The following is a 144179-nucleotide window of genomic DNA, read 5'->3' as shown; positions in this document are numbered from 1 at the left end:
ATTTTGTTGCTTATGCTTAGGAAGCTGTTCTTATTCAAAAGTGGATATAGCTGTGCTATATCCACTTTTGAATAGGAACAGCTTGTATTTTACCAAACATTTGTATGCTTGTATTCGGTTCTGCTTTACGTCTGGTGAAAAGTACTGCAGAGCTTTTGTTTGGATTAATTGCGATACGCCACTTGGTGTACCAATCCTCCAATTCATTGACTGCTCTCTTCAGCTTGATTGTGGCCAGGTGTGGACGGAGGGATCTGGCTATAATGATTATGTCATCGGCATATAGAGCGGTGATAGCTGGGGACAGTTTGGGGAGATCTGCCATGTATATGGAGAAGAGTAGGGGAGATAGCAAGAGCCTTGAGGGACTCCGGCCGTAATTCTCCTCTCTGTGGATCTGATACCGTTGAGTTTTATTTTAATTTTCTGTTATTTAGATATGATTTGATAAGTAGAACTGGTGATAATGGAATACCAACTTCGTGTAGTTTAAAAATTAGTCCGTGATGCCACACTCTATCTTTCCTGAGTTCCAGGAAAACTGCGCCAGAGTGTTGGTGCCATTCATACCCTTGGGTTATATTATATGTTCGATAACTCTATAAATTTGTATCGTTGTGGAGTGATATTTCCTAAAGCCGAATTGTTCATCTTGAATAACATGGTTGATATCTGTTGCCTCTTGAACCCGTGTGAGAATAGCACGTTCGGCTACTTTACCTATGCATGAAAGAAGGCTGATTGGTTTGTAATTTTCAGGAAATTGTGTATTTTTTATAGCTTTCGAAATTAGGAAAACGTCGGCAATTTTCTATCGCTCTGTGAAAAAAATTTAGCCGGAGGATGGCATTAATGATGGCTACCAGATGCATAACCCCTTTGCAGGGAAGTAACTTGAGTACCTTGTTTGTTATTCAATCTGGACCCGGAGCCTTTTTGTTATTTAGTTTTCTTAAAATCTCATGTATTTCTGTTGGTGACACGGATTTGTTATTGGATTGGAGTGAGGAATTTTGAGTTATTTTACGCACTTGGGTGTGAATTTTACTTATGAAATTTATATCTGTATTGATATAATTGGGGCTGCATTCTTTTCTAAACTGTCAGCAAATGCTTCAGCTTTTTCCTCGTCGTTGCAGACAACATTAGATTCACCTTGGATTGGAGGAAATGTAAAACGCTTCGAACGGAGTGATTTCATCATTTTCCATATTGATTGATCCTCTGTGTTTAATTGGTGAATTTTGTTATTCCAGAGTTGGTTACGGTGGTCCTTTAAGGCATATCTAATCTTTTTTTTTATATAGTCCTTATAAGGACTGGCTTAAAGGGGCGAAGCAGAATGCTTTTCATCTTCCCCGTTATCTGTAGAGGACAGTGTAGGGATAAGATTATTGAGCTATTGAAGCTCTGATCATGGCAGGAGGGTAACAGCAATAGCCGAGCCTCAGTTAGAACTTCATTGGCTACAACATTGCCATCCATTACCCTCCAAGGGTATTGGATTGAATGAATCAATCACCGCATCTCACGGTCGATTGATCCTAATAATCCCTTTTTTTTTCCCCTTATTATATGCTTTTCAGGAAAATTTATTGTTAAAAATAAAAGGTGTTGTTTCAAATAATTGCATTTGAAAAATTTGCTAAAAACCATGATTAAATTATTTAGGGGTTTTATTAATTACATATTAATTACATTTTATTTTTATGGAAAAATGCTTAAACAGATATTTATATTCACTTTCTTGAGCCAATTGTAAAATAAAACTGCAGTATACATTCATTTTGCCGTTGATTTTATTTATATTGTATTTTCTCAGTAATTATGCAATATAATTATAATCATTTATTCTGGAAAGGATATTTGTGCTTCACAGTCAAGTAAAATAGAAATTTATTTTCATAGTTCATAGAATATAGAATAAATGACGTACCTTTTCTCCTCTAGAACGGTTTGATATTTCTAATTGTTTGAATTGGTTAATACTAGAAAAAACCGCTAAAGATATTGAGATAGCTTTTAACCAGTTTGTAATATTCATTTATTTATTCATTTGCATGTATTTATAATGACCTCATAAGTAAATAGGAGGATATGTCAAAAGAAGTTTAATGTGTTATATGTTTGTATTTTTATTATTATACGAAGTGTGGTAGGATTACCACATTACTATGCTGCGATATAGTAATCGGTGTCTGTCTTACCACTACAGTAATCTGCTTGGGTTGACTTAATTACCTTTGTAATATTATCACTGAAGTTTCTGTTGACCATAATTTTTGTAAGGTTTTAAGATCACCAAATGTTTCAGAGTCGGATTTTCCGAATTTAAAATAAAATTTTAAATGTTCCGTTTTTCAATTCTATTTACAGTGCGCCCTTAAAAATCTATCTTATTTAATGGCCACTCTCTCTCTCTCTCTCTCTCTCTCTCTCTCTCTCTCTCTCTCTCTGTGTGTGTGTGTGTGTGTGTGTGTGTGTGTGTGTGTGTGTGTGTGTGTGTGTGTGTGTGTGTGTGTGTGTGTAACTTCTCCCTACTACGGGTCATTCGAGGATTCCAAAAACGCACCTCCCTTATTACCACACGTTTTTCCACTGTCCAATTTATAATACTATAGTTGAAATCTTCTTTTAGGATCGCCTGATTTGCTATGCTAATTTTTCTGAGCCTTTTCCAGTGATCGTCATCCACTTTCTCCGGTACATAGCATCACCTCATCCTCCTATGACATCTCCATCTCACACTATACAATCTCACTCGACAAATTTCAAACATAGACAACAAACGAACTAGAATCAGTAACGTAAACTATATTATGAATTGTTTTAAAAATTTATACAACAGATAGAAGAAATATGATTAATTTTGAAAGCGATATCAAAGGGAAGTAAGTTTATATGATATATATTTATTAATTTGAAAACCTGTTACACAAAATCGGAATTAACGGAGCAGTAGGACTGTTCTTATAGAATCGTGAGTAGGCATACCCGAGAAATGTCGTACTGTTACAAGAGATAGGAATTGGCTTTCACTGATAATGCACCAACAGCCCTCTGGTGGTAGTCGTGTTAGGGAACTAACCCTAGTAGCTATCGCGTATGATTATCTCGCATTCAGTCGTTCTCTGCACTTCATTATCAGATAAATCCAGACGGCCTGGAGGTACGGCGCGTGCACTTCATCATTTTCATCTAAACTGTGTAGGTTTTGAACCCAGTACCTATTTACTGGTAAAATCTAGATCACGAACATGGAATTTCCGCCTCTGCCCAAGGGCACCCGGCCGCTGTCACTATGTGGGTCGTTCTGGGTGTTTCTTTCCCACCCCCCACCTTTTCACACACACACACACACACACACACACACACACACGCGGGACGTGTTACTTGTGTCAATACGGCATATGAGAATGTTGTCAAACAACCCCCTTTGCCCGTAACGGTTTGTTTGTGGGTGGCTTTCACTCCTACTCGGTCTGCTGGCGTGGGCCATTGGTGTCTCCTACCTATACGGACACCGGTGATGGCTAGTTACGTGTAAATTAGAAGGTCAGTGACCTCCAAAATTAGCATTAGAGAGAGAAATGCTAGAAGGGCAATGACTGTATCTAATCGACGACAAATAACGCATTGAAAATATTAAAATGAGCCACTGGAAAGTTTGGATAGATTCATGACGAATTTTTTTTTTTTTTTTAAATGTCAGTTTTAACAGAGTATGCGGTACACACAAAGAGAAAATTCTATTGGATCAACGGTTATTATTACCTCTACACTTTACATACCAGATGAGTAAACAAATTAAAAGCACTTACTGGTTCAAGGAAACAGCATCTTTTACAAATTACTTCATCTCTGGAAATAACACATTGTCGCAATACAACGTGTTCCAGGTCAACCGACAACAGGTCTTGTAAATTTAGATATTTTGTCCATAATATAAACTTCGAGTTTAAAAAAAAATAATAAAAAAAAACGTCAGTTCAAGCCATGAATTCAGGCTTTTCTAATAAATATTATATCTTAAAAGTAGCAGGATATTCCTCCGGAAGAAATGAACGATAGCAATTGGGTGTATGTAAGGAAAATGGAAGGAAATTCCATAATACGAGGATTGTTTGAAAAGTTTGGTAAAAAAAAAGTTAATCACATTTTGTTTTGGAAAAAATCACCTTCATTTCTCAACATAGTCTCCATCGAGGTCTACGCTCGGAAGGTCCAGCGAGTTTCCAATTTTTTCATCCCATCTAAAAAGTAGGATTTGTCAAATTGTGCAAAATAGTCACTGACAGCCTTGATGACATCCTCATTGGAAGAAAATTTTTTCCCGCCGAGTCAAATTTTTAAGCTTGGGGAACCAGAAGAAGTCACATGGGGCCAAGTCCGGAGAATATGATGGATGTGGAACCAATTGGAACCTCAATTCGTGCAATTTTGTCATTGCACGGCAGATGTGTGGGACGGTGCATTGTCTTGATGAATGACCATTTTTTTTGTGCGCCAATCTTGGCCATTTTTTTCTTCAGTTCTTCTTTTAAACGGTCCAACAATGACTCATAATAGATGCCTGTTATTGTCTTGCCCTTTTCCAAATAGTATATCATGATAATTCCTTGGGAATCCCAAAAAAACCGTGGCCATCACCTTCCCAGCTGACAAAACGGTCTTTGCTTTTTTTTCGGTGCTCTTTCAGTGGGCATTGTCCACCGTTTTGACTGCCGCTTGGACTCAGGTGTATAGTGGTGAATCCAAGTTTCGTACAGTCACGAATCGAAGCAAAAAATCCTGCGAATTTCGATTCAACATCGCCAAACACTGCATTGAAATGTCTTTTCGCATGCGTTTTTGATGGTCAGTCAAAAAGCTCACACAGCTTCTTCATGTGCAATTTTTTGTGCAGGATATTATACACCCCTTCAGTTGAGATGCCTACAATCTCAGCAATCTCGCGCACTTTCACTCGGTGGTCTTCCATGACGATACCATGGATTTTGTCAATCATTTCCTTTGTAGTGACCTCAGTCAGTCGTCCGGAGCGTGTTTCGTCTTCGATGGACTTACGATCACGTTTAAACTCATTTATCAAAAAATAAATAGTCTTTAATGCTGGTACAGAGTCCTCATGAGCTGCGTCTAACTCGGCTTTGATCTGCGCGGCCGTCCACTTCTTCAAATAAATGTGTTTTATCACTGCACGAAACTCGTTTTTCTCCATTTTTATGAAAAATGCGAACACGGTCAATTTAAATGTTTGTCAAATGAGAACTACGCGTCGCACGTTGCTAAAATTTTGTCAGGGGGAGGGTCATGAAAAAGATGATACGTGCCGACACTGGTATGAATAAACGAATTGTGTCGCCGTCTATTGGAAATTTACCAAACTTTTCAAACAACCCTCGTATTAGTGGTAGGCAGTATGGCTGATGTTAGAACCAGCGGTAAGCTATGGAAATTTTAACAAAGGGCTCGCATCGTCGAGCAAAAAAAAAAAATAATAATAATAAATAAATAAATAAAAGGCCGATTTCACACAAAAACTTTTATTAATATAGCTTCTGTACAAATTCCAATCAAAAAGTATGAGAGGGCAATCAACCTCTAAAAGCTATTATTTTTAAACAAATATTTCATGATCTAAACATGAAATATTTGCATACAATCAACTGTGTTAATTTATCTTACATAAGAAAAACATTTTTTAACTATCAAAATATAATAAGAATGAAATCTTTTATAAAACATTTGATTGGCTACTGGTTTTACCATACGATTGGCTACCAGAAGGGAGAAGGGTAAAGATAGCGCATGCGCTTATTTTATTTTCAAACTTGGGCGCATTCGTTATAGAGGATTTGAAACAATAATTCCAAATAATCTATACACTGCCGAATAGACTAATTTTTGTTAGTTTACCGTTTGAGTTTGTCGCTTAATATGTTTAAAAAAAAATGTTTTTTTTTTGAAAAAATAAACATGTAAACAAGAAATAATAAAAAATTGTGCCGAACAAGGGGCTCGCAAATTTGAGAAAAAAAGGGGCTTGCGCGAGCCCTCGCGAGCCTCTTATAGCTCTCACCACTGGTTAGAACCTTTTTGACTTTCAAGTCTATTTGTGGAATTGTGGAATGCAGTATTAATTATTTGAATTACAGCAAATTGATAGTAACTGGCTTAGAATGTACATGATCGTAAGCATTATCAAATGTGGGGACACCGAGGAACACCATTTTATGAAATTAGAAATTATGAAAAGAGAGCTGCATAGACTCGTTGTGACTTTCATAATACTAGAGCTGAAAAAAAAAAAAAAAAAAAAAAAAAAAAACAGGTTCAACTCCAGTCACCAAGTAGAGGAAATTTTCCTCTAGTATTAGTCGTTCTTCAGCGCGGGTAATGCGCATAGGAAGACATTCAAATAAGCAGTTAGCATTAGGAAATCGTCTCTCATCTAGAATGCTGTGAGAATGCACTCAACCTCGGCGATGGTGAGAAGCGGAAATTTTAGGGTCTGTCTGTAAATTGCAAATTCTTTTGTCCACTTTGCTTTTTTTTTATTTGTGGGATGAATAACACGAGTTTTCTGAGAGTAAGCCTATGTTATGAGACAATTGGTAAAATCATCTGTCAAAAACGATCATGTAAATGCAATATAGGTTAAAAATAGGGGGGGAGAGACTCCAAAACAGCCAGTCAATTGATCGTTACCTTCCGTCAATATGTAGGATGCCATCAATGTACCAGCGACATAAATCACCAGTCTAATACCATTCCATGAAAAAGGATCTCTATACCTATCTCTACTTTGATCACCATGCTTCGTAGTTAGGGAGAAGAGTCCTGTTGGAAGCAGCACATTCATTTTCAGTGAATGAAAATAGCGACAGGCGACTATTGTTTGTTACTCTAGAAAATGCCTTTAACCTTCTCCAAGGTTAAAGGCATTTGCTAGACCAACCAATCTTTCTTGGGTCACTGCTGTTCGCAAATAATTTTTAATCAGTTAACGATTGGAAGAAGAAGTTCTTATGGACGAAAAAAGTCCATATGAAAGAAGTTTATATGGACTTTTCATCTGTAACGTCGGCGCCTTCCGCAATATGGCTGCCTCTATGCTACCCCAGTCGACAGTACTGTATAGAGTGGCCCATAAGCCACGAAGGTGTTTAAAATAAGTGGTTTTTCATAAATAATAATAAAAAAAAATCTCCAGGTTCCGTATTTCAATATAAAAAGAATAAAAAAATAATTAATAAATAAAAAAGCGTGTAGCGTGTGCACACTTTGTTGCCATAAGTATTGGAAAACACAGCAGAAGTTGTTAAGATAAAGAACATGCCCATGAAGGTTCCGCAAATCATGTCTGTTAATTGGGTAATGTTTAAAACGTTTGCATTATTTTAACTCTCATAATATTATTGACATTTTTATTAGAAGAATTGAGTTGAACAAAATCTAATCCTTCTCTTTCCTTACAAGCATCGATCCTGAGTAAAATATCGTCCTTGCTGATATCAATCTAGAGTGCTTTCCCAAACTCGTAGCCTCCCCAAAGTAATTAGCCCTTATTAGGGAGCGTCTAATGCATTTAATTTGAATGCGGTCTTACTGAACCTTCACTAACAGCAATTAATTAGTTCCACACCAATCCAAAAAAGCCGATTTAATTATAGCTTCTCACTGTTCACATGACATTTTAATAGTCCACTACTATCATAAGACCAGAGATAAACAGGAAGATCGAAGCGGTTAGCAATACACAGTTTAATGTGTGTTTCGTTTTCATAAAAAAAAAATCTGAAAGGATTGGTTATCCACTGCTTCGCATACTGGTCTTAATTATTGTAATGACAGACTATGGAAACATTGAAACCAATAAACAAAACAACACACTAAAGAGCATAATTAAATCATTTATGTACTTTTTTTTTTAAATCTACTTTTTTTGTAATATACCAAGACAAATGTTTGAATATTTATTTATTTAAACATTTGTTTAAAAACTGAAAAAAGATCCAAGTTCGATTCTCCTCATGATGTTTATATTGATTCTCCTCAAACTTTTATATGGACTTTTCATCTGAAGGTGAGTTAGCGGTGTGATCTGAAAGTGAGATCACATGCAGACATGGAAGTCATTTTTTTTCTTCCCGTAAAACAGACAAACTAACCAAAGAACACAAGCAATTAACAGACAAAAATACATATAGGATGGTGTAGTCTGCAGTGCATGTGGTGGATTGTGTAATGTTGCGTGGTGCAGGGTGGCCTTCTGCAGTGAATCTGGGACTCCATAGAGAAGGTTTATGTGATGCTAATATGCTTTTAAAATTATGATTTATAGATATTTTGAGCTCAGATGAAGGCCAATTTTTACTCGGAGTGCTTAGATAGATTATTATTATGAAATATTTAGTTTCATTAATATTTATGGATATTTTGCCTATTTTATTAAGGAGTATCCCTTGTGTTACATCATTGGCTTTTTTATTCCAATTTATTTAAGCATTAATGATATTTTAAAGATTAAAAACAACCTCGAGCATATTTAAAATAAATATGCTCGAGGTTGTTTTCTTCTGGAACAGTATTCTACAAATAATATTTATTTACTTTTATGTAAAATAGAAAAATTCCATTTCAGAATTACATATTAGGGAAACCTTTTGCTTTTTTTTTTAAGCATCGAGTTAACCTCGAGTTTTGGGTTGTGGGAGTTGGTTTCTCTCCGAGTACTCTGTTTCATCGAAAATGCGAGGGTGGTCTGAAAAGTTCTCGGCCTAACAATGAAAAAACGAATTTATAATTTAAAGATTTTTTTTTTCAACATAATCTCCCTTACGACTAATGCATTTATTCTAGCCAAGCTGCAGACCAATTATCCCCTCCCTATAGTGGTTCTCAGTAAGATCTGCAAAGTACCCCTCTACAGCTGCAATCACCTCTTGATTCGAAGACAAACGCTGACCAGCGAAGAAGAGTTTTAGTTTTTGGGAAGAGACAGAAGTCAGAGGGAGCCAAATCTGGGGAATAGGGTGGATGTTCCAACAATTCATAGTGCAGATCCCTTAATTTTCCCATTGCCAAAACACCTTTGTGGGCAGGTGCATTGTCCTGATGAAAGATGATTTTTTTCTTCTGCAAACCGGGTCTTTTCTCACGAATTTTTTCCTCTAGTCTGGTTAAAAGATCGGAATAATATTCTCCGGTTATTGTTTTACCCTTTTCAAGATAATTAATAAACAAAATGCCTTTAGCAGTGGTATGCCATGGGTATTTGCCGCTCGGGTACAAACTTTTATCGGCCGCCCCTAATATTGCATTGTATAATCCAAATTAGATATTAACTACATAAAATGCCACCCTATCAATGTTTCCGCCCGGGTGCGGTGCACCCTCGGGTTGGCGCGGCCCTGGCCTTTAGCATCACAAAACACCGATGCCATGACCTTTCCTGCTGATGGAACTGATTTTGTCTTCTTTGGCACTGAAAAACCGGCTTCTGTCCACTGTTTTGATTGGTGTTTGGATTCTGATGTGTAATGATGAATCCAAGTCTCATCCATAGTAATAAATCGACGCACAAAATCAGTTTTAGAGATTTTCATGCGAGTGCGTTTTTGATCTGCTGTGAACAAGCGCGGCAACCATCTTGTGCAAAGCTTTTTCGTTTGCAATTCTTCATGCAAAATATATCCTGCACGTTCTTTTGAAATGCCTATAGTCTCAGCAATTTCACGCACTTTGACTCGCTAGTCATCCAATACCATATCGTGCACTCGATCAATGATTTCTGGTGTTGTTACACTTTTTTTTAAAGTGTAAGGGCGTCACGTGGATCACCTTGAAGATGATCCACGTGAGGCCCTTCACGTCGATCATCTTCAAGGTTGGTACGGCCACGTTTAAACTGGGCAGCCCATTTCTTAATCGTCAAAAACGAATGAGAAGAGTGCCCATAAACTTTTTATGAACTTCGAATGAATTTCTTTTGGCATTAAACCTTCTTTTACAAAGAATTTTATAACGGCACGGTACTCAATTTTATCCATTTCAAGGGATACAGACAACGCTTTTGCTTTAGATAGCTGAATAAAGCAAACTACTTGATAGAATGACTTGCAATTTCACAAGGATGCTGCTTATGACAGACGTACCAACATAGGGAAAAAAATCTCTCTCTCTCTCTCTCTCTATATATATATATTTTTTTTTTTCTTGTTGTTTATAATAAAACAAAAGTTAATGTTCAGTCTTGTGGCAACGTGCCTGTTACCATATGATGCTAGACTGTCAGAGAAAAGACCGTTATAGATTCGATTCTAGTCACAACTTGACAAATTTTTTCTAGTTTTTTTTTTTTTAAGTCAGTTCCTTAGTTCTTCTATCTTTAACAGGCAATTCGAAGTTTTTCAGAGTTTTTTCTTCCTAGAAACCAGCGTTTGGATCGTATGCAGCTTAGAAAATGAACCTTAGATCTCGCATCACTAGTGATAGGATTTAGATCAAAACGGCGGTACTTGTCTGCCATACTCTTTCCCCGGTGCCTTGAAAATCTTCGCTACCCATAAACTTGGCTCATGACGTAGACAACTAGGCGCTTTCTCCTCTGGAGAAACTCCAACTTGCCTGCGAAGTTTTTAACCCAATTAAAAAAATCGACTGTAGAGTTCTCCATACGAGTACCAGGATTTAGGCCTACTAGACGGTGACAGTTGTCGGCCATACTTTCACTCCGATACTTTGAAAATCATTGCTAGCCATGAACTCGGTTATTGGTGACAGTTAGTGGTGGAGAAAGCCCCACACACACACACACACTAGATTTTCGAAAAGTTACAGCTAAAACAGAACTATTTACTTTGCTTCGACCCAATCGGATATTTCTAGGTTTTTTTTTTTTTTTTTGTGTGTGTGTGTGTGTGTGTGTGTGTGTGTGTGTGTGTGTGTGTGTGTGTGTGTGTGTGTGTGTGTGTGTGTGTGTGTGTGTGTGTGTGTGTGTGTTTACGGGAAAAAAATTTCAAATTAAATATACTTCAGCACAGCTTAAGCGCCGTCAAATATAAATACCATATTATATAAATTTGTAATTTATATAATATGGAATTTATAATGGTATAATTGTTGATAATTAACTATACAAAATGTCCAACACAAAGATATACAGTACATATAGTTAAATTTTCTCGCCACATGTTTATTTCACGGTACTGTACTTAATCCGCATGCGTCAACTCTGAAAATTAGTAAGCAGTACTTCGTATCTGTTATCCTTATAAGGACTGGCTTAAAGGGGCGAAGCAAGAATGCTTTTCATCTTCCCCGTTATCTGTAGAGGACAATGTAGGGATAAGGTGTTATTGAGCTATTAAAGCTCTGATCATGGCAGGAGGGTAACAGCAATAGCCGAACCTCAGTTAGAACTTCATTAGCTACAGCATTGCCATCCATTACCCTCCAAAGGTATTGGATTGAATGAATCAATCACCGCATCTCATTTTCCTCGTATCTGTTATTGTCATTATTTTTGCTTTAATAGTGCAGATAAATGAATTATATATATATAAAATGAAATACGAAAATCAACCTCACGGCAACAATAATTAATGCCCAGCATTTCAGTATCCGCTTGAACTAACTGCGAGGTATGAAACTAAATTGTATATATATATATATATATATATATATATATATATATGGTTTAAATAATGCGAAAGAAATATAAAAAAGAATGAATTGTTCTGAAAGAAAGGAGCGTTCATAATGTACCACGTGACACATTCTCCCACAGTTTGGCTCTCGCTGATTTATTCTAGTGAAATAAATGGGGATTTTTACTAATTGCGATTCTGAGGGTATGAAAGCCGTGCACTCACACAGAATCTGAATGGACTCGAGACATTATTATCTAGTAAATGATAAAGCACAACTTTTTTTTTTTGTTGTTCATGAATGTGGTCAAGGCTTTCATCGAAGAATAATTATGCATACAATTTAGTTTCATACCTCGCAGTTAGTTCAAGCGGATACTGAAATGCTGGGCATTAATTATTGTTGCCGTGAGGTTGATTTTCGTATTTCTTTTTTTTTTCGGATACGAAACGATTAATTAACAGTTTTAAAAATATTATTGAATTTAGTATTCTTCGGCTTATACGTTTTACAGTGGAAAACTACCTCTCATTAAAATTGACTTCTGTAAGTACAAATCTGAAATTCCAGCAGAGTTAATTAAGGCCACAGGGGTCGGAGGGATAAGAGTGTTTCATAGATTGATTACAAGGATATGGGAGACAGGATCATAGCCCCAGAGACTGGAAGAATTCAGTTTTCATACCACTACATAAGAAAGGTGATATGAAGGCGTGCAAGAACTATAGAACTATTAGTTTGATATCTCATGCAAGCAAAATTTTATCGAAGATCATGCTAAATAGGATTGAGGCCAAAGTTGAGGCAGGGATGCCCGAGGAACAAGCAGGTTTTAGGAAAGGTTAGGACATCAGAGATCAGATCCTTTGCCTTAGACAGATCATAGAAAAATATAAATAATTCAGACTCCCTCTTGTAATGTGAAACACATTTAGACTACTCTAAAGCTTTTGACTGTGTTGAGCATGTGAGAAAACTGTGGGAAGTAATGAAAAGAATGGGTTTTCCTCAACACACTATCAGGTTGATAGCCAACTTGTATAAGGAGCAACAAGCCACGGTAAGAACAGGTGTTGGATTGACTGACTGGTTTCAAGTTGGAAAAGGAGTTAGGCAAGGATGTTTACTTTCTCCTCACTTGCTTAGTATATATGCGGAGGACATCATGCGTGAAGCATTGGATGAGCTCAGGACAGGCATTAGGATAGGAGGTAGATTGATCAGTACTCTGAGGTTTGCTTATGATACAGTAGTCCTTTATAATGACATAGAAGAATTAGGACTAATTCTTGACAAAGTTAACAAGATCAGTAATAACAGAGGACTTGAATTCAACCCTAGCAAGACAAAGATTATGGTTCTTAAAGGAAATACAAACAGAGAAGCTCCTGAGAAACAAGTGCACCTTAATGGAGAAAGAATTGAGGAAGTTAGCAAGTTTGAGTACCTGGGATTCATTATTAATGAGAAGAATTGCTGTTCAGAAGACGTCAGAAAAAGGTTAGGAATGGCTAAAACAACAGTCAGAGATCTGTCTAAAATCATCAACTTTGTTCCCATGGAGACATGGGAACAAAGTTGAGGATTTTGGATGCAGTTGTTTTTACAACAGCGACTTATGGATGCGAGACCTGGAACCTAAAGAAATCAGATAAGAAACAGATATCTGCTTTTGAGATGTGCTGTTACAGAAGGTTGCTGAGGTTATCGTATACTGAAAGGCGTACAAATTAATGGATGTTAGAAGAGATCAGTAGAACTTTGAGGCTCCATAAGGATATTGACAGAAGAAAGTTAATATATTTTGGACACAGAAAGGATGGAAGGGGGACTTCTCAGAACAGTAATAGAAGGTAAAGTTCCTGGAAAAAGAGGCAGCGGTAGACCGTCAATGAGATGGATGGATGGCGTGTGGGGAGTGACTGATCGTCAGAGAGTTGAGGCCGCCAGAAAAGCAAACAACAGGACTACATGGAGAGGCCTGGTGTGGCACATCACTGAGCATCGGAGTGAACAGAGAGAGAGAGAGAGAGAGAGAGAGAGAGAGAGAAGTACAAATGCAATATCGTTAACTTCTGATTATTTGTTTCACCAAAAATGTTTTTTTCCACTCATAAATTATATTATTATATTTCATAAATAATTAAACTAATGCATTCCAAAATAGGGGTAGTATATCTCACAATTACTGCGTTGTGCTCTGATGGTTTGGCAAAATTTTCAACTGCACTAAAAAAAAAAATAATAAATAAAAATTCTTTATTAGTTTATTCAGTTTCACTTAATGAACTCAAAGGTCTTTCTCGCTCTTATTATGTAAAAATTTCACTGCTGATCATGATTCCATTATACTCAAAATGCGCGTAATTAAAATGAAGTAGATCTTCACAGAATTATTTTAGTCATTATTATACATTTTGACGATTAAAAAGAATATGAAGAAAATATATGAGTGGGATAATTGATGCTCTGTGCACCTTCTGACATGAATGAAATAGATAATCATCAGGGTTAAAACATAGGGTGTTTTTGACAGACGAAAATCAGACATTCGATTTAAAATAAATTAATTATTATTATTATTATTTTATTCACATACTTGATACACAGTCAAAACAAGATATTATTCAAACAACAATTTGACTGGTGAAACAGAACAATTCAGATTCCACCCAAGAATCTAAGAATAGTCCGTTAGGTAGCGTCTTAAAATATGGACTGTTCCAAGTAATGCTGTTTTTTTGTAGGTCATATGGGGTCACTTCATTGATGTTTAATTGCTGTAAATAGTTGGATAGCTTCTTTGAAATTGCACCAAGTGCACCGATAACTATTGGGATGATTTTGGTGTGTTTAAGCCACAATCGGCCAATTTTGCCAGATCTTGATATTTAGTTAATTTTTTCCGGTTCTTTGTTGTTAATGTTGTTAGCACAGGGTACTGCGATATTATTATTATTATTATTAAACTTAATGAAACACAATATATTAGTTCAGGCTTCCAGTTCAGCTGGAAGCGTGAACTAATAAAGGAGATGTGCGTGTAGCAGAGTAGCGTGCTCTCCTGCGATGAGTTCTTGGACTTCTTATTATTAGCAGTAGTATGTGTCACCTTGAAGGTGACACATACTACTACTAATAATAATAATACATCTCAAATCCCCACCCCCGTAATGAGTCAAAAGACTCACCGCGAGAATCCCAAACTACATTATTTCCACAATACGCCATCATACCTCTCCTTAAACCGATTTACCTACAGACAACCACTTCAGGCAACTCATTTCACTTAATCATCGTCGTAGCAAAACAAAATCTAAACTTTACATCCATCCCCTAACTACAGTAATCCCCTTATACGCGAGGGATACGTTCCAAGACACCCCGCGAATATCCAAAACAGAACAATTATAACAATATACTGTAATAAAGTTATCTGAACGTAAATGGAATCTTAGTAACCTTATCATACGTCTTATTATTATTATTATTATTTATTTATTTATTTATTTATTACTTTATGAAGTCAAGAACTTTCACCTTTTTCACTTAAAGGAATCACTTTACTGCTTCTCTTTGGCATATCCGAACTGCCAGCATCGCTACTCTTGCACTTTGGGGCCATTATTAAGTAAAATAAGGGTTATTTGAACACAAACACTACGATACCGCGACAGTCGATCTGATAACCGAGACATACTCAGAACGGCGCTCAGTTTAAAACTTATAATTGTTTATTAATAAAAGAAAGCGGCCATAAGGCTTCATTTCTGCGATGTAAAATTACATATGCAAAACGATATTCGATCCAACATTATTTCGAAGCCGAATGTTTAGAAGCTATAAAAATTTCGTAAGTTGACCTGAAAGCTTACGAGAATACAATCCTCGGCATACCCGAGTTGCCTTAGTTTGTCTTAAGTAGCTAAGGCAACTCCGGGATGCCGATTGTATTCTCCTAAGCTTTCAGGTCAACTTACGAAACTTTCATAGCTTCTAAACATTCGGCTTCGAAATAATGTTGGATCGAATATCCACTTTGCCGATCTCATTATAAATTGTTTATTTGTGGAATTTTTCATTTTATATTTTCGGACCGGAGTTGACCGCAGATAGTGAACCCGCGGATAAGGGGGGACTATGGTATATTTTAACTGAACTTCCAATGATGACCTCTTGTTCTTCCCCCTTCTGCCATGTATTGAAAAAGTTCGTCTTCATCCATTCTACAAAACCCTTTTGGCTGCTTATATGCTTCTATCATATTCCCTCTCTTTCGTCTGTCTAAATCAATTTGTATAACCACAAATCTTCAATCCATCCTCGTATAAAGCAATCCTCTGAATCACTTCTACATTTCCAAGAAACCCAGGCGACCAAATCTGAGTACAGTACAGGCAACCCTTGTATAACGCTGTATTTATACAACGCGGTTTCGATATAACGCGATCTACAAATTGTAGTAACCCTTTATCTTTTTAACTTAAAAATCAAATTTTATCTTCGTTAAATTTGTGTCTTCCCGTATCGTGAATGTAGTTTTAGGGGAAATACCCTTTAGCACGCATGTACGTCAATTGTTTACCGTACAAAGTGCTTATCGTTGATAATTGTCTTCGTTTTCTGCCAGGAAAGGGCATTAAAAATCATAAGTGTGTTAATCTCAAGCTGAGCACTTTATTTCCTAGTGCGTTACCTACATAATTAATATGTAATGCTTGCTTTTTTGTGTAAAAAAATTATTTTTATAGTAATGGCCACAAACTGCAACAAAAGGGAAAAACCAACATTGAAAACAAAATTAATTTCTCTCGAAGAAAAATATTCAAAATCTTGGATTGGATCCGTTAAAAATGGAAGAAAATCAGGAGTTGTTTGAAGGACTTTGAATCTAAACGAATCAACAATTCGAACAATCAAAGAAAATGAACATAAAATCCGAGAAAATGTTATTGCTGGGTCAACGGTAAGTGCAAAGTGCGTTGCTCTTGTACGCAATATTCTAATGGCAAAAATGGAGAAATCTCTAATGATTTGAGTAGAAGATTGCAGTCAAAAGAAAATTCCTTTGGATGGAAATCTTATTAAACAAAAAGCTCTCAATGTTTATAAACATTTGAAAGATCAAGGTTCTTCAGAAGAAAGCTGTCCGCATGGATTTTGTACTAGTAAGGGTTGGTTCGAAAACTTTAAAAAGCGGTTTTCTTTGCATAATCTTAAAATCCAGGGAGAATCAGCATCAGCAGACGTAGAAGCTGCAAGGAAATACCCAGCAGAACTTTTAAAAACCATTGAAGAAGGTAGTTATAGTGCACATTGACAAATTGCAGCATGGTGGTAAGTTAGGTCTTATTACTGACTTCTTGATAACTAAACCAGCCGAAGTATGCAATGAGAATTATGCAAATGATGTCCAAGAGATTTCAAGTGATGACAACGTCCGGTTACTCATAAATAAGGAACAGCTACGAAATGTTATTTTTGAAGACAGTGATGACGATTAAAATATGCACTTTATTTTATTTTGCCTAAAACATTTCTGCGTTATGCTCAATGAAGTTTACGTACAGTTTGTAATTTTTATAATTTTATAGTATGCATTTGTTTCATAGTTTATATGTTTTCTTAATTTACATGAATTACCTGAATTAAATAAAAATATATTTTTGTTGAATATGTCATTGTTGTTTACATAATTTCAAAAAATGATTTCGGAACATAATCCTACTTTTTCTATGCGATCTGAGTCTCGCATAACGCGATTTATATAACGCGGCATTTCTATGGAACCTAATATCCGAGTTATACGAGGATTACCTGTAATCGAAAAACGATATCAAAGCATTATAAAGAAGGGATGATAAGTTCTTTGGCCCTACTAGTGACCGCATTTTTTAAGCATCCAAGTGATTATAAAAAGTGTACAAAAAATCAAAAGCTTTAGAAGCTATTATTTAACTCTTTAAAGTTAAATACCTCCTAGGCTTATATATATATTTTTTTTTCGCTTTTCATTTCAGTAATGTCCACAGGATTTTTTTTTCTTCTGCCTCAGGCTTTTCATCTCGCATATAAGCAAATCGGCCACGAGAACAAACGCAATTTACAGGCAAAATACTCTTGGTGGTGGTGGTCGTGGGCTGTAGATGGCGTTGATTATAGTATCGACATGAGTAGTTGGTGAATTTAGTAGTGGTGGGGGGAGGGGACGTGCGCGTACCGCACGTCACCCCCCCCGCCAGAGAGTGGAATAGATAGAGTCCTTGGACTTCTCGATGGTGACAAGTCCTACTACTACTACTAATAATAATACATCTCGAGTCCCCCCTCCCCACAATAGGTCAAAAGATTCACTGTACTTTCCCTACTAACTATACTTTAACTGAACTTCCAATGATGACCTCTTGTTCTTTCTCCTTCTGCAATATATTGAAAAATTCATCTTCATCCATTCAACAAAACCCTTTTGGCAGCTTATATGCTTCTATCAATATTCCCTCTCTTCCTCTGTCTAAATCAATAATTATAACTACAATCTTCAGTCTATCCTCATCTCTGAACCACTTCTACATTCCCAAGAACCCCAGGATCAAATCTGAGTACAGTAGTTAAAATACGATATAAAAGTCTTATTAAGAGGAGATGATAAGTTGTTTGGCCCTACTAGTGAGCACATTTTTAAGCATCCAAGTGATTATAAAAAGTGTACAAAAAAAAATCAAAAGCTTTAACAGCTATTATTTAACTCTTTAAGATTAAATATCTTCCAGGCTCTTTATATATTTTTCTCTTTTCTTTTCAGTAATGCCCACAGCTGTCAAGAGCATTTATTTATTTTTTATAAATACATATGTATGTAGAAAGCTACTTTCGTTATATATATATATATATATATTCCTTGGTTTTCCCCATATCAGTTCACGTTGTTGCTATTCGTAATGGTTGTGTTACGACTTTATTTGACATCATTCTCGAAGAAGCAGATTAGTTCATAACATGTACTTCCTTATTTTGACTAAGGTTTTACAAATCAATGAAATGTCTTCCCGGAAAAACCAGACGAATATCCGGTATTACCCATATCGTTCGACGAACAATATAAATACATAAAACTTTGAATGCTATTGGATTATATTTATAAATTCAAAATAGCTATGTTTATAGTTGATATTTTAAGCAGCTAGGTTTCCTTTGCTTTGTGCTAGCTTCCGTTTTTAATACGTAAATAGCAAGCAGAAATTCAATCAATCAATAAATACAATAATAATATTATGTTATAAGTAGTATATCTATTCTTATATAATATATTTTTGTATAATATATACTAAATCAATAAATTGACAAAATAATAAAATAATAGAAGAAAATAAATATAAATATAAATAAATTAGCATTTAGAATTAAGAAGCTTTTTCTTATTGGTAATTTGGAATTAGTAATATTACGAATAAGAAAAAAGCAGCTAGCGATCCTCGCGTTCAAAATCAGAAATTAATTGTTTTATGTATTTTAGCCAAACGATACGTAATGGCAAGTATGGCGGTCGTATACAAATTAGCTCATGGGAAATATACTCATATTTTCCAAATCTCTTACCACTTTATGTTTTGCAAACATTTATTAATGGTAAGAAAAACATTAATGATTTTGTAAATTGGCAATTAGATCAGCAATTAAATGTTGGTTTCCGACACAATTAGGGTAAGTTAAAGTAGTGAAAATAAATTATTTATGTATTTATCATCCCGTGAGGCACTAATCAAGCTACTATATAAGTTATTCATGAGGCCATTATCTGCCTACTCTTCCCAGCAAGGGTGTGTCGGTCTGGAATATTACCATTACAAATTCGAGGCCTCTACTGTATTAAAATAACAGAAGTGCTGTGAACTATGTGCACAAAGGTCGCTGACACTAATGATACATGCAGAAAACTCGCCTGCGATTTTGCTCTTTAGCTATGATTATTTTATATTTTATTCTGGACTTACTCGAAGGCTATTTTGCATTAGAAATTAAACTAATTATAAGACAGGTGCTGGAAATTACAATAGATAAAACCAAGCATGTTGCAGTAAAAAAATAAAATAATAAAAATATAACAAACAATAAAATAATTAAATAATAATAATAAATATAAAATAATAAAAATAACAAAAAATAATAATAAAATGATAAAATAATAATAAATAAACATAAAATAATAACTAATAAATAATAATAATAATAATAATAAAATAATAATAAATAAACATAAAATAATAAAAAATAACAAAAAAATAATAAAATAATTAGTTAACCACCATCAGAAAATTTCACTTATAAAGTGTTACAGCATTTCAGTTGCATCAAAATTATGACAAAACTATTGCCTCTAAACTATGATAGATTCATGTGATGTAGCACACTTTTTATATATATTTTAAGTATGATGAACATTATTAATTTTTGAAAATTTCGTTAGTATTGAGTGTACCAGACAAACTATTTTGTGATATATTTCGAATTTCGACTTCCGATAGGTTATATATTTCTAAGAATCGTTGATTTTTTTTGCTACCAAAAGGAAAGTGGTCGTAGTTTATTTTTTGCTATTTTTGTTGAAAGCTTTTTTTTTCCAAGTCAGCAGCTGTTGGTGGTGTTACCCTTCAGCATGCCTTAGAACAGAAAGCATAAATATTTTCGGAATATTTTTGTAGCTGATGTGTGTGTGTGTGTGTGTGTGATTGGTGAGAATACGCGATAGTATCAGTTTCAAATTTTAACGGAGATAATGTGCGTCAGTATTATGATATTGTTTGTTATCATTGCAATCCAACCCTTACCAAAAGTGGTGGGTGAAACCTAGCTCACCCATCCACGTATTCCTGCAGATAAAATCTGTTAAGAGAGTTAATCGGACAGGCGTCAGTCGAATGCGGCAAGCGACCTTATAATTTCAATCGTGTAATTATACAGAGATTGTTCAAGTAAAAATAAGCATATCTAAGAACATGCGTTATCAGAGGTGGTAAGCGATTCTCCCCAATCAAAGAATGATTATTATTCTGAATTTGCATGTAGTCTGTGAAGGTAAAGAATGAATGATTGCTTCTCCTTCAACAGACCTTCTGCCCTTTCCAAAAAAGAATATTCTGGGAAAGCAAATTAACCACTTAGTCCAGTCGAAGTGGGCGCACCATTAACTAGTATGATTTAAATACAATAGACGTATAGAAAGAGAGATGATTCAGCATTTTACTGCGGAATGCAGAGCCTGTTGTGTGCGTTGAATTAAAGTTTCCTCTTTAATTCATTTTTAGAGGTGAGGCACACTTAGAAGATATGGGATTTTCTCTCTCTCATTTCCTTGTACTTAAACCTTATTTAGCACTGTCTGTTCTTCATGGTTTTTCCGTTTTTTCAACTTCATTTATAATTGATATTGCACTTTAGATACCGAGTTATGTAATTGTAAACCTCTATAAAAGTTACTAGTTTTTATAAATTTCGGGGATACAGTATTACTGCGACTTCCTTGGAGTGAATGTCATTGCTCTTAGCTACTTCATAAAACTTCATAATGGCCATTCTGTCTTTGATTACAGATGATTTTTATTTACAGAAGGTTTTTTTTGTTTGTTTACTTTATCGTGTTTTCATGCAATTGAAAAAACCATAGTAGCATTTCTTATTTCATAAATTGCAATTGTGATCGTTGTAACATTTTCATAGATATTGATAGAAATGCCGAAAAGGTAGTCTTATACAAATTGCGATCTGCATCAAACCATGATCGTGGCAATAAATTGCTTTAAAAATATTTTGTTGTGAGGGAAGGTGCTCTTCTGTTTTAATTCATCCACTTTTATCTTCATCTCCGGTGGAGTTCAATCACAAAGATGATTTCAAGTTGTTTCTTCTAATATTGTTTTGGTTAGGCACGGTGATGTAAATGACTGCAGACTACATCCATAATTGGTATTGAATTTAGTATTTTTCTCTCCATTCTTCTTTAAATTGTTCTTTAAAATTCTTCTTTAAAAACATTTATTTAGCATTTAAAAATAGCTTTCATAAACGGCAAAGGGACAAACACTCGTTACCACTTGAAAGAAGAAGGGAAGAAAAAAAAAAAAAAAAACGAGTGTAGTGCAAGCATAGACATAACACAGAACATTACGTATCCTGGGCGATTATGCGTAACAAACCTTCCTGCTGCTATCCGACACGAGGCGGACTTCGGTTCCAATACAAATCTAAAATAATAATATACGGTATATACATTTCTATGACTCCCACTTACGAAAGATTATAAACCTATAGTACATTAATACCGTTGGCAGGCTAAGGATATTTTGTTTCTATTTTTGTTATATATTTACATAATTCGAAAATGCTGCTCTAGTGACCAAATATGGAACTATTTTTTTTCAAGTCCAATCTCAGGCCGCCAGTAAGCGGAGCAGTGGTCTTAAACCAGGCAATGAAAATCATCTCTCACCCAAAGACAGTCGCAAACATCTACCTATCGCATGATTCGAACCCGCATCCTCAGCCAACCAGGCCAGCATATAACCCGTTGGCCTGATTCTCGATAATGAAACGAATATGATATTTAATTTCATTAAAATACCTTAAATAGTTTAGAATTCATCGAACGGGTGGCCACACTAAAACCACAAGCATGCGACTTCAGAACACCGTATATTTTGTATCTTTTATTTTAACTAATGCACAGTTTGTTTGACATTTCCATTGCTTGAAACTTTCGCTTTTGGCTTATGGGAAATTAGGGAAAATCATAAGAAGACAAATGTTAAGCCTCCTTTGTCATTCACTGCTCGTCCGCCTGTGACTGATTTTCGTAAATTTATGTGAATCCCACCCACAAAAGGTTGTAAACCTCAGTACCGTAACTGGGCTAAGGATTAAAAATAATCTAGAAATCCTGCTCTAGAGACCAAACATGGAGCGCCTTTAATCCACACAGAGTTTCTTTGAACATGAGCAGTGAGATGACTCGTTCTATGTGTTTCCTTCCGTAGATATTGATTCTTACTGAGAAAACTAGAAAACAAACAATGACGATCCATTCTTCATTTTTTTAAAATATTATTATTATTATTTAAGAGGTCAGGACACTAACGTGTGAACTTTTTCTCGGATATCATTTCGGTCTGCACTTAGCGCTGTAGTAATGATATCGTTAGCAGTAAATAAATTTTTCGTTACTTACTATTCAGCCATGACCTTATTTTCTTGAAGGAAAAAAAAAAGCATGCAAAGTTGACTGTCGTGGTTGACCCTTGTGAAGCAACATTAAGCAAGCCCATGGCCATTTTAATGAATCATATTCTTCTTGAATGTTCAACGTCTCCTGATCAACGCTTAAATATTAGAACACAAACTCGTTTAGTGACACGCTGTCAACCATACCACCACACCTCATCGATGATCTCATTCACCTTTACCAAAAATGCTGCCAGACGTGAAGTCAACAACCAAAGTGATCCATTTGGATTGTCTACACTATGGCGTCATTTCGTGGAGGCAATACGCCATTATCTGAAAGACTAAAGTTATCTAGATAGTCATAGTTTTAAAACTGCTCCATTTCTGTCTGTTTCTTATAACAATGAACTCAATTTGGTCTTTCGGATCCATTTGTAGTGATGGAACAGATGCCATTCCAACTTTCCGATGTCATAAATAAAAAAAAAAAGAAAAATTCTCCATATGTCTTTGTGATCATTAACAGACTCACTTCCAAAAGCACTTTTTCTTTTTTTCCAAACAGATAGTCTATTCCTAATATTTTACGGCTCACAAAGGCCTTTCGCTGCAAAACAGTTCAAGTATATGAAATATGCGTGAACGTTTGTCAAACTATTGACGTGTTTTCCATTTCTTCATATGTGGGGCCAACTTCAGTCTTCTCGCTAATAAGCGATCCGTTTCTGTTGCTAGCTTCAATGATCATTGATATGTCCCTGTCAACTAGACGAGTATATAAGTTTTCAAATTTTCATGTTAAATTTTATTAAATTTTATTTTTCATTCGGCCAAAATCAGAATTAATTGCTATTACTTTGATTATTATTATTCATGTTCTTCAGGTTCAAGTTATTATTATTATTAGCATATTTTGACAATGAAAGTGGTTCCACTGAAACCAAAACTTAGCTGACGGGAGATTTTAGTGTATGATCCTAAATACCAAATTTCGTTAAGCTCCGTCGAGCGAGAGTATTAACAGTTTGTATCATCCAGGGCCGTCGCCTGATTAAATCTCGCCCTGAGACAAACAATTAAATATCGCCCCTGATGGATTAAAAGAGAAACATTAATGCAAAACGATTACATAATAATATTAATTAAATGTTTGCTCTGCGGGGATATCGCACAATAAAACTGTTTATAAGCTCTTCTAGATTTAAATTATAAGCTATGTCCGCCTCTATCGACATAGTTGCTAGACCAACCAATATCTCTTACGTCATTGCTGTTCGCCAATAATTTTTAATCAGTTTAAGCTTAGAAAAACTTCTTTCCGCACTTGCTACGCTAACAGGAATTGTTAGCGTAGCGAGGGCGCCTGTCGCAATATGGCTGAACGAGCGCCCTTATTAAGCCGCGCCGTGAGGCAAGCTGCCCCAATGCTACACCCTGTCGACGGTGCTGGTATCATCAAAATATAATCTTAAAATTAAAACTAAGATAGCTTCACAGGCTAATAGGGTTCGAATCAACCCAAATTAGGCTGTAAGTTGGAAAACGGATAGGCTGTCCTCTCGGCTAATGAGGTTGGTGTAATAGTAAAAATAGTAGAAAAACTCGGGTTTTTCCCTCTAAATAAGGAAACCGACCATTAAAGAACACACTCAAGTAACACATATACTATTCTAGGCTCATATCTAAAGTTGCTTCGGTCGTAATCAGAAAAATGTCACGATTAATTTTCACGATAGAAACTACAAACAAATAATTATATGGTATTTTCACTTAAAATGTAAACTGGTTGAAATGTTAAATGATTTAGGGATTTTTTTTTGTTATTATTTGACACCCCTTTATGTAAATTGCATTTTTTAAAATGACAAATTAAAGTAGCGATGCCAAATAGAGACAAACGTTACAATACAGAAACGTAAAAATCCCACTGATAAACACGAATTTATTTGGATTTTTGGAAGCACAAAAAAATGCTAATAAACGTTGTAACGAGATTTCATTGTTAGAGTCCAAATCTCCATTCCCATCACCTAATTACCCTCTATGTTGCAATGATGATTATTTATTTTGGCAGGGCTGTGTATAAGTTAATGATGTAAAATTATTTCGCAAAGGACTATTCCTCCTCCATTCTCAAGGCTGCGTTATTTTTGCTGTTCTCGAACAAAAGAACAATTCTCATATTTAAGTTTGTAATACCCAGATTTTACTAAATGCCACGAAGATAAACGTATTCATTCATTTTGTTTATCACTCTGGCTCTTTGTGACTTTATTATTATTATTTTTTTTTATTTTTTATTTTTTTTAATGCAGCAAGCACTGACATACAACGCTGGCTAGCCGTGCGCGTGCGTTCACTTTGTACATGCCAGATACTATCTATGTTGTGTGTGTGTGTGAAACAGAGAGACGTCGTGGTCACCTTATCACGCCTATTACCTAGCCTACAAACCGTGCATTAAAATTCCCATCACGCCAAGTATCGCACATGATAAAACACCAAATTGTTAGGCAGTAAAGACAGGAAAATCCCATTTTAAAGGAGAACTTTTAGCTACTAGCGACAAACTGGTAATTTTGATTGTAGTCTATCACAAGAAGAAACCATCAATACTTGGTTTTAAAATAACGGAGATTAGCAGCCATGATAAATGCCAAGTGTTTAAAATGATGTCGCAACTCCCGCATCTTTTTTTTTTTTTTTTTTTCGTTCGGTGCGATTTGCCATTCATGGTTATGTTCCATTTGTAGTAGAGACTACATCCTCCGAACACCTGTAATCAGATGGGTCGTCGCTTTCATACGAGTAAGTGTCATTTATTATTTATCGAAATGTTAAATGTGAACTTCCGCTCCACTGAACGATGCCGAAAGGAAAGGATGGAGATGGGGGGGGGGGAATTATAACCTGGCACACTTCGGTAGAGTGGGATGTGCGTAGGAACTGAATTGACAACCGGATTCGTCCTTGTCACAGAAAAAAAAAAAGCACCTAACGTTTGCTATCTGGAATACGAGTGGGTTTTGTGAGACAGATGGCGTAGCATTACAGATCTATTTTTTAATAGATCTCTAATGAAAACAGGATACAGCCAGTCGCTTGTCTCGCCAGATACTGTCACAGCCTAATCAATCACTGTATACCTGTTTGCGTCTCCTCGTGCTTCGTATAAAGGTAAGGGTGGATTAGAAACCCACGTAATTTGATAATATCGCTCTTTCTATCCCCCCCCCTCCATCTTTCTCTCTCTCCTTTTAGTTAGTTTGCTTTGATTAGAGCTTTTGTTACTAAAACTTGTCGTTTATATTACTGGAATAACTATACAGATAAAATCCTTGAATACATTTGAAAGTAAACGAATATTTACTTAAAAACTGTCCCTGTTTGTTATCGAATAAATGGCAGAATTTTGTAACTATCGTCTGACTTTTTTATTTTCTCGCCGTCTGCTGTTGATACATTCTGTTGCAATGCGGAATGCGCTAGATCTGTCGTATTTAAACAATTTCGTAACGGATCGCATACAGGCATATTTATCTCAAAATAATAATAATAATTTATTTATTTATTAAATGGTAAATAAGAAAATGAACTCAGTTTAGTTACTGGTACTGAAAACATCTGCATTGTTTTACTTGCGTGAAATAATACTTATTCCTCTGTCACTAGGTGGCGCATGCATGTACAGTCGAGTATATATAAATCATTTTCTGGGACACTATTCAAAATCATGAGATTTATTTCTTTCGTGAATTCTTTTAGATTAAAATTAACAAAATCATTTCAAAATAGGATGTAAACAAATACCAAAATTATTATTATTTTTAATTATAACTTCAGAGAAGTAATTTGAATAGCAACGTAAAATATTTTTGTAGTTCCTAAAGTAGCGTGCAAGCAATAGTATTCCCAGTGATGCATTTTGCCGAGGAAGGAGTAGCAATTCATTTGGTGAATCAATGAGAATCCCGGAAATTTTTCAGCATGGGAAAGAGTAGTCATGGCACTAACATACTTTCCATTTCTATGCATCGGGCCGTAGTTGGTAGGGGTGGAGGAGACGCACCTGTTCCTCGCCTCTTTCAACAGCTCTCTCATGGCTGGCCAAAAGAAACCGGTTTGGCGGTAGACACAGACGTCACGAGCTTCGGGGCATGCCAGTTAGGACTCCTCTCGCTCGCGTTTGGACAACCAGCACGAAGTTCCGTGTAAAAGTCGATAGGGAAGTGGTTTTTGTGGGGGAGAAGAGACGCTAAACTCCGCGTTCTGCTTGGATACCTTTTTCTCTCGCTCTCTTGCCGTTTGTGAGTAAGGAACGCTTCTTGGTGATGCTAAACAGACACGTGCCCCTACAGGAATGACAAGTGCAAGCCTATGCGTCGTCGGACTTTCAGGTGGTTAGGAAGAAAGTATTGAATTCGTGAAAACTGTGGTTTGAATCACGTGAACGAGGCCTGTCGCACCATTCCCAGCTTTCTATCGCTGTCCAGGAGACATCTGCAGTGTTTGTTGCCTCTGAACCGGACAGGTAGGTTGACGTGTTGCACCTGTAAAACAATTTGGTGACGGTCCATTTACGGTAGCCGTGACTTACTTCGTAATATTTGTGATTGCAACTGGGTGTCGGCGAAGCATTAAACCTCTTACAGCGCTTAAGATTTAAAGTCTTTTTCAAATGATAAATCGCGTCGTTTATTTTAATCTTGTTTGCATTGCATTTGGTTCGTAAAACGCTGCTACAGTGTTTAAAAATGTCAGGATTAGACAAAGTCACCCCACTTGCAAGATCGTGAATGTTTGTGAAACGATGGGATTAACGATGCCTTTTCAACAGAACGATGTCTGATGTCGTTTTTATTGCCAGATGGCAATGCTAACAACCAATTTGACTGAGGGATATGAGAAGTAAATCGTCTTGTGGACACCATTCAGATGAAGGTTATTTAATTAATGAGCTCTCAGATGTATTGGATGCATGCTGAAGGATTATAAACGGTTAACTGACTTCTTGATGGAAGCTAGTTTGCAATTTTAGTCAGATTAATCTAAAATAAAAATTTTAATTAATCTGGAACATGGAAAGTGATTGAAAATTGCACCGTTAGCAGATCTGTAAATGTCACACTTTTTTGTTAGTAAAATTTGTAATTTGCAGAATTAACCAGGAATAATTACAAAATGCAATGTTACTTTTACGTTTTTTCAAATATTATTTATGCTTAATGTATCCATAAAGTAGAAAAACGAACCTTGACTCCATATTTGGACATTGTCATACGTATGCAAACCATATAAGTAATGAAAATCAACAAACAAAATCGTAATCGAATCCGCGGTTGTTTATGAAATTAAAATAACACCCCCTCTATTTATGGTCCACAATATTAGATCTATCCTTCACCTGAGATAATAATGGCCGATCGACCGAGACAATTTGTGATGTAGACGGCAATACTAATAATATCATTCCCACGGAGCTGTGATCTCCATTCATAACGATAAGAATTGGGTCTTTTACTTCAGGCGTCGTTTATGAAGTAATTATATTTTATTGATTTTCGCAGTTCTAGTTCATACTCTACACTTGAAAATTTCGTGACCTAATTTTTTTAGGTATTTTCAGTGTAAATTAGTACTTTACACTTGACAATGACGCACGCAACACTTTTCTCCCAACGAATTTTTATAAGTTATATTCTTTACTTTTTCTCCTCTGGCTGTCTGGATTTTTTTCCGCTTGCCGAATTCGGAACAGACACGCAATTGAATGTGGGGTCACACGTACCGTATTTGACCTGCAGTTGACACCTTTCTGCCAATGTTCTCAATGTCCCGTATTTTTATTTTAAAATTTATACTTTGTTATATTTTATTATAAAATTTATAAATTGGAACACTAATTGGTCTTTCGATTTCACTTTAAATTTTATGGCATTCGTTAAAAAATTCAGCTTCCAACCTTTAATTCAAAGATCAAATTCGAGCACTTTGTTCAATTCTGCTTGAAATTAATATAATATTGAAATTAATATAATATGATGAAATTAATAGACGTAACATAAAGACTTTACCAAAGTGAACCCTTACAAAATCGAGAAAACCAGATATCACTATCTTCAAGATAAATGAAATGAAACATTAAAATCCTCTGGCAATATAATAATTTTCTTAAAACTGATGTAATTAAACTGTCAGCCAGATTGTAATTTAAAAAAACTTAATATATTTTGACGACATTTTTTAGCAGTCCTCTTGCGCTAGGATTTGTTCGTAAATTCTTCCAACATATGGTTGAAACGTGGTTAAACACTGTGCTTTGTTGCATAAATACAAATTTTAAGTTTCTTAAGAACACTATCTCTGAAAGGACAACGGGGATGATAATAATGAAAAGTTTCAGGCCTACAATAATTTATTATCTTTGCAGATTAAAGGAATATATTTACTCATTAAATAATTCTCACTGTCTTAGTAATACAGCAAAATGAGAAAAATTGCGAAATCCGTTCTTTGGAAATGTGTACAAAAGCTAAACGAGATGGGCGTGGGTTCAGTTCTTGGGTTTTCTAGCCAGTAAAGCGATGAGAAATTGCACATAAAAGCAAAATGACGTCAGCGGCAATAAAAATTATTCACGAAGGAATACAATGGAAATGCAAACCATCTTCATTGTGCAATTAAGGTTTACAAATACACGTCATCATTGAATGCATATTCCTGTGTACATTTTCATCACTACATGAATGTTGTGTTCCCACGTTCAGCTGTCAGAAGGGTGCTTTATAAATGGCCATAAATTGCCGGCCATAACGAGTATTCCATTCATTCCCTTAAGAGTACCAACTAACAGACACCTGTTGTGTGTGTATTTAGCATGACACCGTTTCACCCGTTTTCAATAACCCTACCAAGTTGGCCATTTTTATGTGTGGCGTTCGTCAGAAGGAGTCGTATTAAGTCAACGTAGCGATAATCCTTTGCACACCATTGCTTTGAAAGGGTGGCTGATTTATCACCTTTTTCTATTGTTTACCAAGGTAAAGAAATCTGTTATCGTACTGATTTAGTGCACTGCTGTTAGATACGAAATAGGAAGCACTTAAAAGAAACACAACTCTAGGTGGTTATTAATTGTATTGGGGAAACCGCTGCTGAGATTCCAAATAACCATAGCACGATGGGTAGTGTTAGTATTATCGTAAAAAGCACGGAAAACAAGATTTCAACAGGCGAACCAGGATGTAACATGGCAATTAAAAAAATAGTTTCTATAGCAACTTTGTATATAAAGATTAATATGAAGGCTCCAAATTAGTATTTTAGTAAAAATGAGAGAATTGTATTTTCACCTGGCAATAAACAAGACAGTAAATTACTTTCAATATTTAGTTGTATTGTAATAGTATCACAAAAATGATAATAACTAAATACATAATAGAGATGGCATAACTTTCCTCATGTTTGATAGATTACAATTAAGGATATTCCGAATACTTATAATAAATGTTCTAAAAATTATTAATTGAAATATGGAAAAGCGATTGGAATAAAGTCGAATATTAAAATGAATCGATGTAGAACTCTTATTGCAACATACAAAAAGGAAAATCAAACTGAATTGTGAAAAAAATACCGAATGGATTTTCCTACTGAATGTTCCAGGAAGGATTTTTGCAAACATTCCAAGGAAAGGAAAAGTCGTTGAAGGCAAACGTGCCGAAGAACAAACTGGGATCTGGCCAAAATAAAGATAGATGGAATCAGTTTTTTGCTTTTATACAAACAACTAAACAAAAGTCAGGAGTAAACCTACAAGAATCTCTAAGATTTCAAAAGGCGTATAAAAGATGCCAAAGAAAAACTTTTTTGACGCACAAAGAATGACCTAAATTGAAATCATGCAGCAGGACTGTGTACATCCTTATTATTGATATCAGATGAAAAAATCTGAAAACTGATAGTTTTTTGTAAAAGGTGTTAGAAGTTTGGTTGATTCGAGAATTAGGCTGGTTTGAGAGTACAGGAGAGTAATTTATTTTGTTTAATTGCCATGATGGGAACAGTAAATAGCAACTTTTGTGTTTATGGCATATTGGTGGTTCTTATTGCTAGCGATTCGGAACAACGCAATTTGGATTCAGTTTCTTGGAAATTGATAATGATAACTTTTTCAATTTTAAGGGTACGTTTAAATGTTATTGTATGCAGGAGTATTTCCGTAGTGGGATTTTTGTTGTTTCTGATATGTTTTTGTTTGTATTTTTTCTTTGTGGTAGAAAATAGGTAGTCAGGTATGGAAATATTACAATCTCGATGATGTTCAATTAAGTGAGACTTAATGGAACGAATGGTGGAACCAATATAACAGGTGTTGCATCCTGATTGACAGAATTTGTATTTTGTCAATTTGTAAACGACACTATGGCATAGTAGCATGTCGGCCTGAATCATTGTGTGTTCTGTGTTTTAGTAAATTTAGTAGTTTGTTGTTAGTGGTGAAGACAATTCTCTAATTTGAATATTTGTTTTATGGCTCTATAAATGTTTTGGATATACGTGAGAAGGAGATTTTCGGCTGAGAGAATAGTGAGTCTGAGTTGTTTGGGATACTGTGGAGAGCTGACGATATCATTCAAGCAAGTAATTTCTTGATTTAAAGCAATATCTGAAGATGGGTATTTGTAGGCGTTAATGAATTATGTTAATATGATAGATATTTTGACACAGTTAGGGTGATAGGAGTGAAATGCAAATAATTTCTAATGTTTGTAGGTTTGTGGTATGCTTTGGTACTAATATGGTGATGGAATCTAATGAGGATCAAATTCAAAAAGTTTGTTTTATTTTCTTCGTATTCAGCAATGAATTTTCATTTGGGGTTGGAGGTGATGAAGATAAAGAAAAAATTATAAAAAAACTGTTGATAGAAAACTGTTATTGCGATATATTGGTGAGGAAATGTATACAAAAAGGCCACATAACTTGCTGTCATAACTGTCATGCAGAAGATGAATAAAGATATCACGTGATGAAATTGTACATGCTCGTTGTATGAATACATCACAAGTATATCGCATTTTCTCCAAATGACCAACGAAAACTCAACATGCTTATTGAGATACAGACAAGGGAATTTCCTTCTCATGCTCTCTTCCGGAGAATCTCTTCATTTTGGAAGAAAAATTTTATCGTCGGACAGAAATGATGGATCAGAATGCTGACTAGCGTATTTGGTTACTGTCCATCCCTTCCCACATATCAAGGAAATGAACTCGATCCATATTTTGGACTTTTGTCTACTGTTGTAAACTTTGTCGAAGACAATATTCCTGATAATATCTTAGGATAGACTGTTAGGAAGGAAATATATATAAGTTTTATCATTCTAATGGCTCCCTTTTGACGTTTACGAAGCATCTCCATAATCTGCCTGGTGATTTTGCCTTTTCTGTGGAATTAATGAATCAAAGTCATAAACTCAATATTCACAAGCCCATTGATGATATAACGTGTGCTTCCAAGCGCTGATATGAAATTCACCTTGCCTATATCAATAAATGCTGGATTCGGCTGTTTAATCTTCCCGTTCTTGTCCTTAGCCCACCAAATTCACATGCACTATGAGTATTTGTGCATCTGTGTGTACTGTCCAATCCACAGTACGTACGAAAAAGGCTTATACTAATCCACTACAGTAAACGCAACATGATAAAGAAATTTACTCTTTGAATGTGGCTGTGAAAATACTATCATTACTAACCCTAACAATATTCTAATTATTAATAGCGTTGTACTTTCTTATTTCCTAATATTAGTTAAGCCCTGTGAGGCCCACGGGGATTTACCTAGAGATATGCTAAGTAAATTGGTAGAGTTCACGTTCGTTGTTAATGAGTTCATTTTTATCAGCAAAATGTGGTAACATACATTCCATATAGAAAGCACATCCATTATATATACTGGGACCATTGTTAATTACTTAGCAGCATATTCCTACTTAGATCGCAGACAGCTGACACCAGCCTGGATTTCACGTACTGTTCTGCACTCTTATCTTGAAAACCTTGAATGTATCTGTCTCATAAAAAGTTCTTCCCCCCCACCACCACCACCACATTTCGCCATACAACCTGAGGGCCGGATGGCTTCGTTTCTTTGTTTCTCCCTTGAATTTAGAGACTCGTGCATGACTATAAGCAGGTTTACTTCAAAGTAGATGTTTTCGATTTTGTTTTTTGCATTCATGACATCTCAGTTAAGATACTGGTTATTGAACTCGAAATGCGTTCTCATACTTGAAACACCCCACTGAGTTCGCTTAGTTATTCTACACTCTGCATGTTATCTCGAAATTACCGTACATGCATAAATCAGTAGCAGTTAGATCGTGTGCGCGGTCACGAAATGTTATTTCATCAACAAATCAACTTCATGGAAGTGTTGTCACATAAAGTTTATGCCACTGCGTACATTGTTCCTTGTCTCACCATTGTGTTTGAACCATAAAGTGTCAGTAAAAAACGTCCTGTTTGTGCAGTTAGAATGAAAAGTTTTCCAGCATCTTATCGGCCTGGTTACCAAAGTGGAGCGTATTTGCTCTCCATCTAGCAGTCTATGAGTTCGCATGCCGCCTTGGGCATGGATGTTTGTCTTTAGGCAGATGATCGTATGGCATGAGACCGCCACCACCCTGCTGAAGGTCTAGAATGTCTTACTCGAACTTGCTAAACGCAAATTAAGGCATTTCCATAAAAAAAAAGCTTCCAAATTATAATCTTATCTTTATCTTTGAGACTTTGCAGTTACACCCATTAAGTGAGGAGGCTTAAATCATAATAAAATGGAGTGAAATTGTATCTACGACTTCCTACCTACATATCTTCTTCTTCTTCTTCGGGTTTCGTAGCCCATAAGGCTACGAATCCATCATCTCCACGCTTATATTTCGAATCTGCTTCTTTTCAGCTCTCCCAACAAGCCATGTCCTATGTATCCATTCTCAGTACATCGTCAATCCATTTCCATCTTTGCCTTTATTTTTTCCACAGGCCATATTTTTTGCTTTAGCTGTTGATATAACTCACCAATTGTTATAAGCCTTGGCCAAAATATATGAATATATTACGTAAACATTTTGGAAAATTATTTCTATCTTTCTCAGTCTTCATATCTGATCCATATAATAGGGACTGTATATATTGCTATTGAAGATCTTTATTTCAGGTTTATTATATTATTTGAATAATTTCCATATAACATTCCATCTTCTGAAAAGAGTATTTGCTTTCAATCATCGTGTTATCAGTTTATAATAAAATCATTTATATCATTTCCAACTTTTAGTATCAAGCAACATCATTTACCAAGTATGCAAATTACTTCACTTCTTATATATGTGGGTAAATTTTAATTTCTTCCTGGTGTTTGTTATTTTTCTTTCATTCATATTTATTTTTCCAACTTTTTGAGTTGTCCTTATACAACGTTTCTAATTTTGCTAGTATATCAGTGTGTTTTTATATTAAAACTATGCCATGCATTCCTCTCCTTATTCGTGTAACTTTTTTTGTAATCCAATCATTCTTTCTCTTTATAGCACTTTTATTCGAGTTGGTGCAGGGTCCGCTATGACTGTGGCAAACGGCAACCCGCTTGTCAGGGAAGGGGGGGGGGTATGACTGTGAAAATGTGTTCACGGGGCTGGTTTACCTTGTCATGGGGGACAAAAAATCCGATTTTCCGCGTGAAAAAAAAAACCATACCTCCATAGGAAACTAGCTAACTCACCTTTAAGCGAAAGCAACCAAATAAAGGTTCCTCACGTCTTGGACGGATTCGAACCCAAATCTTTCGGACTAAAGGACTTCGTTTGTACCAACTGAGCTACGGAGGCTCTTTTGTAATCCAATAACGGGATTAAAAAGTAGTCCAGACATTACTCAATCCTGTCTGACACTAGTCCTTATCTCAAACCATTCAGTTGTTTGCTATGCAATAACACAATTTTTACTTTCTTTACGCATTTCTTTTATTCTTTCACTTATTTATCAGGAATTTCACAACTTCTAATAATTATTCATAGTGTCCTTCTGTCACTGGTGGAAGTACTGTCTGGATGATAATACTTCAACCTGATCTAAACCAACTTAATCGTGCTTTAATATTTCGCATTTAATCCTATTTATCAAAATGTTACAAGAAAAATGTTGGGGATACTGACAGTAGATTTCCATCCAGTTTTTACTTAGTGAACTCTCCTTTCTTTGGAATTGTGGCTATCATGGCGTCTTTCCCATTGTCTGGTAGCTGCGACTAATGATACCGTTCAGTATCATTAGTCGAAATAAATGATAATTCAAATTGTCATTTATGGCAAGGATATTCTCTGCAATTCCTACGAACTCTTTTTTGCCGTGGGTACTATGACGTAACGAGGGAGCGTTCACATTCAGCTTTGTCACTGGACGAAATTTTATATCATAATAGATACAATACTTTTTTTGAAGGTTAGAGAAAGCTTATTTAGGAACGGTTTATTGATTTTTTTTTTTTTTTTTTAATAACTCGCGCTTACGATTGGTTAGGAACTCTGGTACTGGAACCGTATACAGCAACAAAAGTCGTATTGTATGCAGTTGCTGTTGGCTATTTAGTCATTGGAAAAGATGGCAGGATTATGTTTCTTTGATCGATGAACTGTTTTCTGCCAGATTATTCTGCTTTATATTCTACAGAAAATGCATAAAATAAAATACGTAAAAGTGGAAAGGGGGTGGTTATTATGTGAGAAGTCATCGATTGGCCCGAATTGATTACTTCCAAGAAAAAAAAAAAAATTCAAAAGTTCTTAGAGGAGTGATAGGCGCACTACTCCCAAATGTGGGAGAGTACACCTAAAACAGTATTTTTGAAGGGTGGATTTGGGATCTGTGCAGAATAAGTAGCTATTCAGAAGAGGAGTAACGCCTCTGATGATACAGCAAGCGGAGCTTCCTGGAGGCCAAGGCAACTGTAAAGCAACGATAAAAGATAGTTGAAGAATAAGCTCACATTTTCGTGATTTTAAAGCATACCTATAAGCTATTGCATTAAAGTTATGTTATCTGATCCTAACTAAAGGACGGTATGAAGATTATTCTAGAAGCAAACTGTAGCAAATACGTGTATTTCAGAAGCATTATTTGTCATCTACAGATGGCATCATGCGAAAAAGGAAAATGGAGTACAATATAAACAAAGTTATCCATAAAGTATACATCAATAAAATCAGTTCGATGGAAAGAAAGAAAATAATAGGCGAAAGAACAGAGCTAAAGATTTACTTATTATATAAAATAAATGTTAACATTAATTTAGCATAATATATATATATATATATATATTTTTTTTTTTTTTTTTTTTTTTTGCCTATGAATTCTCGCGTCCTAGCATTTCACTGTCATGTGCTTTGCCTCTTTGCCCTTTTCACTATTGCGATGTTTAACTTTTATTTTCATTAGGATTTCTTCGTATTCATTAGTCATAAAAACACCGGTTGTATTGTCTGGCTTCCTACATAAATTCCATGTTTATGATCTCGCCATTATATTATCTTCCACCAGAATACTATACATAATAATTAAGACACGGTATTGAGGAGGACACGCCACCATTACCACCACTTTTAATATGTTTTCAGTTTGTTCGGCGTTTTCGAACTTGTTTTTGGCCCGAAGCTATTGCCGTAAATTTTAGCCACCTTGTTGATGCATCTTGAAGTTCCTGAAACAGAAAGTCCGTGCGTGGGTGGGAGGCGGTGATCTAAGAGACGAACCAGCTAACCTCGTTCTCTTTTGGTGGCTTAGCAAAAGGCCACGGAAAAGTGTAAGGTACTTTGCTGGTGGCATTTTTCATCTTCACGCGATTACAACATGCACCTTGGTAGGGATGGTCGCTACATCTTATAGTGCTTAATCAACGTCTTGAGGATTTGTACCTAGACTACGAAATTACACCCACAGAGAAGAAGTGGGAAGAGATATTTATTCAAAGTCATCTTCTCTCGGGATGACTTAGATACTGTAATTGAGTGAAAACTCAACGTCATCTACTGCTTCGTTGGTTTTTTATTTTCTTTGGAATAATTGTCTATTAAACGATGCAGAAACCATCGTATGTTAATGTTAGAGTCATTTCGCTGACATACTGTAACGAATCCTTCTCCTAGTTTTGACAAATTAGTTGCCATATATTTTTGCTCTAAGTGCTACTTATGTATTTCATTTTAATGGATCCATTGTTCGTCCAGGAGCGATCTGTCTTCGATATTCTTATCTTACTATTCATTTATAAGCAACTTCAAGTCACGACATCTCATTTTTGCACTATTAGCCTCCTTGCACATGAAGACTTAGTTCGTCTTTTCCTTCAATTCCCGATATGTGAAAATAATTAGTACAATAAAATGATTATAGCGATCAGTATAACAATATCCTTTTTCCTGTTTTTTTTTTTTTTTTTTAGTTCCTATAAGAAAACCCAAATCCGGGTTATTAGTTTTCTCACGTATTACCATTCATTCATAAACTGTTATCCTACTGCCCTTATTTTTTGATGTTGTGTTTTCGATTTAGCAATGAAATAGTTATTTTTGCGTACAGTTTGGTGACATTATTAAAGTCTTCTGTTTAGTATATCTCTCTTTTCTGCAAACTCGCCTTAAGGTATAATTGAATGAGTCATTAGTCCAAATACTTCAGAATCACTTAACTGAGAAGGTACTTTACTAACTGTTGACAGTATTAGGTCAGGGAGTAACCAAGTTCACGATAGACAAAGATTCAACTGAAACACGTTTTACTTTCAACAATCCTTGAAAGAAACTGTTTGGCTGTAAAAAGGGGCAAATGTTACTTATTTTTATTGGATTCATACTGGAAATACGAGCTCAGAGAAGTAGGCATTAGCGAAAACTGTAGCCATGATGGATAAATACCATTTGTTTCATTGGGCATCGTGAAAATAAAAAAAAATAACTCAATGTAACTGATTTATTAATCTTTTTTTTTTAAATCTATATATTCTGATTTTTTTTTAATTTATATACTTTGGAAAATTTTATTTTTTCGCATTTTTATGCGCTATACCTTTATTATTTCGGCAGCCATAAAAATTGCAATATCGTGTGATGCAATCCTTTTTCGTCGTGAAAAATATATACTGAACCAGAAATTTTGTATTTTACACCGGAAACAAGTGTTCAAGAGTGTATTCCTGAAAAATCTAAAAAATATTTAACCGAAATAAATTATTCAACTCAATGTTTCATCTTATGACTTCAAAATATGATAGAGATATTTTAAAACGAAATTTTCAAGGCAAATTGTCCTTTCGTTTTGAAAAAATTGCAGCACTCGTGAAAGAACAACGCTATTGCATTTTCCCCTTTGTGTCTGTTAATGTAAACAAAAACATTAAAAAAAACGCTGTTTGAAAGCAATGCTCTGTGAATGAAGTCATGTGCTTCTCAACCCCCACTAGTTGGAATTGCTAGGTCCCAGCAAAACAAAGCAGTTTTAAAAAGTTATCTAGCATCCAGTATACAGGGAAAACTAGCTATTAAGTTAAACGTATTCGATTTTACTGCTGCCATTCGAAAGAGGAGAAATTCATTGAAAAGAAACTACTTTCATTTTAACTGTAGGCTACTGGAATGCTCCAGATTGCGTCAGCTGTCCGTGACCTGTTCCAGTTGCAAGAGCGAAATTTGTTGCGTTGCCATAGTAACACCAGTACTCTCTACAAAACTGACTCTCCCACCAGCACCGCCAACCTCATTCAGTGAAATCAGAGCGAGAAACGGACGCACTCAAGGGTAACATTCGTAGGTGGCAGTACACGTTGGGTGTGCTGTCACCAGTTTCGTCAAAGGTCGAACAGCATTCATCAGTGTTCCACCCTATTGCCGCACCTAAAGATCATTTGAGATTGGAATTCCAGTGGTTGATGGTATAACTACCATGCGCTTTTATAAGCAATTAAAATAATTCCACAAAAATGCTATAAGCAGTAGAGAATGTCAACCTTCACTTTTTTTGTAGCTTCCTTTCGTGTATTATTCTCCTGCTTCATGCAACATTGCATGTCTGATAACTCGTCAGTTCAAAAACAACAAATTTGGTAAACGTTATGCATTTTTGTCGGATTTTTAAACTCATTAATTAAAAAGGAAGCTATTGTTTTATTTATTTTTATGATTCATAACATGAAGGGCTGTTGAACCTGCAGCACTAGCACAGCGAGTTGATCCAGGAGAAAGATTTATTATCAGTGTACAATAAACAACTTGGATTCAAGACCGAATAAATTGATCATTGGTTCGATTTAATTTTTAATCCCCTCAGTGTTATCGTATTCAGTCGAATAAGATACAAAAGTAGCAAATGATAATAAAACAAAACGAAAACCAAAAAAAAAAAAAAAAAATGTAATATTTATTTTTATATACGTCCGAGAATCGTATGCAAATATATATATATATATATATATATATGATTTGTTGATCAAGTGGTGTTATTCTACTTTTTATAGATATAAAAACATTGTAATTATTAAGCAAGAAAGAAAAACTAAAATTTTACTTTAAAAAAAAGTTCCGAAAGATCTGTTTCAGGTCACTCATTTTTTGACTTCGTCTGAGGCTCCAAGAATACATCTTTTGAATCTTCAGAGGAAATATATTTGGAAATAAGCTAAATATAGTCTTAAAATAACCTCAAACAAGGAAATAATTCTCTGAAATAAAAGAATAAAGAACAATCGAAGAAAGGTATGCTTTCCAGAAATATGTATCATAAGGTCACCCTTTCAAAATCCTGGAATTATTCGCAGACATATTTATTACGGTGAGTCATGTGCTATTTGATAACACATAATTATGCTAAAGTCATAGTGTAGGCTAGTTTTTGATATACAGCCACAGAGGAAACAGTGAAATAAAACGAATAGCCAAAAAAGGTGACGTATCTAATAAGTATCACAATTGGTGCGTGGGCAGAGTGGAGTTCCCTGCATGGTCTGCACGCAACGTATGAAGCAATTACGAAAACTATAACATTTTCTATCCACAGGGAGGACCGTGAGCTAGTCCTATATATCAGTGTTAATGATTGTATTCAGCGAAGTAATACTAGGTAGTCTTTTAGGAGGCAGACGAATGGATTTAAGGGAAAGTTGGCATTGTTTCGATACCTGTCAGTAGAGCCTTCAGATCTGTATTTATTTGATTCATTTTACATTTAATTGTATAAATGAGTTAAATAATTTTATTAAAAGTGTGATTAGAAATAAAAAAAATAATTTAGAGGATTTTATTGGTTTAAATAGCATACACATGTAACAGTTTCATGAAAAGGAAACTTTCATCTATCTGCTAGACATTGCGTAAGCAAAAAAAAGCTACTTCCGGTTGCTCAACATATATCGCTTGATATGACATTGTTTGCTCTGTTTCATGCCAGTTGGATTAGAAAAATGTGTGAGACTGCTTTATTATCAATAATTTACTTTCTGTATTTTGATATTTTATCTTTTAGAAATTACAATAAATATAGTGAATAAAATTATCTTTGCAAAAAAAAAAAAAAAATTCAAATTGTAGCCAATTTTCGCTACGTCCAGTGATATATCATATAATTTAAATTATATATAATAGATAAAGCTGCGGATTCGAATCCTGTCTCGGGCATGGATATTTTTGATTGTCTTCACTTCACACATGAATATATACACAAATATACACTCTCCCAATAGGGACTAGGTCAAAATGGACATCATGTATAAAGTTAAATAAGTTTTGTAACGATCTTTAGTTCTCCAAAGGTTTTTTAAGAGCCGTAAGTTTTTATGAAGAAAGGTAGGCAGCCAGTTTTCATCCTTTAGGCCTTCACTGATCTTCACTCAAGTTAGTTATCAATGAATTAAGGTCTTTTCGAGAGAGAGAGAGAGAGAGTACAGCAGACAGCTACCGCCATCTCGTAGACCTAAACCCTGACTTTCGTATTGTTGCGTGTAGTAGCGAGAGTTCTTCTTACAGCTCACTGTTTCAAAAATCCTTTTTCACAAACATCAGTACACTTTTACCAACGATTATTATAGATGGTAGTCTGCTGAATATCGTTCCACTAAAAGTTGCTAAATGTACATAGTTATTTTGAATTATTCCTATCAAAATAGTAAGCCAGTTTCCTGTAGTAAAGTTGGTCATCTCGTCCTCTTTCTAAACATGCTTTGTAGAATTCAGATTCTGTTATAGCTAGTCCTTGCACTACCATTGCCTCAAACCATGTGACTACAATCCAGACCAGAACACTCCCCATACACACACGCGTCTCATAACACGATATATCATATAATATAACACGATATATCACGACCAATACCGCACTTAATAGATCAGACAGTATACCCATAAATAACGGGAGTTTTTTAAAATAATTTAAAGAGTGTGTATCTGGATTTATCTCTTTTCATACCATAGTTTCCTGAGGGTTGCAATCTATATGGGGATGCTAATAGAACTCCGTGCAGTATGTAAACCAGATAGTGAAAATATGACGTTTATCTTGTATATGCATCAGTTCTTTGGTAGGAAAAGGAAGTGATGCAGTTCTGAAAGTACGAGTAAATTTATGAACACGAGCTGTATTGCTGTGGACGTCTGGAACTAGTTAAAAGAATCAGTTGATTCGTGATAAGCCGAATGCGTTTCTTTTTAGCATCGTTTCCATTTTTTATGACGTCGGTCACCGTTGATGTCTAATGTCGGATTTTTATTTACTTATTTATTTAATTTATTAATTGTGTCTTCTTCGGCTCGTTTGCGTATTTTGCGAGATGAAAATCCGAGTTTCCAACAAGAAAAAAAACTCTTCCATCCATCTCCGCATGAGACTGGCTTTTTAATATCTTCAGTTGAAAAGTCTTATAAAAATTTCTCGAATCCTAAATGCAAGTGGAATTCAGGAAAGACGAATTTTACATTGTCTTCCCGTGTGAATAAGGGGTGGGGGGGGGGCATCTCTGATGCTCCGATTTCACTGAATTCACAGGAACGGTTGATGAGCCTGTAATAGCACCTCATTGAACGTAGGTTAAGTCTAAAACACACGCATTGCCATGATAGTATCCAATATTTCCGAAAAATAAGGGTCATGTATATACAATAATAATAAATACAATAAATGTACTATTTAGGTGTTTAAGTAATAAACTCCACTAAAATAATTGCAATTGAAGTAACGTCTTCAGGGCAAAAACCTCCAAATCTTCTTCTGACCTGGCGTTGAACAAAATATTGATTCTGATATTTATTCAATATTCTCATCATTTTTTTTCCTGCTTCTTCTTTATCATTCAAGATAAAGGAGCTCTTTCAAACATTTTCAGGAGATGGAAGTTGGTACTATTAATACTGCAACGCAGTGTGTTATCCACATAAAATAGTCCAGTATCCAAATGATAGAACACATTCTGCTTTGGGCTGTGGGCTGTGGTGTATATGCTGAACGAACATGTGATTTTTCACCTCTCCAAATATGAGCATTTGTTTATTTAGATTTTGCATGTAATACACCTTATCACTGAGTCATTCAAAAAGCCTTTCTTCAGGCTGCAATATCATGTCAGCTAAATCAGATGTCAGATACTGTTGTTACCATGGTCACGTATTTATTATTTATTTATTAAGCAAAATACAAGATCTAAATTGTATAGATCATAACTAAGGAGCAGGATATACGATGCATAGTAAACGAACACTAATTATACTGTTCAAAATATATGAAAAAATATGCGAATGTTGAAATTGAGATCAGTCCAGAACTTTGTAAACAGAATAGCAAGATTTGTATATTTAGCCAAATCTCCGGTTGTGCAAATATTCTAGTCTAGATGCTTACCAGATGGTAGCAGCTTTCGTTGTGGCAGTTGTAGCTCATTCTAGATATTATTGTCATCTAGTGATTATTGCCAGAGCTTAGTAGCTGCTGTTGTTTTACTACGTGGTTCTGTAGAAACAGAAAAAAAAAAAAAAATCAGACAGACAGATGCTGTCTGGCTGGATTTTATCCGTATATTGATTGGATGTTCGAAGTCGTTCAGCTTGTGAGCCTGCTTTCATTTCTCTAAAACAAAGCCAGTCGAGATGATCAGTCACCTTTGTTAGTTTTAAGCAGCCTGTGATTTGTGTGCGTTCTGGTTGAATGATGCATCAAGTTTGGATGTGTGGCATAAAATTTCCTATACTCAGAATGCATGCTATGCGGTTGCAAAACATAAGAAAAGAATTGCAAGTTCTCAGATTATCAGCAATTGCATTCCACTTTGATAAGTTTTCATAGGCAGGATGTTGTTCCTTGCAAGTTTAGCCCTCCCTTGTTTTCTCTTTGTTTTTAAATTCAGGATTCAGTCAAGAGTGACTGCTAGATATACGGCATGCTTTTGGTGTGTTAGGACTATATTGTTTCATTTAGTTCTCTGTCAGCCTCGCAGTTGTTGAAGTGAAACAGACTTAAGTGGATTGGCATGCAAGAACATTTCTTGGTAGTAAAGTGCCATGCTTAGAGCTAGAGATAGTTTTATCTTCAGTTTTGTTAAAGGCTTGCGTTGCAATAGCTAGATCAGATACTAAACTTCTTTGTGATAGGACAAATTGGTTGTTATTCACATAAATCTTGAAAATTAATGAACTAGCAAACTGCAATGGTGTAAATCTTGCTAAGTAGAGTCTGTGGTTGCTAGTGTCATAAGCAGCAGTAAGGTCCATCAGGGCAAGCATTATTTTAAGCTTCGTTTTGAAATTCATCTTTTATGGAGTGTAAAATTCTGGATCTTTGATGGACAAGACTTAGGATGTCTAAAATGTCTCTGAAATTGTCTATGTGAGCTAAAATTCTCCGTCTTGGCTTAACTTTGCAGTATTATTCCAATAATACCTCCATCTAGAAAAGTTTTCTTGTCATAGACAAAAGGAATGTAGTGCAGAACGGATCCAGACTTGCATCACTTTAATTCTTGCCTGTTTGTATCGCTAAATTTCGTCCTTTTTTGCTACGCGTCACAACTGACAGCCAAGGCACCGCAATACCGAAGAAATAATTACAAGATTTACTAAGAGATGACGTTCATTTTCCAAACATAAAATGTAAACCAGTAAGTATTGTATAAAAACTGTGAAACATCTATTGTTAATGCAAAGTCCCAATTAGGTGATCTCTGTCTTTAGGCTGGCGTATGGGTGCACAGGGACACTTGCACTGGGTAACCTCACCACACTCACACATAACAGTATTCTATATAAGGCAAGTAACTATTACCAGCCCTTCCCACGCTCACTGACCTACTTTTGATCACACGTGCATCTAACTCTTCCTCTTCCTTTATCTACTAGAATTATCGTCTGTTTAATATGGATAATCGGGTACTGCAGTTGCTCGTGGCCCACCTTTGGACTGCCATATTTGTTGGACACGTTCATGGCACAGAAACCGAAGTAAAGCTAATGGTGCTAACACACCTACCTTCAATTTCCTTCCAACCTCATCTCGACTTTTCATCTTATCTGTTTGTCATTTATGATAAATGTTATCACATCCGTGGATTTTGTTATTTTATCATGGGAATGTGTTGAACTTTTATCTTACTTTTATATGCGTCACTAAGGAAGAATACTAAAAAGAAAAGGGGGAAAAAATTCAATTAATAATAGGAACAGCATGTTTAGCCTGACATTTCACCAACAGTATACACATTCTGCTTATTTACAAGATTTCTTTATATAGAATAAACGGGGATAAAGAAATTGTGTGGGCTTATTAAGTATGGCATAATTTTAGCAGAGTGAGTGGTAAGCTTAACGAGAGGCAATTATGCAACCCCCCCCGCTGTTATTCTGTTATGGCAATGGATTGTGCTACTCGTTGTCTTCTTTCAGTAGATGCAAAGGCATTAATATGAAACCAATGACGCGAAGGGAAAATCGGAAACTTAAGGATCATCCCAAATTACAAAATATCCAGAATCCATCGAAAACCATTAGCAATGAATACATTTCTGTGATAAAAGACTCGCAATTTCAATAGGAACAAATCCTGGTCACCATTCTGAATATCTCAGTCATGGAGATAAAGTTGTATCGGTAAAACTATAGAGATTCCAGTCAGTTCAGGATCCTGAGTTTAGCTAAGCATTTGTTGAAAGTAGGATAGACAAGTGAGAAATTGCTTTGGAAGCGTCTTCGCTGCCTAAAGTAAAAGATGTTCTATGCTAGGCGCTATTTTCATGGAAAAACATTGCAGTTTAATAAAAATCCTATCACATAGACTATGTACTGCATTGCCTGCCAAAGAACCCCACACAGTATTAAATATATGTATAGTCATTTGGCCGAACAGGCTACAATGTGTAAAACGTTAATAGAAAATGGGATGCGGACCATATCTAGTTACTTAAATTGCTCTTTTGTGCACAAGTCCTTTAGAAACATTGCAGACGGTTTTTTAAGAGGGTTATCGAAGATTTGGCTAATTTATATTATATCTTAAAATTCTCTGCTTGCATGTACATACAAGCACACCACTGGTGTTCTCTCTCTCTCTCTCTCTCTCAAGAGATTATATTTTGTTATTCCATGTTATTTGCGCTTTATCGATCTTACCTATTTGTTTTCTGAAGGTTGTTTCTAAGATTCTATCATTGTTCATTCCATTTAAGTGACTGTTCCAGTTTTTCTTGTACTCAATTTCCCCCTCCGGTTATGCAAGTCCTTTTAGAACTTCTTTTTCTTATTACATATTTTCCCGTCACGCATTTCGTTTAATAGCTTATATTGTCAATTCCAGTCCTCTACCTATGAGTTATTTAAGAAGAAAAGGATTTTTTTTATTATTCTTAATTTAGATTTTAAGTTAAGTTTTTTTTTTCTTAAAAAATAGATCTTTTCTTTTAAATTTAATTATTTGGGAAAACAAATAATTAATTTTTTTTTGAGAATTTTACAACCTGTCTTGTATCGTGGATTGCAAGTTTTTCTCCTTATTCTTACCCCCCCTCCCCCCCTATTTCTAAATACAAAGAAGCACTGTTCACATATGGTTTTTTGGAGTTTGTGAAAACGAAGTATTAGCTTTCAGTGTTATTTTGAAAAATTGGGGTCTTTAATTAATTCTTAATTTTAAAGATGAAAACTGGTTAAACCTGTAATAGTCCTGTAATAGGAATGCGGATAGGTTCGGAAACAAAACACGAGACCCTAGTTCTTTCTTTCCTGATTTCTAGTTTGTTTGCATTCTTTTGGAATCCAGGATGGCCGATACTATTCTTAAAAATTAGAAAAATAATAATAAGAAGAGATGAATGCAGAGGAAGAAAAATAATTGCCATCGGCGTATTTGGTGAAATACAATACAAGCTGTTAAGTTTGTGATAAAATTACGATCGAACGGATATCAGTGAAGTATAGCGAGAGAGAGAGAGAGTGAAGCAAATTATAATAGTATATAATTTGACTTAAGTTTAATAAATAATTGCCAGTCGTCCTTAGGCCTAGTCTGGATCTGCTGCTGCTGTATCAGAGGTGAATAGGATTCTTTCTTGAGAAGAATAAAAACTTTTTTTTTGGGGGGGGGTTAGTATGCTCACCGATCCCCATTGAAGAATAGTCTAAAAAGTTTGTATTTTACGAGAACTGTATGCATTGATAAATTTCTCTCTAAAATAAAACAGTTTAGTCCAGTTTAACACAGCTGCATGCGGCTTGATGGATATGCTTCCTCTGTATATTTCTAACAGAAAGTTGTGTTTGTATCTACCAGGTGGCAGAGTAATCGATGTAGACATACCTGCCACTGAATTAGAAACTTTTATTTAATACCGCGTCGGACCTCCTTTTAGCCCGAATTACAGCATATGCAATTCGGGTTTTTCTAACATGTCCTATATATTATCAATGGGGTTGAAATCCGGGCTTTATGGTGTCCAGAGAAGACAGTGGGGAAGTCACTGTCATGCTCACTGAGCCATTGCTGAACAGTTCTTGCGCGATGGACAGAAGCATTGTCGTCCATCAACCGTCACCTGCTGGATTGACATTGCAGGATAGACTTGATCGGCAACACTGTTCAGTTGTTTCCTAGAGGACACTCGACCTTCCAGCAATATCAGAGGACCCGTTCCGTACCAACAGAAGATGACACCAACTCCAGAACCTTGAGTTGTGTTTACAAAGCAAGCTGAGTTCATTGTTGCATGGTGCCCCTCCGCCAAACTCTCTGCCTACCGTGACTCGTCGGAACACGACTTTTTTTTTTTTCCAGTCTTCCATTGTCCAGTCACGGTGTTTCTGACACCACTGTAGACGAACTTTCCGGCTCTTCGCAGAAATCAGCGGTTTCACTATAGACATGCGACAGTCAATACCGATCATCTTCAATTCCCTGCGCATAGTTCCGTTAAGATATGGGTTCGGAGCAGTCTTCATTCGATGCTTCAGTCAACTGTTGCACACAAGAAGTTCTGTTTGTCCCTACAAGCTTTCTCAGACAACGGCGATCTCATTCTTGATGGACTATCTAAGGACCAGTGATTAAGCACCGGGGATTTTTCACCTTTGGAGAAACCAGTCACTTTGCTTTTTTCAAAATGCTTTTCGCATTGTGATCGACGCTATGGATGGTTACTGACCAGCAGCATTCTCAAATAGTTGCCTAGATCACGTGGTGACGCAAGCGACCAAAGTGACGTTTACGTACATGGGGGGGGGGGGGGGTACGCCTAAGTGACGTTTACATATATCTGCATAAAGATTAAATTCAATGGCCGGTGTGTGTGCGTTTTTGTTGTCAATAAATTTGCTTCCCCTCTTGATTTAATAAATTACATTTACTTATTCGTTAAGTAAATTACATGATTTGTTTGATTATGTATGGCCTCAATAATATGTAAAGTTGACCCTGTTAATTTTTTCTTTTATTTTTTTTAATCCTCTGTGCTTTATTTTTATTTCTTTTTCCGCCAGATTTGCCACCTTTTCCCGAGGTGCCTATTAGACCTCTACGAGCGCCGAATCTTTTTTAAATATTAAATATACAAATATACAAAACTTTACTGTTCGATTATTCTGTTCAACTTCTGAGTTGACTGCTGGTTTCAATTTCTGTTATTTTGAGGCCGCTAACCATGTGTTGCGTTGGTTGGCACTCTTCTTGGCCAAAACATCGTCAGTAGGATACATTAAAGGTAATCGCGTATGAGGACACTGTTGAATTTCTCTACGAAAAATTGTGTGGGGTTAATTCTCTTTGAAGACTGAAACTCCATTGTAAGAACCTTCTTTCGGCTAATGTTTAACAATGTAGTGTTTTAAAATTACTTTTTGCTATCGGTGCTGTCAGAACCCTTTTTTATAAAGTTATAAAAATCTCTCTCAGCTTGTCACTTAGACAGTATTAAGATTCTCTTAGCGAGAAAAAAAAAGGGTGGAGGAAGAAGTGGAAAAAGTAGGATGATGCCGAAGAGAGAAGTATGTTAACACTTGTTAAGGAAGATGACCGCCAAGTGTAGGAACTTCGTCAAGAATGAGTTGTTGCCAGCAGGATATCCCACCCTTCCCTACATAAAGGACTAATAATTTTACGTACTCTATCGCCGAGTATAGATAAAAGCGCAACGAAGGCTGCACGCTTAAAGGCCCGTAACGCAGCGCCGGAATTAATATGGAGGGCGGATAAGTATGTGTTGCCGAAACACCCTTCAGTGTATGACAAGTAGAGCTCCACCCGCGACACACTATTTATGAATAGTGCGCAGTAACGCCACGTGGCTGGTGTCATCCCAACCGTTATCTGGCTCAAAAGGTAATCTTAACTAGCAGGGGTGTAAGGTAATGAAAGTGTCCAGTTAGTAATCCCAAAGTCTACTGGACCAAAGCGGTCTTCTCTTTATTAATTACGATGCATAATTAAATGATTATTTTGCAATTGATCGCGTGCGTTGCTTAAGTTTTTGAAGTGCTTTCAACGCTGTAGATACAGCAAGATAAAAGGTATTTTTATTTATATAGATTTTTTTTATTTATTATTTCTAAATAATATACAGTTATTATATTTGTAACATCCATTGTCGTAACTGCGTCGCTCGGAACCCCCCCCCCCTCTTCCTTGCAGCAAATGGGATTCCCTTAGGAGTTTCATTATCTTTAGGGGAGTTGCTACTTTGTAAACGTGTCACTCCCTCCTACATTATGGGATTTCTTGATACGTTACTAGGTATAAAAAATATAATCCATTTCATGAGGCTATTTCAGTAACATATAAATACTCTCCTATAACATCTTTTATCGCTAACTTCTGGAAATCGGTGGGTAGTCGGTCTCTACAATTCATCATTAGAAGTAGTTGAAGTTCACTTCTACCAACGATTTGTAGATGCGGATACTTGAATATCGTAGACAACCATCACTATATTGTGTTCAAAGTAATTTAGAAGCCGAAGGAATACTCATTTGTTGATGAATATGTAAATCTTTTGACCCACTGAAATGACTCGATTCGATCATTTCTACTGCCCCGTAATCTGATGTTTTAACGAAGTATCTGTTCGCAGTTTCATGTTTAGATTAAAATGCAAATTGTCATAGCAAATGACATCCTTTCAAAAAGAATTTTCGTTAACAAAATATATAAACAGTTTATAAAAGTAAGTAAATATACAAAGACAGTTTTATGATGCATTGAATCGCTTTTATTATTATTACACAAACTTTTACAGCTACAGAGTTAAAAAAAAAAAAATACATGTAAAACTTTGAAAAGTCAGAATACAAAACAACTTAACCAGAAACGTCTGAAACGTGTTTACTTTGATATATTTTAAGACTTAAAAGGTTGGTTGAGTTCAGAAGTGGAACGCATGACATAAGCAAGACAAAGAAAGAGTGTGTGGTCTTTTCTGAGGACCAATTTTGTCTTTCATGAATGCAGAATGTGTTTTGTGCCTCTCAAGGTATATTGCGAACAGAAGAACTGAAAGATTTTATTAGACATTTTTACTCTATTTTAATATGGAGTATATCGAACCATCCCATCAGTAAGCATTCTCATTAGACGAACAGAATACAACTTTGAAATTTCCATTTCCAGATAGGACGGGAATGTACTTAATATACATAAATGTCTTCCCCCCCCTCCCTCCTCCCCATTATACCCTTTATGACGTCACAGGCCTGTTCTTCTAAATATAGCATGTGATTATGGCACAGCGGGAGTGATTATCAGAATCAGATAGAGTAACGCCATTATCACTTGACATCCCGAGGGTCACGAAACAGGAAACATTAAAAGAAATAATTACTGTCTAATTACGATGACCTCCAATTAACATAGTCACTCTTTGTTTTACCTTCGCAAGGTAAAAAGGTAACCCTTTTTCTTGTTTCCTCAGATCCCTCCCTGCAGTAATTGAAGTGTTGTTAGTAATAGGTCACTAGATAGCCGAGATTTTAACGATGTGGGCTTTTTGCCAATATTTAATACGCTTACCGTGATTAGCTATAGGGAAAAAATGAATTTAAAAAAAAACGGCTTCAATTATCCACCGTAATACATTCGACCTACGGCTGTAATATATTGATGTTGACCAGTAAGGCGTTTCATAATCAAGTTTCTCGAGTTTTAAGGCCTGTCTCTTTCGGGACAGTTACTTTGATCATATATATGCAAAGTAGGCAAAAAGATAATTTTGTATAATATACGATATGTATAAAATTATCTTTAAAACTTCAAATTATGGAAATAAATCAATTTGTTAGTCACTCCCATATACGCGGGTAGCGTTTGGAAAGGTTAGCTTCTGTTCATGTTATTTCTTTAATGTTTTGTACAAAGACGCCCTCTGGCGAACATTAAAATCTGTCTTTTATTTTACTCCAATTTTAAAGAGGTATTTGGATCGAAAATTGGACTTAAATGTCGATTCCTTGTGAACAGTAGCAGTCGTTTTACAACTGAGCTATGGACACCGCCTATTCTTTTTTTTTTTCTTTTTGATAAGCACTACCCGTTTTAGCACGCAAGCATTACGTCACATCCATCTTATATAAGCACACAAAACTATTTCATTATATATAGAGAAATAAATATAATGAACATTTCGGTAAACTAATTTTTTATGTTTGTCTTGCATATCATGGAAACGGTTGATCACAAAAATTAAAATAATTCGCATGATTTCACTGTTAAGATAAAAAATAAAAAAGACAACCCCATCAAGAAAATATACGTTATCTTTACAGCTTGGCTTGGCTTTTTTTTCTTTTCTTTTTTTTTTTTTCAGTGAATCTAAAATTATTTATAAAACAGTATTATACGTTTGTCAAAATATGATTTTCAGTGTTCTATGATTTGGTTAATGTTTACAATCTTTTTATAAGTAAATAAAAAAACGAAAATATCGTTTGGTTCGGTTTTACAAACGCGAATAAATAATTATTTTTCACTTTATCGTCTGCTTTTAGACTTCAATATTTCTCAAAGGAAAAAGAAAGATGAAATCAAATGGTCAATTGGTTTGGCCATTTTACCGTATAAATAAATATCACCAGATATTTCATTTATCATTTTTTATTTCACTTTAATAGAAATTTTAATGCGACAGAAATAGCCTTGCGTTGTTTCATTATTAATCAACGATACGTTAAAAAAAAATTGTACCAACACTACACCCAGATGTGCTAAAAAAAACAATGAAATATTTATTCAATTCCAAGGTTTTTGCTCCAACTCTTGCGTAGTTAATGGGCATTTCACGTACAGTAACCTTCACCCCATTCAAGAAAATCAACTGTCTACTTAAAATCTATCTCGTCATGAAATTTATAATTGAAGTATCTCATGACCGCTGAAAACCGAGGGCTAACTATTTATTTCTAAGAATTCTTTTTTTTTTTTTGTGCTAATGGTTATTTTTTACGAAAAGAAAATAAATTCTTTGAACCGCTAGATGGCGAAACGATCACAAGATGTAAATTTCCTCTGTTGTTTGAATTTTAATCGTGATGCTCATTCCTCTTTATGGTATATAATAATCCCGGTATCTTTCCCAATTACTAAAGCATAGGATATTTTCACCGCGCTCCAAGGCAACCCCAGACTTGTTCACGTTTTGAAAAGATCCGAGAATTAGTTTACATCCTTGATTTTTTTTTTTTTTTTATTATTATTATAAAAATATTCCCACAGTTTCTTTCCTTGACCTACTCGTTGGATTTATAAAGTTTGATCTTTGTAAGACATGCTCGTACCGTTCACATACCCCAGGGTGGGATGCTGCGTCGAATTCTAGGAAAGAGAGGTTATGGCATTTTTCCTCCCTTTCTTTTAAATGCATAATTAAGTCAACACAAAACAAACAAAAATGTCTTCAGTCTCTCCGTAGTAGATTAACTACCAAATATTATAATTACATTTTTAGAAGTTTAAAACAATTCTCACGTTCTCAACACATAAGTATTTGTATTACGGTAGCTTAATCAAAAACATAAATCAGTTTATTATATCGTGATTCCAATTAAAAAAAGAAACTTTTAAAAGAGGTCAGAACCTCAACGTAGTATGTGAGCTGTTTCGTGATTGAAGTTTGCATATATTATTTTGTCGTTTCTTATTCTATGTATCTAAGAGATGTAATAATATTTGTATCTGTATTAGCCATTATAAAACACTGCTACCGTCTTGTGTGTTTACAGAAAACAGGTCACCATCGGCATTCAAATGCAGAAGATATGTACGTTCTTAATTAGGTTTAATTTAAAATCAACCAATGTTTCTGTACCTGGTTATATCTCTTTAGAATCTCTCAAACCAACTTCGAACAAAAGACAACTCTCGACGAATATCCCCTTCTTGTCAACCTTCCCCCCCTTCGTTATGTTGCCAAAGCCCTGTAGGTTATTTACCTGAATATATTGTCTTGTATCGTTATCATTTGTATCAATCACTATGTAGAATAAGCGTAAGAAAATAGGCAAGGGGGGGGTAGGATTTTTTTATTTTTTCTGAATTAGGAAGTTGTAGACGAAGCAAGGACAGGTTTGGTAGCTGTTGAAAGTGAAGCTTGATCTGAGTTCCACATTCCGTACTATACATCCTGGCTCCACTGACCCGCTTTCGTGCAGGTCACAGCGCCTTTGTGAAAATATACTGCGAAAACAGCAAGTTGAGTTCCTAAGAACGAGATTAATAACAAGGGAAATGTATGTGAGGAAATGTATGTATATATACTGTGTATATATATATATACACACACACACTGACAATGATAGGGCATGATACATTAACCCAAGGCCAGCCTGTAGCAATACGCAGTTAACCCTAACTAATTAAACCTGCATTTCTCATTTTACAAAGATGTTGCTAAATATATTTTTAATCTAATACAATCTTTAACGCTTAGGAAGTGCGTGTTTGCAAAGGCCCTATCGTTATTTATTTTTTTTTTTAAATCGCACAAATTGTTTTTGTTTTCCGCTTTACTTTTATTTATTTATTTCTTCTAGTTACTGTTGTTAAATTACTTTTCTGTAAATATCTTCAAATTAATGTAGAAATTCCGATATTGAAAACTGAAGTCAATACAAGTTATACGATATGGATGAGAAATCTCCGAAAGCAATAAAACTTAAATTCATGTTGTGAACGTTAAAGAAAAACATACATAGCAGACAATCTATTTTTAATATCGTTGTTGGTACTGGTTGGAACTAGTTAAATTTTTATTCGCTATTTAAAAAAAAAATGATAATCGATAGTACAATAAAACTTTTTTGAAGAAAGTATATATTAAATATAGTAAATCATAAAAACAAATAAGAGAATTTATTGCAGATATATAAATTTGTATTAGCAATCATATATGGTGATTTCCCTCATTATCGCAGCAATTGAGAACTAGAACTGTTTTGGTATATGTATTATAAGTAAAATTGATACAATTATGGAAAAAAAAATACTAAAATACTGTTATCATTTCAAATTGTTTTGAAATAATTAGCAATTTGTTATATATATATATATATATATATATATGTGTTTATATATAATATGATTTGAAATTATTCAAAGATACATTTTCAGCTGTAGATAGTTTTACATCTTTCGCAAGAACTAGTGTCTGTTGACAGAATAATTATTCGAAGAATTCTATCGAATGATGATACTGTGATGATTGTTGTTTTTTAATAATAAACTGACGGGTGTGTCAAAAGTTATAGAACATTTATGAAAGGTCTGTCCGTTTTTTGGCTTACGTACTGTGGACATATAATTTTGTTTTGGCTACTCTGGATGCTATGAATTGAAATCAAAATTGAAACGATTCAACACATTTTACTAGAAATTGCATATACTGTACCGGATTTCATTATATTCCATGCAGCTAATGCGAAATTATGAATATTGGGTCGAATTAGAAACACTACACAGGAAAATCGTGTCAACAGTGATCTGGACACCTTACACGCAGCAACCAATATCCGACAAGCACATGGCGATACACAGAATTCTGAGCATTAAAAACCTGAAACACTACATGACATTAACAAGGAATTACTTCAACATCATCTATCGAAACAACAGAGACACATATCGTATAACACGACCTATAGCAACTCTCTACATCCCCACACCCTTCAACAACTCATACGGTTCTTTTGTGAGATCACATCAGATATCCACGCAACTTAACAACCTACCAAGAAAGTTAAAACACGTAGATAACTACAGAACATTAAAAAACGAACTCTGGAAAATATACCAACAAAGTTAAGAAACTATTAACACTAATATACACATCACAAATCACTAGCATCCAATGCCTACATCCCATACATAAACATAGCAACAACACAAACAGTGAAGGCTAAATCCCACTCTCTTCATAAAAGCTAACCCAAGTTTCGAAGTAGGTGGGATTAACTTGCCTCACTCATCTACAAGTAATCCTTATAAGCAAATGCAGAAATTTGTATGTATAATCATTCTTTCTCAAACTTAAAAAAATAAAAAATAATAAAAAAATAATAAAATGTTAAAAAAAATTAATTAATAATTAAAAAAACATCTGTAATAATCATCATTACGAACATTATAATAATATATGTTGTAAACAGTTATTGTTATTATTATTATTTTAAAAAACTTTGTGTACGAGAAATTATTTGTTATGCATAATTGTGTTCATATAATGTATGTAATTTATCTGAGAAATAATAATTTGTTAAAAAAAAAAAAAATGTTTCGACAGCCAGAATTATCTACATGGGCAACTTTACGTGTGTATTCTGAATCCCAAATTCTGTTAAATTCCCGTTCAATTTGCTTCGTTCCTTGCATTCGAATGGACAAACACGAATCTAATAAGCACTTGCATATTTCGAAACGCCTATCAAGTCGTAATTGAATTAAGAATGAGACAATTCCCATGTAGTTGACACATGAATGAATGGACTTGAACAGTTATGATAAGCCTAACAAAGATACTCAGTTTGCGATGCTAATAACCGCCTCGATAATAAACCATTTGGAACACACACACACACACACACAACGTTTCACTTTCCCTGGTCGAAGGTAAACAGCTATAGGGACGAGAATGTAATGATCCACCTGTAGGTCACCTATTGTCCTCTATCTTCATTCATATTTGTGTCATATTATCATTAGGCACCCTTGCAGCCCTTGCTTCGTGACAGCCCCAAGCGTCGTGTCTTGTTTTAACTTAATCCGTGATGCTGGAGGAAAAGAAACAGAAGAAATAGGGTCCTTTAGTGTCCGAGTTTTTGTATCGGCCGATGTCAGTTAGGCAATTCTCAATGCATTGCCAAGAATCAAGGATATCTTCTCTAGGGACGTTGTTGACAAATGGTCGATGGTGGTCAGTATGTAGTTTGTCCGGAAATGTGATAGCTTGCCCTTACTCTTCAATATCGTATAAAAAAAAAAAAAAAAAAAAAAGACTGATGAGTATGTCATATTATTTTCTCAATTCATATATCAATTTAATTCCAAAAATGTTTAATTTCAAAATGAAATATTCGTTTTTTTTTCCCTCTCTGGACATTCACATAAATCACTGGCATTATGTTGCGCCTCATGCTGTCATACAGGGCGTTTGCCTTTCTCCTATCCACAATTATTAATGGTTAGTGGCCTCCAGGGCAGACATGAACCAAGTCGGTCTCTTCCAAGTCTATTATTTTCTCTAAACGGATCTCAAGAGAACTGTTAGGATTAGGTTGCTGTAGCGCTTGAAGTTTATTAGACTAACTTGGTGAGGGATTCCCCTGAATTATCATATATAGTAAACGCCACAATAGGTTGAGCCCAGTAATTACCGTGGTAATATTGTTGGCAGCGGCACTTTATCATGCGTATGCTTTGTGTAGACATCCGTATCTGCTCGAGTTGGTTGTCAACATGAAAATATTAACTGCTGAGATCCTTGTTCACGGAAGTGCCGGGTATGGAGCAATTGTTGGAGGATGTCCTTTATCCGAAGACCAAACATACGAAACGAAAACTTTGTGTAAAAATTGTTTCACTATCCCCTTCTTGGTGTCACCCGATTATATAGATGAAAAGAAAAAAATTTCGTATCTATTATCTTTCATACTTCCATCTGTTGCAACAATTTGACGATCCTCGACCTCTCTCTCTCTTACACACACACACACACACACACACACACACACACACACACACACACACACACACACACACACACACACACACACACACACACACACACACACACACACACACACACACACACACGTCAGACTAACTCATTCCGGATGGATGAGGAAATAGTCCTGTGGCGATTGACTTCTAATATAATAGCAACAGCGCTGACCGACTACGCACTTATCGTGGTCTAGTTATGCAATCTAGTTTTCGCAATCGTTATCAGAGCTCGTAAACAGTGTTTAGCTGCATTTTTAATACTGTTTAACTGTACATTTACTGAAAAGATGGCGGCTACGGGTTTTTAAATTGGTATTAAAACATTTTGTAACTTCTAATTTTAAAATTAATCGTTCTATCTACGCATCAGTTAAAAAATCAGCTCATGTTGTTATAAATTTTTCTTCTATTTATAGTCGAGTCAATGGATAAATGAATCGTACTGATATTGAAACAAAAACAGTGAAAGTATTTAAAAGGAGGGCAAAAGCATGAAGAATAAAATGCATCATGTGATTCTTTGTTTAAAGAATAAAGCCTGTTGCACATAACTAATGTATTATGTAAAAATTAATTTTATCAAATATATTTGGATTCCATTCCTTTTTCAAAGAAGCTGAATTGTACCTTAGACTAAACAAGGAATTATAATGATTTAATAGCATGCGTTTATTTATTAATTGATGTCGTTTAGTCATATGTATTTAGTCTTAATTTGTTTGCTTTGCAGGTGTTCCGTCAAGTACTTACGAGATGCCTGTGGATAGACAGAGCAGCAGTGCCACCAGTGGGAGTGGAAACCCAGGCAGCAGCAAAGTTAACAGCAGACAACTTGTTCCCCGTTATTCCGATGAGCTGGTAAGTTAGAACCCTTAATGTAAGTTTAGAACTCTTAGCATCACGAGATAATATCAAATATCAGTTTTAATTTCTGGTGGGATAATATCGTACAGCAGTACTCAGAAGTTCTCTGACAAAAAAAGATAACGAGATGCACGGTCTTTTCTTTTTACATTCTCCATTTAGGCTGAATCTAATCAAGAATTTCCTTATAGTTGGACACACTCTTTTTTTCCTTTTTTTTTTGGAATTCTAATAACTTCCAAAGGATGAGTAATATAAGAATTTTTATTCATTTATCAATCTCTGTAAATGCATGTCGTCTTCCTCCACTTTTTTTTTTTTTTTTTAATTTCCTGCTCGAAGTTGTTGTGTTGGCCACGTTTTAGAAATGATAGATGACTTGATGAATCATCTAGAGTCAACTCTTTCTCCAAAGTTTGGTAATATTTTATCAGAATGAACACAGAACAATTCTTTTTTATGTTTGTATTAGCAAGATTGATCGCTACTCTCATTACAAAAAAAAAAAAAAAATACTCTTGTAATTAAAACCAATATGCATGCTGATATCGATCGTTGTAATTATGAAAGATGATATTGTCATTCACACTTTTAATTGGAGTATCTAACGAGCGTGTTTTTTACAAGTTCTTTGCCAACAACACATTGTTCAGTAACCTACTACTTATATAATTATTTAACAATAATTAATAAAACGAAATAAAAACCTGTGCTGAAATATAATACTAATTTGAGGTTTCATTAATTTTTGATACTAAAAGATCCGTAACTCAACGAATTTTTTATTTCCTTTTAATACGGACCACAAAGAAGACTAATTAGCACTAACACCTGCTTTATACCCATGGATCTTTGAAATGTTATGAAACGTATTTTGTGTGACAAATATAACGTACCTCCATGGATTTCTCTTGTCCATTCTCTCATTTTTTTATATAGTTTTTTTCTTATGCCTCTTTCGGTACTTAGAACAACCGCATATCCTTTGGGATTGGAAAAACCAAGTTCGAATATCAATATATATGTCATTACATAATTTTTACATATCAATAATCTATACTTAAAACATATATGAATATTTTTTGAAAGACAATAACTGATCTTATTTCATTTTGCAGGATCTTCCGGATGTCATATATACCACGAAGCACGGTAAGTAATACCTGATAACGAGATTTACATGTAAAGAAGTAAACGTTTGCAAAAGAAAAAAAAAATCTATTATTAAAAGCCTTTTTTAAGTTAAGAAAACAGTGGTGTGGATAGTTTAAACGTTCGCCCGTGTGCCACTGGTCTATCTTTACTAAAATGGTCATCCGTGGAGGTACTGAAGGTTATTGGTGTATATATTGGCATAATCTGTTGAAACAATCCTGTATCAATTATTCCACAAATATCTCCAAATAATATGGAACTGTGAGACGTCCTTTGGTTCATATCACACCCAGTAAAAATTGTTTGGCTTTTTTGTAATTGATCATTGTGCAGTACAATTAATACTGATACAAAGATATTTTGTCATAAACATCATCGGTTAATCATGATGATAACGAAAACATCACGAGTAAAACAAAATAATAATAATAAGCATGCACTATGTATTGTTTTTTTTTTTAAATCGCATAAAAAAAATAAATATTTCTACCATTTTATTCTCATGTATACAATAAATCGTTATAGGATGCGATCTTGTCCTTACGTAACAAGAAATGCCCTCCTAGTTTTTGTTATTTTGTGTTTTCTGTCTATCTTACAATACTTCATTTGAAATAAAATAGCTTTAAAGTTGGGGTGGAGATTACTACAACAATCTGCTTCCATTGATACGAATACAAAACAGAATAATTAGAGCTATAGCCATTACTGACTTCGGATATTCAACCAACGATCTGTTTGCCATTTATAATATTTTGCCACTACAGAAACTGTCTCTTTATGGTTGTATCTTATATGTAAAAAAGAACGGTATATAATGTAGGCTATGGTTTACGCTGTGGTCGGAACTTGCTGGTAATATCCAAGGCAAACAAAGAAAAATTTCATAAATCCTTTGAATACCTAGCAATAATAATAAACTCCCAAATAAAATAAAATCAATAACTTCAGCATATTCTTTCGGAAAAAGATTGAGAGACTCATGGGACTAAATAATGTTGACCTTTATTTTAAACGTATATTATAAGCGATCACTATAACCCACATATCATGTCCAATAATGATTCTAATATATTAACAAGTATACAACATGTTCTAGCCCTCATAGATACAGTCACTGGGTTTTGCAGTGACTGTATCGAATTTAATTTAATTTAATTTTCTAGTAACCAGTATGGCTACGGCCCTTGGTTACACACATAAAAAAAAAAAAATTGTAAAACTCACTAACTTATTTTAAACATTTTTATAAACTACGAAAAACTATCTGATAATGTATTTTACTCTATTTGTGTATATAAGGAAAATATTTTTATTTGCCTATAACAAAATAATCAGCCAAAAATAAATGTACAAACCAACAGAAAATATGATAATAATACTTGAATTGTATATTTATAAATATTATGTATACGTGATGAGAATAATAAACGACGATTTTTTAGAATAAACTACGATTTAAGCCTTTGGGTAAAAATTCCATTTTTTTGTGATTTTTATATATATTTTAATCCTCTAAATATAATCTGCGGGATATTTTTATTCTCTTCCTAGATCTACTTTCACAGCAGGTTAATATTTTTCTAAACTTTTTGTCTTCTTTTTTTTCTTCTTTGTTCCCCATTCGAATAAAAGAAGTGATAACTTATTTTCGAACAATGTCATATTTCTATTGGCTATTTTATAAAACATGATCCACGTTAAACATTTGATAATGTATCGTAATTGGCACATAAATATACTTCATGACAATATAAATCATTGATTTGATTTATTTTTTATGCAATACACGGCAATCTAGAGAGAGAGAGAGAGAGAGAGAGAGAGAGAGAGAGAGAGAAAGAAAGCTACAGAGAAACAAGTTGTATATTTAGGTTAACATCATAAATCCCCTTTTCTTCTTCCCCCCTTTTTTGTTTTTTTAAAAAAAAGGTTTATCCAAACAAAACTGGAAGTTCCGGTTGCACCGGAGGGGTTGTAATCACCTATTCTGTATGGATTAGCCATCAGAAGAAATGTTTACTTATTTGTACGAAAATTTCTCTCTAAAATTCGTTTTTGTGTGCGTCAGCATGATTATTACTGCGAGCAGAGAAGTGGAAACAACTCAGAGTGGGCGAGAATTATGAAAGCATTAAAAAAAAAAAATCCAATGTCATAAAGAAAAGAAAGGTGAAACAGAGTGATGAGTGAGTGAGTTTTTGGCGGATGATGTAACGTACTGTGTTGGCATTACTTCCGTCATTTGGGAGTGTGTGTGTGTGGGGGGGGGGGCTGACTATCTCATGAAAACTGGAAATGCATGCTTTCATGGGAGACTCTAGTTTTAACATTATTATAATTTAATTACTACACTAATAATGATTTTTTACTTCAATTTGAAATGTTTACATAACACATGCTTAGTCATTTAGGACGTCAAAACTGGCTTATCACAAATATATGCTGAATTAAAATTAATCATATTTATTAACTCTTCCGTTAATTATTGGCATTCAAATTTGACACTAAATACCACTGCTTATCCTACGAGTAGTTGTAATGAACGAATAAAATAAATAATCATGACTATCATCCATTTATTTATGTAAGAATTTTAAGACGCTTTATATAAATCAATAGAACAAGTAGAAACATTAAAAACACTAATAAAATATTTTATGAGCTAATTATCATATAGATTTCTAATTATGTGATGTTTTATTCACCTTCGCAACAAAGCGCCACACAACGGCCATTATTAAACAATAATTAGCGGTGACGCAATTTCATTTGCAATAATTTAAACGTAATTGGATACCCAGCTTTATTTACAATATCATGATTTTACAGCTGTCTTAAGTGTTTATATATCAGTAAATACTTCTTATATCATCAGTGCTATTCTAAATGTTTCTTATATAGCTGGAATTTAAAAGAATTAAGATATTTGTGGATAATTGAGTTTCATTTTTATATAATTTTTGATTTTATGATTTAGTTTTAGTTTGCTCTATGCAATATGGTTTCGTATTTCTCTGCGCGATCAATATAAGACAAAGAAATTGAACTACATTAACGATTAACATGCATTAACGACATCAGGCAGGGTCAATCATCAGATGTGCAATTGTTTGCCGATGATGCGAAGATAGGCAGGGCAATCAGCGATGTGCTACTGATATTCAGCAATTACAAAATGATTTGAATAGATTGGAAATCTGGGTAAACGAAAATGGTCGACAGTTTAATGTTATTAAGTGTAAAGTTATGCACTTTGGCGTGATTAGAGTTCCAGTGGCATATTATATTAGTGGGATTCTACAAATAACTAAAGAGGCAAGGGATCTTGGTGTATTGGTGGATAAGAATTTAAAGTTCAAAGGTCACATAGCAAAAGTTGCAAATACAACTCAGAGACTAATTGCTGTGTTGAAGCGAACCTTGACATGTAAGGATAAGGAAGCTATTTTGTCTCTATAAAGCTTTGATAAGACCACACCTGGATTACTGTGCGTGGATTTGGTCTCCCTGGTCCTAAGGGGATAAAAAAAACTGTGGAAATGGTGCAAAGAAGAGTTACAAAAATTATATCTGGATTATGAGGACAGATTGCAGACTTTGGTTAACAGGAGAAAGAAGGGGTGATATGATAGAGGTCTATAAACTTTTGAGTGGGTGTTATAGGATTTCAACTGATGAAATTTTTCGATATATGGAAGAGGGAGAACACGGGGACATCCATGGAAGTTAGGTTTGTTTACAAAGGGGGTAAGAGCTAGTTTTTCTCCCCGAGAGCAGTGAGTGAGTGAAATAATTTGCTGTTAGGGGTAGTGAGTGCATCTGGTGTGAATGAATTTAAGGGAAGGTATGATATATAGTTTGGGTGGTGTGTAGCCTCCCTCGATGAGTCCTTGACTCCCAGGAGGTCTCATATGATAACAATAAGAAGAAGAACTCCAGTTTTATGGTAAATATACAATCACGCGAAGAAGAAAATGATGGTTAAACTGATGACAAACTGCCATAATTCGAGAAATAGCACACGGTGGCACACGGAACATGCCGTAGAAAGGGCCCGTCTTTGTGAAGCCGAAAATGAAAGGCATTTACGTAATGTGGTTTTTCATAACTAATAAAAAAAAATCTGGTGATGTTAAAATACTTATGCAGTTGCGCCCCAAAGACGGGCCCCTTCTCCCATAATTCGCCAAGACGTATAGGCCATCCTGTATTATTATGAAGAAAGTTTGAAGCATCAGTAATGAATGAAAGGTTTGCAAACTATTAATAGAAGCCAGATAGATGTCACACCCTAAACTGCCAAAAATTAAGGAGAAAAAATTCTCTCCTTTGAAGATTACAGAAATCGGTGGGGAGATGGTAACTAAATACGGCATTTGCAATTCTTCTCAGCCTTGATAAATTTTTGAATACCGGCGAATAGTTCCACCATACTCTACGCATTCAGTACATGAATGGCCACTGAGGTTGCTATTTCGTTGCGGGCATTTAAAATAATTTGCTGTCCTGAAAAATAATGAATGTAATCCTTTTGTTTGGAAGTCTGCCAGAATAATACTGTATATTATGTATATATCTCTTATTTATATTTTTTTTGGTACTAAATGATGCAACAAGATTTGGCTTGCAGCCAGTTCGAACCTCAGTAAGTTTGTCATATCCGGGTCATAATCGTATTTTTTATTCTGTTTATTTTTTGAGAAAGTGATTTATCTGCTCCATGTTTCTCTACCCTTCCCCAAGGACACGACTTATCCTGGAGGGTGGCTATTTGAAAGAAAAAAAAAAACAAAAGGGTTCTTTCTCATTCTCGTAGGTATTTATGACTCAGATTTTAAGTACTTATTTTAACTCCGGGATGCGGTTTCCTTCCTGTGAGTTATTTACATGGATTCCGAGGTCGAACTCAAGAGTTATTTGACAGAAAGTTATTATTGTAGCAGTGGATTTCAGGATAACGCGTTAATTGGGTGACTAAGCACGAAAAAAAGTGCAGGAAACTGTAGCAAGGATCACAATAGCGTAATAAATATCTTTGGGTAGAAATCAGATATTGCTGTATCTGATTTCTATCTAGTTTTACAGTAGCAGTTTGCTTAATTAAAAGAGAACGAAACCTTTGGGGATTCGTGTTCGAAGTGTTTCCCACATTAAGAATGACCTATTTAAAGCGGATGGCTAAAATTTATGGCAAATATTAATGGTCTTCGCATGTTTTTTAAAGAAAAAAAATCCAACGACAGGCAACTGATATCCCACCCCTTCTCATTGTTAAATTCTCCATGATTGTGTTAAATTCTTCAACGATAACTACCAAGTTAATAGATTTCGATGAAGTTTTATCGGTGACCCATTTCTTAAAGCAGAAATCTTCGACTTTTTCAAATTACTACATCCACTTTCGTTTGTATGATGAACTGACTTTAGCCTCTTCGGCTAACGTTGTTATTTCAATTTTTATTAATGTCAGATTTTGTTAATGTCAGAGGGCGCTAGAATCAATTTTTAATAAGAGATGACATCAGCGCTTTAAAGGAAACTGCAATATATGCATTAAAATTAAAATTATTTTTTAGATATAGAGAATTAAAGTAATCTGTATATATTTGATATAATCTCCTCAAAATGTATTATAAAATAACATTTATAAGTCGCCTATCGCGATTTGCAAATACCGCCGCTTTTCTTTACTAATATGTCATTTATAGTGTACCTCATCGAGACAAAGTAAATACTTGTTCGACACAGGATGTCGCTCTAATCAATTTCAGAAAGATTGTATTAAAAACTAAAATAAAATAAACTGACTTTGTTCTGTATTCCTTATCTACAATACTCTTCTAGATTTTAACTGATCTTGTCGTGTTGCTCGGGAATCAATAACCGCATATTCTACAATGAAACTTGTAGATTTTATTTAAAGAATAATAATAATAATAATAATAATAATAATAATAATAATAATAATAATAATAATAATAATAAAGTAAATTTTGCTAATAATTTATATTCAATGCTGGATGAATTGGGTTTGTTTTAAACTCGCGATTTTCTTTGAATATCGATAAAGAGGATTTACTTTGAATTCCACCATGAGGTTAAAATCGTTTTGCATTTTATATCACAGTGAGCGAAATTTGAACTTTGTTGGTTAAATTTGGCCATGTGAAAGGGGCACACTTTAAATTGACTAAAAACTAAATTGTGTTCATATGGCCGAAATTTTTCAAAAGGGAAGCTTCGAAAAGTTTGATAAGTCTGACTGCAGTAAAATGTGGCACATTTGTATACTATGTAGCATCATCCTCTCCCCGAGCACCTTCCTCCAAAATATTGCACGGGATTCCTGCGAGACAATCGCAGATTTCCTAATTCTGTTAGATGGCAACGCCCAGTGTGCGTGGGTATTAATACAGGCGAAAGAAAAAAAAAGTTTTAAAGAAGCCCGAGATTGTTAATAGTTAGTCTGACAGTTAATGGTGCAGCCTGACTTTGACCTTGGAATATACATTATTTATTGCCCTTAATCTGACACTGAAATGAATTGAATCTTGAGAATCCGACCACATCTGTTCAAACTAAATGTGAACAAGTTCCTTTTTGCCCATCCACGGTACTAACGTACTATAGGTTGCCAAATCTCTCGTGTATGTGATTATCGTAATAATAATAAAAAAAAAAACTACATGTGGAAATTCAGTTTGAGAGATGGGTGTATATGAATTCACGACAGCAGATGCATTAAAAGAAAAAAGGAAAAAAAAAGTCAGTCAAGTATAATATTCTCCAGTCCGAATATTAAACTTAACGAAATTAATTATTTTATTATTTTTTTAGATGCATCTACTATCTTCAAATGACCGTCCAGTACGATATTTATATTATACTGGCTTCTGTGGAACCTTCTCTCACAGCCTAGGATCTGTAAGCGAAGTTCTTCTGTGATTGGTTCGTTTTAAATGTGCGTTTCCTACTTCTCAAAACTGACTTCTAGTTTTATAAATTCTGTTTCTCGGAGTAAATTCAGATATGTTGAGAAAAACAGGAATAGTCTCTTTGTTCTTGAATCAGATTAAGAAACATTGTCCCTGATTATTTTGAACTTTGGTACATTTTAAACACAGTCCTTGAGAATTTCCACAGGTGAAGGCAGTGATGATAATTGGCCCGTTAAGAAGGCTAATCGATCATGCACTTTGTTGAATATGCAGATGACAGGCTTGATTGTTACGTTAACATTGTGTAGAATCTGGACAGCCAGTTTAATCACCATATTAACAGTGAAACATTTTCATAATAATGTGATACCATACCGTTTTTGTATGTGACATTTTTATTAATATTTCCTTCGTTTTCTTCCATTACAGAGGAATGGACCACGTCTAAAAGAGTCGTTAATCATAAAACAAAGCAAGTAAGTAGACTTAAAAAAAAAACTTGTTGCACCATATTTTTATTTTGTCATTGTTTATTTACTTGGCTTCCGTAGAAAGAACTGAATATCCTGTTTAGAATTTCTTGACGTCCATTGTCCATGTGTAGACCTGTTTTGAAATGTGCCACCAACGATACTTCGGTCTTATTTCTAAACCTTCGACCTTTGGGACATTTACCCAGCAGCGCGCACGCACACACACACACACACACCAAATGACGCAAGACATGGAAGGCGAAGCTGTGTCAGATGGAAGGAAGACGTTGCGTGAACCAAATGTAAACACGAACCGAGGTCCTATTAGTTGCGTTTCTCTCTTTTACAGTAATTAAGACCCAAGCATGAAACAGGCAACCGGAACGACATGGTGGCGCTGTGTGTTAATGGCCAAACGACGTCACGGACTGTCGCCTAACAATATGCTGAGTAGGGGGGGGGGGGGGGGTTAAGTAAAGACTGGGTCGTTTGGCGTATTTAATAGGCACTTGACGAATTGTGAAGGAAGAAATACTTTGTTGTAGTGGGATCTTGTGACTTACGGGGATAGGGTTGAGGGCGTGTTTCGTGTGTGGCGTGGGAATGTTTTCTAGTCACCGATGATACTGAAATATTCCCCTCCCTGTCTTTCATAGGAGATAAATGCAGACGGGTTTTACATGTGACTCAACCCATCTCTCTTTCTCTCTGTTTTAGCCTTGACGAGTTGGACTTTTGTTTTCGTCAGATAGTTTCCTTGAAGCTTGATTGTTTTATCTTCATTTTTTATCCCCCTCTCCCCCCATGTATTTAGGGAGTGTCGTGATATATGGTCTTGTAATTTTTTTTTTTGGCGATTAAAACAGGCGGAACTGATTAAATTTGAACAATAGATTGCAGTATAGTTATAGCTAAGAGATGAACTATTAAGGTTTATAGCGTCCTGTTACTCCCCTTTTCTATCCCCCCCCCGGGATACTAAGAGGTACCCCAGGGTGGAGGACACCTAGAAGAAGTAATTGATCGTACGATAACTGAACACATTCCCCTTGTTTTATGAAGAACAGTGCATTTATATCAAATCCATTTACATCTGATCACATGTTTATGGGCTTTTAAAGACCTTATTAAGAGGGTTGGGAACAGGCGAGCAATGGACGCAGCACTTCTCTCTTTAAATTCGAACCAGGCTCATTTCGTGTGCGTGGTCGGGATACATTTCTGGGAGTTTTTCAAAGAGGCTTCGCCACGCACGGGACTGACGCATAAAATGTAGGAACTGCAGGGTGGAGGGTTAGCATTCGACTATTGTAGCAGTAACCTTGGGGTCGGCTTTATCGCGAGCACAGTCTCCATTGTTTAGCTGGTTATTTGCGTTTATCGAGTAAAAGAGATGAAGGTCATCACAGAGCACCGTAGCTGCGGTGCCATTTTTGTCGGATCCTGTCGTCTGTTTGTGGAATTACTCTCGCAACAGTCCACTTTGTTTTCTTTTGTGGTAATTGTACAATCTGACTGGTCGGCATGTCCGTTGTCAGTGGCCTTTGTTCACCTACTGGGTGTGACGAAACACAGGAAACATAGCTTGTCGTCGGAATTGAGGGAGGAAAAAAAAAGTGCGAAATGCATTCGTGGGCGAACTGCCATTTTGTTGAAACTTTTAGGAAAATGTCGATAATAATGTCTCGTACTAACAAGCTTTTAAAGGAATAATTGCAATGCATGGGACTCATCAAATGCTTGCTGGAGAGAGGAAAAAACAGTATCGTATGGGATATCAATTCTATAAATAACCAGCAGCATCTGATATTGGTACTTTTCGTTGTCAAACAAAATAAACATGTCCCAAGGAAGTCAGCGATATCTATTGGTTAATTGATGTATGAGGATTCGCCATATATCGGCAAATTGTCAGATATTTTCTATTGATATTTTAACGTGAGTTTAATAGCTGTAAATTGAGATTAGTAAACTTGAAAACAAAAGTATTGAAGGACTGGAGTATTGAATCTTTCAGTAGGGAAGAATTATCTTCTTCCTAACGTGGATTTTAGGCCAAGTGGCCTGTTCCGGTCTCATGCTATCTCTTTCTTGGTTTTCCGATTCTTCTTTTTTCACTTATTTTGTATACTATTTTTGGTAATCTGCTGTTGTTCATTCGATTTAAATGTTCTAGCCATTTTTGTTTATACTGTCTTATGTAGTAATTTTTTTTTTTTTTTTTTTTTCAGGGATTGTAAATCAGGGAGAAGTCTCTAAATTTCGTAAACACGTCCACCTGGTTGGATAGCTTGTCTGTTCCTCATTCCTCAAGGTGTGAAACAGATAAGCTCCTTACTGAGCTCATAAAAATCGGGGAATTAAGAAACGATACAAATTTAATTATTAAGTGAACAGCACATACGATGAAGGATCGGGGAAAAGACTAGAAAAAAAAAGCGTCTCCTGAATTGGATTCCGAATTATACGAACATTTGTAATAATGGCAAATCTATGTATTTCGTGATATAAAACCATAAAATACTCTCCCCTTGGCACTTATACAAGTTTTGCTATCTCAAGTACAGGATTTGGAAACAATTTCTGATATTACTTTTTTAATGACCTTTTAATGATATCCGTTGCTGCTGTCTTGACCTCTTCCCTCGAGGGAAGTCGTCGACCCTTTAAGAGCCTTCACTTTAAGGGAAGAAAGAAATGGATGCCGCTGATGCAAACCATCCAATGCATGTCGAACCAGATATGGTTCTAGCGGTTTCTTTGGAATCGGTTGCTTAATATTGAGAATATGTAGATCATCCATTTAAAAAATTTTGCGGCCTCTAAAAAGAAGAGATCCTGTAAAATTGGCCACATCTTTATTGTCATTTGAGGTCGGCGGTTGGCTATATATAATATATATATAGCTTTCGGCGATGGCTAAGGGCGAAGACTGACTTTTCCACTATCACCGATTTCCAGAAGTCAATTAGGACTAAAAAACTCGATTTACTCCTTGCGGGAAGTAAAAATGCATGCTGGGATTTATTCTTATTTAATTAAAATTGCCGTAAACAACAATACAGCTTATAGAGGAACCCAATAACCAACTTAAAAAAAAGTAGAAAAATCATTTTCGCTGTTGGGGCAGCAAAATCATTTTGCTAAATATATTGCCATGCTGTGTCGTGTTTCTGAAGTAGCAAACATAATAATAAAAGTCCTGTACTGTCGCGTCCGTCCTTTCAATACATCTGGATTACCCAGCTCTTCCAACTTCTCTCTCTTCCGTATGGACGATTTTGTTTGTTATTGTTCTTTTTATCCTTGCAATTCTCCATCTTCCTTGGTGTTTGTCTTCCCTCCCGTCCTCATATCAATATCGTAAGGTCTAATTACTGCCTTGGTACAATAAGGTGGGTGATACCGTAGCCCGAATGATTTTCGTGCATCAGCCGTATACAAAGAAGGGAAGCCACCACTCGTATTTCGTTGCAATTTAAATGGTTTTGACTCCTGCTCCTCACTTACCCTCATTTCAGGGAGTGAGTCGCCGCTTCGTGACATAAACTGCCGTTATTACGACCAGTCCGTGTTTGCTAAAGTGCTACACAAGATCTTAAACAACGTCATCATCGCTTCATCCCACACCGAGACGGGTTCCGCAAGTGTTTGAAATGTTTTCCACGCGCCAGCTGGACCGGATTGTACAGATGGTATCGGCGAGGTTAGTCGCCAAGTGGTAACTTAATACAGCCGTCAATGACCGAGCCCCGAAAGATGGCCGCCCTGTTCCGGGGTGCGAATTTTCGATGAATATGAAAACCAGAGTAGGGCTATCATTTATCAGATTGGGCTTGTTGGAACTCTTTGCCACGATCCTTGAGGCCCGCACTGCACTTCCTCAGGGGAGAGATGGGGGGGGGGGAAGGACGATTGGAGGTAATGATACTTGATTTTTTAAGTCAAGTTTGCTTATCGTTGGGATTCCGTACTAAATCTGGAACGTCTGGGTGCAGCAAATAGACGCGGCTTTCTCTAATCAAACAAGCGTCAAAAATACTCTGATTTATAGAAGGTTGTTTGAATTATTGCTTCAATACTCCGCCTCTTCTAATTAGTATTCAAAATGTTTACCTGCTTTCAGTATGATTTCGTACTATCAGGGCTGTCTTAAGCTATTAAGGAGATAATGAGCCCAAATTCTTTTTTAGTGTTCCCCCCACAAATTCAGATCGTGTCCTGTTTTATCAAAATTTTGCATTGATTAGGAAATACTACATCGGTTGCTACGTAAATATATTAGAGAATCCCAGTATCCACTGGGAAAATTAAGCATCAAATAAACTATAAAAATAAATTCAGGATTTCGCATCATATCTTTATTTTGATATGATGCGAAACCGCAGCAGCAAGTCAGGAAGTAATTGCAGATAATAACAAAGACGTTGTGTTTCGTAATAGCATTATTGTCTGCTGACACCATTTACTATCACAGTTGTACTCCATCTTCCCCTTATGTGTTGCTTGTCACGTCCAAGTTACTTGGCTCCCTAGAAACCTAATTAGTGCTATTAATAGACTATGCAGATTGCATTAGTCACCCTGTTATGGCTGTCAATTACGTAGATTTTATGGTTCGTTCGTTTGCCTTGCGGATGAAAAATCTCATTCTTGGGGTTGGGGGGGTAGCTCCCCTTCGTATGAGAACGCCCAACTTACCTTCACTTGAAGAACCTTTAAAAAGTTCTTTCTGTTCTAGAATGGATTCGAACCCAAGTTTTTTTCAAAACAAAGGTGGGTATCGTCAATACCTATTGAGCTATAACAGAGCCTTTTTCTACAGAATTGTACTGTAGATGTATAATTCCGTTTTACCGAATTTTTGCAATAAAAGAGCCTGGTTAAAAATGTGGGAATTGAGTAATTATTTGCTCATTAATATATTCCACTTCATTATGTCAACATTAACGATACCTGTATAATATCTGTCTTATTTTCCCTTGAAATCGTTCACCGACAAAGCAAAAAATCTAGTCCTCACTCCCTTGCTAACCACACTCTAACTCAATTTCCATGGATAACCCGTAGTTTTCCTACTGGTTATCCATGGAAATATTTCCTCCATCTTAGTCCTATGAGTTCGCCTAAGCAACGTATATATATATATATCTATCATATTACTCCCTCCTTATCTGCTGATCAATTAGCTTTTGTAACCTACAAGTCTTTAATCTCTCCTCATACGGAGCATCTTACAGACTTGCCTCCTTGGTCACTCGCCTCTGAATCCGCTTCACCTCATCCACATCTCCAAGAAACATAGGCAACCCGATCTGTGCGCAGTAATCCAATGAGGCCTTATCAAAGCGTTATAAAGAGGAATGGAAGTTTTTTCCCCACTTGGTTAGGCTATAATAAATTTAGTTTAATCCTTTATCCAAGTGTAAGCAAACAATGTTTGCGCCTGAAGTATCTTCAGGACTGAGGCAAATCGTGGTAAAGGTGGACTAAGCTGGACATGTATAATGCTATGCATTAAGGAAAGGGCCACTAACCCAGACCGGTTTCGACCTTTATCGAGGTCTCGTCAATGGGAGCCAGACCCAGAGGTGGTGATACTAAGGTGAAAGTAATGGAGAAGTCATATTTACCTATACGAGTTGCCAAAATGTGTCTCACCTTATTATTAAATTAGGTGAAGTTATTATTAATTTAATAATGTGAGACACCTTTTGGCAACTCGTATAGGTAAATATGACTTCTCCATTACTTCCACCTTAGTATGCACTTCTGGGTCTGGCTCCCACTGACGAGACCTCAATAAAGGTCGAAACCGGTTGGAAGTTTGGGTGAATGGCAATGCTGTATCCCCATGAAGTTTTAACTGGGGCTCGGCTGTTGCTGTCACCCAGGTCCTGGGGGGGGGAGGTAATCAATGGCAATGCTGTAGCCCATAAAGCTAACTGAGGCACGGCTGTTGCTGTTACCTCCCCTCCAGATGAAATATAAGCAGCTCTGCTCAGTGATGGGTAGACCAACGCTGAGAGTTCTTCCTAGTGGCAGGGTGAGCCTGTTACTGAGGGGAATAACTCTGAGTTTTTGATCCTGCGGGTTGCTCGTTGTTGGGTGATCCGGGGTATCTCATGAGTTTTTGGAGAGGTAACCCCGCACTTAAATAGGGAAACCGGTCTGGGTAGCGGCCCTTCCCTTAATGCATAGCATTATACATGTCCGCAAGGAGATATGCTTTCCATTATGGGAGATACTAAGACAAGTGATGAGAGCTTAGTCAACCTTTACCACGAGTTGCTTCAGTCCTGAAGATACTTCAGGCACAAACTTTCTTTGCTTACACTTGGATGGAGGATTAAACTAAATTTATTATTAAGAGGAATAATAATGAATATGATAAAAAAATATGCTCGTAAGGTGTTCATCATAGCAATAACGAACTGCTATGATGAACATAGCAGTTCCTCACAGACCATAGCAGTCAGAGCCATTTTTGATTGTTGATAGTTTACTTAGTGTCGATCGTAACTTAAAATGAATCTAAGAGGTTCAAAATTGTATATACTGTTGTACTGAAGATATATTAGAAGCGGACCAAGTAAAGTTCTATAACCTGCACCTCCCCGGTATAACCGAGGGGCTTTCAGACATACCAACAGAATACAAAGTATTGCTTAATATGTAAAAAAAACAGGGAGGTAAAAAAAAAAAATCCAAAGAATAAAACTACTTATATATTCTCTGTCCACAGAATTAATCGTAGATGGTTTCCATGGTTTGAGCGGTAAATTTCTCGTCCTTTAATCCAACAATTCGCCCACTTTTCGAAGCCTCGTTGGCAAGAGTGACGTCTTTAATCTGTGAATGGAAACGAGGCGTATTCCAAGTCCCATATTTTGCCTTTGTAGTTTATCTGCATAAAACTGCGAGGTCAGGAGAGCGTTGAGTTTACCTAACTGGGCATTCAAGCAGAACCTATCCATCCGTCGGTCGTGTGTATGAATATTCCACCTGTGGAGACGTGGGTGTCGACCAGCGCTTCAACTTTTACCTTCGCAAAGTGGCGGGTCCCAATCACGTTCGAACGTGATACACGCATTTGACACAGGTCCCACGCTCCTTCTCACCGAGGTGAGACTCTAGGATGACCTTAAAGAAGCATTTGGGAGACAACGGACAGCGGAGGTCAAAATCGTTTCCTTGTCACACCCCCCATTTGTAAGGTAGTATGTCTAGAGGGGAGGTTGGGTTCTTGAGAGGGGGGGAGAAGGAGCAGGACTGATTCATTGACGTGTGTAATGTTTTATCTCTTTTATTTCAAGTATGGAGGAGAGGGGATTCCCAGACTTGTCCCATTAGCTAACTGATGGTACTGAATACTTCTCAACTCTTTTTTTTAATCGCGTATTCTTTAAAAGAGTCTTCGCTCCACACGTTTTTTTGGGGATGAAAAAGAAAACTTAAAAAAATAATTTTGGTGATATTAACCACCCAAAACTTTTAAGCAGCTTAGAATTTCTGTGAATTTTTTACGTGTTTTCATGTCCACTAAAAAGAATGTTTGTAAAATCCTTATGGATGTACTTCACGTTCGCTGCAAAGCTAGTCGGTTTTAAAGAAATTCAGGACGAAAACTAGCGACGTGACACTAAGAAATATCACGTGCTACAAATTAGACCATTTATCTCCCATAGGGAAAGATTTTTTTTCGTCATATCATGTTTCCAACTTTTTGCCTCGAAGACGATTCTTGTTTGCACGTTTCTGAGAACGCATGGACAGGTTGAAAAGGTACTAAATAAAATGTAAACTTCGTTAATTTTTTTGTTATCTTGTGCAAAAAAAATACTGTAGTTTTTGAATATTAATCTTCCCTCCATGTTGTTAACTATTTCTGTTCTCATTTCGTCCCTTAAAAAATAATTCATTTTTTTGGAACAAAAAACTCAGTTTGAGTTAAATGGTTTCATGTGGTTGGGGCATTCATTTTCCTCCGGTTTGCTACTCACCAACATAAATGTGACTGAACATATTTGGTTTTGGTTACATGTACATCCTAATATAAGTATGAACTTCGGTATTTCGTAAAGTTCGTGCCGTTTGCCACAGTAGATGAACATAAGTACCCTGGTGGAAGGCAAAGAATAAGAATAATGATATTGGAATTTGAATCAACACTGGGAATAAATAGAGCGTTGTACTTTATTAGATTTTTAGCATTTCTTTAAATGTAATCTACTTTGTTATTGTAATATTATTAAATATTATGAGTATAATGGAATATATTTATTCCATTATACTGGATCCAGCTAAGGAATGACAAGCTGAGCGCATTAAATTGCCTAAAACTTAGAGAACTCAACCAGTCTAAGGACGGACGAAAATTGAACGGATGGGTCCGCCAAGAGAAATAAAATTAGCTTCTATAATTTTCATTTTATTCACCCTAATTTATGTCCCCCCCCCACAGATATAGAGTATTATAAAGCTAAGCTGTCTACTTATGCCTTCTAATCCATCTACCATTGAGGTGTGCTGGTGTAAAAATCCTGTAGTGGTAGTTTGCACTTGGATGACGTCAGTTAGATGAATTTTAAATAAGATAGACGGGAAGGAGAGGGGGGGGGGAGTGCGTGTTCCGATATAGTGTTAAATCGGAGCACGAAATCAGTGAGGTCACCTGAAGACTGTTTGATTATAAAATTATGCTGGTGTGACCTGTTTTGGCGGAATAGGAAGGTGTGAAATCCAAAGCGGGAAAGCGCGTGACCGCTTGCAAATACTGGGTTCTCACCACAAAGAGGTATTTGTATAAGTGGAAAATATGCGAAATAAAAGCAACATTGTGTGCAAACCAGTAGTTTAATCTAAAAACAACATTACTGTATTTGAAAGGCTTTGGTTAATAGCTCGTGAAAGGGTTGTACTTTTAGACTATTATAAAATCTTCTCAATGCATTTTTGTTTTGGAAAATATTTTTTTTATTGCTACAGATTGTTCTGAATATCTACTGACGACCTTCTTACACTTTCTTCTGCCCTCTTTAAATACAAGTGATTGTAAGAAAATGTCGACATTTAATTTCAAAAAAAAAAAAAAAAAAAATACTGCTTCTAAGAAAAATATGCAAGTGGAAGAACAGTCCCAATTAGTGCATTATTATAAAAACATATGTTTTTGAAGCGATCTTTTCACGATTTGTATTTATACTGTTGTTTCTAATGCTTTAATAATTGCTCCATTTTTCTCTCAATCCGATGAGTTGAACACATTGGCTTTTTATAAAACTACGAATTGATTTACGTTTTGATGGGATGAGCCGCCTTAGTTCAGTTGGTGTAGACCAGTGTTTCTCAACGTGGGGCGTAATTTGAATATTTTGGGAGGGGGAGGGGCAATTGGAAAATGATGTTACATTCGTCACCTCAACACCGATTTAGTCAAAAACTCACCATTGTCGGCGATAAATTGTCGATGTTGCAACCCTGACTTTCCGAGAAAAAAAGCCGACATCGCTAGTACAGCAGTCAACATAAATACAGTATCGAGAAGAACTCTCAGAAAAGCAAAATGATGAGTCTATTAGAAATTTATTCAATATAAAAGGAACAATAGCATGGCTTTCTGACGAGACAGAAACGAAATACCGAAATGCAAGTAGTTTTGCAAAAAATTACTATTGTCTTTCCCGTCGTCATATTTAGTTGAATGTGGCTTTAGTGCTGTAAATGACTTGCCACTGAAAAAAATTAGTACCTCAAAATAGAAACGGTTTTACCTTTTTTATTTAAAGTACCTATTTATATTATACTTTTTCAGAACTTTGCTGACTATTATGCTAGGGGGGGGGCATCAAAATCTTTGAGGCGTTGAGGTGGGGCATGATCCAAAATGGTTGGTAACTACTGGTATAGACGAACCCTTCGAAGTAGGGTCTTTCCACCCATAGACCTGATCCTATCCACCCTAAGAGACGGATGAGTAGAAGATGTTTTGGTGGGAATGTGCACGGGCTACTATGACAGTACTACGTGATTATATTTGCATTATTACGAATCTCCTATCAAGTTTTCTCCAAATTAGTTTATTATTTATCAGCACTCCAACATTGTCGTATTAATCCACCTAGAGCTTGGTCTTCGTTTTGGTCTTTTCTCTTGTTATCTTAGCATCAAACACCTGTTTTGCTAGCCTTTCCTCTCCCATTCTGTTTAAATGACCATCTGAGATTATCTTTGCCAACACATTCCTGAATACTAACAATGTCAAGTTCCTTCCTCGTATCTTCATTTTTAATATGATTCTGCCTGATACTACCTGTTCAGGTTCCCGATTTGGAAAATGAAGACTGCTTATTCTAAAATCAAGATGTTGTATTCAAGAAACACTTAATAATATCGAGAGAAAATAATAATAATCGTAATTTTAAATATCAGAAACCAAACCAGTGTTTTCAGGAAATTACAAAATAAGTTATTGATAGCATAAAGAGTTTGTCCCACCTTTGCTACGAGTTACCTTGTTAGACAGGTTATGTTATGGACTGTATTTCATCATCACGAACCATGGGCTCACTGCCCGTTGATGTCCGATGCCTGCTTCACTATCTTCTTCCACCTTTCTTTGTCCAGTGCACAGTGTCGCAGTTTTTGTACACTCATTCCACACCAGTCTTTTATATTGCCTATCCATTCTCTGTATGGTTTACCTCTTCTGTTTAAACCATCCAAAATACCAAACATAAATGTCTTTATCTTCCGGTCCTCACTCATTCTACAGATGTGTCCAAATAATTGCAGCTTCCGTTTTATAATCTTCTGCATTAGATTCTGTTTTGGTTGTATCTTCTGATAGAGCTCTTCATTGGTGATTTTCTGTACCCATCCTATTCTTAGAATCTCCCTGTAACAAGTTCTTTCAAATGCCAAAATTCTTTTTCTTGATTTCTTATTTATTACCCACGTTTCAGATCCGTACAGTACACCGCTGAAGATGCATGTTTCCAATAATCTTAGTTTTGTTTGCAGGCTGATCACTTTACTTTCCCAGATGTTATCCATGGCCTTCAGGTTTGTTCTTCCCTTTGCAATCCTGGTCTTTATTTCTTTTTTACAGTCCAAGTCATATGTCAGTTTACTTCCCAAATATGTGAATTGTTCTACGTTTTCTATATCAGTTCCATCCACTTATCTTTTGTTTCATGTTCTTCTCACCAAATACCATTGTCTTTGTTTTTTCCAAGTTCATAACAAGTCCAAATCTCTTCCCTTCCTCATTTAACAGTTTCAGTGTTTTTTGTAGTTCTCTTTCGTCTTCTTCAATAATAACAATGTCATCCGTATTTCGCCTTTCATTATAATATAGTTTTAAGGTTTCGCTGAATTTATGGCCCTTCGTAATATTTCTGCTCCTTCGCCCACAGAAGGCATGAATTGAAACTTAACTTGAGAGATGCTTTACATTTGCCTGTGTTGAAAACAGGGGCGAATTCTCCATGCTTGCTATGGAGAATTCGCCCCTCATTAATTGAGAAAGAAGTAATATTTATTTGTTAATAAATGTGTGCATTTATAAGCATTCCATTTAAGCTTTTATTTTTGTAGACCGAAGACGTCTTAAGCTTGCGCTGCAATAATTGAGCTTTGCGTTGTGTATCGAAGGCTGATGCTTGCTCGTCTAGTGAAAGCTACATTGGCTTGCTCGGTTGTACTGTAGGAGTTTCCAGGTCCTCGCAGCAGCACTGTGATTTCATGCGCGCGCATAGCTATTTCACGTCGTCTCACTCTGTTGCTTAAACACAGGCCATACGCAGTCAACGTAGCTCTAGCCAGCGAGCTTCAGCCAGCCTTTACAAGTGTGCGTGTTGCTCGGGAAAATTAAGTTACAACCAACTTTTTATGATGATGTTATTGACCAGTTCATAAAGAACGTAGGATAGAATTTGTATTCAAGTAGCTAAATTGAAAAAGATAGAATATCATTTGTAAAATAAATGTTGTATTTGTATGACTAACTGTACATACATTTCTAAATATATAGTTTTAAATGGTCAGTAATTCATTATTCCGCTAATCAGACTTCAATCACACTTCTCGCTCCCTGAATGATAACAAGAGCAAGCGTGAATTTCAAGACCAGCATTCTCCCCTGGTTGAAAATGAAACAAAAACTCGCATATCCACAATCAGAGATTGAACTTTGAATATGTAGAGATTGGCAGATGATTTGGAAAGTCCAGGATGTTCTTAGGATTTATTCCGTTTTTATTAATTTTAGTATCTTAATTTTTTTTTGCATAATCTGGAAATCCTGCTCTAGACTCCAGAGACCCTTTTCATGGTATTTCAGAGCTCCACACTGCGCAATGAAATTAATCTCTAGACCAGACACTAGAAATAGCAGTTAACTCCACTTATAGCTTCATTTTAAAAACTTTTCATTCTCTCTTTGTTAAGCCTCTTTCTTTATTACCTAAGTGCTAACACATTTGTCATTTCTTTTCATGTATAAAGTACTTTATGATCCACGCTCTAGCAAACGCGTAGTTGTTTGAAATAGTTTTCCTTATTTTTTTTTATCAACTGTCGATTAATTACAAGTGTAGTTGGGAGGTACATCTAGCCTTTTAATTTCTCTTTCTGGTCCGTAGCGCGTACTGTTCTTGAAACTTTTTCAATAAGCCGTTGTAGTAACTAATGCGTACTCTCTGTAGACAAATATCTGCTCGTTAATAACACAGAATAAAAGTATTTTACTTCTGACTATTCTGTTTCTTTTCTTTGCTTCGAACAACAGAGGAATGCAAGCACAATACGCTTTTGAAAAACGAAAAAGAAATAAGCTTTATTGTGAAGTCGAAGCGCCTCAGAGGTTTGAAATCAATACTTTCTTCTGCCCCCCCTGCTCCTCGCCCCTTTTCAACACACACCTAATTGTTGGCAACGAGACAAAGGACGAATACCGATCCTTAGCCACCTGACCTACACCTACAGGACTGTGTCATCAGTTAGAACCAGATAGCGCCATTGCATCTCAACGGAATATTTCCTTTTATCTTCGATGATTTAAGAGGGTCATACAAAACTAGATAGTATGACCTTTGGTATCACTCACACGTTCGGTTTGTTTTCGTTTTTTGGCACCTTACCAAGTTCAACTTGTCAGACTGGTTGCAGTCTTTGTCGTGAGAGGGTGGAATTGAAAGGAAACGGATAGTAAAGCACCAGATTGGGTTTGAATTTAGGCGAAAGGGTTTAAAAACTCGATTTCTTTGACTTTCATATCTCTTATTACTTGTTATCTACACTGCCGGGTGATTGATCTCAATAAACCGGTAGTGGGGCAGTCCATTCTTTTCTAGCACTTAATCATTGTATCAGGAACAAGGAAAAAAAAATTGCGTGACTATTTTTAATCTAATTTCATCGAACCTTACAGAAATAAAGGAATTTGGATTATGAGATTATTGTAAGCTATACACATGGGTGATCATTGAAGCTATTTCCCTTAGTTCAAGAATTGCATGGTGCTGCCATCTACCCACTTAAAAGAAAAGCCAAGTTCTAAACTACTAAAAAACGAAGAATCTTTAGATGTGAATATTACCTTTTTTTTTCTATTATTCAAGGGCTCTTCGAATGAGGAAAGAATCCAGACTTTAGTATTCTTATTTGTGTGGGGGGGGAGGGGTTGACAATATAACATTTTAAATATTTAGTTTTTCACTAATAGCATTTACAACTTAAAAAGGTATACATATGTGGGTGGTCTGGAAAGTTCTCGGCCTCAACCATACATGGCAACGCTATCGGTAAGATTTTTTTTTTTTAAGTTGGTACATCTGTCATAAGCATCCATGTAAAATTGCAAGTCATTCTATCAAGTAGTTTGCTTTATACAGCTGTCTAAAGCGAAATTGTTTTCTGCATCCCTTGAAATGGATAAAATTGAGTATCGTGCGGTTATAAAATTCTTTGTAAAAGAAAGTTTAACGCCAAAAGAAATTCATTTGAAGTTCATAAAAGTTTATGAGCACTCTTCTCCTTCGTTTTCGACAATTAAGAAATGGGCTACCGAGTTTAAACGTGACAGTACAAGCCTTGAAGTTGATCCACATGAAGGACGTCCAAAAAGTGTAACAACACCAGAAATCATTGATCAAGTGCACGATATGGTATTGGATGACCGGCGAGTCAAAGTGCGTGAAATTGCTGAGACTATAGGCATTTCAAAAGAACGTGTAGGATATATTTTGCATGAAGAATTGCAAATGGAAAAAGCTTTGCGCAAGATGGGTGCCGCGCTTGCTCACAGCAGATCAAAAACACACTCGCATGAAAATCTCTGAACAGTGCTTGGAGCGTTTCAACAAGAATAAAACTGATTTTATGCGTCGATTTATTACTATGGATGAGACTTGCATTCACCATCACACACCAGAATCCAAACAGCAGTCAAAACAGTGGACAGAAGCCGGTTGTTCAGCGCCAAAGAAGACAAAGTCGGTTCCATCAGCAGGAAAGGTCGTGGCATCGGTGTTTTGGGATGCTAAAGGTATTTTGTTTATTAACTATCGTGAAAAGGATAAAACAATAACCGGGGAATATTATTCTGATCTTTTAATCCGACTAGTCGAAAATATTCGTGAGAAAAGACCCGGTTTGCAGAAGAAAATATCATCTTTCATCAGGACAATGCACCTGCCCACAAAGGTGTTTTAGCAATGGAAAAATTAAGGGATCTGCACTATGAATTGTTGGAACATCCACCCTACTCCCCAGATTTGGCTCCCTCTGACTTCTATCTCTTCCGAAAATTAAAACTCTTCCTCACTGGTCGGCGTTTTTCTTCGAATCAAGAAGTGATTGCAGCTGTAGAGGGGTATTTTGCAGATCTTACTGAGAATCACTACAGGGACGGGATAATTGGCGCTGGAGAATCGCTGGAATAAATGTATTAGTCTTAAGGGAGATTTATGTTGACAAATAAAAATAACTTTTAAATTATAAATTCGTTTTTTATGTTATTGTTAGGCCGAGATCTTTTCAGACCACCCTCGTATGTCATTTGACTATATTTGTTCATTGAAATTTTTCAAACAATAGGGAATATTTTTATCACTATTTCCTAATAATAATAATATGCGTTAGCTAACATTCAGTTGAAGCAATGACAAATATCAATATTTAATCACATGGCATCTTGTTAAAACGCGTGTTCAATACTTTGTCATCCCTGACCTGGGGTTAAACGAGGAAGCATCGATTGTGTACGATGTAACCCGTATTTCATGACTACCTAATAGGTACATCCGTTTCTAATATTGCGACCCAGGATGCAGAAAGTGGGCAGTCGGATTTGTTTACTTGTAGAGATGCCCCATTAGAGGGTGATTTAGGTGAGAACGGAAGTCTATTGAGGACACACATATACAGAGGAGACATCGCCTTGCGAAGAGATTTAAATATGGGACAAACGATTAACACACAGTTTAGTTTGTAGTTGTACACATTGTCGACATCAAACCAGCATTTGTTCGTAGGGCCGGATGTACAACCCACATTTGGTGTGTGTGTGTGTGTGTGTGACCTGACACTAAAACTGACTTGAACACCTGTTCTTTTTAACTCCCAATAGCCCTGAAATTTCTCAGTAATAAATATCCTTACTTGTGTCATTTTGCGTACCTCCTAGAGAACATTCTCGCAATGCTCATCTAGATAATAATTCGTCGAGTTTATATATCTCAAGAACGATAACCGAAGTAAAAATAATCCTACCGATTATGAGAGTCTTTTCGGGAAAATAAAAATCACAAGACGTATTCGGTAGATTTTCTTGGAGATTTTTATTTTGCTGATTTATTATCGGCCTTTGTTTAATTCAAGTTTATTTTTATTTCTCAGCCATCGTGTGTAAAAGAAGTAAAAGGTGCTTTATTTGTAATTTCTTTGGATATTAAATATAATAATAGATATTAAATATACGTGCGAATTAAACTTCAAAGTCGTGTGACCTACTTATTTTGTAATTTTTTACGATCGTGTCTAAAAAAGGACTAATGGGTCAAATTGTAATCTACCAACATCATTTTAGTGTTAAGAGCTCCAAACGTGTAGAATTTTTAAGAGGAAAAAAAAATTCTAAACAAGCTGTTTTAAGTTGACACTACAGCAATTCATGTGTATGAAATTGACCGTGGATAACCAAAAATCAGTATTTAAAAAAAAAAAAAAAAAGAAAAAAGTGGTTTGCATGTATTTGTGTCTGTGCCCAATGAGCTGTATGTAGCTGTGATTCATTTGACGCTGAAGTGTGTTAGGTGTGAAGCCTATTTTTTGTTTATTTTCACGGAGGAAATACCATAGTTCAAAAAGAAATGTGAAGAAAGGCAACCTTCAAAATTTTCGATGTTCTTAGACAATTTCTTTTTATTAAGTGTTTACACTCTAGACACTTACGTCTTACTATTCGCCTCGCATTTCGATTTTGTCTGCTCTCAGTAATAAATATCCTTACCTAGGTGTCATTTTGCGTACCATCTAAAGAAGAAAATTACCGAAATGTTCACCTACAGTCGCTGTCTGCGTGTCACTGCTCCTCGCTTTCTTCCAATACCATATAATTATAAACTGAATATCAAAATCGGCTCCAACGAACTATAAGTGGCTCTCCTTGACAAGTGGCTTGTATGTGAATCATTGAACCGCGACAATGCAGACAATATGTAAATCGCTGTCTTTGCTGAGAAACGATCACTACAAAGTTCAAGACTGCTGCACTTAAATCCACTAAAAAAAAACTGACACAGTTCAAGCGATAAAGAAAGCAACAAGATGCAGTTAACAGGAAAAATGCCTTAGTCTTTTTTTGTTTACAATAAGTGGCAGTTTTATTAGGAATATCCCTGAACTGTACTTGATGGATCGCTATGTGTTATCATAAAATAAAGAAAGTGGTAGCACAAACATACATGAAGCAATAATGTCAAAAGTTTACCAAATGGACCACAACAAGAAGATAAACAACCAGCCAGCCAAACGTTTAAATGATGTTCAAAGCCTGGAGGAATTCATTTTCAGGTTGTAAAATATCCCGTGTCGATGAGCTAAATTCATATTCTGGTTATGTGTTACTGGTAAAAGAGAATGGCGAGTTCATGGATTGGTCATTCTCTGCAATATCTGCATTACTACATTTGATTATCACGTAATAGTAAAGAGTATGGTATAAACTCATCCGAAGTACTCTCTAATAATAATAGCTCAAAAGTTTTTATTTAGAAATGGGGAACTCATTGAGGATCCACATTTTTTCTTTCATTGAGGATCTGTTTGATGTTGCTGCAGCATCAAGTGGACATCTTCAGATTTTGCTATTAAGAGTTTGATGTCCAAGAGTCGATCAGGGGATTGTGTTTAGGGATATCGAACCCTTTAAGATCCACACTGAGAGAAAAAAAAGTCGCAAAAACTGAACTTTGCTAATCAGACGCCACTTAACAAACCACAGAGCTCAGATGTTAGCGAATAGTTTTTTTGAATGGCATTTTAAAAAAACTACTGACTAACATCTGAGCTGCAGGACGCATTACTAATCTACCGTCCTTCTGGTCGCAGGACGGTAGATTAGACTCTTCTGGTTGACCCTTTATACCACGTGATTTATACCATGTGGATTCTCTGACTGTCCTTTTATTTTTGGGCCTCCTTGTATACTATAATGCAAGTAGTGGGTCATTGGTTGAGTTAATTAAATATTAAACTGTTTACCTGCCTTCTGCTGGAGACCAAGAAGGCTGAAATACAATTTCATGAAATCGAATTTTAATCTTCTTTGTTGTTTTGTGTTATTTCTCTTAGGTAGAGACGCGGGTGCAAAGACAGATAGTGTTAGAAGATGGAAAGGTGATCGCCGACTCCGGACCTCAAATAACAACCAGAACAACAGAAGACAACAGGGTGGAAGAGACAGAAAACACCGAGGTGAGTAGTTTCTGTGTGATCACGCGATTGGTTAAAAAAAAAAAAAAAAAAAAAGAACAGTTCACTGAGGATAACTCTGACCTACATTTTCATGCTGTTTCTGTTTTTATAGTTTCCTTAATTCTTAATTTCTCTCAAATCTTAGTAAAAGTCGCTACTGTCAGATCAATGAAATCTTAAGGGCAAAAATATCAGAAACATAGCAACTTCGCTGTGTTTCTAAGTCTTACTTTTTTTTGGCTATGAAGTGAGTGGCTTGTGTTTTGAATGTTGTTTTCAGCCATATTCCCCGGATTTGACTCCATGTGACTTTTTTTCTTTTCATTCGCCAGACTCAGTTAGTTGTAGAAAGGTCGCGAATTTTATGACTCCTACTCCATCAAATGAAACTCGACTAAAACACATTTGTCTTCTTCTTCTCCCGAGAGGAAAAACTTCAGATAAACTGGGGATTAAAACCCTGCTGTCCACGCCGAAGACCAGCTAACTTGGCTATGTCTGAGAAAGATCCTTAAGCTCCTGACGTCGACGACGGGAATTGAACCCAGGACATTCCTTTCCCAGGCATATGGTTACGAAACGCATAGCCACCAGGCTAACCGCGCGGACATTTGTATATCCAGAAAGTAGATTTTTTTTAATAAATAATTTTTACAGTAGTTGATACAATCGACAAGGAGTGTTACAAAAGGGGGCTTGCTTTCAAAGGGGGGGGGCAAACTTCTTATGCACTCACATCAATTCAGGTACTCTTTTTGGACAACCTAGAATGTAGGGTTATATTCATGGTTAATCGTCATTTCACCCCCTAGCGCCATTTTCTTTTTTTTTCTTATACATTTCCGGTTCCGTTTGGCTACTGAAGAGTGCGCACAATCCCGTCGGCAGAACAACGACACTTTCCAGTAATTCCAGTCTTCCATTTCTTGTTAACTTCTTGTTACCACTGCCACACCGCTTTATCCTTGGCCTTTCTACTCGTTGTCATATTTGACCGGGAAGTTGGGGACATCTGTTTAATGTCGTATTTTTCCTGAAAGCTTTCGCCACTTAAAGTTTTATTCCCATGAATAAACTGCTATAAATTTTTAAAGTTTGCTTTGTTCTTGCATTTAATCTGCGCTTCTCATTTCACTCCATGTGTTGTGAAGTTTTTCTTTTGAGAACGGAAACCTGTCTTACGAAACTAGTATTTTTTATTTAAATTTTTGTACTGATTATAGTGAAATATGCAAATTAGGCCGCTATTCTCATGTACCTCGTAATAAAAAAAAATGAAAGATTCCATTTGTTAGTTCACTCCTTTGCGATGAATTCAAGGGTTATGGACCCGCTTCCTCTTCAGAAGGATTTTTAACCATTTTCGTCATTATACTGAAAGTTTGTCACTAGTGATATCATACTGTGAAATAATTAATTTAAAGCAAACTCGTCTCTTCTTTATGAAAATCAGGTCCCATGGACGCCTTAAAAAGCGTACATCATTTTTATGGCAATTCCACGCACATAGAGGTTGAGGCGTACTTGTTGGATGGAAAAAATTAGGAAACCAAGCATTTAAAAAAACAAAAATGCTTTTAGATTGTAGTTGTGGAGAAAATAATGATGCTGACAGCCTCTGTAATTACCCGTTAATACCATCTTGAAATTCAAAAGAAATTTTTGGACATGTCTCTAAATATAGCAGAATGTTTGATACTTGGGGATGTAAGTTGTGATTGCTAGTTTGTTTTGGATTTATGATCAAAGCAACTAAAGCTATTAGACTAGTATTGTTTTGTCTGTAAGTTACGTGTATTCTTTTGGCCCAGTTTTGCAGGATGAAAAAAAAAACAACTCCCGAGTTTCCGGGAGGAACTCTCCCCTCCACCATTGGATGAGACCTGCTAACTCACCTTCTGCTGTAAAGCCTGATAAAGGTTTGTTCAAGACGATTTGAACTGAGCTGTTTCCAACTAAAGGACATCACCGATATCGACTGAACTAGAGGCTCAAAAAAAAAAAAAAAAAGAAAGAAAGAAAGTTCAGGGCTTAGACATGGATCCAAAGACTTTCTTATGATGTTCTTGCAGTCTTACTGAATTTTAAGTTTACAAAAGACACGAGTTCTACACAGATGAGTAAGAATGACCAGTGCGATTGAGCAATTTTCTAAAAGGTTTGGCCACAGTGGTGATTGTTCAGCATATGGTTCACCTACTGTTCCTTTTTTTTTTTTTTTTTTTTCAACATTGCGTTGTAGGTCTCTCAGTGTTTGGGGCATTGTATCCTCCGGGCAAACATAAAACCAACCTTGAACACATCTGAATTTGTTTCTTGGTGGAAGCCCTAAAATAATAATAACAATTTGATAAATTGCTTCGCTAATTTGTAAATAGGAAAGTCAATATAACCAGTCTCATTCCCGGTATTGAATCTCTGATTTTACAGATGACCTTTCTTCAGGAAATTTAGGAGCATCCCTGATTTGTTCAAAATAAAACTTCTAAAAAAACTATCATCATAAAAACAATCCTCGAAACCATTTTATGCTAAATTTCACGTCTGACTCCATCATACCTTTATCAGACATATCCCTATATTCAAAAGTGTCTCTCTCTCTCTCTCTCTCCCCCTTCCCCACTCCTCGTGATATTCCCCCAACTGTTAAATAGCACACTTCCCCTGGTGCCTCTTGTAGCACGCGATTCAGTGTGTTTATGACCCTCCCAAACACATTAAACTGTCACTCTCATTACCTCAATTGTTGTTCTTTTTAAATAGCACAAGAGGAGCGGTGACGACCCCCCGATGCCAGGCTACCGCCCCGTGCCTGGTTCCGCAAAGGTTGTGAACGAGAAGACAGAAACCACGCAAACGATGAAAGAAACGAAAGAGGAGAACATGCAGCTACACGACGAAAGCTTCCACGATCTCTCTGGCCAGGTAAGGAGTACCGCCCTCCCGAAACACCGGGGCATTTGCTATTCGCTTCGCTTTGGATAAATAACTTATGGGCAAACTGTCACATTTCATGTCATACATTTAGACCGATCCCACGCACTTCAAGTTGTAAAACACACACACACACACACACACACTGTATTATGTAGAGAAAGCATCTGACAATCTTGCTCACTGTAATTAAATAGGTTGCAAAGACACAATACGTTCCCAGGGCTGACCGTATTTTTCGCTTTTTTTGTAAGGTTTGCTCAAATGTAGGCACCGCTTCCGACATCGTTTGGTTCTCATCAGAAGCCCAGAATGATACCGGAAGTTCATTTTGAAAATTAACAATTTACATGCCCACTAATAATAATAAATAATCCACAGGCAGTTACGTTCCATGATGGGTCAATATTGGTTCCGTAACCACAATGTCAGGACTTATTCCAGGTTATATATTTGTATATAAATAGCGTGGATTCTCCTCCACCCCTCATGAGGAACTGTGTGGTGAGCTATGGAAATTTTAACAAAGGGCTCGCATCGGCTAGAAAAAAAAAAAAAGTATTTCCCACAAAAACCTTTTTTTAATGCAGCTTGTGTGAGAGGACAATCAACCTCTAAATGAGGAAAATAAATAAATAAGAAAAATATTTTTTAACTATCAAAATATAATAAGAATGAAATCTTTTATAAAACATTTGATTGGCTACTGGTTTTACCATACGATTGGCTACGAGAAGGGTAAAGATAGCGCATGCGCTTATTTTATTTTCAAACTTGGGCGCATTCGTTATAGAGGCGTTGAAACAGTAATTCCAAATAATTTATACACTGCCGATAGACTAATTTTTGTTAGGTTACGGTATGAGTTTGTCGCTTAATATGTTTAAAAAAAAATTTTTTTTTTTTGAAAAATTAAAAAAATAAACAAGAAATAATAAAAATTGTGCCGAACAAGGGGCTCGCAAATTGGAGAAAAAGTTAAGAAAGGGCTCGCGCGAGCCCCTTATAGCTCACCACTAGTTAAAACCCTGTAACATCCTTATGAAATTTGCTGATTCGCCTTTAACTAAAAGGTCCTGATAAAGGTTTTTCGTCTCCTAGACGAGGTTCGAACCCTGGTCTTTCCAACCAAAAGGCTTCGTTGAAACCGACTGAGCTATGGATACTCTTCACATATTCATCATCTGATTGCTTTCTTCTGAATAGACTGAAGAATACTTATGGTTTAAGAAGCACCTTCTGAAATGTGCGATGCTCCGAAAATTTACTTTGGTCTTCGAGTCATGAGGTCGAAAATAGTACCTGTCAAATCAGTGGTATATTCAAGCCACTTCAGGCCTCCAGTAAGTAGGTTGATAATCTTACACCAGACAATGAAAAATTATCTACCATCTAAAGGCATTCCAGAATTGATTCGAACCCATATCCTATTGGTTGAAACGTAGTTAATCGTATTTTCGAAAATAGAGATGCAAAAAAGGACGAACAGAAGATGAAAAAATACAAAATTTAGCTCGGGAAATTCGAAGCTGGACTGAAAGGAATTCGCCCAATCATCGTTCGCATTGTTAGAGGTTTATAAAGTGGAGGATTTATAAACGTGACAATTTAGATTAACACCTGTAGAAAAACATACGGCAGAAATATAGAGGTCATGTGATAGAGGAGTCTTATGCTGATGTTTACCTCTAGTACAGTACCAGATGGGGAGATACCATCAATCTCGTGACCAGCTTTTTTTTTTGTTTTTGTTAAATAAAACAACTCGATATTTTGGGAGATAAAAATCTTTCATCTCGATTTGAGACTGACTAACTCACTTTCATTTGAAAAGTCTTAACCATTCCTCTCCAGCTTCGAATTCAAACCAAAGGGTGTTTGAATCACCAAAACAGATGATTAATCAACCTAACTGCTATCTTCGGCGACAACTAGATTTTTAACCCCTTAACGTACCAATTAAAAATCAGAAAGCGGTCTTTTTTCTGCCAATTGTTTTGGGCGAGGGTGATTTGCTGGATCAAATTCATCATTATTTTTCAAATAATGATGAATTTGTGCATACAAACGAAATAGCCGATACACGCCGTTGGCAACTTTTCTCGGCTGAAAGGAAATAGGCACAAGATTGTCTAGCTTCTATATTCGGTTGTATTTATATGTGAAACCAAAATTCAAAATCAATTTTGGTGCAATAAACAAAAGACGTGTCACAGACGTCTTTGTATGTTAAGGGGTTAGAGACGTTTCAGGCGGAGTGTCTAATGCATGTTTGGTGTTTTCTAGCCTGTAGATTGGCTATTTGGAATTAGTGGTTCAGAAGGGCATCAAAGCGAAAGACGAAATCTGGTTTTCTGGGATTGTATTGGATGTGGAGGCAGCCTTAGATGAAGAAAATTCCATTTCCTTCCCCCTCTCGAACTTCAGTTTTAGTGGCATAGAAAACTATTAAAATTGATGTTTAAGGAGTTGACTATAAATATTCAGGAATTTCTTTTTTCATGTGGAAAAACATTGAAATCAAAAAGCAAAAAAAAAAAAAATTAACTCTGTCGCAGTGCATATGCTCAAAGATCTTTGAGAACAAAAAGGTCAAATTAAACGAGATTTAATTCCAGTTTAATCTCGTCTAGAAAGCAGACAAAGGATAAAGATTCTTTTTTTATGAAAAATCCTGCCCCTCAGTATTTCCCTATTCCTGCTACAGAAATACTTGACATTCAGTGCCACGCGATTTCAGAATATCAGGAAACGATGTTAGAAATTGGATATGTAGAAAGATGACGTGCATGGCCTTGGAAGTAACTCGGGTTAAACAATTTTAAATGCACACAGAAAAAAAAAAAAAAAACAGAAAGAAATAAAAAAAATTTCATTTTAAAGCATTTTACAGTGCGTTTAGTTGAAAAGAAATTCATTAATATTTGAAAGAATTGGGGTTTATGATTAAATGGTTTCATTTATTGAGGAGACAAACTTCAGGTCGACAGCACTCTCCTTTGGTTTTCCACATCAAATGGAGGGAGGAGGAGGAGAGGATTGAGATGATTTGAAACGAATTTTTTGTCATGTATTCGTTAAGCCTGCTTTATCGTTTGTTTTATTTTTCAGGAGATGCACCAGCTTGCATTGACGGCACCAGACGACCCTCCTTTCGATCCGGAGAATCCATCGAAGTTCCCGGGAAAGATGACCCACTACTCCAGCCGTTCGCAGAAAGTGACGGACAAGGAGGAAGTTAAGGAGGTGTCGGAAATGGTGGACGGCGAACTGACGACCGAAACTACCCGAACACATCACCACGAAGAAGTGTACGACGACGAAGTGCCCGAAGACGAAGCTGACCCAGGCGCCCTCCCGGAAGTGTCGGCGGAAACGACCAGGACGGTAGAGTACTTCAAGGACGACGATTTCGACAGTGTGTCGGACCGCTTCCTGCGAGACAAGACAACGCCAAAGAACTTTCTCAAGGACCGACACGATCCCGTAACCCACCGAGCTCTGAGCGTAGACGAGGAAGAGGACATCAGGAACTGCGAGACCACGCGCTGGTTGGAAGACCATTTTGGATCGGACCAGAGCGACATCGTAGAGACTACGAGGACCAAGGCAGGTGGTAACAAGATCACCATTGAGATGGGTAAAAAGCCGACGCCATCGCCGGTCTTTGACACCGATATACGAATGCGGGAGTCGTCACAGAAACTCCGGTCTTCGAATACTTTTGTGAACGGTGTTACCGCCCAACCCAAAATGAAGTGGTTTTCTTCGGATTCGCCTACGAGCTTCAAAAGTCCTCAGCAGACGCAGTACAAGCGGGAGACCCGTTCTCTCAACAGTAACTCGCCTTTTGATCATTCTTCTGGCAGTCGTCCGAGTTCTGCTTCGTCTCCTCCCAAAACGCCCGTGAAGACGTATTACTTGGGAGAAAACGGGACGTACAAACAGGAGAAAGAACGGGTCAAAAGGTCTTCGGGGCGAAACGAGCCCACGCCGCTGAAGTTCCAGTCGTCCATCTGGAAGTCCACTCCTTCTTTGCTGGAACAATACTCTCGAACCAGCGATAGACAGCAAGCCAGAAAACAAGACACCCGTCAACAAGCCACCACCACCACTAAACGCCTCGTCATTGAAGATGACGATTATCGCAGTGCTCCTCCCAAGCCGCCTCGTACATCGACCGAGGACTACTCGTACAGCTCGTTGCAACGCAGAACACATGCCGCCGACGACCTGGAAACCACCTCAAAGACGCTGCCCAGAGGAACGAAGTTCTCCTCAGACACCGCACGGAATCGTAATCGTGGAGTCACCGTAAAGGTCCGCAAACCCACCGTCGACAAGAACATCCAGGTGGCGATGTCAGACGACGAGGAAGAGTCGTACGTTGTCTCCCGACACTCGTCAGGCTATCAACGAAACAGCCAAACCTTGCCAAGGTCTCCGCCAAGGGTTAAAGATAAGCTTTCGCGGTCTATCATCAGTCTTCCGTCGGCTAAACACATTGGCAACGATCCCGAAGGAGGTTACGTCAATTCCTCGAGAAGTCCTGCCATACGCCGCACTCCAAGAGGTGAAACCACAGTAAGGGAAGCAGAAGTGACCTCTGACCGCTCGACAAAAGTGAATGGCAGTTATCCCCGCCACAATGAAACCATTGACCTCCGCTCCAAGCACGATGGCAATTTCGTTTCTTCACGGTATCAAGAATCGTCTTCCTTCCACAATGACATGGACGGCATGTCCGCGGAAACCTACAGGAACAATTTTCGCTCTAAAGATCGACACCGGAGTGGTGGTGCAATCCACGCGTACAGCGACGACGTTCGCCGTCACCGAGCCGTTGATGCATTAGTGACGAAAACGGAACGCGAGTCCGAAAGGTCATCAAGTGGTTCTCCTTCGTATCGAAAACCCCGCTTCAGCGAAAAGAGTCGAGTGAACGTACGAGACTTCACATCCGGTCCGCAGTCGATTACGCCTCCTTCCAGTCCTCCTCCACGCCTCATCCGAATTACGTCTTCCGATCGCTACGGAAGTTCTTCCTCTGTGTCACCTCCGGACTCTCCGTCCACGAGACCTCCACCTCCTTCTCGAGGTAAATTTTTGAAGGGGTTGAGGAGCAAGTCCTACTCTGATGTCCGAACAGGGGGTTACACTCGTAAGGAGCAGACCAATGTCTACTCTCCCCCAAAGTTCACTCCTCTAGCCAGTCCCTCCGAAATCCGAACAACACCCCCCAGTAAGAGTCGTGATGTGGACCGTAGGAAATATATTCATTCAAAATCTCGTTATGATGGCGGAACTGTGGTGGTAGAAGTGAAAGACAACCACAGGTAGAACAGCCCCAGGGATTCAGCATTGTGATTGTTAATGGCGGAGACGGACTGAAATAGTCCGGAATGTCTTGTTGTCATACGCGTGCACAAAGATGTTGATGCAAACTGCTGCGGTTCTTCAGTGAGAGAATGGAAATCGAGGATAAGTTGCAGCATAATTGGTGAAATTGAGATGAATTCCCCCAAAGAGTTGTTATGGATTTTAAGCAATCCCTTTTCGGGTGTTGACTCTGGTCTCGTGCCGCGATTTCAATATACTGCGACACGATAGTTCTGCATAGGTGAACTAAGGACTTTAGTCTTTGTGCCAATTATAAAGTTTTAAGTGAACCGGACTGGGAATTTACAATCCACCCATTTTATTTTATTTTTTTTTCCATAGCAATTCACCTGCCAATTTCTTCTTTTAGGTGCTACTGACATCACCTATTGCAAAGAATATACCTAGGAAGCATTTATATAGCACTAATATACTGTAGGTTATAACACTAAAGCAACTTTTTTTTAGGTCCAAATATGTACAGCCTACTTAGAAAGGGAAAAAAAAAAAAACACAAAATCAGATGAACTGTATATATAGGAAAGAAGTTCCCATTTAGGAGGACGGAATAATCAAACACTCACACATATTTCAAAAACTCAGATGTACTGTAGAATGGTGTGTGTGTGTAAATACGCGAGCGACAGGTCTTGTACAGTAAGCAAACGCAATCAACATTACATCTAGACCATTTGAAGAATCGTATACAAATGTGCAATACAAAAAAAAGTATATATTAGAGATCTTTAATCAAATGCAACTATTTTGGGCAGTAGCTCAAATAGTGGTTAATCTCTGTAGATCAGGGATGGTCAATTATTTGGCTGAAGAACCACTGCTTAGGAAAATTTCGTAAGCCGTGCTTTTTTTGCGAGAGTTTCTACATGGACATAATTGAGGATTTAATAATTTTCACCGGTTAAAATCAGGTTAAAAAAGATAAATTATATTGAGATGGTAAACACGATTTATATATGACAAACAGGCAGCGCTCATGTACACTTTGTATAAAATAAATACCTTAAATATACATATAATTTTATTTAAATGGAAAAAAATATACAATTTATAATTGCAAATTATCAATGTTAAGAAATTGTTGGACCGAGTTTGAGACGGGCAGAATCTTTGTCGTTATTATTCTGCTGTACATCATGTCAAACATAAACACAAGCACTCTTTGCCGACATACGAGAGTACAGAATACACCCTATATAATCACCGATGCTCAAATGAATAGTTTACTGCAAACTACGCAACAACAATTGACACCAAGAAGGGCTTTATTCATATTTGGCAAGTTATTGCCAACTGTGTTTAAAAACGCACACAATGATATCTGAAACACTGAAAAGCCACCACAGTCAAGTCTTTTAAATCTGCTACCAAAAACTGACAACAGAAGTAAATATCAGAGTAGTGTACTGTTAAGTTTTCTTGATGAATATGAAGTAGTTAACATCTCCTTGACGAAAGAACTTTTAAATCTCTAAGTAGTCAAGTGAAACCTGTTTTTTTTTATAGCAATTAACGTGCACCACAATTTTCACTTGCCACGTCTGAGACGAGGCAATCTTCGTGCCATGTTAGGTGTCTATCACTAATTTTCTACAGGAAGAAATTTGATGCAAATAAAAGTTTGTGAATTTGGCATAACTTATTTATAACTTTTTTAATTATCACTATCACTTAAACCCACATTACTTATAACTACTGAACAAATTGAAATCGTTGTAACTTTTCGAAGGTAAAATACTTAATTGAATCTATTGTTGTGGTTTGCTTGGTTGTACTAAATGAAACCTCCATAGGAAAGGAGTAACCAGGATGAATAAATATTATGAAGAGTTCAAGCAGCATGGTAAGCACTGGCTATAAATAAGAGGCAGATCAATTCCTAAACATCTAGGTTCCAGTGTGTGACAATGGAGACAAAGATGATTTTGAATGGAAGAAGATGAAGTTAGGCAGACCAAAAAGCTTTTCTCAAAAAGCCATTGTCTCCTTGGATGATAGCAGTTCTCAGGTATATCAAGAATGCTGTGATAAACAAACACATCAAGTCGATTCCAGGCAGGAAACAGCTGATTGATGGTGTGAAATAGGAAGGACCGTAAAATCCAATAGACTTGTGTTGATCAAATAATGACCTCAATCTTTGTGCCAATGATAAAATTTTAACTGAAATTTACAATTCACTCATTTTTATTTTTAAATGCGAGTTACAGCTAGGGACTATAATGATTATATCTGACCGTATAATGCATCGGACATTTATCCTGAAGAGAGTATAACTGCCGACGACCATTAAGGATAGGTCGGTCCTCATTTTGATGCAAAGCAGCCACAGCTAGAGACTGCACGAATATTAGTCCTTCATACACCACAGGACTTGAAAAAGTCGCATGGGGGTGATGAATCCAGGTTCGTGCTATTTTATAGTGACATCATGAAGGCAGTTGCGATAGTGATTACTGAAACAGTGAGCATGGATTGAATGATGATGTTGGCTCACTTGAACCTCTTTGTCTATAAAGTACATCCATTCAATTACTTGATCATATAACGTTTATGTTATGAACACTTTCAGCAAGAAAACGCACTGTTCACAAGAGACGCGTAGTGCAGGAATGTTTACGGGGAAATGACACAGATTTTACTAAATGGATTATCTCTCCTCTCTATATGTCAATTTCAATGAGAATCTTTGGGAAGTGGTGGAACAAGCTGTTAGTAACAGGCACTTGCGTCAGGAAATCTTATGGAACAACAGAAATCTATCACAGACACAATAGATCGAGTATTTCTGGACCAACACAATGCACTGGTTTATGGATGATAGTTATTGGATGGATATCTCAAATAAACTTACCACTGGTGTATCTTGAGGTCCATAATGTGCAGTTTTAGTGAACAATACTGATTCTACTAAGGTCTAAATCACTATAGATTTAGTGATCTATCCTATCAGTGGTTCCATGCCCTTTCCAAGTATTCTTGAACCTCGATGAGACCGGCTAACTCACCTTTAGTCGAAAGAGACCAGATAAAGGTTCCTCACGTCACTGACTGGAATCGAACCCAGGTCTTTTTGTATACCGACTGAGCTACGGAGGCAAGTGGCGCTCCATAGAGGGGCCCAAAGGGACCCTGCCCCTCTCCCAAAGAAAATGGGAAAAAAACACTGAATCTTTTCCTAATTAAAATTCCTTTTTTTTTTCATTTATATTGTGTCGTGTCTTCTATTTTTATACTTCTTATGAATTAGCGATCCTTGCATATGCTCAGTCATAGATCGTATGCGATGCGTAGTGTGTATTCTCAATTCTCCCCCCCCCCCCCCAAGATTAAATCCTGAGTGCGCTACTGACGGAAGCTCTCACTATAGATTATACAACCACAAAATAAGTGAAATTTTCCCATTTTACTCACTAGAAATGAAAAATTGGTCAGTTATTTTTTTAATTTCGAGCGCTTATGAGTGGAAGCTAAGTAAACTAACTGGTTCCAGAGACAATAGAGATTTTTACCTCCTTAAAAACGTGGCTTAAGAACATACAGTGGACAAATGATTCAAATGTTAAATCGAAACAAAGCCGTTCAGATAAATTACTGTATACGGGTTCTCTCATTTTTTTTTGTGACTTACACCACGAAACGTTATGAACCTAAAGAAATGAATACCGTCGCTAGGCAAAAGTTTTTTCTTTATTTTTAGCTTGTTTCTTTTTATATTGTACATTTTTTACATAATGTGGAAATCCTAATGTAATCCACGGCAGGATTTGAACGTACTTGTTGAAGATGAAATGCGTCGGCCAGTCGTGCCAACAAAAGGACCATAAAGAAATCGCATTTGATGAGTTGGTAGTCATGAAGAAATTTACACTGGACTCGCCCCTTACTACAACCTCTATGCATGTATGGGAACATCGATCTGAATGTTGAGAAAGTTTTGATACTAATTGTAAAATCGTCATCTGCAGGTTTCCTTATGAGAAGATAGTCATTGAACAAATAAATATTAGATGAGCATGACGAAAAATTTGTATGTAAGCGGAAGCAAAATGTGAAAATTAAAGTACCGAATGACAACTTACGTAAGAATACATTATAGTTTAATAACAGTAGAATTTTCAGCCAAGTTTGGTAACTATTCTCAATGCACATAAGGAGAGAGAGAGATTAAGATTAAGGAAAATTAAAATAACTGAAAATTAGACAACGTGTTTCAATCAATGATTGCTGAAAAATAACTCTATTTGTCAAAACTATTAGAATTCACGGAAACAAAATAATAATTAACAAAAAATAAATCATTTGGTGTAAAAGCGAGGAGTGTCGCCAACATTACCTCCCAAAATTGGGATAGCTGCATGCAGTCATTTTTAGTAAGGTTAGGCCAATGGACATGGGCCCCCACAGCTTTCTTTCTGTAGTGTTAAGGATATGTCAAAAAGATTTATGACGTCACCCATTTCACGTTCAAATTCCTTTCCATCCTGTTAGCAAATTAAATTCATTTCTAGACTCTCCATAAGATAAATATCTGTCACTTTTCTCTCCTGGAGTAGAATTCCGTGATCGTGTGGGTTTTTTTAGACGGCTCGGTCTGTTCAGATTACCTTAGGAGATCATCATTATTATTCTGCTCCGTGAGTCAGAGGTCAAATTGAGTCAACAACGTTATATATATTTACTGACATAGAATTCATTGTAATAAAACTAAAGCCTTACACAAAATCTACTTCGTATTAGAAAGAGAATTTAATTCTCTAAAGACTCATTCCATTAGCTTAACCTTAACAAAAATAATCGTATGCGGCTGTTTCAATTGTGGGATGTTACCTTTTGCGCGCGCGCACACATACACATGTACACATATTAGAGTGCCCCTTATTTTTGAAGTTTAATTTTTTTTTTTCGATGAGCACTCTTTCATTTCGTTCTCTATAACAAGCCAAAAATTCGATAAATTTTAACAAATTTATTGAATATTTGGGGGTCGTGATGGCGTGTGATCACGACCCAAAAAAATGAATTAAACAAACAGCAAAGGAGGCAGCCCATTGCACAGTCCAGGATGCTTTGGCAATGGAAAATGCCAGAATATCTACGAAGTTGAAAAAGCATGTCGTAAACAAGGTGAAGGTGTATTTAGAAATGGGAAAATCTTGGAAAGGGTAAGAGAAAGGCGAAGAATTCGGAGGTATTAATGAAGAAGGAAACGGAATGGAAAGAAATTCTTGAAGATCTCTTTTCATGCGAGTGCTTAGACATGATAAAAATTCCCGAATACAAGAAATTCCTGTTCGCACAGAGAGAAAAAGGTTGCAGAGGGAAAATGGGAAATTGAGAGTACTTGCAAAGAAAAAAACTGCAGCAGCCAAGCGAGAAGAAAATTTTAGAAAGAGAGGGTCAACAGGCCACTTTAACGTCTTTGTCATCTGAAGATGACGGAAACGGTTCTTTGTAATGAGTAAGTCAAGTCATGAACTTCGAGATCAGAGGCGAAACGTGGAAGAAAAATAATTGTCGATGATCGTTTAGCAGCCAGCCTTGATGTGCCAAACTTACTGATTGCACACAGCAATAGTAGAAATCCCACCAATTAGGAACCCAGGCCACGATCCCTCGGAATTTAAAACATGTTCTTTTTAACCATTCACCGGGATGGTAAAATGGTTTACAAAAGACAAATCATTTCATGGAGCGTGCATCCATTTCGAACGAAATATGGATAAAAATCTGTTGTGGTTGCCTTGCCATCACCATATTAATGAAATAGTTCTGGAAGTCATGGTACTTCTCTCAGTGGGACCTTCCACAGGCCAAGAAATACTTTTATTCAAGTGGTTTCAAAAATCGGGAATATTCTTGAACCTCTCCAGCTCCCAACATAATGTGAAGGATGAAAAAAAGCCACATTTAGGTCTCGCTGGTGAGAAGATTGTCTTCGATGATTTTGAGAAGCACGCTAATTAGAACACCCTTCAATGTATGCATCCAGATCCCTCGGCATGCGTACTAATAAAAACTTTTATTAAATTAAACAAATCATGGATACCTTTGGAGCCATGTGTCAATATTTCGGGTACCAGAATGCTACATTCTCAGAAGAACACAATTACTGGTCTTCTTCTGAGAGTGTAGAAGGAGACATTGTCTCCTTCTACAGATTGTCTGTGCGAGAGATCGTACAAACAAGTAGGGCGTTTCCATTTAGGAAATATGGGTTTTTATACTCCACATCTCGGGGGAAAATACCTGTAGAACATAAAAAAAAAGGCAGTGACTTAACCACCGAACCGGCCTTGACGTGCATACATGTCAGTAATTACATGGATGCGAAGTATCGACTGGAGTTAGTGTAACATTTGGATACTATTGTAATAACATCGATACGAAGCTTATGTTTTATACGAGTTGCCATTCAGGTAGTTAAATATATTGTCCAACGCATTTTTATTTCCCAAGAGGGAGTACGTGAGCTCGTTTAGGCATAACTGCCTTTTAGATACCATAGGTAGTCGTTCTGCATCCCTACTCGTCACCAGTAGCTGAATTCGTGGCTATTTCATGATTTTTTTTCAAACGTCGTAGACAAAGTGCGGCGGATAATATGAGATGCTACAGTTTATTTGTGTGGAATATGTCGAGTTTTTGAACGCAAACACTCTGCTTGACTATGCTTATGATCAGAACTGAATTAGAATTGCATCTAGAATATGAGCATTATAGACACATTTGCCACAAGGCTAGACAGCTGCTTAAAACATTTTAATGAATCAAATAATGTTATTTCTTATTCTTTAGTTCATTTCATTGCCTGTTTATCTGCAGGAGATACAATTCCAATTTCGAATATCGATTATAATGCCTATCTTTTTGCACTTGAAATCTAGCCCTCATTTCGAAAAAGGTTGGACGTTGATGGAATAGAGGTAATAGCTCACAGAAGATCGAGGATAGAATTTAGGCAGCATGTTTATTTTTTCAGTCAATCAGATAATGCTTTCTGTTCCCTTATTCAGGGAGTAGATGAAGCCATATTAACCTTATCTAACTTTTTTTGGAGATTAAGTGAGCAGTTCAATGTCCACAGTCAATAGCCAATCAGAGATAGCTGGCCCAAGACTACTGCTGCGAATGTTAAGTGGCATCCAGTGAAGAGACGGCTAACAAGTGCAGCTATCTCTTGGTCTCTAACCCTAGCACAATATTTTAATGTCTGAAATAGTGTGGGCTCTACGATCAATTTTCTTGAGTTTTGAGGGACGAAAAGTCCGAGTTTCCAGGCTTCTCATGCCAGAAATCGAGTAACCCAGGAACCAACCCAAGAAAGGCTTATAAAAAGTTCCTCTGGTTGTTAACTAGAATCGAACAGTCATTCTTGGGGAGTCTAGCGCAGAGTAGCACAAACACCACTTTCGCTCGTCTATACAGACCACATTCTATGAGGCTATCACTCCTGTTTTGATTAAGATGAGTTATGGTTTCACAAACTACTATGAACTTCTTGATGAACAAGAATTTAACATATTGTAAAAGTTAGCCCAAAGACTGGAATGATTTCTGCTACCTGACCAGAATTGAATTACAAAATTGTAATAAAAGACATTTACTCGACTTGCATTCTCTAAAAAATCCCAAGTAATAGAACAATAGAGTTGCTCACTTAAAATATGATCAACTGCCTCTCTTCCCCATCCCACCCCACCCCCACCCCAAAAAAGACTATGGCAACCTCTTTCCTGGTCCCTGTAATAAGGGAAGATAAATCCTCTGGTATTCGAGAGGTGTCCGAGTATTTCATCACCAAATGAACAAACAAATTAATATTTAAGAAATTTATTTGTACCTGTGAGTTCTAAACTTACTACCTACATACTTGGTACAAATTTTTGAAACGCTCAATCTCATTTTGGCATGTTCTTTGGTTCCTTCATCACCTTCCATCCCCCCCCCTTCAATTTTGGTGTAGATGCGGTTCGTTGTAGAAGGAGTTATTGTAGATGAAGTGCTCTCCCTCGATGAATCCATGGGCTCCTTGGAGGTGTCATATAATAATAATAATAATAAAATAGTAATATGCTAATGCTACAACTCGATCAAAGTTCGACATAGAACATGTAAGACATACACCTTACTGACATAAGTAATCCGACCATCAATTCCGACTATTTATAAGCTGATTGGGACCGTTAAAAATTTGGAAATAACGGCACCTCAGCAGCACACTTGTAATTTTTATTGAGTATAGTACAGTAACAAGTACATGATCACACATGCTTATATTTTTACTTTTATGATTTCGAAAATAACAGAGGTAACAAACGTCCAAAAAAAAGAAAGACGAAACTTGATGTTCTACTCGAGTTTAATTATTAGTTTCCACCCTCACACATATACACGCCATAGCACAACGAACAATATAAGAAAAAATAAAAAAAATTGCCAATAATTTTAATTTGACATATGGTATTATTATAAATATATTAGAATATATACTGTACGCCCACAGATGCGAGACCCCTCGACACTTATGCTCATGGCAGAAGAAGGCGAATCCATTCCAATAATAGGGTAATCAATGCATTTCGTGGGATGAGTGTTTATGATTATTCGTCGGAAAATGAGCTTTTCTTTTATGAAAATTCTAGTTTTTAAAGTGGTAACTATTTTACTTGTACAACAGTTGGAAAATTTTACGTATAAAGCATGTGATTTCATGAGGTGGTGACGAATTCGTACATCACTTTATTCCTTTCCCCCCTTCAACATGAATTGACTTTTCTTGGCAATCTAGCAGAGACGGCTCTCGCTTCAGTGGTCGAACAGTACATACAAAATCCCTAAACTGTTTTTGATACAACCGTCAAAAATGATGAGACATTGATTTCATTATTCCAGGTGTTTTTAATGTCTTTCTTGTGGATAGATATCCATTGTGAAGTTGTGTGACCAGCTCGTAACTTGGTATCTACCATCACCATTAGCAGTTCAAATTCACAATTAATAGCGAATCGTAATTTAAGCTGATTGTTAGCATATGATGATACGATGGTCCTTAGACCCATATAGGCAGGTATGGCATCTTATGAAATATTATACTAATGTAAAGCTATTGGTTATAATGTGTTTTTCTGTCGACGCGTATGTTTACTAGCTGGTTTGCCTGGATATTGGACGAAAAACCCGTTTCTGGAAGGAAAAAAAAAAACCTTTTAACTCCATATGAGACTGGGTAACTCAAATTCACTTAAAATCCCTGATGAGGATTCTTTGCATCCTAGATGGGATTCGAAGCCAGGTCGTTACGACCAAAGTGCATCGGCTAAACTGCAGAGGCTCTATATTTAAGGTGATACATTTTGGGGTAAATGTACTACGAGGTAAAGGGCTTCAAGGTCACATCGTTAATCTCATAATGTATTTTAGCCAAATTATTAGATTCACATGACATAAATTTATTCTTTAGCGAAGCTACACTCCATGGACACCATGAAAAAGTATGCATCAGGGTTTCCACTGAGGTATGGTATGTGTGTGTTTTACACTTGTGATTGTGTAAAGTTTTTGAGATAACTGTTTACGTTTTTCCAAACGCTTATTTCAGCTAGAAAAAGGAATGAAATTTCATGAAATGACCAAGACGTGATTCTATAGTATTCAGGAAGGAGAGTACGGCAGACAACAGCTGCCATTTCGTGGTTCCTAACCCTAACATTATATATTGTTGTCTAAAATGGTACAAATTTTACCGTCGATTTTTTTAAGTTGCTAGATTAAAACCCCGCGTTTCTGTGAAAAAGATAAACCTATACTATTCCTTAAGATTTTGTCGAGAGGGCGCAAAGACATGTTCAAAAGAATGCCTGTGTTTTAAATAAATTTTGTTTATGTTTTAAATATTATTTATAAATATTTAAATGCCTGTGTTTTAAATATTTTCAAACCAAATCTTTATAGTCAGCTAACTTATGAGGCTGTTCATGTACTCCAAGAATTTTGTGCACAGAAGTAAGCATTTCATTGCAATGAATGTGTTTAAAATAGTTCAACAACAACAAAAAACCTTAATGGGATTTAAATAAATACAATAAAATAAAAAAATAAAGCCGCTAATGCATTGAATGCCTACACCTCAAGGGAGTAAGCAACGCTGTTTTAGCCTTATCCAAGTTTTGAAGAGTGAAAGGTAGTTTTAATCTCCTCTCTTGGCCAATCAGACATGACTGCCCAAACTATCAATGAATTTAAATGCTGTCTGGTGAAGAGAATAAGGCAAGCAATCGCCACCATCTCGTGATCTAAATGCTAACACAATATATTACTCTTTGAAATTGTGTTGGTTCCAAATACCAATAATTAAAAAATCATCGAAATGCTTCCAGTGACAAATTATCATAGAATTCCTCCGAATATTAAGTATGTAAATTATAAGTTTGTTTGATGTCTGAAAAAGTAAAAGATAACAAAAACCTAGACGCTCTGGATTAGAGACAGAAAAATATCGAAGTTAGATGCCAGTGTATATTCGTTCGAAATGACTTCCTTAGACCACTTGAAAGACCATTCATTTCTAATCACTTCTTTCGGCAGTCTTTTCTAGGCCTTTCTTCACCCGTTTCCTGAGTTTATCAATCTCTGCACAGGTAAGTAGGATTTTCCTCTCAGGAACTGAAATTTCTGACCCCGCAGATCAAAAAATCGTCTGCAAAACTCACTCTCTTTTAGACATAATATATGCCCTTTAGGTTATTGAGTCGCTCGATGGCAACACATGTCTGCCGTAGTCACTCCCCTCGATTAATTATTTGCCTCAAACTCACCTGTTGGTAATGGCCACAGTATGGACATTCGTTGCTACTAATTTTTAAAAAGATATTTAGGGCTAAACAAATTCTGCCTTCCTTTGGCAATAAACGCGTTAGAGGATATATTATTATTTTTAATTTCAAATATGAATTATTATTTATTTTATTTATTTTTTTTTTTTTGCAAAAGAAAGCCTGGTGATCACATTTTTTTCTCCATTTGTCATTACTCCAGTGAAATCGGTATGCATTACACCTCTGTACTCCTGAAGCTTCTATTTCTCTTTCAGGCTAATACTAATTTTTCAATTAGTATTGAAAAATTAGTAATAGTATTGAATGTTTTTTTATAAATAAAGTGAAAGCATCTCCAAGGAATGCTGTTCGTTGGTCACAATAAATAAATAAAATAAAATAAATAAAAATATTAAAAATTCCTTAGCTTGCTCACGAAACTAATGTACTGTAGTACATTAGTTTCGTGAGCAAGCTAAGGAATTTATTAAAAATAGTGTAGTACACACTATTTTTAATAAAAATCTTTCGTGAAATCACTTATAATATAACTGTATAATACTAAGTATAATAATAATCAACAATTAAAAAAATCGGCTAACACCTTTGATTCCTGTATAGGGAGTAGGTCCTATCCCTACACCCTTTCCATCCCTACACCCTTCAACAACTCATACGGTCCTTTTATGAGATCACATCAGATACCCACGCAACTCAACAACCTACCAAGAAATTTAAAACACACAGATAACTACAGAACATTAAAACACGAACTCTGGAAAATATACCAACAAAGTTAATATACCATTAACACTAATATACACTTCACAAATCACCAGCATCCTATGCCTACATCCCATACATAAACAGTAACAACAACATAAATAGTGAAGGCTAATCCCACTCTCTTCATAAAAGCTAACCCAAGCTTCGAAGTAGGTGGGATTAATCCGCCTCATTCATTTACACGTAATCCTCATAATCAAAGACTGCAGATTATGTAACAAAACAGTCAGTACGGTGTATATTGGAGGTATCAGGAATAATAATAATAATAATAATAATAATAATAATAATAATAATAATAATAATAATAATAATAATAATAATAATGAAGATACTGTAACATTAATCAGATGCAAAAAAGTATTATTATCAAAATTTTAATTCAAATGCAATGTAGAAAAAAAATCTCATATGCAGCACTAAGTGCTGAATTTTGTAAAAATTACAAGTTGAAATGTCACTAAAGATGATTATAATAATTGTGTAAACACTAGAAATGAACATACTTACTCTAAAATTATTTCATTATTATAAAAAAAAAACTTTTTATCTATTGTAAATACAGCATTGTAAATACATTAGTGGAATTGCAAAAAATGAAGCATTCTTATTACAATTTATATATGTTTATATATATATATGTACTTAATCTGAATTATGTATTTGTAAATACTCAATATATGTATATATGAATGACAATAAACTTATTCTATTCTTAAAAAATATTATTATTATTATTTAATTATTTAATAATAAAAATTAATGATAAAAATAATAAAACACCATCACAAGCTTTTGAATATATTACGCCATTTTATTAGGTATGGATAAGACTGTTTCTGGTTTACACACATACTCGTAGTAGAAAAGTTTCTCGTAGTTCCTTAAATGTACACCTGCTGCCCTCTAGGGGTAAACATGAATACTACATCTAAAAGCCACAGGGAATTATTCTGATTACAACAACCATTAGAAGCATTAAAAGGTTTCATAAGCATTAAAATGATGCTTATGAAAATTCTTCCCAGTTTCATACATATATTAGAAACAGGATTTATCCCAAAAATTACTAAATTAAAAAAAAAAAAAAGTATTGTGGATACTCCGAGTCAAATCATCTAGGAATTTTGTCACAGTTCAGGCGTATTTCTCCTCAGATATTACTGATTATTTCTTCAGCAGGTGGCGCCACTCTACAAAGCGATAACATTTCTTTCTAAATGAAATGTTTGAGAAGTAAAAATTCACACAAAAAGCAGATTTTATATGAAATGATTAACAACAAAAATATTTTTATAATTATTTGTAATTAATTATTAATTGCTTAAAATAAATTATCCAACTCTTAGTCCGCTGAGGATACTATTGTATACAGTGGTTTATAATCTTTCGTGAGAAGGTTTTCATTTAAAAAAAAAAAAAACGTAACACATATAACGAGACTAAAATATTTATACATTCTTTCAATTTTTATTCATATTTTTGTAGCTTCATGTTTCTTACTATATTTATTTTTAATTTTTGTTTCTTACTAATTTATTTATTGTTTTATAAATTTCGCCTCAATATTCGGTATGTATCAATGAACATTTGTAATTACAATAATCGATGTTTCGTAGACAAGGCTTGGAAAAGAGATTTACATAAGAGTATTTGATTAGGAAAATAAATATCGTGAATTTATACAAAATGTAGTCCTACTGTGGAATTCTTTGTGATTTTAAATGCAAACAGCATATGCATAATACCACTCAGGCTTAAAAAAAAGAAGCAAATGTTCTATTTTGTTAAGCAAATTTGAACACACACTCACTCACTCACACACACACACACACAGATTATAAAAACGTAAAATCTCGTAGGTTGAAATTAAGATAGAAACAAAAACAAATAAAGCTGTTCTTGGGCTGGTTTCACCAACTTACAAAGTCCTTGTATTCTAGAGAAGATTCGAACTCCGCGAATTTCAAACTTCTCGGTAAATGTGTTACAGAGTACTATCAATATTTATTAATCGAATGTTCGGCAAGCGATAGAAAGATAACTGAAGGAGAACGATTTTTTTTTTAACCTGGCTTTTTTTTTTCGTGGGAAAATGAATTTTTTCTTTTCCTGGACGAAAAAACCATTCCTTCAAAGTGGAAAAGTAATGATTTCATGTTTATTTAACATGGAATGAATAAGGCTAATAGAGTGAATGATAAATGGACATTTTCCCCCCAAGAAATATTTTCTTATATAAATCAGTGAGATTTTCATCGTCGACAGGAATAAATATGGAAATAGTTCGAGAGAGAGAGAGAGAGAGAGAGAGAGAGAGAGAGAGAGAGAGAGAGAGAGAGAGAGAGAGAGAGAGAATTGTGTTTTGTTCGAGATTCTAGTTGAAATTCTCCTATTTAAACCGAAACTGGGGTGAATGCTCAAATTTAGTATGTATCAAAAAGACCAAATTTGATCAAAATTAGTCAAGCCTTCTGAGTGTAAAACAGACCTAATATGAATCAGAGTTGCAAGATAGGTAGATGAAATAAGTATAAGACTCATAGACTTATTACAAAGCAGAGTGTGAAGACAATTATAAAAGAATTGCCATTACCAAAAACAAGATATCTGTGCGTTTAGGAAATAAAATATTTATATGAACTAAAAAAATGAAATATTTTATTAAAATAAAATAAAAAAGATCAATGTATTGCGTAGCTAAATATCTCCATATCTTACTAGGAAGTAGAATGAGAAGAAAAAAAAAAGTGAAGACTGGGCGACCATCTACATAAATAGTAATGACTTCTTTTCGAAAGGTCTCACTATAAAAGAGGAAAATGCAATAACGCCACAAGATGCGACATATAATTAGAGCATCCCAAGGATGTTGTGCATTCAAAGCCTTTCACTACGTGACATGCTGGAAAGTAGGCCAAACAAGAATTTCCAGAACCTGTATAACTCCAGATTTCGTCGCTTGCATCAAGGGGGTAAAAATATTTCTATTTGGCCGACCTAGTCTGTGCGTTCGTATGTACACTTTCCCCTCCGTCCCCCAACGCCCTCCTTCCATTTCCCGATCCCCTCCTCTAGGTGCGTCGTGACCCACAACAACTTAACCACCTGCAGCCTATCTCTTTCTCTCTCTCTCTCTCTCTCCATACAAAAGACGTTTTGGTCAAACTTGATCATGTGATTCCCATCATCCAATCATGTTTCTTGGCAACTCTACATCAATACGCGCTACACTTCAAGCCTCGCATAGTGAGATAGAGCAGGTTGAAGAGAGCTCACAAGGGGGCCATCTAGGCCCGCTATGGGCCTACCGGGTTTCCCGGTCATGACGCTGAGTGACATGAGCGAATTGACCCTCAGACACCAGAAAATGAACGTAGATGTGTCGGATGACCACCGGAAAGGTCAAAAAGAGCAGCGCAGGACAATGACCCAGACGTGGGTGGACAGCCGAGGAAAAGACGTGTTCTATTACCACGTAAGTATTTTTTTATTTTTTACTCACTTTTCCAGGGTTGACAGCATGAAACTCTCAGTAGTTATGACTGTTATTATGATCCCTATTTGTTTAAGTGGGTGGAGAATTATGGGCCTGTGAAATGACAACTGAATTGAATTGCTTTTAAGCTTTGTGTATTAGCTGTAACAAAATTTAATGATCTGTCAAACTTGACTATTTGTTACTGCTAATGCAGTGAATTATTTCAGTTGTGGGATTTTTATCACGTAAATGCAGGCATTAGTCCAAAACCTTTCGTATTCAATTCTCGTGTTTATTATTTTACAAATCATACTTAATTTATCTCATGAAAATCAAACAAGTGTTCCAAACGATTCTTAGGAAATGTTTATTTTAAAATCAGCAACTGAATTTGGTTGTCTTCTGCTTTTATCCCCTGGCGGAAACAAACAAATATTTAATGCAGTAGCAAACTGTAATTTTTAGCGTTTATCTATTAAATGGGAATAAACATTCAAATAATCAAAATAAAGATCACCTAAACATTATTTTTGTTAGAAATTATTTTTTTGCGTGTCATGAAAAATGATTTTTAGGATTTTTTTTATTTATGCTAAATGGCGCATTTCTTTTATATGGAGACAGCTTTTTTGTTATGTATACTTAATATCACATTTGGCATTACGACAAAAACCTGCGCATAAGGAAAATTTGTGCAAAAAAAAGTACTAATTGTATTTAAACGATTATGAGATGTCTTCAACTATTGCTAAATGCTAAAATAACCTTGAAGGGAAGATATTAGCATACCGTTTATTGTAATCGGCTTTGTTATTATAGGCCTTTGTTATATAGAGATTCTAAAACTTATATAACTGGCTCAACCTCCTCATTGTAGACGTTGTGATTTTTACGTCCTTTCTCTAATGAGTTTACAATTTATTTATAATTAAAATTCTATAATAAGATTCTTGTGTAGTTTTATGGGACTTTTCATAATACTAGATCGGAAAGGGTTGGAAACAAGGCCGAATCAAATGGAACTATGAACCCAGTTTATTATGCCTGTTAATTGCGAGTGTTATCTAGCCGTGTTGTCTATTTCAGGAAAAAAAAAAAAAAAAAACCGCCTTCAACCGGAAAATCGTTATAGGGTTCTTCGCCTCCTAGTCGGGATATGAATTCAAATTTTTCTAAGGAAAGGGAAGTGTGTCATTCTCGCCACTATACTACGGAATATCTACGATACTACGGCTTCTTTATAGTCCAGTAATTCATAAAAAAAGACCGTAAAAAACACACGATGTACGCACAAATTATACCAGTTAGAATTAGGAACGCAAGATGGCGAAAACTGTTTTCTGTTCCGAGGAATTAAAAAGGTTGTAAGATATTTTTAGTTAAACAATTATCGAAATTTCATATGTGAATTTTAGTATTAATATAACATATATTTTAATTATAAAATAAACTTTATAATTAAAATGGTTAGAATTCGTAATAGGCTGGATTCTGATATTTTTTTGCTGGGGAGGGATAGGTAGAAACTATGTATCTTGTTGATCGGGACTTTTTTGAGTTTTCTTTAAAAAAAATTAAACTTTTTTTGTCTTGAAATATCAAAATATTTGATTTGACGTTGACATTTCAACTTGTGACGTGTTCTGCTATTATTAAGATTATGATGATGATGCAAGCTTATTGAAGTCTGTCATTGAGTGCGTTCTCTGTCCGGTTTGTCGATTTAGCGAGGGAACACATCCGAGTTTACGCAAGGGGAAGTCCTCCGCCTTCATGCGAGACCGGTTAAATTTTTAGTCAAAAATGTTTATTATCCTTTTCGTCCCATAATCGAACAAATAACATTTTCATTTTCCTCCGCATGCCCTCTGGAGATCAGTAATTAACCAGTTGCTTTACAGCAAAAACTATTATCTCGTGAAAGTGTTACTGTACGTTTAGTGGAATAACCCCGATTAACCAGGTCGTGGTTTATTTTGAGCTGACAATCAATGAAACTATCACACAGACGAACGAGGTCTACTGTCAGCAACTCCAGTGGTGTTTCAGACACGGGAAACTCGCATCGAAAGACAAACTTCCTGTTTGAATCAATCTCAAGCTGCTGTTTTTCATCAAAATAACAAGTCCTTTCATCAGAGGCTTAAAATCGATAAGTTGGAAAGAGAAAAAAAAATCTAGATTCGGATATGGTTGTGTGTCTGCTTTTAAAATAGTAGCAAATGCTGATAATATTAATTACGACACGACCTGATTTACTTGGTAAATAGAATCTCAGAACCAGAACCCTCTGCATAGGGGGGTTGCAAGCGGTTTTGAATATATCGCATCTAAACTCTGATAAGTCCTTTGTTTCTGGGAGGAGCAGTGTGTGTGTGTGTGTGTGTGAGAATTCCTTCCTGGTGGAAAGTTCGAGATACTTTTTCCTCTTTCTCCCTTAGGGTCGGTAGTAATATCCCACAATGCAACTTTTAATTTCTTTTTTTTTTTTCTTTTTTTTTTTTTGTGGGGGAGGAATGAATTTCCAGAAATAAAAACAGAAAAAGAAGTAATAGGCTCAGTACTAGACTGGTTAACTCACCTTCGATTGAAGAAGTCCTTATAAAGGTTCCTCGTGTATTGGTCGGAATTCAAAAAACTGATCGCAAACAAGATTATCTGACATTTCACCACAGCATAAGAAGAGATAAACCATGTCCAAGCATCAACAGTTGTGTTTTCCAGCCGAACCATGTATATTAAAAAAAAAAAATAAAAATAAAAAAACTGGCCAAAAAAATTCTCTTAATTCCTATGGAAAATTTTTTAATTTTCCATAGGGTATTAAAAAGTCGTTTCCGACGGCCGTAGGTGACTTTGTAGACATTGCCCGCAAAGCATTCCTGGTGAGCTTTTTTACAAGGTAGTTCACCATTGCTTTCCCTAATCCCCCAAGTTTATGCGGGTTCAGGACCTTCATATGGCTGGGATGTATTCAATATGTGTTCACGCGGCGTTTTGCATGTTCTGTGGGACGAAAATCCTGAGTTCCCGGTGAAACTCCCCCCCCCACCTCCAAATGAGACCGGCTAACTCACCTTTAGTCGAAAAAGACCAGATAAAGGTTCTTCACGTCACTGACGGGAATCGAACCCAGGTCTTTTCGGATCAAAGCGCTTCGTCTCACTGAGCTACGGAGGCTCCTACTGTTAAGGAGGACTCTTGAAATCCAACTCAAGCAATAAAACTTTATAAATGTATTCTGAAACAATAGATTGTTAAATCACCAGAAACACACACACACACACACACACAACACACACACACACACACACACACACACACACACACACACACACACACACACACACACACACACACACACACACACACACACACACACACACACACACACACACACACACACACACACACACACACACACACACACACACACACACAGGATGAAAGGTTATAAAAGTGTGTCATCAACTCTGGAAATATCCACCTTGTTCCGAGGAATGTATTAAAGTTCTCTCATGTTTCTGCAAAACTTTGAAAGAGTCAGCTGATCTACAATTCTCAACATTCTGCTTCAACTCATCTAGCGAATGTGGGCCTCTCTGCATTCTCCTTCTACAGTGTGTTCTACAAAAAAAAAAAAAAAAAAAAAACTGGAGAAACCATAGGGACCACAACCCTGCAATAATAAAAACTAACAATTATTGTTCGTCTAATAAATATTTACTCTATCATTTGAATAAAATCTGGCCTATTTTAAACTAACTTTTTTTTTGTAACAAAGTGTGCATACCGTTCTCTACCAAACAGCAAAAGAGAACCAGGCTTCATCTAAAAATAAATAAATAAAAAACAGGTTGCAATAAACGTTATTGAAGTAATGAAGGCATTAAAACCAGTTTCGGTAGGCCACTTTCATTCGTCCCTTTTATTTATGCATAACCTGAATCCAATAAAGACGAAGTATCAGCCTTTGTGCTGCATGATAAAGAGATGTACGAAGTAATTTTTTTTTTTTATTCCCATTTTGTACTTTTCTGTGGTTAAACATTCTTGATGTGTTTGTATACGCTGTCAATTATCTATGCCAGGAGTTTGCGCCCTCTGGTGTACTTACATTCGTATTCATGCGATTAGGTGATGGGAGGTATACACTCTATAAGTGTTAATGAGCAATTATTGATGGTTTTTTTAAATAGGAAATAATTATAATGTTTTTAAATTTTGTTTAGATGCATAGATGTAATCATTTCAAGAGAAAGTTCAGGAAAAAAAATCACCATAATCAGATGACTTAACCTCTTTACACAAAATGCCAGCGAATGATTTTAGGTCGCTACCCATTTATAGCTTCCCATTTGACCAGAACCAACAGGTCATTTCTATAGCAGGTTACAGCATGTAGCCTTGTTTACATTCACACTACGACCATCGCTCGTAACAATTTTTTTTTTTTGTTTAACTTTATATCAATGGTGGTTTAAGATGCTGATTTTTAAGTATTTAAAATTAACGAAAAATAAAGGTTTACGTTAAAAAAAATTCGGAGTTCGTTACATTTCAGAAGCAAATTTATGTCTATTGATAAGAGAAGTTTAAATGATCTTAATGCAATTTTCAAATCTATTTGGTAAAAAAAAGTAGCAAAGTCTATCGAAAATATCCAAGCAGGTCAGTATGACCTCGTAGTAGCTCCTGTGTTGTGGAGAGAGAGAGAGAGAGAGAGAGAGAGAGAGAGAGAGAGAGAGAGAGAGAGAGAGAGTTAGCAGAAGAAATCGACTGTTATAGATCTGATATTAGACTAACTGCCAGTAAGTAACTCGGGTTTTTAATCCTGCAACTTAGCAGCACAATTGACCGTAAACAAAGGAGTATATTGAAATATCCATCATTGAAGATGAAGAAACATATCTTTCCTATCACTTTGTGAAAAGATAAATTCAGCGATGATCACATAGATGGACACTGGTTATTTATTGATTTTCGCACACAAAAAAAGCTGAAACAGTATCGGCTATTCCGTTTGTGAAATGAAGAAGTGTTGAAATTAAAAAAAAATAAATAAATGGAAAATGCATTGGCAGATTTTCTGGTTGATCAACACAACAGACCGACTGTATTATAAAATGTTATGAAACAATTTCATGAGTTACCTAAAATAAATTGTAAAATCATAGTAGTCAGGCATTGACTTTAGATTTTTTTTCTCCAATAAATAAATAACAAAAAATAAAATAATTAAAAAATGTGAACACATTTAAACTACATTCATGGTGAAGGTAGTTGTACGATTCAAGGAAATTATTATTATTATTATTATTATTATTATTATTATTATTATTATTATTTGACACCTGGTCTACAACTCCGTCTCCACCATTAAAAAAATCATTGGGTTTTTTTATCTTCGTAAAGAATCACTCTAATTGGAAACCTAAATATTGAGGTATAAACTAAACACTGGTTTGAAACCATGCATAACCTTTTCAACAGTTAAATAAATAAATAAAAATAAACAGAGAAACTGCCTAAGAACACAAATCACAGATAGGTTGCCTCACAGCCTTCCGTTTGGCTAACCCCCATAACTACAACCAGCACCTTTTCCTGAACACTAAATATCATCACAACGATATGCAATACCAACAGGATATGGTCATTCTCAAAAGTTGGAAAACTAACAATACTACTTTCCAGCAGTATTCTCGATTGTGATTTTTTTTTTTTTTTTTTTTTTTGCTCAGCTTACATTTTTTTTATTCGTGTTTCCCATATTTAAATACCAACACCATATATGGTATTGTTTGTTATCTCACTGACACCTTCTTAAAGTGGGTTTTTCTTTGTTCTTTCCCCTCGACCGTTTACCTTGACTTTTGTTCTGTGTCAAATAAGTTTTCCTTCGTTCCTTGCACGTGTCTGGCGAAGGTCCCAATCTGTCATCACGAAATGAGAACGCCAAGTCAAGGCTGCTTGGTACCACTTTGCCATCATCCACATCTCGATCAACACACACACACACACACTGCCAAGTCAGAGAGATTTCTCAGAGGCGCTCCCTTACTAACGTTGAACGCTGTTACTAACAGAAATGGCCACAGAATTTGAAATATCATCTTCGTCTGTGTTATTTCTATAAAAATTGTGAGTACTTACAGGTTATAGCTCACCTGTTGTGAGCAATGAAGACGCTACAAGATATTTTCTAGTTCTTTATGTCTGGAAAGGTGAATACAATCACCACTTTAACTTTTGAAACCAATTTTATTTTCTTCTGTACTGAGCTCAGTATCGTTGCTTAGAATAAGTCGAGAGAACCCGTCTAATTTAAGCGTGAAAGAATTGTCGGTAACAAAAAAATGATTGTGAGACGATGAAAGCCAACAGAGAGTGAATGAAGCCTTTGTTATATTCCTGCCACGGTCAACGCGCGACCTTAGAAAATGTCCAGCATCTTCCTGTTTGAGCCAATTGTCCGAGGTTGTTACCACTGTTTGTATGTGGGCTTAATTGGCGCCACAGTCCGGTCATTGACAGCACGAGAAGCGAAAAAGAAAGAAAGAAAGGGAGGTGGGAAGCACAAACGTGGCATCCTAACGCTCAATCATGGTTCCCATGGCAACAGAGAACCTTCATCATCACGATGTTTCTTCACCTTTTCACCAAATGGTAAGTTTTTCCCACCAACTAGCAATAAAACTAGTAATACGACTTGCACACATTTCCCTCACGCTGGGGGGAGGGGGGGGTTGTATCCTTCCCTTAAAATTAAAAAATAAAAAAAATAAGAAAGCCAGTAGAGTATGTTGAATTATTAATGGACTTACTTTTCCTGTTTTACAGAACTACGAAGACATCGACAAGGGGGCGCAATCGTCACATTCCGAAGAGAAATTCCTGCTCGGTCCCGAGGTAGAAATCGTCACGACCGAAAGTCGCCAGAAAAGGGAACGCCATTCTAGTGAAGGTAGATCACGGAGGCGCGTGGTGAACACCCACACCAGAACGCGGAGGATAACGAGGGTAAGAAGGAATGACCTTGACTTCAATTAGGAGTAATTAAAGGTGCATGCACGAGGGGAGAATTAAAGCGATGTCTCTCTGCGTTTTTCATAACGTTGGGTGGACCCTTCTAGTGCCAAGAGGGGCCCCGCGATCTAGATTTTTGCTTTTCTTTCTTTCTTCCCATTGTTGCTACTTGCAGCATTGTTCGGAGAGGCGGAAGTTGGCGAGAACAACGATTATTGTCTTCTTGAGAAGGGTTCGTGGGAAGATCAAGATCTGCTCCGCGTGCAAGTGGAAAGACCAGTTTCCGATTCTTCCTTCTTTCTCTCGCCGGACAGCAAACGGGTCTGCTGCTCCTTTTCTCTCTGCTTTATGTTAATTATTGGAACGCTTTTTAAACTTTCTTCACGACTTTAGTTTAATTTCGTGGTTTCCCCCCCCCATAAACATTTTTTTATAACCTCCTGTCCTCTATCATAAAGTAACCCCTTCTTCACGCATAACGTTCTTTTCCCTCCCATCTTTTTTGAATCTTAAGAAAGTTTTGAAAGTGACAGATCTTACACGACAATACAACCTTTTGCATGAGAGTTGCTTTGATATTCCGTTGCTAGGCGAAGAACTCTTTCCAGGAGTTCGTGTATTTTATTATCTTTGGTTTAACACATTTGTAACATTAAAATGAAGCCTTTTACTTTTTAAACTTATTTTAATTTAAAATTTTTCATTTTTCTAAGAGTTCGAATGGTAGAATCCAATACTACTACCACAAATATGCGAGGGTGCCTTAGTATCATTTATTCTTGATGTTGATCATTTATATCTGTACAAATGAATGAATTAGTAAGATTGGATGGTTGATTACCGCAACTGAATATGATCATATCAGACCAGTTTCAAATTCTTCCTTGTCTCTCTCTCTCTCTCTCTCAATTTCTTTCTCTTGCGTGAACAAGAGAAAGAAAATGCTTACGTCAACAGAAATATATGATTCATTTGTTTCTTCTATTAGTCCCTCTTGGGTTATGCTTTCGAGTACTTCGGTTTCCTCCTTAAAATATGAAAGCTACCTCGAACTCCTTTTGTATTGCGTTTATTCGGTACATGAAAAAGAATAAATCTGGGTTACCGAATGTGTAATCTCCCCCTTTGAAACTGTAGTTTGAATTTATTCTGACCTCAACTTTCTGAAGAGTTTAGATTTGAGGTGATTTCATTGACCGGTGATGTAACGGTGCACTAAAAACGTGGAGTCACTGCAGAAAATTAAAGGAATATATTAATAGTCTGTGTGTGCGCGTGCGTGTTGGTGCGTGTGTGTGGGGAGGAGTTGGGAGTAATAATTTCTGCTAGGATTTCTAACATTGTGATGACCTTCTACGAGATATTAATTTAACGTATCGTGGCCAAGTTTTCTCACGGTGCGTGGAGTTCTCTTGTTGCTGTTTGCTTCAGCTAAGTTTCCCTTGTGAATTTGAGAAAATAAATACTCACAGACCTCGTTATCAATTTAGACCAGAAGAAATACCTTTATTTTCTAAATCTAAATATAAATCCAAATTTCATGATTTCATAACATACTATTCTTGTGTATATTTATCTTTATAACAAAATGGTGTTATTAAAACAAAATAAAACAATACAAAAATATTAATTATAAATGGATTATATTATTGTATTGAAGCTAATAATAAATAATCTACGATATTTTATAGTAAAATATAAACTCACAGTAGGTTTTCTTTTTTATTATTATGAAAAGTTATTTTTATTTCTATTACTAAGACTAAGTTATTTTTACTTATCTTAAAATCCTTTTACGTTAATCTCTTGTACTCTACAAAATTCAGTTTTTGTATTTTTAGTTACATTTAATGAACATTTCACTTTTTTTGAAGCTATAAACAAAATTCATATCCTCATAACTTTTTCACCGTAAATTATCCAAAAAGCACAAAAGCAAGTAGTGGCGCTGCCATCTGATACTCTTGTTCTCAATGCATAACTAACAACAAAAGTCAACTTATTGTAACTTTCAATCGATATACAATATTTATACTTTAATTTAAAATAGTTACATTTCACTGTACTGTTTGATAAAATGCAATACCAAGTGATCCTTATAATTCAGTAAACTGAATTACTAGAATACATTCTTTTCTTTTTTCTACTGCATTTTACACTAAGCTCAAATACTTTTTTTTAAATATCAGCAGAAACGCGGAATCACGTAAATAGAGTGCAGTTACTTGAGATGATGAATTTTACAGATGATTTTTAGCAATAATCTGGAAAACTTATCATAGGTGCTAATTAGTTCCCAGGAGAGCTGAGTCACGACCTTTGAGACTCTAAGGATACGACTCTGGATAACCAGGTGGTTGAATATTGCACCTGTTCGAATGGAGGTAGCACCATAGTAGCAAACTACCCTGCTTAGTTATTCGTGAGAGTATCACGATGAAAAAGGTCGATGAAGATCAAGGTTATGGTGTGTGTGTGCGATGAGAACAGTTATGTAACAATATTTCATGTAGCTGTTTGTAAATACAGAGGATGGACATAGCCAGAAGCTACTGGCATGTACACGTGTATTATCCATACTAGGAAAACTATGACAAGATAATTGCTGTGTTTTGTGTGCTTTAAGATATTAATATTTTAATGACTTACGAGTCTAGATTTTAGCATTTACAATACTTAACAAACACATTGAAATTTCTCAATAGAAAGAGTAGGTTTTTAAATTTACTAAAATTTATTTTTTGTTTCTATTTTATTTTTTATTTATATAAAAATGTTTCCCTTTCGAATTCTTTATGTTTCTTAAACTGCTTTTTAATATTTTACATTATTGAAATCAGAGTCAATACTGTTATCTAGAACACCTTTTTTTGAATTAAATATGTGAAATATATATGAACATTTTTACATTGCTTCTGGGAGAGACAGAATCGACCGTGAGATGCGGTGATTGATTCATTCAATCCAACACCCTTGGAGGGTAATGTAATGGATAGCAATGCTGTAGCTAATGAAGCTCTAACTGAGGCTCAGCTATTGCTGTTACCCTCCTGCCATGATCAGAGCTTTAATAATAGCTCAATAACCTTATCCCTACACTGTCCGCTACAGATAACGGGGAATATAAAAAGCATTCTTGCTTCGCCCCTTTAAGCCAGTCCTTATAAGGACTATAAGGACTTCTGGGAGGAATGCATTTTCTTCATCGGTAATTTTCTTCGTTTGTATGTGTGTTGGTATTCTCCTTGTAGGATGTTTGCTAAATTATTGATTTTGTTGTTTATTTAATGATTTAAGACCTGCGTATATATATATGTATGTATCTAAGCGATTTATTCTTATGCAAACAACATCCTTCATTCAAATGAAGCAAATCACTCTTGAGAAATGTTTTTAACATCCGGTAGGCGTGGATTTAGGTATCTGTGTGACCTTGGTGTGTGCTTTCCTTTGTCTTCCAAGGTGTTATACATCGTGAAGATAGATTAAGTAAATGTTCGCAATATTTTCCTCTGATTTTTTTTTAAAGTTCTTATTTCTTATCCAACGTGCGCGCGCGCACACACATGAGAATATAACATCTAGACCTTGAGGGCATGATAGATGATGTTTGAGCTGAAGTGCCAATGTAAAAGGGGAAAAGCATATAAAGGATGCGAGTCTACATACAGAACTTGCTTTCCTGTAGAAATACGACCTAAATTTTCTCCTAATCATGAATATTGGACTAAGATCCGGTTTTCATGTAGACCGATGTTTTTATTTTTATTTTTTCATTCTTCTTCCTCATTCGTCCACTTTGCAATATCAAAACGAAAGAACATTTCTAACGCACACACTCATAGCCGTAAATAACGATGACATCATTCAGTGCTGCTTGGTCTGTTTAAACAAATATAATTTAGCCATGGGCAAGAGATCCACTTCTTTAAACACGTGCTTCATGATACCAAACATTGTTCTGGTTATTCGAAGCTTTCACTTGACCCTCTGTTTAACGACATAACAAAATGTTTGATAGAAATGACCGATGGCATACAAACCGGAAACGTGTCTGCATAGGAGATTTTAATAATATTAATATTATAATATTAATAACATATTTTCAGTTAGTTTTAAAGTTTTATTTCAAATAACACAGAACCGAACACTGTGGTAAGACCGCCATAAATTACTGATGGTAATAATCAGTAATTGCATGTGGCCTGTAGATGGCAGTGGTGGATGGTCTGCATGAGTAGTATTGCATACAACATTTGTGAATGATAAAAGTGGAAGCGAGGCAGACTGCATATTTAGAATACATTTTGCATTGTTGTACAGTATTTACAACGTTCCATGATCGAATATTTAGTAAAGGCTGTATAATAATGTAAAATTCTAGTTCATAATGTTTGAAATTCCTAAGAATTCTAGTTTATACGATTCATAACTAAAAAAAAAGAGAAGAAAGAATAAAATAGACAAAATAATTGCTTAAATAATTTCTATAGAAAATAAATAAAAAAGTATGGTAAATACCGTACAATAATGCAAAATGTATTCTAAACACGCAGTCTGCCTCCCTTCCACCTTTATCATTAAGTGGTTTCGCTTAAAAGAAGAGAGTGTGAAGAATCGTTTTAGGGAGAGGGTGTTAGAGAGGATTTTGGATGGACCGGAAAGTGTACAAGATTGGTGGAAACATAATCATAATTCAAAAGTAATCCTGAGCTGTGCAATCGAGGTGCTTGGTGAGACATCTGGAAAGATTAGAGAGCAGAAGGAGGGTTGGTGGTGGAATAATAATGTACAAGAAGCAGTGACAGCTAAGAGGAAGGCAAAGCAGATGTCCAGAGTGGAAGAGGACAGAGAAGTGTACAGAGAGAGAAAGCAAGAAGCCAAGAGAGTTGTGGCGAAGGCCATGGCATATCAAGATATGTATGATGAATTAGAAACAAAGGAAGGACAGAGAAAAATTTACCAACTAGCAAAATGTAAAAATAAAGCAGCGAAGGACATCTTACATGTGAGACAGATCAAAGACACTGAAGGAAGAGGGATGGATGTGAGGAAGGGAGGGATGTGGACATAAGAAACAGATGGAGAATATACTTTCAGGGACTTTTGAATGAGGAAAATGCGATGACTCACAGAGAAGATGGGCATCCTTCTGAGGGGGTGGTGCAGAATATCAGTAGAGTGGAAGTGAAGGGGGGGGGGGGGCATGAAGAGAATAAGAATGGAAAATCGGTGGGCCCAGACAGGATTCCAGTGGAGGCATGGAAGGCACTGGGGGAAGAAGGAATTGAACTGCTGTGGGACCTGTTTATGAAAGTTTGCCAGCAGGAAAATATACCAGAGGAATGAAGGGAAAGTACTCTTGTCCCCATCTACAAGGGTAAAGGGAATGCATAAGACTGTAAGAATTACAGAGGAATAAATTTGATGTCCCACACAATGAAAATCCTAGAAAAGGTTCTTGATGGAAGATTGAGGAAGGAGGTGGAGATTGCAAAGGAACAATTTGGCTTCATGCCTGGTAGATCAACGACAGATGCTATCTTTGGGTTACGGCAGATGATGGAAAAGTTTCGAGAGAAACAACGAGAGCTACATCTGGTGTTTATTGATCTGGAGAAAGTATACGATAGAGTGCCAAGGCAAGAAGTCTGAAGGTGTCTAAGGGAGAAGAAGGTACAGGAGAAATATGTCAAGTTGGTGCAGGAGATGTACAGAAATGTGAAGAGAAGAGTTCGGACCTGTTTGAGACCGACAGAAAGTTTTCAAATAACAGTTGGCTTGCATCAAGGGCAGCATTAAGTCCATTTCTGTTTAATATTTTGATGGAGGAGGTGAGAGAAAACACGTCTTGAGCAATGTTGTATGCAGATGACATCTTGCTGTGTGCAGATTCAAGAGAAGAAGTGACAACTAAACTGGAAAGATGGAGGAGAGAGGTATGAGACTGAACAGAAGTAAGACAGAGTATATGTTTTGTAAAGCGTACGGCGGCCAGGAGACAGATCTGGAGCTGGAAGAAAATGTCATCAGGATGGTGAGGGACTTTAGATACTTAGGTTCAACAGTGGAAGAAGATGGAGGGGCTGAGAAGGGAGTAGGATACAGGATGGAGGAACTGGAAAGAGATGACTTGAGTGCTATGCGATGAGGGTGCCGATCAATCTGAAAGGCAAAATCTATAGGACAGTAGTGAGACCAGCTATGACGTATGCTATGGAAACTGTGGCTTTGAGGAAAAATAACATCAGCAGGATGGAGATAACGGAGATGAGAATGCTTAGGTGGATATGCGGTGTGACAAGAAAGGATCGTCTGAGAAATGACTATGTAAGGAGAACGGTGAAAGTTACGAACTTAGGAGCGAAGATACAGGAGGCAAGGTTGAGATGGTTTGGTCATGTGATGAGGAGGAAGGACGAATATGTGGAAAGAAAGGTCATGCAGATGGATGTGCAAGGAAGGAGGAAGCGTGGGTGACCGATTAAGAGATGGAGGGAGCTGGTAGAAGAGGGCTTGAGGATGAAGAACTTAGATGTGGTGACAGCCCAAGACAGGAGGATGTGGAGGAGACTCATCATTAACAGCGACCCCACTTAAGTAGTACAAGCTGCAGAAGAAGAAGTGAATTGAACTTGATTTCCTAACAAAAGATTCATTTGATTTACTTGGCCACATTAAATTAACTTTTACCATTATTAAATGTAACAAGTAAATCATATTTATACCGTCATTTAAGCATTTTAATTTACTGAAGATATTTTTTAGTCGTCGTTTTTTGATAAATTCTCTACATTTTCAAAAAATAAAGTACAGTACAGCACATTGACAATGAAGTTCTTCGTTCACTTGGGAGGTCCATAATGTGAAGAGAGCCTTTACGTCATTTGTTTCTCATATGACCGCGAGATGGCGTCACATATGCTTCTCGACAAACCATTGCAAGATAAGAAGTATGATTATAGAATGGAGAGGCAGAATCCCATTTCTTCATGTTAAGGGAATACAGCACAGAAATGTATTTGCCAATTGGTCGAAGTGTGTTAAAATCTTAAAATCTTGACAGATTAAAGTGTTATTGCAAGCAGGAAGTATGTTGATGTCTTTCAAAGAAAATATTTGCATGCTTGAGATGCGTGACGTCATGTTCCTTTACAAAGTTTTAACATTTTTTTATTTAATATAATATAAAAATTTAAAGTATTTTAATATTTTTATTACAAATAATAATGTAACAATTATATTTTACTTAAAATATTTATTAATATTTTAAATAATTTAATTTTTTTATAAAATATAAAAATATTCAATACACCTTTTAATATTCTTTATCATAATGTTACAATTAAATTAATGCATCAAATAAATTGTAATATTATAATATAATATTTATTAATGATATTTGGCTGGAATGAATATAATATAATATTATAATATATATAATATAATTTATAATATAATATATATAATATATAATATTTATATAATATTATAATATATATATATAATATAATATAATATAATATATAATATTTATAATATAATATATATAATATTTATAATATTTGGCTGGAATGAATACCCTTGGAGGCTGTAGTCAATGAAGTTCTAACAGAGGTTCGGCTATTGCTGCTGACCTCCTGCCATGATCAGAGCTTTAATAGCTCAATAACACATTATCCCTACACTGTCCTCTACAGATAAATAAATTTTGTGAGTTCAACGTATCTCATCATTGGCCTGTGGAGTAAGATAGGCTGAGATTCAGCAGATAGTAGGAGAGGAAATAAAGATAGAGTGCATAGTGGTAGAGTAGATGAATGAGGCCTCAGCTGACCTGTTTTAGCTGTTGACCCCCCAGGGGTGCTTCTAAAACGGTCGTTGATTTTTCACTTTTAAAAAGGAAAAATCCTGAAAAGGAAAAAAAAGGAGAGACTAGGCAAACTTAACAAGTGTAAATAAATCTAAAGACTGTGTGGAAGACAATTCTATAGAGGAATGAGTTTGCCGAGCAAACCCAGAACAGTATAACCAGGAAAAGAAGGGAGATGACCTGGCCCGGAAGACCCCGCCCTGAAAAGGGCTTGGGACCACCTCGATGTTGGCCTTCGCAGTCCGGGTTTGTTCAGGTCAACCCCAACCTGGGGACAGAAAAACTTTCAACTGTGAAAGGACTAGACCTACCTGTGGGTTAAACGCTGATCAGGAAGGAAGATCGGGATAGCGTCAACACCTACAACTTGAAGGTGTTATAGGTGCAGACACAGCCGGATTCCCCCCTGTATGATCTGGCAGATGGTTGGTGGATCACACCATCTCCTCAGGAACCGCTCTTCTCCCCGTAAGTACCTTTCCTGCTCCAGGAAGCGGCGGAGGTAGGCTGAGAGACAGTTCTTAACACGGAGATAGATGCGATCCCCCTCGTTAAGAAGGTGTTTTTTCCTGGTTTTCCAAATGTGGTGCTTAATCACATTTATTAGGAAAATCAGGTGTTTCTTGTTTTTGGTTACTGGGGGAGGAAACTGTAGAAATACTATTTCGGGGAATGTGAGCGCTGGGATCGCAAGCACCTCAGCCAGTCTGTGCCAAACACGCTGTGCTGGCGGGCAGTGAAAGAAGAGGTGCCCTACGGTTTCTATCGCACCGCAGACGTCGCAGAAGGGGTTGCATGGTCGCGGGTTGTAAGCTGATTTTACGAGTTTCACCGGGAGTCTGCCGTAGGCGATTCTCCAGGCTAAGGCCCGGTGAAATGGTTGCCCCCAGCTGTTTTTTTGGTGAACAGCACCTCTTCGTTTGTGCCCAGATCGGGTTTTTCCCAGTCAAAGCTGTCAAAAATTTTCCAGTACAGCTTGTTTGGGCTGAGCTGAAGCACTCGAACTCCATCCGTTGCCAATTTTATAACGGGGAATATGAAAAGCATTCTTGCTTCACCCCTTTAAGTCAGTCCTTATAAGGACTAATATAATATTTAGCAAGGTTAAATAAATACTTTGGTTTGCTTGTTTTAATACTCATCCTTATTTTAATTCCATTGTTTTATTTTATTTAACATTTTTAATGGATTATTTTAGTTTCCTTTTTGAAACTTTTCTTTTAAGAGTTAAAAGTCAAACGACTATTTTAAATTTTAAATGCTTGGCCAACAGCTAACCTTGGTCAGTTGAGTTTTCTTTTCTTCCCCATCCAATTATCTGCTGAACCTGAGCACTTCTCTTATATACACTAAACGCCAATCATGAGAGACTTGTGAACACACAAATATATCTTTACATATATAGTGGTAAATGTGGCGTCATATTACTTTAACGAAATTTATTTTATTTTATTTTATTTCATAAATTAATATATTTTCAAGTCTTTACAACAAATAATAATGTAACACTTATATTTAACTTAGAAGTACTTAATAGTATTTTAAATATTTTAAATTTTTCATAAACTTTTGAAATATACTTTACACCTTTTATTGTTCCATATCATAATATTACAATCGAATTCATATAGCAACTACAATCCAGGGGAGATGCGGTGATTGATTCATTCAATCCAATACCCTTGGAGGGTAATGGATAGCAATGCTGTAGCTAATGAAGCTCTAACTGAGGCTCGGCTATTGCTGTTACCCTCCTGCCATGATCAGAGCTTTAATAATAGCTCAATAACCTTATCCCTACACTGTCCGCTACAGATAACGGGGAATATGAAAAGCATTCTTGCTTCGCCCCTTTAAGCCAGTCCTTATAAGGACTATAAGGACTACAATCCAGGGGTGAATTTCGATTACTACAGTCCTTTTTAGGACTTCCAGGGTAGCAAATGGCAATGCTGTAGCAAATGAAGTTTTAACTGAAGCTCAGCTATTGCCGCTACCCGGCCAGGACTAGAGCTTTTTAGCTCAATAACACTCCATCCACACAGATTTTCTTCATTCAGATGATGGGATAAAGAGTCAAGGACTCAGTCCATCGCCCAGTTCTTTTAAGAACTTAAGAACTACAATCCAGGATGGTTATTCTAGCAATAAATATATGTATGTTTATTGAAACACTGTGATATAGGAAATGAGGTGAACTAATCCAAGGATGCAATAAAGGTAGTGGAGGGTTGAAACTTCATAATTATCTTGAGTGCCTTTGGCTCGAAAATGAATTATTTTCCAGAAACGAGAATTTCCTTTTTACAAAGTAAAGGGGTTAAGTAGTCGCTATCGGGGTTATCACGTTCACCTTCGCGAAAACTGGTCGCATTGAGACCACCTAAAAGCAAATAAAAAGCGCCACCTAGATCTGTAGTTTCGTGAGGGCGTTGACCACATCGTTCCAAAAGTAAATTAAATTGCTTTCTGTAAAAATAGCGAAATGGGAGAAAAAAAAAAAAGTAAAGTTGAATTGAGACCTAGAGATAAAATTCCTGAACTTAATGGTTATTGTTGGGGGAAATCAAAGCCATGCATTGTTTAGTCTGTTGTACGTGATTGCAATACTATAGGAAACTCTTGGTAGAGAAGTAATGTCCTAGAAGACATTTTTCCATTAAATATTGTTATTCATTACAGTACAAACCTAGCGCAGCATACTTGGAATTGTCACGCACAGGAAAATGTACATTAATAATAATAATAATAATAATAATAATAATAATAATAATAATAATAATAATAATAATAATAACATAGTATACAGAAAATTCAAACAAAATCATCCATGTTCACAGATTATTAATAAATGACTGGATTGTGTTCCAATCTAAAAGCGTAGATTTATAACCTACAGATTTCTGAACCTGAATATCGAGTATGAACTTATGCATATATAAAACAAAAGTTTGGGAAAGAAAGATATACATTTAACAAATTTCCAGTGTTATTTTAAAAATTAAATGATTTTTAACATGCATTTTTCGAAAAGTACATTCCGTGTATGATGATTTAAATATGACGCAAAAATCGAATGTAATGTAATCCATGATGACAAGTGTAGAATTTTTTTTTATATTTTTTTTTTATTATTTTTTTTTTATCGCAGTTGTTGCAGTTAAGATGAATAATTTCCGATTAGGAAGAGGGCGCTATTTCGTTACTTTCATTATTACACAATTTCGTTTGCTTTATTTTGCTAGATGGGTGAAGCAAGAATTCTTTTCATATTCCCCATTATCTGAAGAAGAAAATGTATGGAAGAGGTGTTATTGAGCTACAAACTCTGGTCATGGCAGGGTAATGGCAATAGCCCAGCCTCAGTTAAAATTTCATTGGCTACAGCATTGGCATCTATCACGCTGATGTGATTTTTCTACAACCTGTCTCGTTTTTTTTTTTTTTTTTTTTTTTTGTGCAACTGACTAAATATTTATAAACATCAGCCAGTATAACATATTTGGTGTTTATTTATTTATTAAAAAGTATGATATTTAATTATTTGTAAATAGCAAATAATTAATATTTCTATTTATTAATAAAGAATACAATAATATATTATAATTAATTTATAAATTTATTAAGAGATCATATATTATAAATAATTTATTAATATATTCAGTTATTTGGTATTCATTTCCACTATCGAGGAAAAAATTAACGGTGGTAAAATGTTTTAGCGGCTATCCTTTTTATTTTTATTTTTTGCCAGCTGCTTTCCATCACCAACGCTAGTTTATGCTTCACTGATATGACTGATAGTATTGTACAAAGGATCTAGTGGGGGGGGGGGGGGGCGATAAAGAACCTACAAAAAATTAGAACAGCCATGCACCTGTGCAGCGATCAGGAGCTTTTAAATGCACTCATGACCAATCGGGTTTGGTAAATTTTCCATTGTGGTCATTTTAAACTGTTCTTTCCGTTTTACTCTTTGCGTCTGCTCATCCTGCCCTACCGATTAAGTGTTTCATAGTAACTTTTATTCATCTTAATCATTAGAAAATGGTCAGTTGCTTATATTCGGCATTCGTAATATGACTTTTTTTCTATTCGTTTTGTTGTAAGGAACTTTTAATGTATATGTAACCATTATTTAATTTGGTAGATTTGAAGTGTTTCATTATGAATCGGATTTTAATCGGATAAGCCTGTATTTGCTGTATTCATCTTAAAGATTATCATTTTAATATTAAAAATATGTAAATAAATCCAGTCCTGGTTTTTATGATTATTTATTTAATAATATATTTTTAAAACTTAGTAGGAAAAACACATTTAAAGAATTTAGGAAAGTTGGTCTATTGTTCGATTTTTAAATATTCAATCAAGAAACAATCAATATGTATGTTTGAAAATTAATACAATGAAATTATGAATTATAAATAACTGAAATTAAATCAATGATTTTATTTTTGAAGATAAAAAAACCAGATTCTGTCAGAAATCCCACTTTTCAATCCCATCCTGAAGAAATGATTCGATGTAGCGATGTGACCTCTGACACTAGACGGCATGGTAAAGTGAAAGCTTCAGGAAAAGGTATTGACGTTTACGACTCCCTCCATACCACTGAAATTTGAAATTACAACGAATTACAATAAAGGCTAATATTTTTAAGTTAATGCAAACATTGCCCTTTTTGCTTTTGCTAAGGATTTGTAAATTTCCCTAGAAAAAAGTTCTAAAAGGTCTTCAACTTGTTGCGTTAAATGTTTGATTTTTGTCTTTGCAGCGGACGTTCCTTATGCAAATGTTGAAAATGTCGCCTGGCAGAGGGCCAACCGTGACGCCTACAATAAGGACGGTCATGACGTCACAATCACGACCTTTGACTCCATTAGAGATGACTTGGAGAATGAAAATCATTCTGCTAGCCGAAGAAAACAGCAGTGTCAATTCTCACGTGACCCTCAACATTCTCCCCATAACTTCCGTCATCGTGGGGGTGGCGGCCATGTCGCAATCAAAACCAACCCACTGTTCCGTGAAGATGAGCCGAACGACGACCATTACGGGATAGAACAGGGAGGTGGAAAGAGTTCGTGTGTTTTGGCGGACAGGTTCGCCGAGGAGAGACAGAAAGGAAAAAGGGAAAGACTCCAGGACGACGTTCTCGTCATGCACGGATCCGACGAACGGAGCGACGACCTGATCACCTGCGTCCAAAATAGGAAGGTGCGAAGGAAGATCGTTCAGTCCACCAGCTATTCCAAGTGGAGAAGTTCACGAAGTGCAGCTGGAATGGATGGTCAGGATGTTTCGAACACCGGTGACGAACAGAAAAGGGCACCCACGGAGTGTTCGGGGGTCACAGCAGATCGGCTCGTGATATCAAAAGAAAACGACGATTCTGGTAAGTAAAACGCCATCATTTGTATAATAGGAAGATAAAATAACATGAGAGAGAGAGAGAGAGAGAGAGAGAGTTTTTTTATGACAGATAACAAGACGTAGAGCGAAAAAAAAATTTTTTTTTTTTAAAAAAGGGGGTGAAGAAACCAGTGGTTTTCCCCCTTGTGCTTGTTTTGGAATTACGGAAAAAAAAAAAAAATCTAAGACTTATGAGACCAGAGTATTATCTGTGTTAATTGAGCGTTTATTCCGGCTGGTTTGCCTGTTTGGTGAGGAAAATCCCGAGTTCCTGAAACCAGTTGACGCACCTTCGGTTGAAAAAGCTCTCATAAAGGTTCCTCACTTCTTGGATGTGGATTCAAACACTCACGTCAACAGTAAAGAATGCGTAAAATGGAGAAGAACGAAATAAACGATGATAGAGCAAGGGAGAATAAATGAAAAAATTGAAAGAAACAGAAAAAGGGAAGATATATATATATATATATATATATATATATATATATATATATATATATATACACAGTGGTGATCTATAAGGGGCTCGCGCGAGCCCTTTGTTAAAATTTTTTCAAATTTGCGAGCCCCTTGTTCTTCTTGTTTACTTTTTTATTTTTTCCAAAAAATAATTTTTATGAAACATATTAAGCGACAAACTCCCACGGTAAAATAACAAAAATTAGTCTATTCGGCAGTGTATAGATTATTTGGAATTACTGTTTCAACTCCTCTATAACGAATGTGTCAAGTTTGAAAATAAAATAAGCGCATGCGCTATCTTTACCCTTCTCCCTTCTGGTAGCCAATCAATTAATAAAAGTTTTTGTGTGAAATACGGCTTTTTTTCTTCTTTATTATATATTAAAGTTTGTCTGAAAATTAGTAAGTTTTTTATTTAATGTAAATTTTATTTAATTTAATAAGATTTTATTTATATTAAATAAAATCTTTTATAATAAAGATAAAACATACGAAATGATTGGTTCGTTGTAACTTCCATCTATTATTCTTCGTTAATAAATATATGAAGCGGTTACCGTATAAAACTGTAATTAACATTATTATTAACAGCACGAAAGTTAGTCCACAAAAACGCATTCAATTTAAGCTACAGTATTTCTTTATTCAGTGCGATAATGACGTCACTACACAGACATCAGAAGCGTCACCACAACTAACAGACGATGAAATAACAAATAATTTTAATACTTCGATTTATCGTTCACTGCTAAAGTAGTAAATGAAATGTTTTTTCTTAATTTCAGAAACAAATATTCGGAAATATAAAATAAAAATATAGGACCCGATTTTAACTAAATGTAACAACGGGGAAAATGACAAATGAAACGTGTATCTACAAGAAAGTAAAGACCTTCGAAGCACTGATTTATTTTAATTTTATTTTTATGCAGAAAGTATTTTAAAGTTTGTAATTTAACTACACAAGTACACCGACCTAATGGCGCGTATAGATAGGTAGAATATTCATTTAGAAATTCATATTTATTAAGTGGACTTGGTTTAAAATTCACATTTCGTCACTTTTTTTGGGGTCGACCACCACCGGCTATTACTTACATGTCCTAGTTTGTATAAGAATTTAATTTCTTATTGTCTCGGTTTAAACGTGTTTTTTTTTTTTGCCGCTATGTGGTGTTGGTTAATTTATGTTGCTCACGTATTGTTATGTTGCATTGGGCGTGTCTTAGCTTTCCGATGATTACGCATGATCAAATGTTCAAGTCACGTTTATTGTTTTTCTATCCCGCTGTTCTTTCCATGTTCTTATATCTGTCCTTTGTGACAACATCTATTATTTCACATGACTTCGTCCGACATTCTTGCTGTCTCTAAGTGTCAATGAACACAGATTCTCTATTGTTGCTGGGCTTATTTTTTCACATCACCTAGCCTTGCTTTTCGCCACTTTAATCTTGGAATTATGAAGGTCATTGTCCTTTACTATTCGCCTCGTACGTCCTTTTCTGGAACAGAATAAACTGTACACCTTTTTGTAACTAAATAATATTAGCTAATGAAGCAAGACAGTCTTCTGAAATCGGTATTGTATTGAACTAGAAATTCGGCGCACATAGAGGGCTAAATTACGACTGTTTTTTTTTTTTTTTTAATTCAAAAAGAATAGAGATTTTACTGGAATTCTTAATCTTGTAATTTCTATTTTCTTCAATCCCTCTGATAATTCTCCCATTCCCGTTAAAAGGTCAGGCAGAAATCTCGCATAATTTTAAATCTCACTTAATTTTTGTCTCTTTTTTTCTTTCAGTTATGAGAAGTATTTTGTCACTGGACCAGATCTGATCTGATTTTCCCTTTCAGTCGTTTCCGACCGTAAGTGACTTTGTAGGCATTTCCCACAAAGTATTCCTGGTGAGATTTTTACAGGATAGTTCACCATTGCTTTCCCCAGCCCCCCAATTTTATCCGGGCTCGGGACCGGCATTTGGCTGGGACGTATTCATGACTGTAATCCATGTGTGTCCACGGGATCGGTTTGCCGGTTTTCTGGGGACGAAAAATCCGAGGTTCTGGGTGAAAAAAACTCCCTACCTCCTATGAGACCGGCTAACTCACCTTTAGTCGAAAGCGGCCAGATAAAAGTTCCTCACGTCACTGACGGGAATCGAACCCAGGTCTTTCCCACAAAAGGGCTTCGTCTATACTGACTGAGGCTCTCACTGGACTACAGCAACTGTCTTATTGTATTTCCCATGGGAACATTACCTCACGTCCATCTTAATCAACAACAAACAAATGAAACTATTTTATTATATAGAGACATATTCTTTGATTGATGCTATCAATTAAAATTTAGCATTGCAAGACTGGAATATGATTCTGTTTTTCTCTTTTAGCTTCTCAAATTCTTCCGATATACAATGAAAACAGCACCCAGACTTCTGATAACAAAGAAGTGTCCAAAACAAGAGCCCTCAATCTAATCCCTTATGCTGCAGATAGTGAATGGGACACCCTAGAGGACCAATCGAGCCCAGATACAGAATTCAAAATCGGAATTGGATCATCCTCCAAGAAACATATCATTCAAGATGACTGGAACGCTTCGAGTAATTATTTTAAGTTTTTTTTTCTCTAACATCCAATTCCTTTCTGTCGTAATTTTAATTTGTGAATCAAGAATGGTTTTATGTTGATTTATTTTTGTTCCAGAACAAGAAGAATCTAGTAAGGAGGAGTATTTAGAGGAAAAAGGCAACACCGCCATCTGTCAGAAGAAAATCGAACTATTTGAAAGTAGTTCACAGCCAGTTACAAGTAGTATCCCTAAACAATCCGATTTTGTTCAACCGGATCCAACCTTCTGTGAGGCAAAGGTGTTCAGCTCCATGAAACAACATGATGGAACTAAGTCAGTAACAAAGATTTTGCTGAATGCACACGTGGAAGAAAGAACACAAAAGGCGTCTGAAGATACACAGATGAATGGAGGTGCACAAAAGAGTAAGAGAGTTCTCTTTGAACTTTAGATCATTAATCCATTGATATGTTTAGAAATTGTTTCAGTAAGTAACGGAATTTAGACAAATTGCTAACATCAGGGGAGATATTAGCAATTGGTTTGATAAATTTAACATACTGACGAATATATAGGATACGCACCATTTCAATCGCACTCCTATATTATGATGTTGAAAATAAATGAGCGAATCCACACAGTAAACCAATAATTGATTTTTCTAACAATTAAACTGTTTATTTTTTAATTAGTTCAAAAACAGTAGATTTCTGCTGCTATCCAACATACACTATAAATGTCGATAAAGTCTGTTTATGCTCCTCCTAATGGATTTGAAATGAAAATAGATCGCTTCGTATCCATCTGTTCGAAAGAGAAAAGCCGCTTTGTTTTTTCGCATACCATAATCAGTCTAACAAAGATGACATCATAAACTGCATCACATGCGCACTGATGACAGCATTCTTCAAAGGTTAAACACACATTAGGTAATCATCCAGTGAGTTGATTACCTAATGTATGACCTCGTTGCAATTGTAATTTATAGTTGGATATTACAAAACATTCTCGAATATTCATCATTTTTATTTTCGCTCCTTTTTTTTTTTTCTTCTTCTTTGTTTCCCTAGTTCGACTAAGATTGAAATTTCCCTTTCAGGAAGCCGAAAATATAAGACATCGTGGGTGGAAGAAGTTTCATTAAGGAAGACCGCTAAAGTGCACACAGCTACATCCTCATTCAGAAGACGTCATCCACCTTCGCACCTCCTTGACACGAAAAGCAGAGAAGTGTACGATGCACCCTGCGGTGACTCTGATCCTGAATCTGCACTTGAAAAACACGAAAACACCTTCAAGACACGAGAATCCGATATTCGTTATCAAAATAGTGGTGAGTGTTCTTAGAAAACTTCCAAGATCTGTTTCTGTTCTTTCCGTTATTCTTTTGCATTTTCGTTCTTTTCCCCTCTCCATCGTTCTCTTTTTTGTCTCTCTTTCTTTCTTACTTTTAACTCTTTTCTTTTTCTTTTCTTCCTATTCTCTTTTTCACTCTTTCCTTTATATGAAAGTAATTTTTTTTTAAAAAAGGGAGGAAATGTATTTAAAAAATAAATAAATCTAGAGTTGTAAATTATACAAAGTTTTATACTTTTATTATTAGTTTGTCAAGTCAATTAGTTATTTCTACACTTGTTCAATCAGTCCTCAAACTTCTTAAAATGTTTGAAAAGAACATTAACAGTTTTATTTATTATTTATTTTATTTATTTAATGTGACTCCTACATCTAAAAAAAAAATTGTAACCTTGTAGTGCATTCGTACCAAGGGTGGGGAAGGATTTTTAAAAATTTTCTTCATTGTGTAGCTCAGTGGAAGTGATGTTTTCACTCCATAGTGCTAAACCGGCCGAAGATAGACTTCGAGTTCAAGTCTAGTCGCCGACTAGAGGAACTTTTACTAACCTTTTTTTCGACCAGTTCCCGAGTTAGTCGATCTCTGATACGGGCAAGCGGGTTTTTTTCCCCGAAACTCGGGTTTTTAGTTCCGTAAACTCAAAAAAATCGACCGTAGAACCCACCCTATTTCAGACATCAAAAATATTGTATTAGGGACCACGAGATGGCGGCACTTGTTGTGCCGTATCTTCATTGCGGGCTGCTTAGTTAACGATATCCTTCGGCCAGCTATCTCTGGCTACCAGTGGAGACTGAATTGCCATCTGAGTCTCCAAAAGTTAGATAGGGCTAAAAACGACCTCACCTACTCCTTATACAGGAATAAAAAGGCGTTAATTGTTTTTTTTTATTATATATACAGTTTTTTTATTAATTTTTTTGCACGGTCTGCAAATTCTACTTTAGGGACCAAACAAGGAACTTTTTGAAACCACTTCAGACCTCCAATAAGCATTGCGATGGTCTAATACTGGCAGATGAATTTCATTTCCCACCAAAAGACAATCACAAACATTCATGCGCACAGTAAGATTCGAATCGACTAATTACAGTTGTTCTTGAAGCTAGGTACGCAACATTTCTTTATTTTAATTTAGGAATTTTAAGAAATCAAAAATATTAAATCTTAAGAGATTCTATAAGCTATGAAGATATCTTGACTGCTGGATGGAGGAAGAACTTCAAAATTAAGTTTTTGAATTGTTTGAAAGGTTAAGCTCAGTTAAATTCAGTCTAGAATTGTCGCGAGGCAAAAGAACATCTTTTGAGAGTAGTTTTTTGCATTTCCTACGATCAATAGGTTTCGTTTATGTTTTGAACCTTTCCACACATTTGCCTTTAACATACACCCTTTTCACCATACTCTGTTTGAAGGATTGGGTCATTTTTGACCACAAAAGTGTGATGATAGTACACTGCTCGCTGACTGTGCAATCAAAAAACAACGATAAAGTGTTTACTCCTTCACTATGAGACTCAATAAACCCCGAAATCTGGGAAAGACACGTTTAGACACGATCATTTACAAATTGATTCTGTCACGAAGGGCATTTCAATTTAAAAAAATCTTAAATTGTTTTTATAATCACTATTGTCAACTATAATATGTCATTCTAAAGATGAGAACATTCTTATGTCTATATTTTTATTTTATTTGCTTTTTTTCCTCCTTTCAGAAGATAGCGAATACCACAAACCATACGAAACACCATCAGACATCATCCTGAAGGATTCGGGTAACAAACGATCGTCCTTGTCGGATATTTTGAGCACAAAGAGGATGAAGGTGATCCGAGATCAGAGCACAACTACGAAAGATGGCCGACAGGTTGTGACATCTTCAGACGTACGACTGATTGGATGCAAAGTCTTAAGGAAAGTCATTCCAAAGGATGAGCCACATTTCGAAAGAAATCCAGATAGAAAAGAGTTCACTAAAGAAGGAAAACCACCTTGGATGAATCAAGTAGAAGAAAGAATCGAAAGAAACAAAGTAAAAGACTGGGATTCCTTAGGTAACCGACTTCCTTCTTTTGTATGAGTACAATTTGATTGGACATATATTAAATCTTTTTCGGTTTAAATGGAATCTTTTTACGGACAGAATCAGGCTAAACGATGCAAAATGGCATAGGTTACAAATATGGTATACGAACACATTGCATGAACCAGCAAGCGTGGAAATGGTTTGGGACAATCATTACATGGTGGCGCTTCAACTCATCAATTGTATAATGACAAATTTCCAAACAGAGCTCCGAGCCTTTTTTTTTATTTTTAAATTCTTTTTCTTTTTCTCATAACTTATAAGATATACAAAGATTATTTTGCTGTCATTTGTAACATACAAATGACAGCAAAATATTTTTGAAATGGCTATATTTACCACACGAAAGATTATTGTTGAAATCTATACTAGTTTCATTTGCATTATAGTACACTTTTCGATAGTTGAAAAAAATAAAACAAACTAATGTGATATTACACTCGTGGGTTTTGCACTGAGGATGCTAACGGTATCAGTAATATGACAGATTAGTAATTAGAGTATTAATAATACAAAAATGGACTACATTTATTACAATTTCTTCGTTAGAACATCCAAAAAGTCACCGGAAATCTTAAAAAACCTTATGAAATCAATAAAACAACAAACTAGGTATGATTCTACATCAGTGTTTGGTTGTCTTTCATCAAAAAAATTGACTCAAGCAAATCTGGGATATTCTAAACATTGTACCACAAAACAACGTGAATCATGAGCACACGACATTCTAAATCTTTTCCCAAATATTCACTGATACTATTAACTCGATTATTTACAATAATCAATAAACTTGTACCATCAGTGTGGAAGAAGTGTACTATAACGCACACGAAACTAACAGAGAATAAACAACAGTCTCCATCTGCATTTATATCCGGCATAAACATTTCTAATCTACAGAAGTCTCTGTATCAAAATATATAATTTTATATCGATTGGAATCAGTTGTCTAATTTGGGCAATCAAAACTGTCCGATTGAAGTGATATCCCAATAAATTTTAGTAAAGCTCTCGAATACCAAAATTTAGTAAAATTCTTCAGGTAATTTTAGAATGGAATAAATTTGTTTGATATACAGAAAGATCAGAGAATAAAGTTATTCTCTAATTCTTGGATTGAATTGAAAGTGAATTCTGGATAATGTCGATCAAATTTTAATCCTTCACGTCGAAGATAAAAGAATTTTAGAGGAGAAGTATTTCATTTTAATTTTTTTATATACATAGCAGCTCATCTAACTCTTTCTATTCTTGAATGGAATAGGTGGAACTTCTTTAGCCCTGACTTTTAAAAGAATGATGGGGTAACTAATCTCTACCTTTTGGTCATCGCTGATAGTTGACGTATGTCTACTAATGAAAATCATGACTTTCAGGATAGCTATTACAGACGACATGTGCCATCATCTTTTCCTAAATCCTAACGAGATATATATTGTTTAGAACAGTGTGAGATCCGCTCTCGATTTTTTAGCTGTAGGGTTAAACAATTCAAGTTTTAATGAAACCCTACTTCCCATGCCAGTAATTCCTCTTCTTTCACTACGCATTATTCCCGCTTCCTATGCAGGGACCGCGTGTTACTTAGATGCGACTTCTTGTTAGTACTACTCCCAACCGACCCGTCGCCTGGTCTGCCGCTGGGGGTGGGGGGATATTTTTGACTGTAGAGGCGTATGTTCACGGGGACGGTTTGCCTGCTTGCGGGATGAAAAACGCCAGATAAACTGGCCGAAAAACCCTACTGCCCGAGCCCAAGACCGGCTAACTTGGCTATGCCTGAGAAAGATCCTCAAATTCCTCACGTCTAGGACGGGAATCGAACCCGGGACACACCTTCCCCGCTCATATTCCCATGCCAGTAATTGATTAGACAAAAAACCTACAAAAGGTTTCTCTAGTTGGTGACAACAGTCGACCCTACAACAATCTTTTTTGTTGGGGAAGTCTAGCTTTATGAAAGCAAATACTTATTCCCTCAGTAGTAAACAGACACTTTATTTTTGTTTAATAAAATACAAAATTTTCTAATGCATTGTATTTGCAAATGGAGTAGGTGGAACTCTTTTAGTCCTAACTATTTTCATCATGGGAAGAGGTCTCCACCTTTCAGTCATCACTAATAATGAGTTCAAGCTAATCAATGAACCAAGGCTTTCAGGGAAGATATTATAGGTGACAAGTGAGGCCATATCGCAGTCCTAAATGAGTTCCAAGGTTGATAGTTTATCTGTGGGGTTTAAAACCCAAGTTTCTTGGAAGACAAAATCCAACTTGCCGCTGCTTTGGCACTACAAATAGGGATCTTCTGATGCAGAACCCAGCCGAAGAAGGCTGTCAAGAAATGTCTTTCGTTAGTGACAAGAATCGATCCTAAAATGGTCATTTTTCGGAAGATTTGTCACTTTGGAAGCTAAAGCTATTCTCACAGGGCTACAAATACACCTTATTATTTATTTGTTTATTCTAAGAGAATTAAGATAGAATTAGAGATTATTGATATTGAGGTTATTAAGATTAACATATTATGGTTTTAGAGGGACTATCTGGAGCTTAATGTTTTATTGTCAATTTCAAAACTATTGATTATATTCGCAAAAGAAAAAAGACTGATCATACGATCGGGAGTATGAAAGAGGAGTTTATGCCAAAGCCAGCTAATCGCTTTTGTTGGAAAGTGGTTGATATGATGAAAAGAAATTCAATGGCCAAGCTTAGCATCTTTATTTAGGAATAGAAAATGTATGAGGTGGTTTGATAAATGCTGTCGGGTTAGAAGAGAACGCATTACAAAATAGGACTAGGTTTCGAAATGCGAGTTTCGTAAATAGTCTGTCAAACAGAAATTTCTTTTCTAATTTAATCTTAAATGCAATTATTATTATTATTATTTTTTGTTTCAATGCTAAATTTTTATCATCATTATGAAATATTACATTCTTGTTTTTCATTTGCGATACTTTCAGAAATACGTTTAAAGAGATCGCACGCTCATCGGAACATGGAGGAAAGACACGAGTCACCTGTCAGGGAAAATAAGGAATATGAACAGTTGTCTATAAACCAGCTTAGTAGCCATCATCTGCCATTGGAGCCTTCTTCCAAAAGCTTAAATTCAACAAGTACACAAACGCACAAAAAACAGACTCTCCCTAGCATCCAATTTTTAATTAAGAAACTGCCGACCACCAATCCCACAAGTTCTTCTATGGTAACATCAGGGCCTTTCGAAGATAACCAGACAGAAAAATCTGTCCAAACTTGTCCAAGAGATGACAGCACTTTAGATAAGCATATCTGTGATACCAACATAGTTGATCTTTCTGCACTTCCAGTAGATAAGCATGTTACGAAACTGCCGACCATCAATCTCACAAGTTCCACTACGATAATATCAAAATCTTTCCAAGATAATTCCCCTGAAAAATCTGTCCAAAATTGTGCAAGAGATGGCAGCACTTTAGATAGACATATCTGTGATACTAACATAGTTGATCGTTCTACCCTTCCAGCAGACCCACATGTTAAAAGTAATCAAGAAACAAGTAATGTTTTAGAGACCTGCAGCACACATTTCGGGATTCATATCATCAAAGAAGAAACGAACTATCGAGAGATCCTGGAGCTTAGAAATAATAAGCATTTAATCTGTACAAATAACGTAACCATTCCTTCTGAGGTCGAACCGGACATCAAAATGCCAACGACCAATAGAATAGCATCATTATCGTTAATACCGTCTAAATCTCGAGTCAGTATTTGCAACCTACAGATTGAGCCAACAGAAGAGAATCATTTTAGTAGCCAACATGAGAAGAAATCAGAGTCATCCGATGAACACGGATTTATTCCTTCCTCTAGAACAGATCAAATGAACTCAAAATCCTTAGATGATCATGAAAGCAATCGCTTTCTCAATGAAGTAACCATGAGGCTCTCTACTGATCAAAACGAACCATATCATCCCCCATTTAAATCTATTTCCAAAGATAAGACTTGTTCATTAGATAGCATCACCTGCGGTATTGTAGATGACAGTATTAATATTTATACAGATCGATTAAAAAATAGCAGTTATTTCCCACTGGTAAGTCCTACGAAACTTAAGTCTCTTGTTACCTATGACATTAAAAATAATTTGAACAATCCTGAAAATCCTAGCGAGGAATCAAAAGTAAACAGTTGTCAAAATATTGACGAAACCAAACTGGTTAGTAATAGCACAGAAGACCATCGTCACGTTAAGGAGTCCACGAATTCCTGTTTTCTATTATCAACACCAGATGACAGCACTTCTTCAAATGTTTGCACCAATTTACCCTCAGAAATTCTAAGCAAAAAGCGTTTAGATGTAGGCTTTTCCCAACAGTCGTTTTCCAGTCGGGTTAAGTCCCAAGAACATATAGAACATATAAATAAAGTGGATTCTAGATCAGCACTGTCCCTATTATCGTGTTCTGGTACGGAAGGTTCAGATATTATTGAAAGTCCTAATGAGAGACCATCCCCACCTAAAGAACCTAAAAACATTCCTCATTTACCATCGGAATATTCATCTCACATTCCTCAGCGAGATTCGGAAACTATTCCATTATCTAGAAACGACGACACCTTTATCACAGAACTTATGCAGAAATTAACATCACTGCAAAAGTCAGTGGATACAGTAACATCATGTATAACTGATCTTGAAAAACATCAGACAGACTCCAAAGAACCATCTGAAGATATTTCTCCTTCAGACACACTTTCTAGACAACGACATAAACATAGGAATAAGCACATTCTTCCAGAATGGACACAAGAGGCCCTAAGAAGGAAACACAATCAAGTAGATTGGAATAAATTAGGTAAATATTACCAGATTTTTTAAAAGTGAACAGTTTTATTTAATAATTTAAATAAGAATGATCACCCGGCTTACTGCAGTCAAATATATAACTGACAAAACATATCAGTATATATATATATATATATATTATTAATATATTTTTAATATAATATATATATTAATATATATTTTTAATACTTTAAAACTTTTTTAATATATATATATATATATATATATATATATTAAAAAAGCCCCCCCCCCTCTGCATTCCTTAACCTCATTAATTTTTCTGTTCTGTTTTCCGCTCGTTTAAAAATATTATTTTATAAAGTTTTATATTTTTGTTCGGATTGCTTTGCACGAAAACGACATTGACGCTTACGATACAACTTCTCATCGCTAACCCTAATATTATTACTCGTCAACATAATGTTGGCAAGTAATGTTATTATAGCTAACACTTCCAGAGCAAGAATTCAACCCGGTAATGTGCAAAAGATTTAAACAAGCTAATGCCATAACGAGACGCTATATGTTGCAAGGATGATGATTCGTGATGTCCCATTTGGAATGAGACATTACGAACGATAAGACTTTCGTTCTGTATGGAGAGATACAAATATCTCATTCAAAAACATCAGATTTATTGAAAACTTAGAAAATATTGAAAATTAACTGTCGGATTACTTATTTTAAAATAAAAAAATAAATAAATAAAAGGTGATTTTTATTAAGTTATACTTAAAAATTCAATTTTAAATATTTATTTCTTAAATAAATGGACAATTGCTTACGATTCCCGCCACAGTGAAGTTTTCCGCTGTGTGGAGCTATAGTTAATGCGCACAAGTAGTGAATTATAGAAAAATACGCATATATTGTAAACAAGCAAAATCCTTAATACAGACTGATTTGTTTCAAATATTTAATATTTTAATTAATTAAAAGTGATTTAAATTTTAATTCAAACGTTTTCATTTGGTTAATATGGTTTATTTTAGTAAGCTGATAACAAAATTTAACAAAATCAATTAAACTGAACCGAATTATCCCTGAAGTTAAAATTAAATTAATATTTTAAAATAATTGTTTACTTTTTTGGACAAACTCCACGCTATACTTGAGTCATTTCTGTTTGCCAATACTGGCATCAAATTAAATGATCTGTTTTATGTACTCTATTAGGAATTCCGCAAAAAAGAATGTCTAAGCCTTCTTGGATCTCAAAAAATAGATTGAGAAAAACGCATTTTTCCGAAATGCTCTTCAACGATGAGCCGATCCATTCTGAGAATCACATATTACCTACAGAACATATTGAGAAAAGTAAAGAAGACGATAGAACGGATAAAACTAGACCAGATAGTCCTTATCCGAACAATCCGCTTTGGTGTAGATGGGAAGAACCCAAAACCAGTTTTTCAATCAATTCGATCGATGAAACAAATGTTGAAAGCAAAGACGAGATCTACGAAAGGCTGGTTTCTATAGAAACAGGTAAATGATTTTGTATTTTCTAACTGTATCCGAAAGAAGTTTTGAAAATTTCTGATATTAATTTATAAATAAAGAAACGAATGTATTCTATCATCATGTAATTTTATTTATGTTCATCGCAGACAAAAAAACAATATTGGTCTGTCAATCTGCAATAAATAAGTATTGATGAGAGTGGAGGAATTATTCATTATTCATACTACTTCTGATGAATAATCACCATGGAAGTACTTGTAGAACATGCAAGCAGCAGAAATAAACGCCTATGTGAGAATGTGTGGAGTAAATTGGTAAGATATGGGTCATTAATCAAATTAACTGCTTTCTTCTGAATTTGGTCAAGTATTTTTAGGAAGCTCTCAGGGACATCACTTCTAAATGTTGAATAGCATTCAATGGTTGGGCGGATTTGTGATTTGTTTCGAATTAATGGGTATTCAGTAGTCTGATTTTGAGTGAAAGTGAAATCCTAGATTTTTTTTTTTTTTTGGATGCCGAGGAGACAATAGTTGTAATGTACTTATGCTAAGAGAAGAAGTTTGACGATAGCATAATTCCAAGAATTAAAAAAAATTATCTTGTTTAGAGATTTGGTGTCGAGAATCAGACAGGAAGCTAAACGTTTCTTTTTTGTGGGAGATAAGAGAAACCGTGTTTTGCTAACACTGAAATTGGCGAAGCAATCACAGCCCTATTGAAGAATGGTTTGGTGATCAGAATTTACAGCTGCAGTGGCTGTTGTGAGGAATTGTTTAGTGCAATGTTTATTGAGTGAAAAAGAGGAGTGAAGTGCACAGTCAAGAACAAAAATGTCTATGGGATTGGTAGTCAATTGGAATAGATCGTTGACTATTATTTACCACAATTATCATGAGATCACCTTTTACTAGGGGTAAAGGTGATCTCATGATATGACCAGAGAAGCCCGAAGTACTGACTAATAAGAGCTCATGGTCCATGAGAAGACTCGTGTAATCTTTGTAGAACATCCTAGTGAATCTGTGTTTGGAGATGCAAGCAGCTCCAAGCAAACACATAATTGTCTTCATGATACGTGAAGAAAAAGATATGGAGAGAGAGAGAGAGAGAGAGAGAGAATGTTGATGATTTTTTAAGAGCTACTAAATATTAATCTTAATGGAGCAAGACACTCAGAACTTCTACCATGAAATAATGAAAAGAAGTTTTTATGGTAAAGTCATAGTACGTGCTTTTAGTGTGATCGATGTGGGTTTAGTTATACAGGATGACTGAAGATTATTTTTTATCTACGTGTGTGACGTGTGTGGGATTTGCGATTTCATGTAGGATAATGTGGGATTTGTGTCCTGTGTTTCAAGCCAAAGGCAGTGATTACAAATGCATATTTCGAAACGAAAGATATGCAGTTCGAATCTGAGATAGAGAGATAGAAAGAGAGCTTCTGTTTCTTTATGCCAGCTTTTTTCTAACATAAGGAAAGCGAAAAAACTTAGAAGCAGCTCACCTACAAGATGGTCCTCTTTGTTAGTAGTGTTATTATTGCCTTAAAGGAGAAGTGGCGCACAATCAATAACAACGTATTTTTACTACAAATTAGTAGAAAGCTTTGCATTATTGAAGCACTTATTAAGACAAAACGAAGAAAACATGTTTTTAACTTTGTCCAATAGAAAGGTGTCTCGATTATGACTTCTGGAGTTACTTTCTTTCTTTTTACTTGAGATGTTGGCCTGAATCCGAGAATAATATCTTTTCTATGTTTGTATTAGTTCTGTGGCAATTTCCATGATGCTACACTTTATTCACCAAAAGAAAACACCATTAGGTGTTCATTTCTAATTGGAATACAGAAACTTTTCTCCCCAAGTTAATCGATCTTTAGAATAAGTGATTGAGTTCATTTCCTCCTGGAAGTGTACTTTTTAACTCCACAACTCAAAATAGTCGATCATTATAATCAAACCATTCCAGATAATAATCTACCAGTTAGTAGGAATTATAAACGCGTTAACACAAGAATATTTTAATGTTCTTTCTGTAATTCCTGGGGAGTTGAGCAATTAGCTGTAGCTCGTCGAATTAAACATTTTATGATTCCTGTTTTTTTGAATTACAGAAAGAACTTTCAACTATCAAACATCACATGAAATTAAATGACTTCTCCGAAAAAACTACACAACATCTGTTCGATTCCTACAACCCAATCCAGAACAACAATGATTCAATACGTCTAGTTCCAATTCCATATATTTCCAGGATTTCAGAGGCAATTTCAATTTCTGAAGAAATATGATTTAACAACCACTTATGTTCCGATTAACAAAATATCCACCTATTTCCCCTTTTCTAAAGATAAACGCTCAACTATATCTCTGCCTGGTGTATATCAAGTTCCTTGTAACTGCCGTACTTTGGACAAACAGGAAGCTATATAGAAAAATAGAATACAAGAACATCTATCACATATTCTTCACAACAAATCCGATAATTCTGGATTGCGCAGCACGGGATAGAGACAAGCCACAACATCCTCTGATCCAAGCTTCACCTTCTACACAGATGTCGCTATAAATTCGAACGCCTATTCAAAGAGAGTGCTGAAGCCTTACTTCAACGCCCTAACTTGAATCGAAATGATTGCATATCTTTGTCAGAAATATGGGAAAGTTTAATGCTGATAAAAGACTATTTTTTTTAATTGAGACCTTTAATTCTTACAATAGTCTAATGTTATCTTTAATTGAATTTATAAACTAAGTTTGTTATATGAAATTGTGAGTTGATACCAATAATTTATTCATCAATGTAATGAACTTTACCACTCTTTAGTGCTTAGCAATGTAACATCAGGCGGCTCGTTCTACTTTTGAATGATCAATTGTTTGTATTCCACGTTTTAAAAACTGTTCCTATCAAGCCACTGAGGATAGTCTGTTAGTTTCAAACTGAAATATTTGGCAGACATTAAAATACTATTGTGTTAAAATGTTTATAATTCCTAATTTCATTGCACAGGTGTCTCTCAAGAATAGACTACCAGTTAGTGTTTAGGATCATGAGATGGCTGTATCTGTACTTTGGTCATCTGTGAATCTAAAAATCGCCAGTAGAAATGAAATTGAACTACTACAGCCGACTGATTTTCAAACGTTAGCCGTGAATTTGGTCTTGTTTTAATAATAACCGGAACATCATGAAGCTAGTATGTTATATGGGTATACTGCATGTTTTCTTATTTTGCAGAAAAACAACACGTTTTACGGAGAAAAAGCCCTGTTCTCACCTGTGTAAGAGACTAACTGAATAGAACTGATATTCCAGTTACTCCATTTGAGAATATTTTTTTTAACAAAAGTTTGAAAAATCAGAAAGACCGGAATCTTTTCCCGAATGAAAAATGTTACTAATCTGCTCATTCACATTTTGTTGATGATCACTCACCAAAATACACTTTGGGCTTTATTTATACTTCTTACTTTGAATAAGACATCATCGTTCTCCAAATTATTCTATAATTACAGAAGGCACACTAAATATTTTTATCATTTCTTAAAGGATAATGTAGGTAATTAGGTAGATGAATCTGTTAATTTGAATA

The 144179-nt window shown here is 35.8% G+C and overlaps 1 protein-coding gene across 1 annotated transcript; it reads left to right on the top strand.

Moving 5' to 3' along the window:
- The first annotated feature begins 26958 nt into the window (after positions 1-26958).
- Positions 26959-94044, top strand: LOC150102000 (uncharacterized). Its single transcript, XM_090400493.1, has 7 exons — positions 26959-27400; positions 57373-57500; positions 58625-58658; positions 66032-66078; positions 83932-84054; positions 86818-86979; positions 90100-94044. The coding sequence occupies exons 2-7, from the start codon at positions 57396-57398 to the stop codon at positions 92326-92328; spliced, it is 2700 nt and encodes an 899-aa protein (XP_090256619.1). The 5' UTR covers positions 26959-27400; positions 57373-57395; the 3' UTR covers positions 92329-94044.
- The last annotated feature ends 50135 nt before the right edge of the window (positions 94045-144179 follow it).

Source organism: Typopeltis vanoorti, chromosome 11 (genome assembly GCF_054136105.1).
Source record: "Typopeltis vanoorti isolate ZY-2024b chromosome 11, IOZ_Tvanoo_1.0, whole genome shotgun sequence".
Taxonomy (NCBI): Eukaryota; Metazoa; Arthropoda; class Arachnida; order Uropygi; family Thelyphonidae; genus Typopeltis; species Typopeltis vanoorti.
The sequence above is the reverse complement of the archived record's forward strand: the minus strand, read 5'-3'. Positions and strand labels throughout refer to the sequence as shown.

Coding starts and splice junctions, on each gene's coding strand:
- LOC150102000 (XM_090400493.1), top strand. CDS start 57,396: ATGCCTGTGGATAGACAGAGCAGCAGTGCCACCAGTGGGAGTGGAAAC. Junction 58,659..66,031: donor CATATATACCACGAAGCACG/GTAAGTAATACC, acceptor CTTCCATTACAG/AGGAATGGACCACGTCTAAA. Junction 66,079..83,931: donor TTAATCATAAAACAAAGCAA/GTAAGTAGACTT, acceptor TATTTCTCTTAG/GTAGAGACGCGGGTGCAAAG.